This window comes from Protopterus annectens, chromosome 1.part1 (genome assembly GCF_019279795.1).
Source record: "Protopterus annectens isolate FY-2018-M chromosome 1.part1, PAN1.0, whole genome shotgun sequence".
NCBI classification, from domain to species: domain Eukaryota; kingdom Metazoa; phylum Chordata; order Ceratodontiformes; family Protopteridae; genus Protopterus; species Protopterus annectens.
Genome location: NC_056726.1, coordinates 471,681,228 through 471,825,406, shown reverse-complemented (window position 1 = coordinate 471,825,406; position 144,179 = coordinate 471,681,228).

Genomic DNA, 144,179 nt, shown 5'->3' with positions numbered 1-144,179 from the left:
TATATATATATATATATATATATATATATATATATATATATATATATATATATATTCCTCTAACTATTAAATCATTGTCATATAACCTGGATCTATTCTTAAACCAGTGTTGACATATTAAGTCTAATTTGGTATAATTATTTAAACTGTATTTGGTTTTTGCATTATTTCTAAAGACTGCAAAATTATTATTCTTAAAGGGGGAGCCACACAGACCCCAGAAACTACCACCCCATTAGCCTAACGAGCCTGGTCTACGAGGCTATGGAACGTATAATCATGGAACTTATAAACAATGACATTGGTAATCTCCAAACTCAGGACCCCACCCAGTTTGGGTTTGTAAAAGGCAGATCATGTCTCCTAAACCTGACAGACTTCTTTGAAGCAGTCACCAAAGCCGTAGATGAGGGTAAGGTGGTTCACACAGCCTATCTAGATCTTGCCAAGGCTTTTGACACCATCCCCCACTCTGGATTTATAGATAAACTCACTAAACTAGGTATAAATCCCTATGTCACAAGATGGGTTGCCAACTGGCTCACTGACAGAACCCACACTGTGAATGTGGCAGACTCCAAATCCAACTTCAGACCAGTGACAAGTGGAGTACCACAGGGTTCAATCCTGGGTCCTCTCCTGTTTGGGATCTACTTCTCTGAAATACAGGCTAACATAAGAGGTCTTTGGCTAATGAAGTTCACAGATGACTGCAAACTAAGAGCCATAATAAAAACTCCAAAAGATGTGGACATCCTACAAAAGGGCCTTGCTGAGACAGATGCCTGGTGTCAAAGTCATGGCCTCAAGCTCAATGCCAAAAAGTGCACTGTCATCCCTTTTGGTAAAAACTCTGTACCCATGAACTACCAAATAGGCGGTAGTCTACTTAACACCGAAAGTGTGATAAGAGACCTTGGGACACAGGTGTACAGTAGTCTCTCCTTTGATAATCACATCGCCACAGTAGACAGGAAATCCTTCTACATGGCACACCTCATCACAAAAGGTTTCTCATCCAAGAAAAAAGAGGTAATTGTTCCCCTCTACTCGTCACTCATTAGACCCATTATAGAGTACAATGCCCCTTTTGGCATGTACTTCACAAGACATCTACAACAACTGGAAAGGCCGCAGAAATACCTCAAAAAGCGGATTACCGGCCTCAAACAGATGCCCTATGCAGACCGTCTCAAAAAACTGCAGCTTTACTCCATCACATATCACCTACTCAGAGGCGATCTCTGCCTAACACACAAAGCTATGTCAAACCCAGAGCTTTTAGACATGCTCCATTTAAAGAAATCCCAATCCCTATGATCTACACGCTCTAGGGTCTAAACCTTGTCACCACAATAAACAGAACATGCTGGAGGGATAGATTCCTGTCCCAGAGACTTCCCATACTCTGGAACAAACTACCTATCTATATCAAACAAAGCTAGCACTCTTCAAGAAAAATCTTGATGATTGGATGGGAGATAGGAAATTCACCCCGGGGATCACTTCTGTGGCTCTGCTCGACAGTGGCATAGGAAAATAATTTTCTTGGGTGGCGAAAGCCAGGGTACCTTTTGGCTAGGCTTATATAGGCCCTAGGACCAATAGCCCAGTACCTATCTATGAACCTATGAACCTATGATTTGTAACATTTTGTAGCTTTTCTTCTCAGGCCTGCTCTGAAAATTAGCTCCTACCCAGTTGGACTATCCAGTAATCAAATGTCAATAAATAAATAAACAAAGCATCAAGACTAATACATGTTAAACCACTTAACCAGGTGGATTTACTGAAAGCCTAAAATAAAAATGTATTCAATTGGAATAATTTCATTTCACCAATCAAGGTTGACTTCCCAGTAAACATTCACAAGGAAAGATAGATTATCTGTATATTAATGCAAGGGTACATACATAAGGATAGCAGATGCAAAGTTAATTTTTCCCACACCCTGACTCTCACTTGGTGGGGCAGCCCACAGAGCCCAAGACAGCACGCAACAATTCAGCTAGCTGTTAAACTGTTTGGGCGGTGCTGAGGACATTACAGCATTACAATCAGCTCCTGGAGAGATTAAACTGAAAGTATATCCTTCTTATCAGCTGCAGAACTTCAAATGAACCTGAAAGAACCTGCAACATTTTGGAGAGGAGAATGCCAATAAGGTGAGCCAAGTTCCAGACCCAGATTAGAAAATGTTAACAATAACATAAGAAACATGGTAAAAACTATTAAAAAACTGTAACAATAAGCTGATCTCTTATCATAGAATGAACTCAGGTATCTCTCAAAGTAAAAACTGACTCCTGCATTGTCTGCTTTAGTCAGCAGACACCCACATACTTAGCCTCAACATACAGTATCTACTCAGCTGGGTGGCATCAAAATTGGACCAACATACAATGTCTGAATCCTTATGTCTTTGAAATGATTGCTGTTATTGAATTACAAAACTTGCAAGGCTCCTGAACAACGGTGATCTATTGAGTGGATCATTTTTCAGAATTACATAGAATCACATGGTCAGTACAAGAACTTTGCAAACTGTAAGTTTGCAAGGGTAATATATTTAATCAGGGACTGGAAATCATTCATCCACCTGTGCAATTGCTATTTTGTTCAGCAAGCAAAATAGAAAACAGCCTACAACGCTGAGAAGAACCTGGTTATTCTGAGTGACTATATTACTAGCCATAACTTCAGATTGAGACTCAGGAGAGAAGACACACAACATGAATCTATTGTTTAGTGACCCTCATGAAAGACTTTACACTTGCAGTGGAAAAATATTAGTTCTTTCTGCTACATTGGTCTATGAATGTGATGATCATCTTGTTGAAGGTCATTTAAAGTATGTATGGGGGATTAGGAGTAATTAATGCTAATGAGTTCACAAGTTGTTGCTCAGCAACTACATATGTGTAACTGGCTATGGACTCAAGGCTATACTTACAGATCACTGAGCACAGAGAAGCAAGGGCATATAAAAGTGAAAAAAACAAGTTTGTCTTCTTTTTGTTCCAGTTTTATTGCATTCCTTTTAAAAATAAATGGGTAAATGCCTAGCAGTAGAGATTTAATTGTAGTCAAGGAATTCTGGCAGTTGCAAGAAGGGCTTAGGGATAGCAGTGTTACTTTTATGGCTGTTTAATGAACAGGGTCCAATGTCAACAGTTAAGAGGAGTGAAAAGTTAAACTCATAGGGCCTAGTGTTTCCTGTTTAATCAAGTGAGAGAAACAATAGCCAATTTGGTTTCGGAAAATGGCAGTCAGGCAATTAACAGACTTCCTTTTATACTAGCATACACTAAAGAATGATGCCACACAGAAGTAATGGGTGATGTATGGCTACCACCCTTATTTATTTTATTTTATTTAATTTTTATATTTATTAACCAAGTAAGTGCACTCATCCAGGGACACTTTTCAGACGTGACCAGAACCATTATGGCAAGAACAAACAGGAAATGTCATTCCTTGGGATTCATGAACGCCTACACTAAGTGTACACTGCTCTGAGTAAACAGACAAAACAAGCATAACTCACACCTTATTCCTCTTAATTTTAGTTTTCCTACTGGCTTTCTTGCAGACTTAAATATCAAGAGGTACTCATAAAGGTTCCCAAAAAATGTTTACTATATGTACACTTAGTGTAAGCTTTCTGAGTGACTAGAAAGCACAAAAAATGTTATATGGATGTTCTTGAATACAGATACACTTAGTGTAGACAATGAATCTGGTCCATTATCTTGAAATATAAGACATTATAACCAGTAACATAACATAACATAACATAACATAACATAACATAACATAACAACAAAGAAATAAATCATTAATTCATGAAAATAATAACAGATATCATGCACATTAACTTGCAATTATAAAGGAAATATATAAAATAAACCAATTAGAAAATACACACACAAGCTAAATTTGGGTAAGGGTAAGAGATTAATTGCATTTGTGTAAAGAGATAAAAAGTACAGTTTTGTACCTACCATAAATGTAGATGTTCGAGTGTTCACACTGCTGCAGTCATCACACTTGGGTTATCCTGCCGTCAGGCGGTCCCGCAGTCGGCCAGAGTTCCAAAGTCTTGGTCCGGCATTGGTTGCTGTCACTTCTTCCCTGACGTCAGTGTGCCAGGGGTATATAAGAGACATCCGATGCCATTTTCTTCAGTTTTTCTTACCCCAGATGTCAGGTGCCCCCAAGTAGGTAGGCAATATATATTGCTAATAAAACATGTAAAAGGAATAAAAGGAATGCCTTCAGTTACAAGCAAATACGCCACAAAGGTTGTACGGTATAGAAAAGTTCAGCTAGGTCAGAGGGGATGGAGGGAGCAGGGAGGGTAACCTGGACTGCAGCAGTGTGAACACTCGAACATCTACATTTATGGTAGGTACAAAACTGTACTATGTTCATCGTGTTACACTGCTGCAGTCATCACACTTGGGTTGAATCCCAAAGCTAAGGATGGGTGGTGGAACTAAACAGGGTTTGGAGAGGCTAGTAGGCCCTGCAGAACTGCAGTGGCAAAGCCAGCTCTGGTTTTAGAGTATAGAGGTAAGTGATAGTGCTTGGTGAAGGTGTGCACTGAACTCCAAGTTGCAGCCTCCAAAATATCCTTGGTTGGTACCCCTCTGAGGAAGGCTGTTGATGTTGCTGTAGCCCTGGTGAAATGGGATCTAATGTTACCAGGTACAGGTTTCCTATGGTGTATGTAGCAAAAATGGATACAATGTCCTATCTATTTTGAAATGGTCTGTTTTGAGATAGGCTTTCCTTGTGATCCTGCAGCATATGATACAAAGAGCTGGTCAGATTTTCTGAAAGCCTTAGTTTTACCCAAGTAGTAACGTAATTGCCTGTGAATGTCCAAAGAGTGTAGGAGCCTTTCCTCTTTGTTCTGGGGGTTTGGATAAAAGGTGGGCAAATTAATGGTTTGGTTTAGGGCCACACTGGATACCACCTTTGGCATAAAGGAAGGGTTAGTTCATAAAGTGACTCTGTCTTGATGAAAAATTATGAAAGGCTCCACTGCCATTAGGGCCTGTAGCTCTGAGACTCTTCGTGCTGAAGTTATTGCTAGCAGCAGGGCAGTTTTCCATGATAGAAACTGTAGATCAGCTGTAAAAGCTGGTTCAAAGGGCGGTAGTGTAAGTTTTTCCAAAACAAAATTGAGATCCCAAGTTGGTGTTGGTGCTCTCCGGGGTGTTCTTATGTTCTTAGCCCCTCTGAGGAACTGTCTTAGTAATGGATGTGAAAATATAGGAGGATCCATGTTGTATTGAGCTGAAATAGCTGAGGCGTAGATCTTAATAGATGAAAAGGAAAGTCCTTTGTGCAACATCTCAGTTAAATATTGAAGAATCTGAGAAATATTTGGGACAAGGGGATTTTGGCCTTTAGCCTGGTTCCAAGCGCAGAATCTTTTCCATTTGTCTGAGTAGGCTTTCCTGGTGCTGGGCCTCCTGGCCTCCAGAATGACATCCATCACAGCTTTAGAGAGAAGTGTTGACTGGTTGTTTAGGTAATTTGCCATGCAGCTAGATTTAAAGTCTTGAGCTTTCTGTGTAGAATCTGATTGTTTTGCTGAGTGAGCAGGTGAGGAATTGGAGGTAAAATCCATGGTGGGCCTTGAGCCATGTTCCTTAGTATTGGATACCAGTGTTGGCGTGGCCAGTCTGGAGCAATGAGTATCATTTGTGGTCTCTCTAATCTGGCTTTCAGCAGCACCTTTGCCAGAAGAGGCAGTGGAGGAAAGGCATACACTGTCAATGTTTTCCAACTGAATGAGAGGGCGTCCACTTTCCAAGCTAGTGTGTGGTATGTCCTTGTGTGGAATTTCCGTAGTTGGTAGTTTTGGGGGGAAGCAAACAGATCTATGTCTGGTCTCCCCCATTTTTGAGTTATCATTGCGAATACTTGTGGATCTAGTTTCCACTGTTGAGGATCCATGATGTTTCTGCTTAGATCGTCTGCCAATGTGTTTTTCTTTCCTGGCAGGAATTGTGCTTGTAGTTGAACTTGGTAGGTCAGTGCTGTGTTCCACAAGGCCATTGCTTGCCTGCATAGGGGGTAGGAATGTGTGCCCACTTGCTTGTTTATGTACCACATCACTGTGGTGTTGTCCATCTTTATTAGGAGTTGTCCTGGATGTAGGAGGTCATTGAAAGCTGTTAGGGCATTTTGTACAGCTAGCATCTCTTTTTGATTGATATGTAGATGCCTTTGATCTGCAGACCATTTGCCCTGAATACACTGTCCTGCCATGTGTGCTCCCCAGGCATAATCCGATGCATCTGTTGTTATAGTTTGCCTGGCTGTGGGTAAGGTAAAAGGCTGACCCTTGTTGAGGTGACATGCCTGAGCCCACCACAGAAACTCCTGTTGAAGGCAGGGAATGAGTGGAATTATTGTTTCCAAGCTGTGGCTGTGTTGAATCCATACGCTTTTCAGGTACCATTGTAATTTCCTCATATGCAGTTTTGCAAATGGTATTAGTAGTATGCAAGATGCCATGAATCCCAAGGCCTGCAGAATTGTACTTGCAGGGAGTTGGGTCTTTGTTGCCATCATTTTGAAGTATTGAGTCAGTTGTCCTTGCTTATCTGGAGTGAGATAAGCCATCTGGGCCATTGTATTTAAGCTGGCACCCAGAAATATTATGTCTTGTGAGGGCACTAGTTTTGACTTCTTTTTGTTTACTGTGTACCCTAGGCAACTTAATAGGTTTTTGACAAACACCAGATGCTTTAAAAGAATGTCCTTGCTTTCTGCTTGAATAAGGCAGTCGTCCAGGTATGGATATATTTGAATTCCTCTTTGTCTGCAGTATGCAATTACTGGTGCCAGGCATTTTGTGAAGACCCTGGGCGCAATAGATAAGCCAAAGGGCAATGCAGAGAATTGGTAATGGGTTGAACCTGCTATAAATCGGAGGTATCTTCTGCAATTTTGTCTGATAGGGACATGCAGGTATGCCTCCTTGAGGTCCAACGTTACTAGCCAAGCCTTCTTGCCCAGCATGGGAAGAAGTTGCTGTAGTGTTAGCATCTTGAATTTGGGTACTTCCAGATATGTGTTTAGACTTGACAGGTCCAGAATGGGTCTCCAGGCTTTGTCCTTTCAGGGAACTAGAAACAGTCTTGAGTAAAATCCTTGTCCTTGCTCCTGTGTAGGAACCTGTTGAATGTCTCCCATGTCCATGAGAGCTGAAATTTGCTTTTGAGCCTCTGCCCATTGATTTAGTGGCAGGTTTGGCATTCCTTTTATCCCTGGTAAAGTGTGAAAGTGGAATCTGTATCCTTGAGATACAGTATTTATGACCCATTTGTCTTTTGTGATGATGTGCCAGTTGTCTGCAAAAAGTGTTAGTTTTCCTCCCAAGGGAGCTGCCAAGACTGATTTGCTTGGCAGTCTGAGGGGTAAGTCATTGTGTTTGTCTTCTGATAGTTTGAGACCTGTCTTCTCCTCCTTTTTGGGTTGTGGCACTCCATTGTCGAGGCTGGTAAAAGCCTTGTTACTGACCTCTGCCCCTTGGGCGTCTGTATTTGCCCCTCTGTGGTCTGGCAGAAGCTGGAAAGGAGCAGTTTTTGGTTGGCCAATTTCTGCTGAAACGAGGGGGTTGAACCTGTAAAAAATCCTTGACCGTCTGCATAGATTTTGCCTTATCCTCCATTTTCTTTAAAACCTCTTCTGCTTTTACACCAAATAAAACATCCTGCTGTAAAGGTGCATCCAATAACTTTGCTTTAACATGATCAGGTAAAGTTTGTTCTTTTAACCAAGCATGCCTACGTATGACAGACTCTGTCACTGCTGCTCTACAAGAAGCTTCCAATGAATCAAATCCACGTTGCAAAGTATGTTTTCCCACTTGTTCAGCTGCATGCAACAAATCTTGCATTTCCTTGTAATCAGGCTGTTCTGTATGTGTGATAATTTTTTGTTTTAATTGAGATATCAAATATTGTTGATATTTCAGCATGTGAAACTGGCAATTTAAGGCCCTCATAGCTAGAGTAGCTGAGGTATATACTTTCTTTCCCCATCTGTCTAGTGCTCTAGAATCCCTTTCAGAGGGTACAGGATTTTTAGCAATAGAGGCCTTAACCCCTTTGGGACCCTGGGAAATGGTTTCTGGGTCAGCAACAGGGCTTTTATATAGAATTTGTGTGAGTCAGGGACTCTGTAGTATCTGTCTGGTTTGGCTGGTGCAGGAGGTAGTGAATCTGGGTTAAGGCTAGATTCTGAATAAACATCATCCACAATGTCTAACACGGGTGGAATAGCAAGTGGTCTGTGCTGGGGTAGTAAAAGGAACTCTCAGAGCCTTTTCTTAGAATCAGAGTAATCCGGGCCTTCCCAGTGGAAATGTTCCCTCATGGTATGTAAAGTTTCCCCAAAAGAGTAGTCTTCTGGGGGAGATGCTGAAGGGATAGACTCTTCAGCATCAGAGTCTTCATAAGGGGGAAAAGAATATTTCTGTTCCTCAGAAGAATCTGAGGAAATTGAAACCTGGTCAGAGGAAGCGTAGTCCTTCTCTTGTCTTGGCCTTTTATCAGGTGGGGGATGGGAACCCCTGATTAGGGTAATTAAATCTTCTGCCATCTTAAGCATCTGTTTCTTAGGCATGGGGCCTTGTACTGGAGACTTCTTTGTTTTTAAAGGGGTTTTCAGCTTTGCACAGGATTTAATAGTGAGTCTAGTCGGTCTGAAGACACCTTCTGCAACTGAAGGCATTTCAACTGCACCAGAATCTCCTTCAGCCATGGAGTCAGAAGGGCCTAAAGGTAAAGGTTGTGGAGGCCTAGCAATCTCCGCTTGGGAATCAGATGCCACCTGGAGTTCTAAATCAGTGGTCATCAGGGGCTGCGTAGGCGCCTCACTGAAAACCGGAGAACCGGCGACTGGCCTAGCAGAGGCCTCGGAGTCTGGTTTGGGTCTCGGCTGCCTGTCCTTATCTTTGCGTTTTTAATGCATTCCGGTCGTCGGTTGCTCCAACGGCATGGTATAATTAAATTTCCTACCAAAATAATGTCGGGCGAAATCAAACCGACGTTTAATAGTTCGTTTGTTAAACCTAGCACAAAACCGACAACCTGTGACGTCATGGTCTGGGCCTAGGCAAGGAATACAAAAAGAATGAAAGTCCTTATGACGTATTTGCTTCCCACAAGAAATGCAATTGTTAACTTTTTCTGACATTGGACTGAGGCAAGAAAAGGTTCCCCAATGGGGTACTTAGCTTTATTGAAGACTTCGGTCTGAAATTCGATTTGAAAATCTCAGGAGTCGGCCGAACGGCACTTGCGAACTGCTTCTGCTTCGGGCACCACGCGGCAAGAAAGACTGAAGAAAATGGCGTTGGATACCTCTTATATACCCCTGGCGCACTGAAGTCAGTGAAGAAGCGACAGCAACTGACGCCGGACCAAGACTTTGGAACTCTGGCCGACTGCGGGACCGCCTGACGGCAGGATAACCCAAGTATGATGACTGCAGCAGTGTAACACGATGAACATCAAGTATATGGATAGATGGGGTATTGTTAACAGAAGGAAATTATTAAAGTGACATCAGAAGCTGTATGACTATAAGGACTACATTATATATCTGGGAGTAGTAAAGTAAGGAGCACATACATATAAGGGTTTAAATGGCAATAATGCTTACAGAGTTATTGATAGAAATCAGTGGTGTAAGCAGAGTTTGAATTAGTTATGTTACTTATTTATTACATTTGATAACTGGGTAGGTGGACTGTTTGATATACTCTTTTCAGCCATGACAGGGCCAATAAAGCAATAACAATAAAAAGATAAGCCCTTGTTAACAAATTAAATATTTACATTCTAAACAAACATTTCATGCTAGGATAGTAAATGTTTACAATCTACAGTGAAGCACACTTGAAGAGCAAAGCAGTTTGTAAAGTACTTATGTACAATATTTACAAAAAACATTTACAAAAAAGGTTAAAGCATGCGTACAGTTAACTTTTGGAGATTTCACAGTTAGAGGAAATGCACTGTAAGAAATAGAAATGGCTGAACAACTGCATGAGTCATAAGATGCAAGCATTAACCCTTTTCATTGTAGCAGGAAAAGGAAAATCTTTCACTTGTGCATTTTAGTTTCCCTTTGAATAGATTCATAGTGTTTTCTTGCTCTGCTTTTGCAGAAATTTGATTCTCAATAGCTACTGTGAGCTTTAAAATGCCATTTCCCCTATTGCAGTTTTAAATCTATAAGAAAAGGTGTTGGCGATCTAAACTAGGTAAGCATAATAGACTTACATAGTTTTGATGCTTTGTATAAAACTGAAAATTTCAGAGGGAGCTAAGAAGATATATTACATCCAATCAGGTTGGGATTTCCCAGGGACGATCACCTTATCTTACTTTATAAGGAGCTATAGTCAAAATACTAGGTAATGCAGCTATGGAGTAACATGTTTAGTCATTACACACTCATTAGGGTTCAGTGGACTTGTATTTCTTACATCAATTAAAATTTTAAATACATTGGGTAATGTTTCAACACATGAATGGAAAATTATAACTCACAGCACAGTCTGGGCCTGTGTTACACCTCTTTCTGTGGTTTCATCTAAATACTTTGTGGTATCAGCTGTCTCAAAAAATATCCATACTATCATACCTCTCAACTGCACAGATTTTTGCCTCATATTTTTGAGCTATTCCTCATAAAATCTGTGGTTTTATGGCAAATCACTGAGGACTGAAGTCACTAAATAATCAAACTTTGAGTTTCAGACTTTATATCCCTCAGAAATGCATGCTAACATAAAACCTGTTATTCTATCAAACTTCTAAGTTTATAAGAGCAATATTTAAAATCTGTCCCTATTTTTGGACATTTGTCCCTCCATTATTTTAGTCTTTGTCCAGATTTCTTGCACCAAGAGGTTGAAAGGTATGCCTACCATACTTCATATGTTTGTAGAGGAGGGATGTCAAATTAAGAATAACTGGCAGTGAACTAGATGCTATCAAGAGTCAAGAATACTTGTTACCACAAGTGAAGGTCTATACCCAATAGGTTATGTATTGCTGATACTGAAACTGTAACAAAATTATGGAAGCTGCCACCTGTTTTCCCCTCTTTTTCCTTTTTTAGTTTTGGGGATGACCTCAAACTCATCAAGAGAGCACCTATAATCTGATTTTCGGTCACAACTGAAAACAGTGTGGCACAGAGAGGAGGGTAATAATTAACAAGATAATTTACCTTGGCAACCTATTAAAATTGGATTTAGGGTCCCATTAATAAAACAATAAACAATAAATGTTTAAATCTATAAACAACATAATGTAAAGAAAAATACTATGAAGGACACACAAGACCCAAAGAATTCAGTTTCAGAAAGTACTTGATGTAAAGAGTAAATTAAAGGTCCTACAAGCAATTAACTAATAATACAAACACAAATTTAAAATAGTCCACAGCTAACAAAGGTAAAACAGTGGGCAGGATTCACGATGGCTTGCAAGGAGTCTAAGAGCCGTGTAAGACTCCATGCAGCCATCACGATCCAGGAACAGCCCGAAATCCCGTGTAAGAGACAGCTAAAACGACTCTTACACGGGCAGGGTGTGGATATGCTAATCACCCCAATTGCAGCCGAAAGGCATGCAAATGAGGTAGATTAAGCGATCCACGAAGCTGAAACCAGCCCGTGTAAGAGTCGTGTTAGTTGCAGAAATGTACTCAGTTGACAACTGAGTACGTTACTGCAAATAACACAATGGAGCCATGACAGCTCCAAATAAAGTGTGCAAATGTTGCAGACAGCATGCCAATGGCCAAATATGTGGCCATTGGCATGGTAACCCGATGCAAACATGAAAAAAAAATTTTTTTTTTTCGGAGATCGGCGATGTTTAAACACAGCGCAGCGCCGCGCAAACGGGCTGCCCTATATAAAACTGAAAAATGAAGGTTTGAAACCCACAAATGTGGGTTTTATGTAATGCATGGATTTGCAATGCAGGGACTAGCAGACCAAAAACAACATGGCCACCGTCTAGTGGTTGCTAAGGGGGGAAGCTGAGTGTAAGACATGTAACTAAGCATTAGTAGGCAATCCTATGTAAATGAATGGTAGGACAGAGAATCACACTGTCACATAGCAAATGAGCACAGTCCGTGTAGTGTAGGAGTTAGATAAGGGGGAGTAACAGAGTAGGAGATAGGTGACATCACAGGGGGGAATGTCAGGAAGAAATCAAGCTCATTGGAGCAAAGTGGTATGGGAAACATATCAATCAGTCCAAACCAAATACTATGCACGTGGGGGATGCAAGGCCCAACCAAACTATGAAGAATCAAAGATGGCCAGCAAGGTTAACAGTCGAATATGCAGCCAAAGACCAGATAGTGAATAATCAGACTTTTATTGTAAATAAAACAGACCGGTTTCGGCAATTTAATGCCTTCTTCAGTGTTGAACAAACAATCAAAATTAACACAATAAAAATGCAAATTTATACAAAGTAATGGCCAATAGGCACATGAATGTGCTGTTAGACCTCATGAATAATGTATGATATATTGTGTACAGGCAAACACAAAACTGGGCACATCGTTAAAATGTGTGTAATGCCCTAGGACAATAGTTCCAAAAACCTCACAAAAAACAAAACCATAATAGACTATGGAGCCATGAAGGCTATAATTATACATAGTGAAATATGTACCTCCATAGTCATAATTATGTTAAATATATGTGGAAGAATAAAAGAGAACCTATAAGGGACACATTTCAAAACCAGACATAATAATTAATTCTGGCTACTTCCTATAATATATATATATATATATATATATATATATATATATATATATAAACACACACATATATCTATAAAAAAAACAATAAAATAATTCAGAAAATATTATACCTGATATAGTTGATAAGTAAAATGAAATTCAGTACATCCTTCTGCATTGGCTAATTGTTAAAGATGATCATTGGGACCAGGTGGAAAAATTACACCCAAAGTAATTATCCAGTACCTTTCTTTGTGATTAATGATACCTTACAAAAAATGAAATTAAATAATTCAGAAAATATTATACCTGATATAGTTGTTAAATAAGATAGAAATCAATACAACCTTTTCCATGGCAAATGTTAGAGATGATCATTGAGACCAGGTGGAAAAAGTGCGCCCAAAGTGATTATCCAGTACTTTTCTTTATGATTGAGAATACCATGCCACCCTTGAGGGTTGCTACGATCACCCACTATACGGTCAATGATCATGAACATGAACTGTGCTTGTAGATGTTTTGATACATGTTGATATAAAGCATTGGTCTCCCTTTTGTTTTAATGTCACTGCGATGTTCATTTATTCGTGACCTGAGTGGCCTGGAAGTCTGTCCCACATAAAATGCCCCACAATGGCATGATGCCAGGTACACAACCCAATCACTGCTACAGTTTCCAAAGATTTTACAGTCAAAGACCTTACTGGTGTTACGACTCAAAAAGTTCTGAGACTTGGTGATCTGTCTGCAAGACCCACAGTGGCCACATGGGTGTGTACCCAATAATTCATGTCCCATTATTGTAAGTTGTTTATGAATTGCTCCACCACTACCAATATGTTTATAATGGGAGAGATGGGACCCCAATGTTTTGCCTTTTCTGTATGAAAATTGACATTCCTCACCCAGAAAAGATCTGAGTTGTTCATTGGCTAGTAGTATATTCCAATGTCTATTGATGATGTCCCTAATAACGTAATAGTTCCTACCATATGTAGTGATGAATCTGATGGTTGTTGATCTGGAATCACCAGAAGGGATCTTATAATCTAGCAATCTGTTCCTTTTCATCTGAGAGGATCGTGTCCATGCAGTATTAATATCTGAAAAATTGTATCCCCTGCTGGCAAATCTGCGACATAAATCAAGACTAGCAATGTCATAATCTGACTGGGTGGAACTAAGGCATTTCATGTGCATAAATTGTGAAACCGGGATGTTTCTGATAGTATGACATGGGTGCATGCTTGATGCATGTAATAGAGTATTATATTGGGGGTATTTGCGAAACACTCTGGTGGCCAAAGTGTGATCATGATTCCTAGAGATCGTTACATCCAAAAAGTTGATAATCTGCATATCATAAGTAATAGAAAATTCGATTCCCCAGATGTTGCCATTGAGATAATCCACAAATTCATGCAAATAACCCACATCCGCACACCATACCATCCAACAGTCATCCAGGTACCTGCGCCAGATGTCCATTTCAACCAGGTATATATTATGCGATGTATCATAAATCATGCACTCTTCAAAAAATGCCATAAACAGGTCAGCATAAATGGGAGCAAGGGATGCTCCCATAGCTGTACCCTGTAGTTGCCAATAGCATTGTCCTTGAAAATAAAAAACATTCTTGTTGAGTACATGTTCTGACAGGCATATCAATAGCGTATTAAATCCTGGTGAGTATAAACCTGCCCTATCCAACCAATATTTAAGGGCTTGTAATCCAGCCCAATGTGGTATACTAGTGTACAAGGCCTTGACATCCAGTGAGCACATTAGCCACCCTGGCTCCAATTGTGTATCCTCAATGATTTTCAGGAATTGTGTATTGTCTTGTAGCCTTGCCCTGACCAAACCCAAAAGAGGTTTGAGATATTGTGTCAGGAAGGCGGACAAGGGTTCAGTCAATGACCCAATACCCAAAACTATCGGTCTTCCTGGAGGTTTGGTTAATGATTTGTGAATCTTGGGTAGTAGATACATAATCTGCTTGTGGGGCTCTTTAACCAAAAGTTGTGTAACACATTTTTTGCTGATGATGCCCTCCTCACATGCTAGATTCAGAAAAGAGCCAATTTCATGCTTGAAATGCGGGGTTGGGTCTATGGCCATGTTCATGTAACATGCTGTGTCCGATAGTTGGGATAAACCCTCTTGAAGATAATCACTCATATTTTGTACAACCACAGCCCCACCCTTATCTGCTGGTAATACAACTATATCCTTGTTGTTACGTAACTGTTGGAGGGCAATGCTCTCCTGTTGTGATAGATTATGTTTCAACATAGTGTGTCCATAATTCTGAAAGTGTAGATCCCTGAACACTGACTGCATAAAAATTGACACATGCTTGTTCATAGGGGGCCAGAACTCAGATTTGCCAAATCTGAATTCGTTTGATCTTTGAGATGTGTCATCTGCAAAAAATAACTTAAGGTTAAGACTACGACAAAAGTTAATAACATCTGTGACTATGTGATATTCATTAGAAAAAAAGCCAGGTATAAAACTAAGCCCTTTATTCAAAAGAGTATATTGATCACCAGACAAATGTACATTGGATAAGTTTAAAACATTTTGGTTTAATTGTTCATCTTGACTTATGTTAGAAAGTTCTGGATCAAACCCTCCAGGGAATGCTCTAATGGATCTTTTCTTGTGTTTCCTGCCTCCTCTGTGTTTGGAACCATTTCTAAAGGGATATTTTTGTTCGTTTTCTTTTTATATGGTGATCCCCTGTCCCCTGAGCTGTCATAATCTGTGAGAGAGGAATCCTCTCCTGAAGTGCTGTTGTTGAACCCATCCCTATTTTTCAGAATAGATCTTGGTCTCTTCTTAGGGCGACCAGAGGCAGGCCCCTGACCAACATCTGCAAATCTGACAGAGCGATTAAGCTCAAAGGGTCGTCCCCTTTGGTAGTCAGAATAATCTCTATGGAATTTTTTAATCTTTCTTTCTTTGATAATTTTTTCGTGGTTTGTCAATTCTCTAGATAACTTCTTAATGTTATCCTGAAATTTAGGTAGGGACTCAATTTTTTTACAATCACAACACAATGTTTTAACCTCCTGAATGTTCACATCTACCATTCTCTCATATTACTGTAAGAGGACATTCACAAATAACATGGACCCAATTTGTAATGCATATTCGACTGTTAACCTTGCTGGCCATCTTTGTTTCTTCAAACATATCAATCACACAGCAGAAAAAGAGGAGTGTCAACAGATAAGCAAGGGAAAGTCAAGAAATGGAAGGTGTACACTGTGGCCAACACCAAAGTTTCTTGCTGTATGTGCATGCGCGCGTGTGTGCGCTGGGAGCTGCGTGTAAGACAGAGTGCGCGCGTGTAAGACACAGTAAGCATGTAGGAGCCTGTTTAAAGATCTGTAAACCTGTTTGCGCTGGTGTGCGCGCATTTTAACCTGAATAAGCAGATTCTAGCCCGTGTAAGCATGTGTGCGTGCGTGGTAGCCACTGTGAGCGTGTTTTCGCTGGTATGCGCGCTGCTCCCCCTGAGGAAACAGAGAGGAAAAGGAAGCAGAAGAAATAGTAGGAAACTAGCAGGGAATACCTGTAGAGGTAGCAGGTGAAAACAATTAGAAGCAGGCAATTACACAGGCAGATTACAAGCCCAGCCCAGCACTTAAAACACTGCAAACATCATTGCAGTATGTTTCTCTCAAGAGACACTGCAAGACAGGAGTAAGCTAGTAGAAGTGAAAACTGAAAAAGCTGCACTCAGACCAAACATGCTAGCGGCTGCCATAGCTGTCATAAGGAGACATAGGAGACTTGCTGAGGGTGGTGACAATGGAAATGCTGCCAGACAACCCACAGTGAGGAGACGGAGAGGAGTGTACAGGCCCAGGGTCACCTACCAGGGGTTACATGAGCTGGAGATAGTGGAGCGCTATAGAGTGGACAGAGACCTCCTGCAGCAAACTGTTCAGCTGTGCAGGCCACGCCTCACACACAGAACCAACAGAGGGGAACCTATCCCAGTGGAAACCAAGGGTACTGCACCAGTTCCTGGATGCCATGTCAGCATATGTCAGTGATCATGTATATTTCCCCAATGCCCGTGAGGTATTGGCCAGCAATATGTGTCTCTTCCAGCAAATAGCGGAATACCCTGAGGTAGTGGGTGCAATAGACTGCACGCACATACGCATCAAAGCACCAGCCGGTGAGCGGGGTAGGGCCTACATTAACCGCAAGGGCTTCCCCTCCATCAACTGCCAGGTCGTGTGTGATGCCCAGGGCATAATAATGAATGTGTGTGCTGGCTGCCCTGGGAGCTACCATGATTCCCATATCTGGCATTTAACGCAGCTGTACCAGACATTTGCCAATGGGGACATCCCACATGGTCACCTAGTGGGGGATGCAGGTTATGCACTGGAGCCGTGGCTGATGACACCCATCAGAAACGCACACACACCTGAACAGGAACGCCATAATGAGGCACACGCACAAACACGTAATGTAACAGAGCGTGTGTTTGGGCTGCTCAAGTCACGGTTCCGGTGCCTGGACACATCTGGTGGAGCCTTGCAGTACTCACCAACTACATGTACCCAAATTGTCATGGTATGTGCTATGCTACATAATATGATCCTGTGAAAACAGCTGCAGCAAGACCAGCATAGGGCCGGGACAAACAGCCCCCCCACCATTGCCAAGGCCATCACAAGCAGAGCGTGACTCGGAGGAGGAACAACCTGAGCCTGCCCCAGTAGGCAGGAGGAGGCGTGCCCAGTATGCCCTGGCCTTGGCAAAGAGGCAACGCATAGCACATACACTGGCTCAGTAGGAACCCTGGGAATGATACCCCTCTCTGACTCACTCATATAGTAAAAGGGATGCCTAACATGACATAACCTACTCTCAAACATGTACAGGGAGTGTAGTATGTGCATCCAACAGAGGCAGCCCTGCAGCACCACCTGAGGCATGACTGCCATGTGTTAAGCAATGTAACACCATCTAGTATATGCAAACATGAAGACCCAACCTAACATCTCACCCTCACCAAGCATGATGCCACACTATGAAGACAACAAGATCAAGTACAATAATTGCTCTTAGCAAGGGGGAACACATGGCTGACAGCCTGGGCTGACATGCCGAGCAAGACATGATGCCCCACCTGCTAGGGATGGCACGCATCCAGCACACCTGGCTGTGTAGATACTGGCAAAGGCTGCTGTTACCCCCACTGTGCCTGGAATAGGTAAGTCTGGAAACACAAACCTGCCAACATAGGTAGCACAAGGGATAATAACCTGGACGTAATGCTACCCAATGCCAGAAGTCTAACCTGCAAGGTGCATGAAGACCAAACCCACCACAGCATGGAGAATGGTAATATGTGTTCTGTAACAGAAACCTGGGCAAGGCCCAGAAGAGCACCCTAATACTACCAGGTTATGCCTCATACCATGCTCTACAGCTCCAAAACATGGAACACACGACAATAGGAGTGTGGCTACCAGTAATTATCAAGAATAACCACACCCCCAGGTTGGTACCAAAGCAAGAAGCAGCATGGACTATCCACGGGCAAGTAACACTGTCTCAAACTGTGTACCTGTTTGAAGCCTGCTACAGACCCCACACACAAACCCAGGTACCCCAGCCAGCCTTCCTGAAGACACTGCAGAGTATGAATGTCCCAACAAATACCAAACAAAGCACATACAAAGTATGACATAGGTGGCAATCCATTATGTATGGAAAAAGTAATCATGGACCTAGGGACACAAGTGGACGGTAACCTGTCATGTGACACACACATTGCCAAGGTGGCCAGGAAGACCTGCTATATTGCCAACCTTAATATGAAAGGATGCACATGTAGAGCTACAGAGGTCACTGTGCCCCCATACCCTTCCCGTATCAGGCCCATACGTGACAAATATGCCCCAGTTCGGATGTACCTTACCTTACACATGCAGCAGTCAGGAAGACCCCAAATGTACCCCACCAACAGGATAAAAGGTCCAAACATTGGACATCTGCAGCCTGGCTGAAGAAACCACAGCCCAATTCAGAAGCATACTGCATAGTCAGAGGTGATGTATGCCTGATGTACAAGGCCATGTCCAATCCAGAATGAATGGACATGCTCCACTGCAGAAACCCCAAATCCAGCAGACACACCACCGTGAGATATCTGAACCTCTACACATAGATTAATAGGATGTGCTGGAGGGACAGATCCATAACCCAGAGGCTCAGGACACTCTGGAACAGAATCCCAGTCTATGATAGGCTGAGCTCCACACACAAACTCAACAAGAGAAATCCGTTGAAGTGCATGGGAGATAGTAGGTGTACACTGGGGGCTATCCCTGTGTCACATCTAGGAAAGTAAACCCTACGTGGGCATAATATGCACATTGCAAGGGGTGTTGAGACCCACACACAGTCTGTCCATGTTCAAACAAGGCCAGGGCAGATAGCCTAGTATGAACCTATGAACCTATGATGATACAAATTGTGCAGGACACAAAGGATTATTACACAGCTGTCCTACCTGATGGTAGGAACCATGGTGATAATCCACAGATATGCTCTGCAGCACTCTAATATCACAAACAATACACCAAACCCACACACATTGCCAACAGCCTATGAAACAGATTCCTTCCAACCTCCCCACCAGCACCTAACTGCCAAATATCTATCCCAGGAGAGTGCTGGCCCCCGGACATTGCAGATGCTGAGGTAACAGCCAGCATCCACAAAGCACAGCACACAGCATCAATGGTACCAGATGGTGTCCTGGGTTGTGTCCAACAAGTACTGTAAGAAGAATGGAACAGCAAATAGCATTACTGTGCACTATCAGTCCTACCACAGGATATGTACCCAAAGAGTGGTGTACAGCAACAGTGGTCCCACACCACAAAGGGGGTGCCTGAATGGATACTGCAAACTATCACCCCTCAACCCCGACTATCTAGGTTGGCAAAGTAATGGAGAGGATGATCATGGATCCCATGAATAACAAGATTGGGTACCTACAGACATTGGACCCTACCCAGTGTGGCTGTCATAGGGCAGATCCTGCCCCATACACATGTCTGACTCATGTGAAACATGCACCAAGCCAGTGACGTGGGGAATGTTGATCACACAGCCTATCTGGACCTTGCTAAACCTTTCCATACAATACCCTAGTTGGCGGTACAGATAAGCTCACCAGCCTAACTATAAACCCCTATGCAAGTAGATGGGTTGCAAACCAGCTCAAGGACAGAACTGACCTGGCAGACATGCTGTAGCCATGGCAGACTGCAAACCATGTACAACTGGCATCCCACAAGGCATGATCCTGGGACCCCTCTTGTATGCTATATATGTCACATAGGTACAGGCCAACATGGAAGGACTCTGTCTGAACAGGTTTGCAGAGGACTACAAACTGGCCACCATATTGGACCCTCCAGCTGACACAAGCAACCTACAAAAGGCACACATAGAAACACACAAGTGGTGCCACAGCCATGTCAACAAGCTAAATGCAGAATAGTGTATAGTCAACCCCTGTGAAAACACAGTACATGGCCAGAAATTACCACATAGGTGTTAACCCAGTAAGTACATCAGGAGCAATAAGAGACCTGGGGACACAAGGTGATAGATATCCTGCATGTGACAACCATGTGTCTGTAGTGGTTACAGAAACATACCATATACCCACCTAATCATGAAGGTAAGCACAGCTTGGTTAGGGTAGGTCAATGTGCCTCTCCAGTCATCCATCAGCAGCCTCACAATTGTGTACAATGGCATTTTAGGGATGTACTGTAGCAGACACCTGCAGCAACTGGAAAGACCACACAAATACCCCACCAGGAGGATCGCAGAGCTGTAACAGATGCCATGTGTCGCTTGAGTAAAGAAACTGCAGCTCCACACAGTGCCATACTGCCTGGCTGGAGGTGAACTTCGCCTGATGTATAGAGCCATGACCAACCTGGTATCAATGGACATTTGGCACCATGTAAACACTGAATGCTGGTGACCTATGCAGCTGACAGGCCTGAACCCCAGCACAGACAGGACATGCTGTACTGATTGGTCCATAACCCAGAAGTTCACTCCACTCACGACTAAACTCCCACTACAGGATATCCAGGGAGTCCCTCAGTGACTGTCATCCAGAGGAATCATGATGACTGGATGGGAGATGGTAGGTGTACCCTGGATATCACCTGTATGTCACGGGTAGACAGAGGCACAGCACACTAACCGTGACATATGTCATGGCAAACACCAGTAAATGTGTGTTGAAGGACAAACACTCTCTGACTAGCATTACAAATGGACTAGGGCACATGGCCATTGTTTGTCACTGTCCACACAAGTTGTGGAATACATTAACAATGTCGGACAATCATGTACTAAGCTGTCCATATCTGAACAAAATGCAACATGGTCATATCTGCACAACTGGCCCTCAACCAGTCTGGTGTGCTCACTATAAACATTACAAGCAGTGATAGGACTGAAACCGATTATACTGTCCACCACAGTGAAAGTTTTGCACCAGTACACTATACAACAATACAACTGTTTGTTCAGCAGGAAAGGATGATGACAACTGTATGCAAACTATCCCATGGCGACCTTGCAGGCACAGCATAATGCCTGTTAGGTTCAGACACACAGCAGTTGGGCAGTAAGAACACAACCTGATGTCCAACACTCAACTGTACATGTGATATATAGATGGCGTCCACACACAAACAGAAATGTGATGGTCCACAGATCCAAACATAAGGAAAGGTCACACTGGGCATGCTCGCACACTTAGATAAATGAGATGTGGCAGTCAAGAAGCCATACAAACTGCGAACTGGGCATGCTCACACACTTAGGCCATGTCACAGTTCAGCAGTTGTACACACATATCTGGCATTTCTATGTGCTAACACAGGAACCTCCCACAATACAGACATCTGCCCATTGTACACAGTGAAGTTACAACAGAGACATAAGTAAAGTACTGGATCCCACTCATATGCAAACATCTCCCACAGTACACATGTTGTTTATAGAGATAGGGAAGGCTATGGCAATAAAGACCCACAAACAGTATATGAGCAACAGATACTTGCATCTGACAGGTAAGCATATGGCCGTAGAGTACAATACCTGACTGTTGTCCCTAGGGAATACAGAAGGCTATCCACAGTGTATTTGGCGTCTGCCTCCACAGTACAGTAGGCCACTGTGCCTGTGCAAAGTTAATGCATAGGGTTTACTATTGAAATTGCGATCGAACTTAGTCGAACGGCCACTTCTGCAACGTATTTACGCGAACCGAAATTGTTCGCAACCTACAGGCATTTGACGTTCGACATTACCGGCCGCACAACACCTCCACACCCATGCTACCATGGCTCACGCAGGGGTGAGGATCTGCCGTTCGCACAATCGGATTCGACCGCAGTGACATTCGCTCTTCAGCCTTCGCGCAAGTCGAGTCGCACATAGTCGGTTCGGCATTTCAATGGTAAACCAATACATAGATATGCTCTCCCCTGTACTGATGGATAGTCACAGATGTACATACCTCTTCATCCATAATGATGTCAGCACACTATACATATGTCAGGTGCAGAAATTATACCCAGTAATGTGGATAGCGCGCTCTGCTACTGCGTCTCTAACAAGTGTCATAACATAGTTATGTAGGGGTTTGAATCCTGCAAGTGCTCAGTGTGTGTGTGACTGTGTGTGGGGGAGTAGTGTGTGCAATTCCATGTGTATGAGAAATGTCCATTTTGGCAACTATTACTACACAACACATGCTGCATATTCCACTGTCTAAACACTGATGATGTCAGAACCCTATAAGTACAGCAGGAGAAAGCAATCCCCCCAGTAATGCAAATAGCATGCTCTGTTAATGCGTCTCTCACAAGTGTCATAACATAGTTAGGTAGGGGTTTGAATCCTGCAAGTGCACAGTATGTGTGTGACTGTGTGTGGGGGAGTAGTGTGTGCAATTCCATGTGTATGAGAAATGTCCCTTTTGGCAACTATTACTACACAACACATGCTGCATATTCCACTGTCTAAGCACTGATGATGTCAGCACCCTATAAGTACAGCAGGAGAAAGCAATCCCCCCAGTAATGCAAATAGCGCGCTCTGCTAATGTGTCTCTCACAAGTGTCATAACATAGTTAGGTAGGGGGTTGAATCCTGCAAGTGCCCAGTGTGTGTGTGACTGTGTGTGGGAGAGTAGTGTGTGCAATTCCATGTGTATGAGAAATGTCCCTTTTGGCAACTATTACTACACAACACATGCTGCATATTCCACTGTCTAAACACTGATGATGTCAGCACCCTATAAGTACAGCAGGAGAAAGCAACCCCCCCCCCAGTAATGCAAATAGCGCACTCTGCTAATGCGTCTCTCACAAGTGTCATGACATAGGTAGGGGGTTGAATCCTGCAAGTGCCCCATGTGTGTGTGACTGTGTGTGGGGGAGTAGTGTGTGCAATTCCATGTGTATGAGAAATGTCCCTTTTGGCAACTATTACTACACAACAGATGCTGCATATTCCACTGTCCAAACACTGATGATGTCAGCACCCTATAAGTACAGCAGGAGAAAGCAATCCCCCCAGTAATGCAAATAGTGCGCTCTGCTAATGCGTCTCTCACAAGTGTCATAACATAGTTAGGTAGGGGTTTGAATCCTGAAAGTACCCAGTGTGTGTGTGGGAGTAGTGTGTGTAATTCCATGTGTATGAGAAATGTCCCTTTTGGCAACTATTAATACACAACACATGCTGCATATTCCACTATCTAAACACTGATGATGTCAGCACCCTATAAGTACAGCAGGAGAAAGCAATTGTCCCAGTAATGCAAATAGTACACTCTGCTACTGCGACTCTCACAAGTGATCTAACATAGTTAGGTAGGGGTTTGTATCCTACAAATGCCATGTGTATTTTTGTCACACAGTTTGTCCATGTGTGTGGGGTGTTGTTCCCAATATTGCACGACATACATTATATCAGTAATGTCAATGCACACATGATGTATGTGTGTGCCACCTACACATATGTACCTGTGAACCGCAAAAGTTCCCATGTCTGAAGCCTGCCTCATTTGAATACATGGAATATGCATCAGACAACTGTATGACTGTGGTGTTCTGTGCAGGGGCTGCATGTGGTATGTGACTATACAGTGTGGGTTGTAGATGGTGTCATCCCACCAGTGAGGGATACATGATTGGTCTGGAGCATATAGTCCATATGTTGGTGATGAACAGGTGCAGCATGTTGTCACCACTTGTGGGAGTGGTAACAAGTTGTTCCATAGCAATGCAGGGAATGAATGATAAGAACCCCTCAGATAGGGTCTTGCAGCTAGAATAATGCTCACACTGTATGTTTGGGTAGTTGCAGTACAACCATATAATGGTGTGTGTAGAGACCGTCATATTCCCAGTGTTGTCAGGAAGGCCAAGTGGGTTTCCTGGGTATGGGATTGTGGTGTGTGCCAGGCTATGAACCTGAAGACAGTCTAACCAACTGTGTGTTGCACATGGAGAGGCTCTGATGCTTTGTGCAGTGCCACCAACCTGGGGGTGTGTGTATCTGAGGTGCCTTTGGATACATACCCCCTGTTCTGTTTTGGTGCATGTGTAGGGAATGACAAGCATGGTATCAGGAATGACCTGGCACTGATGGTGTGCACCTGGGAGCCTTGTACCAGGAGTCTGTTACTGCACGGATATTGCTGTACCCCATGCTAAGGACAGTTTCCACTGCATGCATCTTGAGGTTTACACTGCTGCTGTTGAGTAGCATTGCTACTAGTGTGCCATCCCATGTGATACCTGTGTAGGTGGCTATGTAATGTCAGTCTTGCATAGAAAGGCACTATGTGTGTAGCAACAGCCTCTGCCAATATACAACGGCCCATGGGTGACAGGTGCAAGCTGTCCCAAGCAAAGAAATGTGGCATGTCCAGCACGTAATCCCACACTGACAGGCATTGGATCCCCTTTGGATGTCACTGAAAGATATGTTAATTGCAGAAACCGATGATCCTGTCTACATATTGTGGCAGCATTCATGGTGAGGGTGAGATGCTACTCAAGGCCAGGGTCATACCAGCTTGTGCCACAAGCTCAGAGAGCCCCTCTATGTCCCCTAACATGTAGTCCAGGGAAGTGCGTCAGAGGTCATACACACTGGCACAGACAATGACTGAGTCATACTTCTACATGCCTTGGAGTGACTGCTTTGCTTGTGTTATGTGGTGGATCATAGTGCCCGATGGGCAGCTCAGCGTGACCGTCACCTTGTTCAGCCTGGGAGCAGGACCACCGTGTATGTGACAATAGAGGTACCTCATACAACTGTAGCAGGTGTGTTGTCTAGCCGTATGGCCTGAGACTGTTTGGTACACAGGCTTTGTGAGCTATGTGTTGCATGTGCTCTGCTCTGGCGTAATGTTTGCTTGTGTGTCTGCTTTGCAGGTGTCAGCTGCTCAGGCAGGATGCTATTCTGAGACCCCAATACTGTACCTGTGTGTTTCTGTGTTTGGATTGTGGTCGTGGCAGGTCTATGGGAGACTGGTACTGTATTCACTGTAGTATCCCACTCCACCTGACAGGGAATGCCAGTGCTGTGTAAACAGGGCTTAGCCCCCAGTTTGGCTATGTGGTTGCATCTCTCACATGTGTTGTACATGTATGGGAAGGGGAGGGGGTTGTCGGTGTACATGAGGCAGCTGTAACATTGCCACATGACTCACAGATTCACCAACTGGATCTGAGAGTAGATCGACAGGTGACCTTTGCACATGCTACCATAGCATTGTGACTCCCATACTAAGTAACGACACATAGGGCCAATGGGGAACAAGGTACTCAAGGTGACTATGTGAGGGTGTAGTGCTCCTGATTTGTTAGTGCTGGCATATATGAATGCTGTCTTGAGCAAATGTGAGGTAAGTCATATGCAATGTGTTACAGGCAAGCTACATGCAAACAGGACAAACAGTGACGTTCTGTCAAGTGACACATGGACATCAGTACAGTAAGCAACACAGATGTCACTAGGGATCCACAGAGGCACTGTATATCTGCACTGCAGGTGGAATCATTGTTTCAGGAACATAACAGGCAAACATGCATACATACAAAGCTACAGTCAGCAGGCCTGTATGTAGACTATGCTACAACAAACAAGGTGTACGACTTCCAGTATGTAACAGTGCATATATGCAGGCACTCTAAGCCAGTACCCAGACATTCCCAGGTCAGACGAGCTGGGTCCAGCTGCACCCCCCACAAGTGTTTAGACCACGTACCTTCGTAATGTTGAATAACTGGCCTGATACCCAAGTGCTCATACCTGTAATAATACACATGTCAAATAACAGACACTGAGTCCTCACTCAGCAGTTCCAGACTTAGTATGATGTATGCTACCTGTCCTGGCACCACAGTATCCTTGACATGTATGGACACTCTCCCTCCTGTCATAGTTAGTTCTGTGTTTTGGTGCTGTTATGCATGGTATGAGGTGTGACCTTGTAGTGCTAGTGTGCTCTTGTGAGCCTTGAACCTGTTGTGTAGTACTGCACAGATATCAACATCCTGAAACATCTGCATTGCAGAATGGTGTGTGGACAGCATGCAACTCACAGTTGACATGGCCATCATTGAGTATCAATATGTACATTGTTGTATCCCCTGTGCTACCTCTGTAGGTGGCCATCCCTTCACAGCCTCACCACCAGTATGCAAAGATGTGCAGACAGAACACTGTGGTAATTACTATGGGTGTACAAAACATTACAATGACATTCATACTGTAACTGCATCAGGCATGCTGGTATATACCCACAATGCTATCATTACACTGTACTGTTGTCAACATCATACTATTACAATACGTCTATGTAGTCACCCTGTGCATCAGCACCATGTTAACCTGTTCCTGCACCGATTTTACAGATTGCAGGAGGTGGCACATTTTCATCATATGCACAGGGTTTGTACCTGGTATGCCTGAGTCTGCCACTGATACAACCAATTGACATGTCTGTGTGTATTGGTGAGGGACAGCAGTACAAGATGGGGCAATGTTGATGCAGTGTGTGCGTGTATGCGGTAGCCCTAGGTGTTATCACTTTGCATGTGTGTATGAATGCACACAGTCCCACCTCATGGCTGCCATATACAGGTGTTTGTGGACAGCCACAGACTGTACCTGCCAGGTCATACAGATCACTGTCTGTGGCCACAGACACGGTACCTGTGCCTGGCAGGGGTGCTGTGGACCATATCAGGTACCAAGCCAGACTGGGTACTGTCATCAGAAGCAGGTGTTTGTTGACTGGAGACTGGTCCCTGTTGGGACTGTCCAGCGCCACGTGCACGTGGTCTCCTGGGGCGGTCCAATGACAGCACAGACCCAGCATTGCTGGGGCTGCTGCTGGCACTATGTGAGCGGCCACGGCCCTGTTGTCATCAGCGACGGCTGCCAGCTGCTGCTGTTGCTGGCATACAGCCACATCGACGCCTCAACCGTCCACCATTGCCCTGGCTCATGGACATATAGTTGTGGAACAGATCTAATGTGTCCCCCCAACATCTGTCAATGACCTCGGTGAAGTTGCGGATGGCAGCTGCAACATTCCGCATACTGTCACTCATGGCTGTGCGACATGCTCTCAGCTCCCTCAGACCCTGTCTGGTGTACCGTTCCATACGTGACTGTGCCTGCATTACAGCCCGAAATATAGCTGGGGTTGAAAGACCTCTGTGGGCACGTCTGACAGGGGCAGTACGCCCACGGATGCTCCCACAAGAACCCATAGACGTCTGCCTGTGTGGTACCATGTCAGGGCCCTGGCCATGGCTGCAGTGTGGGGATGCATGTGCCACCGGTACCACATTACCCTGGTCAATGCCCACTGTATCCTGTCCATCACCTAGGGACATTGGTGACAAAGGATGTATTGGCAGGATGACTGTGCGCATTGATGGGGTCGACAGCTGTGTAGTGTCAATTGGCTGACCAATGACGGACCCTGGCACACCTACCTCTGCCATTACACAGGTATCATCATTATCACTATCCACAGCTGCTGATTCAGGTTCCCTGCTGCACGACACCAGAGCAGCACCAGAATCTGTGGGAGTAAGACAGGAAACACAGTTTACAATGTGTACACAATGCCACCACTGATGCACACATGCACACATGCACACATGCGCACATGCACACATGGGCACATGCACACATGCGCACATGCACACATGCACACTTGCACACATGCACACACCTCAGTATATGAGATATCAACCCACAGACACAAACACACCTGCAATCAAACACATAGCACTACTGCTTCAGCCTATTATTACTATTAGTATACAGAGTATTGAAGGTAATGGTATTACACACTCACCAGCATGGATAGGCTGCCTTGCTGTTACACCAGAGGGACCTGCGGAAAAGAGACATTTATCGTAAGTGGGCACAACTGTGCCATTGATACTGTGGGCATGATGCAGTTCAGTAGTGCAACAGTTAGCTTCCACAGGTGTACTGCAGATAATGAGGTTATCACTAATGCACAATAATTACCAAGATTACAGCTACAAATCGAGGACACACCCCACACATGCATAACCTGACAGTGTACAGAATGGTCAACTATACACATGGCATGTTACCTGCACGCTCTGTGTCCTGCTGCTGTGTGGCTCCAGCCTCCATCATTACACATGTATGCTGTTGTTGTTGCTGCTGTGCTGGAGCCACAACACTCAGGAGTAGTCCCTCCAGTCTGGTGAGGGGGGGATGTCTAGCCACCCCACCACCTGTGGCAAGCTGCTGCCTGTGGATATCCGATGCACGCTGATGGACATTTCTAATTAAATCACTGCAGTGATGGCGTACCTGCTCATATGTCCGGTTATGTGTGCCTATGTCATTTAGCCGACGGACCAGGTCTTGCCACAGTGCAGCCCTCTCCTGCTGGTTCTGGCTGGTGCGGGAAAACAGTACAGCGAAATCCCGCACCAGGCTCTGGTGTATCTCCTCCTCCTCTGCAGCGGAGTAGACTGGGTTCCGCTGGTGAACCATGGCCCTGAAAAGGAGAAGGAAAATATGTCAGCAATATCTGTCAGCAAACTATAGCACACATAATACACATAATACTTGACTGCAGTGATATAACTTAGGCACCATATATAGCATCTGTCTGTCTATTGGGGGATACACATGTACATGACCAGATATCAGTGCTCATCCAACAACTGTGCAACAGTACCTGGCACACTCCATACAACAGACTAGTATACTGCAGCAGTCAACACACTGTTTCAGGTACAATACACAACCTCACACTGGGGGTTTGTATCAAGGTACTGTATGGGGAACATTATCAGCCCATGCACTGCGCACAATGCACGTTACATATTTCACTGGTAATGCACACTACTCTTACTTGCCATAACACTACCTATACCACAGTGACATACAGGGTAACATAGCACAACATATGGCAATGTAGTATGTGTTGATCGCAATACCTCACACACCTGTCTGTAGCCTCATACCAAGGACACACACTACCATGACAGACAGACAGTCATGGTGAGCAATCACACCAGTACACAACATGCACCCAGTCACTAGCACACTCATTCCACCTCACATATTCCGTTTGCAATGTGTTCATGGGTGTGCATTGTGTCCTAGGTAGGTAGTGTGCTTTTGGCCCTGGGCCTACAGCAGCATACTGTTATGCTACCCTGCCCCTTGTGACACATGTGTTATGATTGTACCTGCTCCTTACAAACAGTTAAACAGGGTGACTCATATGGCATATTACCTATCAGCATAACATTCAGCAGGGGTATGTCTGACATCTACTCATGGGGAGCCTTGCTTCTTAATTCTGTGTGGTCTACTACAGGGTATGTCATATCTGTGGGTATGGTCCCGTACCTCCACCATGTGCTCTATACTGCAGTGACAAGGACGACAGACATAGGTAATTTGTGTTGTGGATGTTGGAGGTGTTACCATGGTTGGTAGACAACTGTCATGGGTGTGACCGAACTATGTATATCCAGCAGTGGTAACCTCTATGTAGGCAGTCTGTATGCGCTCTGTGGTGTTTGAGTGCATTGACACAGTTACTTGCATATGTCTGTGTCCTTCACCATATCTGTAGCTGTCATGGGAGGTACATACCGTGTAAGACATTGTGGGGTGTGGAGGGGTACAGTGACCTACATGTCCATAGCTGACACACCATGTCCGCTGACACATTCCATGTACATGTATTACAGGACTAGTGTGCCACTGTGTATATCGATGTGGAGCCTATTGTACACTTGTTGACCCTGTTCCCCCCTGACATATGCAGTGGTGGGCAGGCATGTACATATGTGGTGGTTACTGGTGTCAGTGTTTTTGAATGGGGTATGGTACTCCAGTATCCACACTGATGTTCACTCCATGCCTGTGACACCAGGCACCTGTTGGAAGACATCTGCACACATGTGCCTCACACAGTCTATATATGTATATATATATATATATATATATATATATATATATATATATATATATGTATATATATATTGATATATTTATATCTGTATATGGATATATATCTGTTTGTATATATGTATATATGATATGTATATATAGATGTAGATATATACATATAGATGTGGGGAGAGAGGGGGAGAGAGTGAGAGAGAGACACAGGGAGAGTGTGAGTGTGAGGGGGTGGGACAGAGAGTGACAGATAGCCATATACAGACATATCTGTTGTCAGTCAGATCTATCTGTACATGTATAAGTCTCTACAGATATCTATATATGTATGTGTGTATTACATATATCTGTACGTACATATTCTACCAATCTCGATGTCTGTGCAGTAAGTGAGAACCTGGTTCAAGGCTCCTGAGAGCACATCAGCGGTAACAGGTTATACCCCGTATCTTGCGTTTTGGCCGCAGGACTCAGGACAAAACAAAAAGGGAGGGGGTGTGTCCATATTCATGGAGGACACACACACCTCCAGGTTAGTGGCAACACATGAAGCATCACAGACCATCCAGGTGCAGATAACCGTAGGCAGACCTGCTATACAACTGGTAGCATGTTACAGACCACCCTCCCAATCTCAGGGACCACAGTCAGCCTTCCTGTAGACATTGGAGGATAGGAATGTCCCACCACACACCATCATATTGGGATACTGCGACTACCCTAACATACACTGGGTGCATTATTCTACCCCAAACACCCTAGCCCAAAGGTTCCCGGAATTCACTATGTCAAATGCAATGGAACAGCTAGTCACCTCTCCCACAACAGGAGATAATATACTAGACCTGATCATCACAAACATGGGGACAATGTGCTACACACTGGAAGTATACCCCTCACTAGTCACATCTGACCACAGACTAATCCCCCTGGATATACATATCCCACCTCCCCAACAACACAAAAGACTTCAGTGGGAAACCTCTCACATGCCGACTGTACACGTCTTATAACTGAGTTGGTATCCTTAATGCCCACTGGGCCAGTGTAATCCACTTCCCACAATGCAGACACCTTCACATATGCTTCTACAGACATCTCCAAGAATGCATGGATCATGCAATCACAAATGAAACCATGACCCTCTCCACCAAGGGCAGGCGTCCTGTCTGGTGGACCCCAGCAATGAACAAATTGTATAACAACAGAAGGTAGCTACTGCACGGCAGAGCATACTTCCATAGAGCTACGGCATCTCTGATCAGCAGTAGTAGACAGATACGTTTTGTCATACAAACATGCAAGGCCAACAATGAGAGGGACATCGCTATGGTCACTACAGATAACCACAAGGCCTTCCTCTGCTATGTTACACACCTGGGTGGGAACCCTCAGTTGTGTTCCCAGTTAGTTCACAGTGACATATGCTACACTTAACACACAGATAATGCCAACAGTCTGTCAGACAGTTTCAGTGCAGGTTTCTCCCCTCCCTCACTCACACATGTGGAATTACTTATCCCAGCTGAATGTAACCTCCCTGTCATCTCAGGTGTCCAGCTGGGAACCACCCTCAGTGGAGCTGTAAACACAGCATCAATGGGACCCAACAGTATTGCAGGTTGCATGCTACATGAACTGCAAGAGGAGCTACACATGCACATTACATGCTATTCAGCCATAGCCTTACTACAGCATATGTACCTGGACACTGGCATACAGCAACAGTAGTCCCACTCCACACAGCAGGCACCTCTACAGACCCTGGTAACTACCAGCCCATAATCTTAACCAGCCTGGTCTGCAACACTATGGAAAGGATCATTATGGTACCCATACACAGAGACATTGGGGACTTAGACACTTGATTCCACCCGGTTTGGCTTTGTAGAGGGAAGATCCTGCCTTATGAACCTGGTTGACCTTTTCAAATCAGTCACTAGAGCCATTGCTGAGGGCACAGCGGTCCATACAGCCTACCTGGACTTGCCTACGGCATTTGACACAATACCGCACTCTGCCATCATAGACATGATCAACAGCTGAAATGTAAATCCATATGTCACATGATGGGTTGCAAACCAGCTAACGGATAGAAACCCTATAGTCAACCTCACTGGTGCCATGTCAGACTCAGAGCCAGTCACATGTGGTGTCCCACAGGGCTCTGTCCTGGGACTGCTCATGTTCGGCATATCATTCTCAGATGTGGAAGCAGACATGGGAGGGTAGTGGCTGACAATGTTCAAAGATGACTGCATACTAGGCGCCATAGGCGATACACCTGCTGACACATACATCCTACTGACAAGCCTCACGGACACCAACAACTGGTGCCGGAGTCATGGCCTGACACTGCATGCCACGTAATGTATACTCATACCCTTTTGGACGGACAAGGTACCTACATATTATCACATAGACAATAACCCACTGAGTACAGACAAAGTAATTGGAGACCTGGTGACACTGTGCAATGCTGACCTCTCATTTGACACCCATGTTGCCAAAGTGGTTGGATGGACGTCCTACCTTGCCCACCTTATCATGAAGGGATTCACATCCACATCAAAAGGGGTCATTGTACCCCTATACTCCTCCCTTATCAGGCCCATGACTGTGTACTATGCCCCATTTGGTATGTACCTCACCTGGCACTTGCAACAGCTAGGGGGACCCCATGAGTACATCACCAGGAGGATCAAGGGTCTGCAACAACTGTCATATGCTGCCAGACTAACGTAACTCATGCTCTATTCCATAGCATACTGCCTACGTAGGGGTGATCTGTGCCTGATGTAGTAGGCCATGTCCAATCTGGCAGTGATGGACATGTTCCACCTCATACAATCCAAATCCATCAGAAGCACGACAGCTACAGATTTAAACCTCAGCACACATATGAATAGGACATACTGTAGGGACAGATCCATCACTAAGAGGCTTCCCATACTGTGGAACAGGATCCCAGTTCATGTTAGGCAGAGACCCTCACTAACACTCTTCATGTGCATTCTTGACAAGTGGATGGGAGATCATAGGTTTACAGCAGGGTCCTTCTCTGTGTCACTACTAGACAGAGGCACAGTAAACTAATGCTATTATGTAGGGGGGGTCTTCACTGTGTCACTACTATACAGAGGCGCAAGTTTCTAAATCTATTCTATACACTGTCTGCAGACAGCCTAGTACTAAACTATGCCACTGTGAAACTATATATGTCTATGTATTTCTACATCCCTCTCTATCTATGTATACACATATGCATATTTTTTATATATATATATATATATATATATATATATATATATATATATATATATATATACACATACATATCTCGACATACATACGTATACACATGTTTTATATATATATATATATATATATATATATGTATATATATACTCCTTATTAGTTCCACATATGTATACACACAGTAACATACTGCTGAACACCCATTACTGTACAACCTACTTGTACACTGCACTACAACCTACATTGCTATGTGCACATAGCTACCGTCACATACATATGTATGTGGAGCCTTCAGTGACAGTTTCAGTATGTCCCCATCCCTATGCACATCTTCATATACATAGATACAGATCAATAACACATCTGGAGGGTTCACAGTATGTAGAGTATTATAGTAGTACTTTACATTACCTGTGTTTGTTGCAGCTGTTTGTGTAGGCTTGCAATTGCTTGGCCTGCTGTCAGCCTCTTTGCTTTGTTGTTTCAGGTTTTTTTTCTTTCTCTTTCTTTCTTTCTTTCTTTCTTTCTTTTTTTTCTTTTTTTTTTGTTCTCTCTCTCTCTCTCCCTCTCTCTCTCTACCTCCAGCGGGTGCAATGATAGTATTGCATGTGTGGACTGGGAGTACAGGATGCTTTTGTAGGTATCTGCACATGTCCATGTGATGGCCTCTGCACCAATTGTTAGCCAGCATTTACTAATTGCATGCAGCCTGTTGTGTAGTGATTGCAGTCCTCACTGTGATTACAGGACTGTGCTATAAAAAGGTCTGTTAGGTAGGCCCTTTCAGATTATCAGGGTGGGGACCATGCTGGTTTGCTGTGGACACTGTTCTGTGAGTGTAAGGGCTGGTATGTCTCTCATATTTCAGGCTGTGTTGTACACACTGCAATGCATGTTGCTCTATAAGCTGAGTATTCCTTCCTCCAGTGTCCTGTTCTCCGTGTGTATGTAAACTGACACCTACGACTAGTAATACTGTGTATATGGGTGTGTGTGCTTTCCTGTGAGGATTGTGGTGTAACTGGTATAAAGCAGTGGCTCTTGCAATCTGTTGCTATGGCTTCAATATTTGGCCTTTACATTCACTCCTTGTATGCCTGCTAGGTGTCTTTCCTGTAATGTGTTGCTATGGCTTTCCTATTTTCCATTTACATTCACAGCTTGTAATGCTTGCTAAATCTGTTTGGCCAGCAATTCCCTATGTGTTTGTTGTGGTAGGGTGTTACTGCATGCAGTATGGTGTGGCCATGGTGTAGGCCTTGACACTTACAGGGGTATTTGATCATGCTGCTGAGCAGGCCTCAGATACTCTCCGGTGCATCTTTTATCAGCCTCATGGAATGGTACATAGCAGTGGGTTACTCCAAAGACATATTCTGATACTCTGCAGTTGTGACTGTGGGTTATTTCAAGCATATGTATTAGTACACCATTTGTGCCGTGCAGGTGGTGCATACCTTCAGTCAGTCATAGTTACCATTGCACGTGTAGTTACACCTTTCTGCCTACTGTTAGTACATTTGACAGGGTGTCAGTGGGGCACAGTTGACATTTGTTTTCACATGAGGGACATCCGTGTAACTCAGTCACAGTTGCTATGTCTGAACTCTTAACTATTCAACTATGGCAGTGTTTATCCTGCTCTGAGTATGTGTGTGGCTTGCCAGATGCTACTGTGTTATTATTACCTAGTAGCTACCAACTAGCATGACTGTTTCTCAGCACACAGTACTATTTTACAAATCCACTAGATTTGACAGTAAAGATACATGACATGCTTTGTGTACTAGACTTGCTATAGTCCCTTTACATTAATTCCTACTATTTTGTGATATATTTCTTTCAGCACAATGTTCTTGTATAGCACTCATGGCTTAGTGGTAAGTCATGCAGACTAGTGTTTCCAAGGTCCTGTGTTCGAGACTGAGGGAGGTATTTTATTTTGCTGCTGAGTAAACTACAGGCCTTGTCATTCAGAGTGACTAAGGCACTTTTAAGCAGTTGTAAGCGGGTTAGCGCTGGTTTGCGCGGAGGTCACGCATGCGCACTGACACTTAGCTTCGCGCACACACGCTTAGCTAAGCGCACAGAAGCACACACCCGCTTACTACTGCTTAAAAGTGCTTACTCTCGCGCACACCCGCGCTATTTTCTTTGAAAGAAATGAAAATGGGGAGACATGAAAGTGGTGAAAAATGGGTCACAAAGAGGGTAGGACAGTAGGAAAACAAGCTCGGGTTTTGCAGGAAGGATGTAGGAAAGTCCCATAGCTGCCCATTTCTTCATCAGCAACAGCTGTGCATATGTTTGTAATTTGGTGTGAAATTTGAAACCTTCCACCCCTGAGAGAGGTGTGAGGACAACAATAATATTTGTTGTACAGCCAATTGTAATTGCCAGTTTACATGTCCAGCAGACATGTGTGCAAAATGGGCAGCTATGTATGGGGCGTAATTTTTTTGTGGGTACAGAGTGCCCTTTTTTTTTTTTTCAGGTGAGAGTGGTATGTCAGGTACATGAAGTCGGTATAGCTGGGGAGGTAGGTAGGGGAGGTTAACAGACAAGACAAACAAGACGCATACAGGGGTGGTGTATGACACATGTGGGGGGGGTTACACAATTGACGGGGACGGATGTTTGGATATCTCAATCCCATGAGCCCACAGATGGCAACAGTGGAACTGAGATCCCCACCCATGGGCAGTTGCCACTGTGCCTTCACTGCCCAGGATGGGGCTGTGCTGGGGGCTGTGTAGGCCAGGCAGCAGGCACGCCCGTGAGTTGTGCCACCCATGCCTCAAGCTGGCGTAGAGGCCCAAGCACAGCGTGCCGGATCTCCCTACGCACCACAGTCCGGACACTATGGAGGGTGAGTGGATGTTCTCCTCCGGCCACGCTTGCAGAGGGGGGATGAGCCCCATCCCCTGCAGCGCTTCCACCTGCAGGTGGCACAGGGCCACCGGAGGAGGGTCCGGCCTGGGCACTACTGCCAGGTGCACTCGCCAGCTGAGGTGGGAGAGGTGGGTCCACTGGAACCCGCCTTCCCTGTCGCCCTATGTTTTGCATTATGTTATGACAGTTTGGGTTAGTAACGTGCAATACCATTCACAATTAGTTGTAACAGCATGCATTTGTATTCCCATTAACCAAACACCCATAAATTCAAGCCATTGAACAGCAAGCATAACACATGCATAATTTGAACAGCAATACACAATCCAACAACATGCAGGGTTGATTGATGGCAACAGGCCATCAGGTTTGGATGTATGAACAGGGCACATGCATCAACGTACATGCAAATATGTATGAACCAACAGGACAAATGTCCAGGTGTGTTAATTGTGAATGCACATACCCATTTCACGCGGAATGGATTATTTGTGGTTATAGGGTAGGGTGAATAAATATTTAATTAACAACTTCAAATGCCTATACATATGCTGTACATTTCTACTAGCTGCAGATATATACACACTACAGGTCTGCCTACAGTTTCCTATGTGATAACTACTTCAGGTTGGTGATAGAAATGTTACTGCTACATCAATATACATTTCATATTTATTCATACACATTCATATCTGGCTCTGTTCAGCTAGATCATCCTGCTACATTTGCTTTATATGGCTACAGACAACTGTGGATGTTTGGTATTTCAGACAACCATACTATCTGCATCTTGCAGACTGAGAGCAACATATCCAGATTTTGGGACACACATTCCAGCTTCAGTACGTTTTTCAACACATGTTGCTGTTTGGTTGTGCCTGTCTCATTCATTTCATTCTGTACTGACTGCAGTATACTTTATTCAGGAGTTATTACTACTTTATTGGTGGATTCATACCTCTTTCTCACACTCTCTCACTTGTTTAGTTTTTACAATTCGGGATGGTACTTAATTCTAGGCTTTATTGACATGTTTTACCTTTAGTTATAACAATCCTTTCCAACAGTCTCACTTATGTCATGTTTCAGAATTTCAACAGGGATACATTTCACACATGTGTTTTACTCAGCTTCTGCAGCTGTACTTTTCAGCCTGCTGCATGTTATGTACTATTATATTACAGGTGGGACATCTTTATTTCAGACTTGTTTCATTTTTATGTTTGGATTACAGGCTGCATCACACTTTTGTAATCAAGCAATACTTGCAAACTCTCTTACACTGTTACTTGCACATTTTATTAATTAGTGACTACACTGCACTCTTTTGCTAACTGTCATACTTATATATTTATTTACAGTTACAGGGAGAGAATTACTGACCTGCCTGGTGGCGCAACCACACCAGCCTATCGCCATAGGCTCGACGGTTCGCAGAACGGACAGCTGCAGCTGTAATATAAATGAAGTAATATTGGAATACATATCTCCATAATATCAGCTAGGTTAATTTCTTACATAAATAATTACATGTAACTTACTCAGTAGTGGGGCATTGGGCATTTGCCGGGCCTCCTGGATCCAACGGTTCAGTTGGTCCTGCTTCCGTCTCTTCAGGTCCGCATGGTGGTGATGGACCTGTTCACCAGTCCTTGGTATTTCTGTGGCACTGGTGAGATCATGTGCCAACCGGTCCCACGCCTCAGCCCTATATGCTCCCCACAGGACCTGGCCCTGCATGAGTTGGGCCTCATGATTATGGACGAGGAGCCAAACCATATATTTGGACTCCTCAACGCCCCACCTCTGTGCTCGGAAGCAACTACCCTCTCCTACACCTGGCATCCTGGCTGCAAGTCAGTTCCACAATCGGTTATGCTGTGTATTCCCGCCTATGGGGCTTATATATGCCGTTTTTCCCGCACTTATCTGTGATTGGCCATTTTGGAATTGTATCAGCTTCACAAAACCTGCTTTGTCATGCTCCTCTTTCTATTCATTCCTATATATATGCTATTACTGCATTTCTAAGTGCAACTGCCATGGCTTAGTGGTTCAGTACTTTGACTATGGTGCATGGTATCCTGGGTTCGAACCTGGCCATTGATTTTTATATTTTATGACTGTCTACACAGGCTAGGAGGTGTGTCTGTGTAAAGGCAGTTTTAATACAGCTTGCTCAACGTTGCCCGTCGGTTAGCTTGGCACGGTGTGCAGCTCTGCGCAAACGGATCACGCTGGTTTACGCGTGGTTTGGATGTCAGCACGCATATTACGCTCAACTCAGCTACAGGCACACAGTTTCAGCATGTTAAAACGCTGCTCAACCCCGGGCACTCATTTTACACCTATTAAACCAATGCTCACCTACGGGCACTCATTTTACACCTGTTGTAACACTGCTCACCTACGGGCAATCATTTTACACCTGTTAAAACACTGTTCACCTACAAGCAGATATCCTCAACTTGTTAGACTGTAGCTCAGCTATAGGCACATCTGCCATTTTTTTTTTTTTTATCTCACATTTCTTTAAAATACATGGCCCATTCCATTACATTTTACATAAAATATAATTTTATTTATGTACATATATGTCAGGGACTTGTTTCATGCTTATTTCACTAAAAATAAAAATTGATGTTGTGGGGGCTCGAACCACGACTGCCTCCTCTTCAGCCGACGTCTCTACCGCTACACTATTGCTTCTTGGCTTACTTTGCATATTTAATTCTTATATGCTTTTCCACTGACTGCTAACTGTGGCTAAGCGCCGGGTATGCCCGCGCAAACGAGCGGACTCACAGGCAAACATCTTTACAACTTATAAAAAAATATATAAGATGTTCATTTATACACTTTATGTTCATAGTCTGTGGAGGCATGTGTTGTGTTGTGTTTATTCACATTTACACGGACTCTGTCGTGGGGGTTTACTTTCGGGACTTTTACTCTTCTGGGGGCGTGTCCGTTTGCAGGGCTCGCCCTACGGACATGCCCCCTACTGTCTTACACGGACCGTGTTAGCCTTAGGTTTGATTCAGCATGCCCTCATGCATATGCATGAAATGCTGACGTCACACTGTTTAACTGCAGCCTCCGTGTAAGCCTTGTAACTCTTACATGGAGGCTTCGTGAATCCTGCTCTATGTGTTAGTCTATACAAGTGCTGAAATGGCACTATATATTCCCAGCCTGCAGCAATGTATTTGTGGCACACACAGTGCAAGGTAGCAGCAAATATTCTCTCCATCCTATATTGTTCATACAATTAAGAACACTGCCAATGTACAATGCACAATTTCAGTATTTTAGTGTGAGGAAGTGCTCTAGAATGGGACAACATTATTGTTTGATAGTCTCTGTCAAACTCTGTTATTCTCTGGTTACTATCATTAGGCTTAATATGAAATAGACTTTATATGAAGCTTCATAAACTGCCTAAAAATTTCCTAAAACTCAGTTAATCAAGCCTTACCATAACCAGCATCAATATCTGTGAAATAATTTAGTGTGCTTTGGAACATGCCAGTCATGCTTATTTCCTTCATGTAATACCACCAGTTGATTGGGTGGAGGGACTGATACCATGTGCTAGAACCTCCACAGAATAGCAATCTTTCTTTTTTGCGGGGCTGAAAAAGAGGATCCAAACAGACATATATTTATCACTACTTTACTTCTTCTTCTTCTTTCGGCTGCTCCTGTTAGGGGTCACCACAGCAGATCAACTGTTTCCATTTCTTCCTGTCCTCTGCATCTTGCTCTGTCACACCAACCGCCTGCATGTCCTCTCTCACCACATCCTTAAACCTTATCTTAGGCCTTCCTCTTTTCCTGTTACCTGGCAGCTTCATCCTTAGCATCTTTTTCCCAATATACGCTGCATCCCTCCTCAGCACATGTCCAAACCAACGTAATCTTGCCTCTCTGGCTTTGTCTCCAAACCTTTCAACCTGGGCTGACCCTCTAATATACTTATTCCTAATCCTGTCCATCCTCGTCACACCCAGTGCAAATCTTAACATCTTCAACTCTGCCATGTCAAGCTCTGCCTCCTGCCTTTTTGTCAGTGCCACTGTCTCCAACCTGTATAACATAGCTTGTCTCACTACCCTCTTGTAGACCTTCCCTTTCACTCTTACTGGTACTCGTCTGTCACAAATCACTCCTGACACTCTTCTCCACCCACTCTATTCTGCCTGTACTCTCTTCTTCACCTCTCTTCCACACTCACCATTACTCTGAACTGTTGATCAACATTACTTAAACTCATTCACGTTCGCCAGCTCTACTCCCTGCATCCTCACCATTCCTCTATCCTCCCTCTCATTCACACACATATATTCTGTCTTAGTCCTGCTGACCTTCATTCTTCTTCTCTCTAGAGTATATCTCCACCTCTCCAGGGTCTCCTCCACCTGTTCCCTACTCTCACTACAGATCACAATGTCATCTGCAAACATCATAGTCCACGGGGACTCCTGTCTGATCTTGTCTGTCAACCTGTCCATCACCATTGCAAATAAGAAAGGGCTCAGAGCCGATCCTTGATGTAATCCCACCTACACAGTCCAAAACATATTTTATAGCTAAATCATTGCATTGTAACTTAAAATCAGGCCTTTTAGATGTGCCACAGATTTGTAAGGATTTACAGGCAGGGAATAAAGGTGAAGGTGTCTCCATTTACATAAAAAATAAATATACTTCAAGGCTGGTCAAAAGCACAATGTACTTGAGCTGTTCCATGTTCAAATCACCATAGGTAAAATCCAATACCACTTCCTTGCAAGCTATAGGTCCCCCTCTATGACCCAGGAAACCCATACCATGTATTTAAACTTATTAGAAGCACTAACTGTTCAACCCAAAACCATATTCATTGGTGACTTTAATTACCCCACTATTAACTGGGAATCCTATACGACAACAAATGTGCATGCACAGAGATTCCTGGATTTTGTAAACACAAACTCCCTGAACAGATAGTCGATACACCAACCAGGAGTGCAACCATACTGGATCTGGTCCTCACAAATATGGGAGACTGGTGCACACTCCCTACTGTAATGCCTTCCCTGGTAAGGTCAGACCATAAAATGGTCTCCTTTTAAGTAAAAATAAAACCTGGACCCCCGGCTAAACCTAGAATATTCAGGAACTATTCTAATGCTAACCTCCTGCTATTAAGTGAGAAAGTGGCAACATTTCAATCTCCCATAATCCCTGAGAACACCTCTGCCTATGCAGAACTGTTCACAAAAACCCTGTACAATCATCTTAATAGCTGCATAGTGGCAGCTGTACCGACCAGGAAGAAGTACAGAACTAACTCAAAAAACAAGCCACCCTGGTGGAATCACAGAATCAATCGACTGTATAACAGGAGGAAGAATATCATGGCAAAAATTAGGAGGTGCAGCACCCAGCAGGATAAAAGCACTCTCATCAAAATAAACAAACATCTCAGATGACAAATAAAGTCTACCAAAGCCAAATTTGAAATTAGTTTGGCCTCCCAGGCCACGGACAACCACAAGGCATTTTTTAGCTATGTTTGCAACCTCAAAGGCAATACACAATTATGTGTAGAGCTCATTGTAAATGGAGCCACCTATACTGAGCCAAAAGATATAGCAAACCTCCTGGGTGACAAATACAGGTCCAAATTTACCCCTCTTTCCTCATCAACCTTCCCTCAGGAAATATCATAAAATATAACTCCCCCTTCTATCATTAGGGAACAAGTCCTTAATGCTCTCTCTAAGACCAAGAACACTGCATCAATGGGCCCAGAAAATATCCCAGGATGCCTTCTAAATAGCATGAAACATGACCTATCTGGGCCCTTGCGATTACTATTTAACTCTAGCCTCCAAACAGGCTTCGTGACTCATGAATGGAGAAAGGCAACAGTCATCTCTCTGCACAAAGGTGGGCCTTCTACAGACCCTGGAAAGTACATACCCATAAGTCTCACTAGTCTTACATATAAAGCCATGGAAAGAATTGTCATGGAGATGATCAACAGAGATATAGTAAACCTCCAGACACTGGATCCAACCCAGTTTGGTTTCATCAGATCATGCCTACTCAATTTGGTGGACTTCTTTGAGAAGGTCACCAAAACAATGGATGAGGGCTAAATCTTTCACACTGCTCATCTTGACCTGGCCAAGGCATTTGACACAATACTCCACTCAGGCATTGTTGACAAACTCAAGAGGTTAGGTACAAACCCGTATGCACCCGGTGGATAGCCAATGGGCTCACAGACAGGACCCAGGAAGTTAGAATTGGGGAGTCCACCTCTACAAAGAGGCCAGCCACAAGTGGAGCCCCTCAGGGATCAGTCCTTGGACCAGTCCTTTTTGGCATTTACTTCTCAGAAGTCAAGGCCAATGCCAGTGGTCTCTGGCTAAATAAATTTGCAGATGATTGCAAATTAGGAGCTGTCATTGAATCTCAAACTGACACAAATGTTCTCCAGGAGGGGCTGATGCAGACAAAAAACTGGTGTCAGAGCCAAGGACTAATACTAAATCCCAAGAAATGCATAATAGTATCCTTTGGGAAGTCATCCATCCCTGGTAATTATCATATTGACAACACACCCCTTAGAGCTGACCCAGTAATCAGAGACATAGGGACACACATAGATAGTAATCTAGCCTTTTATCATCACATGTCTACAGTGGTGAGGAAATCATTCTATGTTGCACAACTTATAAACAAAGGTATGGCATCTAAGTCCAAGGAAGTCATTGTTCCACTGTATTCTTCATTCATCAGACCTATCACTGAGTACAATGCCCCCTTTGCTATGTACTTAACCAGGCATATCCAACAATTAGAACACCCACAGAGGTTGCTCACTAAAGGAATACAGGGCATAAGTAATATGTCTTATGCAGACTGCCTCAAGGACCTATCCCTGTATTCTGCCTCCTACAGGCCTTTGATAGGAGATCTATGCCTGGCATACAGGGCATTGTCAGACCCCACTCTAATAGATCTCCTGCATATCCACAAAACAAATAGCACCAGAATTACCCATGCTAAAGACTTAAACCTTGCCAGTGATATAAATAGGACCTGCTGGAGAGATAGCTATGTATCTCAGAGACTACTCCATCTATGGAACAGGCTCCCCATCCATGCAAAGCAGAGTTCCTCCCTAACCCAATTCAAGTGCAATTTGGACAATTAGATGGGAAACCAGAAATTCATCCCTGGTTTGACACCTATGTCTCTAATGGACACAGGCAACCTGTAAATGGTTCATCTCCCAGGCCCATGCTTACACTTATCAAGGGTATCAGAACTTGTCAGAGATTTGAGATGCACGGCTAAGCTTAAAAAGGCCCTTGTGGTCATTAGCCTAGTAAACACCTATGAACCTATGGCACTTCCTGAGCCAATTGAACAATGTTGCTTATTTACCTCATGTTTATTTTGTAACTATTAGTGTGAACAATTTATTCTCTGTCATACCACATGACCTGGGCTTGATTTTGTTTGAAAAAAAAAGAAGTTATGTACTCACCATAACGTTCCATGTGAGTTGCTCATCTCACCTTCATTCTTACTGATGGGTTCGGAGCCAATCCTCGGCTCCGACTCAGCCAACTGCAAAAGCTCGAGGTCTTCAACCAGCTCGAGGCAACTCCCTATCCCATGATGCACCTTGATCTTCCCTCAGATCTTGTTCAAGAAGTCTTGGTCCTCAAATAGACTGGATGGGGGTTGAAGGATAGGACGTAAGAATGAAGGCGAGATGAACAACTCACATGGAACGTTATGGTGAGTACATAACTTCTTTATGTGAAGCTGTTCTATCTTGCTGTTCATTCTTACTGATGGGTAGCATCTCAAGCACCATCTTTCTCGGGTGGCTCATGGGAGAATGTTCTTCAGAACAGTGGAACCAAAGGAAGCCCTGTCCCTGGAGACCTTGTCTACTTTGTAATGAGTGATGAAGGTATGAGGCCTTGACCAGGTAGCTGATGCCCAAATAGTATCCAATGGTAATTTAGCAGAAAAGGCTGAAGACATAGATACAGCTCTAGTAGAGTAGGCCTTTATTTTTTGTTGTAATGGAGCATTCACTGAACTGTAAGTGAAAGAAAAACAATCTGATAACCATCTTGACAAGGTGACTGTCACTGGAGTACCTTTTTTGATTCTGAAAAGGAGACAAAGAGCTGTTCTGTTTTTCTGAATTGTTTAGTCCTGTCCAAATAAAATCAGAGTTGCATATGAACATCAAGTTTGTGCAGCATGTGTTTGATCTTATTTGTGTATTTAGGGAAGAAAATGGGCACTTCAATAGATTGGTTGAGATTTGTCTCTGAACAAACTTTGAGTAAAAATGATGGATTAGTTCTGAGTGAGACTGTCATTATGGAAAATCAGATAAGGAGGTTTGATGGTCAAGGCCTGTAACTCAGAAATCCTCCGAGCAGAAGTGATAGCTATAAAAATATGGTCTTCCATGAGAGATATTTCAAATCACACGATGAGGCTGGTTCAAAGGGGGGTAATATAATTCAGGAAAGAACAAAATTTAGATTTCATGGCATGGCTGGAGTTTTGCCTGGTGGTCTCAAGTGAATAGTACCCTTGAGAAAGGCTTCAGAGAGTCGCTGTGACATGACATTAGAACCCTAGATACCAAGATGAAAGTTCGAGATTGCTGCTAATTGAACTCTAATGGTAGCTGCAGTGGTCCCTTCCATTGAAAAGTTTAGTCAGAAACTCCAGAATGGATGAAATTGAAGCTAGGTACGGATCAATATCATTCTGAGATGCCCATATAGAAAATATCTTCCATTTGCTAAGATATAACTTTCTGGTAGATGATTTATGAGGGGATGTTAAAATATGTTGAGCCTCATCTGAGAGGTTGTGAATCCTGGCTATGTTTGGAATTGGAGCAGCCAAGCTGACAGTTTGAGGGAGTGAAGGGAAGGATGAAGAGCCCCCTATGAATGGGTCAGAAGATCTGGAACTGGGTCCAGGATCCAAGATTCTTCCAAAAGATGAGTCTGAAGGAAGGGAAACCAAATTTGATGAGGCCAGTAAGTGGCTTTTAAGATTATGGTCCTTCCCAGAGTCTTTGCTTTCTGTAATACTTTGGGTATTAAAGGGAAAGGAGGAAAGGCATAAAGGAAACCCAGGGGGCCAATTGTGCATCAGTGCATCCCTTGGGGCATTTCCCGGCGGGGGGATTAGGGCAAAGTAGCTGCTGCATTTCGTGTTCGTTGGGGTTGCAAAGAGATTGCAGCAAGGCTAGCCCATCTGCAGAAGGTCCTTTCTGCTACTTGTTTCTTTAGGGACCATTCATGAGGCAAGAGAATTGCCCTGCTTAGCTTTTCTGCTATCACATTGGATTTCCCCAGGATGTGCATTGCTATCAGAAAGCGCTGGGTGGAAGTTGCCCACTGCCATACTCTCAGGGCCTCTCAACACAGGGGATAAGATTTGGTTCCTCCTTGTTTGTTTATGTACCAGACCACTGACATGTTGTCTGTCTGAACTGCAATTGTTCCCAGAGGGAGAGAGTCTTGAAAAGACTTCAGTGCTAGGAGTACCGCTCTCATCTCCAGGACATTGATATGCAGATGAGTCTCATGCTTCTTCCACATGCCTTGGGCTGTTCTTCCCTGATAATGCCCCCCCACCTTATCAAGGAAGTGTCCGTGGTCACCATGGCTATAGGAGTGGGTAGAACAAATGGACAGTCTAAAGTTACTTGTTGAGATGTCAGCCACCACTGTAGGTCCTTCTTGCATGTATTCATTATCATGATTTGGTGTGACATTGGAAGTTCCTGAAAGGACCATTGAGAGAACAGGAGCCACTGTAGTACTCTCATATGCATCCGACCCAGAGGAATGGCAATGATCACTGCCACCATTGTTCCTAGCAATTTGAGTACCATTGGGACTGGGGCTTTTGTCTTTGGAAGCAGCTCTAGGATTTGTTTTCATAAAAGACAAACTCTTTCTGGAGGAAGACTTAAGGTAATTGAAACTATATCTAGAGTTTTGCTCCTATAAAAACGGTCTGTTGCGATGGTGACAATGCAGATTTTTCTGAGTTTATGGTAATCCCCAATTGATTGCAGAGATTTAAGGTTGTGTCCCTTGCGTGTATAAGTTGATGCCTGGTGGTGGCAGTGAGGAGCCAGTCATCTAGGTATGGAAACACCTGGAATCCCAAACGTCTTAGGTGAGCCGTAACTACTCCCATGCATTTGGTGAACACTCTGTGGGCTGTTGTGAGACCAAAGGGCAGAGCACAAAATTGATAACGACTGGCTCCCAGACAGAAGCATAGATGATCCTTGGATGGCCTGTCCATTTTTATGTGGTAGTACACATCCTGGAGATCTATCAAGCACATCCAATTGTCTTTCCCCAGAAAGGGGTATATTGACCGTAGCGTGACTATCTGGAACTTTGTCTTTTTTACTGACTTATTTAGTCTGCTGAGGTCTAGAATAGGTCTCCAGTCCCCCATTTTCTTTGGAACTAAAAAGAACCTTGTGCAAGTTCTGGATCCTCTGTGGTCTGCCGGGACTGGTTAGATGACTCTTTTTTCCAGCAACCTTTGGGCCTCTATGGCTGCTTGTTCCCCTGTGACTGGGTGGAACTTCTGGGATTTTTTCCACAAGAGGGGGGGGCGGTGTGGCAAAGGGAACTGAGTATCCTCTGGATATGATACTTTGTATCCAGCTGTCTTTTGTTATTTTTAGCCAGGCGTCTAGGTACAAAGAAAGGCATCCCCTGACTGCCTCTAGAGATGGACAGTCGGGCCTCCTCTCAGGAGTGCTGATAGGGCTTCCCACAGAACTGATCTCTGTTGCCCTGATTCTGCAAGATCCCCTCTGCCGCGTGGACGGCGTCTTCCATTATTTCCCCCTCCTCTGCCTCTAGAGGGGGGTTCACCATGACAGTCCTGCAAAGATCCTTGAGATTTATGGAACCACATCTTTCCACCCCCCCCTCCTTTTGGGGTAAGGTCTAATTGGGGTAGAAAAATGTACTCCGATGGTAGACAAAGTCCTTCCGTCTTTCTCACTCCTGGTAAGTGTTTCCTTTACTTTCGGTACAAAAGGGACAAACCGTCAAAAGGGGTGTTAATAAAGGAAGACTTAAAGGGCTCCACAGAAGAACATAGGCACATCCAGGAATGTCTCCTAAGGGCAATTCCTGTACCCACTGCTCTGCTCATTCCATCAGCTGCATACGACACCAGAAGCATGGAAGAGTTCACAATAGAATTAAGAGTAGAGAGCTGGGAAGTTACCTTGTCTGAAACCCCCGCAGCTACTGAACCCTGCAGGGTATCTCCTAGTTCCCTCAGGAGATCCCTTTGTAACCTAGTGAAATGTGTGAGATAGTTCAGCAATCGAAGGACAAAGGCCACTGAACTAAACATATGCTTCCCATACCTGTCCATGATCCTGGACTCTCGATTAGGAGGATGAACAGACAAAGTAGTTTCTGATAGTTCCTTCTTGGTGGCTGCCACTGCCACCACCATGGCATCAACGGGCACTCATTTAGTTAGAAAAGTTAGTCCTCCTGGGAACAGGCTCTGTGGTATCCGGGGACTCCCATGCCCTCTGAGGGAGTAACTCAATCAACTCATCAAAGGGTGGAGACACCCAAGAGGTGTAGGGTTGAGACCCAAAAGCCTTCAGGAGGAATGACTCTTCATCAGTAGAGTTAAGGGATTTCCAGCCACATGTCTGTTTAAGAATTTCTAAGATATCTGCGAATGAGATCTCCTCTGAGGGGGACCATGGGGACCCTTCTGATTCATCTAAGTCAGTATCTGAAGTGACGGATTCCTGTGGGAAGACCAAATGCTTCCTCTTGCAAAGTCTCTTCCTGGGAACCCCTTCAGTGGGAGCCTCGGAAGAGGTCTCGGAAGAGCATGGCTTGCCCAATGCGGCTTCCTGAGGATCAGGGTCTCTATGCTTTAATGGAGCATGTGTTGTAGAGGTAGACACTGGTGCTTTAAGGGAGGGAGCTGCTGGTACTGACAGAGTGGTTGTCGATGTGGACAATACCCTCCTCATGGCCTCGAAGGCCCCTCAGTCCCGATGTGAGGAATTCCCTGGATCCGAGGATACAAGGGACTCTCCTGGCACCAGAACAGAGGGCTTCGAGCCTGAGGTCGGAGTCAAGCTCACTTGAGCCGAGGCCCTGAGAGGCAAAGTTGGAACCAACAAGTCGGTTCTACTATCCTCCCTCGACCCAACCGGCGAGCGTCGGCTCCAAGATCACTCGGTCAGCACCAAAGATATTAGGGCAGTCGGGGCCTATGGTAGGTGTCGGCCCCAAGGGTTCCACGATCATCAGTTCCTAGCTCTCGGGCTCCAAAACTTTAAGGGAGATCAGAGGAGGAACAGAAGACAGTGGGAGAATTTGTGTCAGCTCCGAAGTCCCAGGGGTTGGTGCCGATAAAATTTTTGCAAGCGCCGGTATCTGCAGAAGCCTCTTCACCACACGATCCACATCCAAATCAGAGAGTCTGCTTGAGGCCCAAGAAGAATGTGTGGATGAAGCCACTGATTGCAAGATGGGGGATTTCAATGTAGGAGATATCAGCCCCAATGTTGGAGACCGGCTCCTAACCAAAACAACAGTCAGCTCCGTTGGCTGTGGAGCCGATGTTGAAGCTTTACTGGATCTGGTTTTTGGAGTCAATGGACTTTTTCTTGTCTCCGAAGAACTAGAAGATGTCTTTCAGTGTTTGCCATGCTTATCCAGTGTCTCTTGGAAAGAGGATTTCAAAAGACCTCTATCCATAAGTTTCCTCTTCCTCTCATGCAACACTCTAGCACTAAAAGAGTGGCATATTGAACAGCTTTCTTGTAGGTGTACCTCACCTAAACAATAGACATATCAGTATGTCCATCAGTGATGGACATCTTTTGCCACATCTTGGGCATTTTTTTAAACCCAGACTTGGACTTCTATTTCTCTTGAGACATCTTATCAGTAACAAATAGAGAAAAAACGTCTATATATGTAAAAAAAAACCTCTCAGAAGTATCTACAGTCTCTAAATTTTTATAATACAAGATCTCTAAGCAATATTAGTATCCTAAACCACTAGGCTATATTAGTTCTGTAAAATGTCTAATTATCTAATTAGAGAATATATGTCTATATCAACACAGCACACTAACTCTTAATATCTAATTATCTAAATATCAAAATGCTTGCCCTGTAAATAAAAAGGCTGTAACTCAGAACACACAACTTTGAAGAAATATGAGATAAGTAGAAACTAAAGGCCTAAAAACACGGCCACTTATAACTAACTTATTTAAACTATCTAAATGTCTAAATCTCTAAATATCTAACTATCTATCTAAATATCTAAATATCTAATTTAAGCTTTTTAAACAAGTTTTAAAGATAGAAAAACAATAACTTTCACTGGCCAGAGCTGGTGAACGTCCGATCAAGTTGCAGAGGCAAACGAGATCTGAGGAAAGATCAAGATGCATCATGGGAAAGGAAGTTGGCCTTGAGCTGGTTGAAGACCTCGAGCTTTTCCAATTGGCCAAGTCTGAACTGAGGATCGGCTCCAAACCCATCAGTAAGAATGAATGGCGAGATAGAACAACTTCAAATCAATTGTTTAAACATATGGATCTTAGTGGTGATAAGGTTAATGCAATGGTAGTATTAATGGAGATTGTTTTACAAAATCATTTTTTATTTTTTGAAGGACAGTATTATAAACAGGGCACCGGAGCAGCCATGGGGGCAGCTTGTGCCCCCATGTTTATAAATTATGTTATGGCTGAATGAGAGGACCAGTATATATTTGGTAGTGAATATGGACAATGTTGGTTAATGTATACTCAATTTTTGGATGATATCTTTATATTATGGAAAGATTCTGTGGAAAAAGTAGAGGAATTTCTTATTTATATTAATGACACTGTATCTTTTTAAATTTTACATCTGTATATGATGATCAAAAAAATTTCCTTTTTAGACGTTGAGATAAAAAAGGATTGTAAAAATTTTACAATTAGCTCCACGGTTTTTCGAAGACCTACGTTTTCAAATGCGTATCTCCATTTTTCAAGTTGGCACCTTTTACATCAAAAGAAATCAGTAGTGAATGGACAATTTGTATGCTTAGCTAAGATGATATCTGATCTTGACATTTTCATTAATGAATGTGACATTTTAAAGGATATGTTTTTAAGAAGGGGATACCCTTTGAACTTTATCACGGCTACTAGAGACAAAGTCCTAACTAAATGCACTCAGGGGTGTATGGTCCTCTTTTATCTCATGGCCACCCAGCTACAATTAACTGTGTATCTATTTTACAAATGAGTACTTTGTTTGACAAGAATAGGAAGAGCTTTATTTCTACTTATTCCTTAGACAGTAAGGCTATAGTAGATTCTATACTTAAAAACTGGAATATATTTTTTTTCTGACACCAATTTTCTTAACATTATGGGGGATAAACCTACAATTGTATTTAGAAGAGACAGAGCTTTTAAACAATACTTAGAAAATAAAAGTAAGTCCCATTACAATTCTAATAGGAAAAGTGGAATGGCAAGATGTGGTTCTTGTTCTCAATGCCCAAATATTATATGTAGTGAACATTTTACAGTAAATGGGAAACATTACAAAGTAAAGGGGCATTTTTAATTGTAATTCATGAAATGTTGTATATCTATCTCAGTGCTCAGTTTGCCCTGCCTACTACATTGGTAAGACTTCGAGAATGTTTAAACATTGGTTTTATGAGCACCTGTTGGACATTAGAAAGAAAAAAAACTACTAGTGCTTTGTATAAACATGTGGCTGAATGATTCACATAGCTTTGGTTTTCTTATTATTGCAGCTGGAAATAGACCCACAAGGGTGTATTATTGATAAACATTTTGAAGCCCATGAGTTGAGGTGGCAATTAAAATTAAATGCCACCAGCTATCCAGGCTTAAATGGATCACGTTCTATAAATTCCATCTAAAAATTAAGACATTTTAATGTTTCTTAGTTTTTAGGTAATGTTCTCTGTTCTCATTGGTTATTTTAAGTTATGTGTTGCTGGCAGTTTGATATTTAAATATGTTTTTAATGATGTCTTAATCAGTTCTGAGGAAGTTCTGAACAGGAGTAGGAACGAAAGCACTTAAATGTTTCAATAAAATTCATTTGTAGTGTGAGTTGACATGGATTTATTCTTCTATTTCTTTGTTTCAGTGGAAGTGTGTTACAAGTTTATAAATTTATCAGACATAATAGGAAATGCACATTGCTATACCCATGGACTGTCAATATTTTTAGGGTTGTATAGGATAGTACCAGAATATCACCACACTCAGTTAGAAGCCAAGGAATGCCTTGGACTCTTTACATGCAAGGACATACTGAGGATTTGTAAATGAAACACTTTAGGACTGGAGATTGTACTGTGATGTCCCCACTCTGGACCAGTAATCAAGGAGCCTGAATCCTCACCACTGACATTGTAGAGGGACATTCACTTGGAATACAAATGGATACCCTCAGTATTTCCAGATGCACCTCTCTACATCAAGCAAAATTTCCATTAAGAGCACATAGGGAACACACTAAGCCCATGGTCTGTTTTTCTCTCTCTGTCTCTCCCCAGGTCCCCAATAAGGCTCCCCACTGGCACAGCTGCAGAGTTGATACCTCAGCTAAGTGTCCAAGCCAAGTTTTCCACAAATCTCTCTGTGAAACCAGTGCTTCGTGCCCCTGCTCCAAGTAGCTGACACACACACACTGTGAGATTTAATTTTCACACACACACACACACACACACACACACACACACACACACACACACACACACACACACACACACACACACACACACACACCTAGGAAAGGCTTGCACAGATTTATATATAAGGTAGTTATCCCTGCCAGCAGACACTACAAAGACAGCTACCTAAGGCTCTTGCAAGGGTGCCCAATTATACTGAGTGAAATTAATATTAATAGAAATGGTAATGTTGACCAAGCACCCAGGCTTCATGAGTGGCCACAGTGTCACCAATAGATATACGTACTCTCAAAAGTTAACATGTTCTCTAAAGGGCCAGCCAAAATGAAAAGTTTAAATATATTTAATAATAAGTAATAAAATAACATGAAAATGTTAAATATCTATTTAGAATAAACACCAGAGTTTCATACACAGGAAATATTAAAAATAACACAGGTGGACAGGTTCACACAATTACAGAAAAAACAATACTTAACTAATCTCACTATATTTTCCAGACTGATGTAAAGAATACTTTTCCCTGGTCACTTACTGGAGCAAGGCAAGATGAAGTAGGTGAGAGAGCCTTTTTTGTCAGGTTACAAGAATGGACTTCCCTGAGACTTCTGTCTCACATAAAATTAAAATATTATTTCTGTACAGGATGACATCACATAAATCTGGTCATCTGACTTCTGGTTCCCATGTAACTCCCCATTGCTAGAAATGGCCAGGATTTAGCAGCTACATGTCAATAATACACACACAAGAGCATTGCTCAGATCTGGTGCAGCTTCTGGAAGTCATAAAACAATTACAAACTTATACTCCGTCTACAGAGACTAACAAACCATGCTTCTTACAGACATTACGTCTCTGGCTTCATTCATCCAGTAATTTAATTTTCTTACTATTTCTCAATGTCAGGTGGATTGAGATTAACCTCTTCTCTTCCAGTATCATCAGTTAGAAAAATACATTTAAACAGTTACAACAATGCATGTACATTTCTTTTCTGCCCAGCAGGGTACACTGTTGATACATTTTTATCATAAGCAGCTTTACAAATACATTTTTCAACACAAGCATCTGTACATATCAGTTTAATACACACATGACATATAATTCTTTACACAATTCCAGCTAGGTGTGCTGGCATATGTTACACATGCACTGCCCTACCTCTCTTGGCACAGCCGGCAGTACCTCATATTATCACACATACATCATGCTCATTGTGATTTGTAATAAGGAGTGCAAGTAGGCTTGCAAAGAAACTTCTGTGGTGCATCTGGATTAAGAAAGGATTGATACTGATTATAGTTAGTTATTCTATGTAGTTAGAGGGCCAAAGGGAAACCTATACATAATTAATTTATTTCTCTAACTACTGGTGTACAGTGATTCTTCTTCTTCTTGTTTCTGATACTTGGGGATGGTCCCCCAACAGTACTGGGGGTAAACCAGGTCCAGATAAATCAGTTATTTTGCTGGCTATGCAGTTTTTATTTCATGCAGACAAGGATACATTTTCATCATTAGGTGCTTGCATAACAGTGAAGGCATGAAGTTTTATTTATCCATTTATTTACACTTTGTTAACTGGGTTAGGCCCATTAAGCCAATGACCTCTTTTCGGGGGAGACCCAAGGTGGTATTTATACACTAGTGGAAATTTGGTCAGAGCACCAGTAAACTTCCAGTGTGAGGAGTGTGCAAATCTCCCATTACTAGCACATTGGCTGATGAAAGGAGAAGCATGAGAAAGTAACATGGAGGAGGTGGCAATACAGAGAGAGACAAATAATGTTTTTTAAGAGTTCTGCAGGTGATTTTTCAGCACAAGTTGTTCAAGGGTGATGTAAGTGGAGAGGAAGTGGAGACTGTAGAGATGCAGGAATCTAAAGAAATGACAACCCTCCAGTTAGGAGGTTTGCAAAATGTAATACTACAGCAACTGTTGGCATAAAAATGACCCAAGGATGATAGCAAAGCTTCATGGAGAGATTTAATTGATAAATTACAGGAAAACGTCAAGAAAGAGGAAGAAGAAGAAAGGAAAGAAAGCATTGAAAGGAAGAAGACATATGCAAGCATGACAGACAAGAGGAGATAAATCAGACAGAATAAAATGCAGGCAGAAAATAAGAGATACGGTACTAATTCAAGCAAAAATTGCTAAATAACTAAATGAATATGAAGTGTAGGACAACATGATACTGCCTTTAGGAACAAAGAACAAAGAAGTGAATGCACTGATTTTGTCAATTAAAGAAATGTATGGTGGGGTGGATTTGGCATAATGGTTAAGGTCTTTCATCTCATAGACTGAAGGTGCATGGTTTGAATATGACCCCAGATTATTGGCTAGTCTTAAAATGGCCCTTCAGAGCATTTACTCTAGTATTCACCTATGAACAGGGAGGGTATGACAAAATCTTGGAAAGATTTAAAGCAAAGAAAAATGTGTTTCCATGGAACAATTACATTTTGTTGGTACAAATGGAGATTTTTAAAAGAAAAGTCATTCTCTAGTTTAAAACGGACACTGAGTAGTAGGAACTGGAAACTATTTAAAGACGCGTTTATATCACGTTATCGAAAGATGAAAACAGCAAACGCTATTTCATCAGCCCCAAAACATTGAAACATGAAAATATCGAACATTCAGAACAGCAAATTTTTTCCCATGGAAAAAAATTTGCTGCTCCGAAACACATACACACAACACAAGCACATCAAACAAACAGCAACCACACACATACACTTAAATTCCTACATCTAACGCTACACTAAACTAAACATACACTACTATCTACCCACTTACCTTAACCCAAACCCGAACCCTAAGGTCCGTCACTATCGCACACTCACCTAACCCGCGCCCTAACCCTAACTCCCTTAAACCGCCCCAACCCTAAAGTCTGTCACTATCGTACACATGCCTAACCCGCGCCCTAACCCTAACTCACTTAACCCGCCCCTAACCCTAACGTACAAACAATCGCACACTTACCTGAACCCAACCTGTAACTTTCCACCACAGCACTAAGAATAGCGAAGCCACAGAAATGGCCAACCAAATTCTTTCCTGAGGAAAGAATTCGCTGTTCTGCAGCTTTGCTATTCTTAGCATTCACTGAATAGTGTTCGATATCAGAACATTCGAAGTTTTAATACTTCAATGTTCTGATATAGACCCTTAAAGACCATGTGTGAAACTGTATATGACATTAAAAAAATTAAAGATAAAAGAGATTTATGAATTGGACAGTGGGAATATAATGGTAATTTGAAAATTGAAAATGAAAAAATAAAACATATATCAAGTGTGATAAATGTAGAGAGGATAAGAGAGAGATACTAGGTACTGATAACAGTGTAAAACATGTTATTTGTGTGTGGTGAGGGGCATTTAATTGGGAAATGTGAAAAAAGAAGATGTATGCAATATGGGGAAGGGGGGCATGTTGCAAAAAAATTTGTGGCGTTTTTTTATAAATGTAAAAATGGATGGATGTATCCTGCCATGGATACATCAATCAACCAGCTTCCAAAAGCTTTCATCCCTTTTCACACTCTTACTCTGGCTGTTTATAAGCTAAGTCCTTTTTGGAGAGAGCTATAGAAACAGCCAGAGTGACTGAAAATCTTCAGGACTTTCTTGCCTCAACACAAAAATGGGGAAGTTAGCAAATCAAGACATAAACAACAAAATATAACATTGTAACCCACAAGAACTGTATACAAGTAGGGGGCCGGTGGGTGGGTGTGGCTACTGCAGCAGTGAAGAATTCAAAACATCTACTGTCATGGATAAATAGAACTTAAACAGCTGTACTATGTTCATAAGTCTCACTGCTGCAATAGCTTGTGGGTAGATAACCATAGCTTATCCAAACTGTGGATAAGGATAAGGTTCCAGGGGCTCCTGGAGAATGGTCCTAGCAAAGCCTGCTCTGGACCTGGAAAAGGAATCCAGTTTATAGTGCTTTGTGAATGTATGGATGGAGGACCAAGCTGCTTCATCTAGATTGCTTCTACAGTCACCATACCGCTCAACTTCTTAGGCCAAGAAATCTGGACAAAGGCAAAAATAACAAGGGGGACAAAGGCCCAAAAATACAGACAGATTTTAAATAATTCTCTTATAAACTTGAAAAGTTTCCAGAATGATAGTTTTTTGCATTGTCATGCATTTCCTGAAGGATATGAAGTCTGAAAATCAAATGTCTGTCATTATTTAGTGACTTCAATCCTCACTGAAATTTCCTGAAAACCACACATTTTATGAGGAACAGGCCAAAATATGAGGCAAAAATCTCGACATTCTGTGAAAATCTGGAAAGCTGAGAGGTATGGAGTCCAACCCTTTTCAGTATGCCATCATAGAAGCTAAGACTCTAGCAAAATGTGCTTTAACATTGCCTGGAATAAATTTATTTACTCTACATTTGTTACTGGGAAAGTCCAACTTTGAACAAAGCCATTTTTCAGCAGTGGCCCAGGGAGAAACACTCCAGACACGTCTTTGAAATGTGGGAGGAAACTGGAGCACCCAGAGGAAACCCATACAAACACAGGGAGGACATGCAGACTCCACACACAAGGCACTACAGCCAAGAATAGAACTAGAGAACCTCTTGCTGTGAGGTGACAAAGCTACCACTGCATTACTGCGCCATCCATGGTGAGAGTAACAAAGCACAATAGCAGAAGACAACCACATGGGAATAGTCTATTTAGACATGGGCTGACCTTTCTAAGTTCCAGAATGGGAAATAAACACTTGCTTAGCTTTCCTAAAGGTCTTAGTTCTGTCAAGAAAGTTGCCTGTGCACATCCAAAGTGTGTAGAATACTTTTCCCCTTGTTTTTGGATTGAAAATAGAGAGACTGATGGCCTGTTTCAATGTGAATTCTGAAACAACCTTGGGCATAACATTTTTTTTTCAAACACCTTTATTGAATTTATCACTTATGACATAGGTAATTTTACATTCATATAAAAGTAATCAAACTATATTAACATAAGCATTATACTTCACATATATTACTATATATCATATAACCTAAGCAACATTACATAAATTATTCAGTTCCTGCCTTTTGTTAAACAAGAAACATCTTTAGTAAACTATCACTTACTACATAGGCAATCATACATTTACATAAATGAAAACAAGCCACACCAACACAATCCTAGTTGCAAGTATTTTACCCCACAAACCATATTGACACACTCCCAACTGCACACATTATGCATCACGTATAATCTATCCAGTCTTTCTCACTCAAACATTACATAGTTTATTTAAATGCTGCCATATTTTAAACCTCATTCCTTCCTTGTATGTATTGTTCCCACAATTCCCATTTTTTTCCTTTGCAGTTTGCTCCTACCCTTTTCTAAAGATCTCAGTTCCAGTTGTTTTATCTCTGTTACTGAGGAGTTTGTTTGCAGAGTGACCCTGTCTCTATGAAAAAAACATACAGGGTTCTCCCACCATAAACTCAGATACTCTTCTTGCAGATACCAGAGCAATCAGAAGGTCAATTTTCCATGTAATAAACCTTGTCAGCCTGACTGGCAGTTTCAAAGGCTAACATAGTCAGTTTTTCTAGCACAAAATTGAAATCTCAAGGAGGAGAAACCTGTTTATGTGGAGGTCTTAGGTGCAACACTCCTTACAGGTTCATAGGTTCATACTAGGCTATCTGCCCTAGGGCATTTATAAGCCTAGCCAGAGTGTGTTTGGTTTTCGCCACCCATTTTAAATTAATTTTGCTATGCCCTTTTTCGAGGTTAGTATACTGTGCCTCTGTCTAACAGTGACACAGAAGTGATACCCGGGGTAAACCTACTATCTTCCATCCACTCATCAAGATTCCTCTTGAAGAGAGTCAATGAGGGACTCTGCCTAACCTGGACTGGGATTTTATTCCAGAGTGAAGGGAGCCTCTGGGTTATGAATCTGTCCCTCCAGCATGTCCTATTTATTTCAGTGCTGAGGTTCAAGTCTCTCGAGCGTGTAGCTTGATGGGATTTGGATTTTCTGAGGTGCAGCATGTCCATTAATTCCGGGTTGGACATGGCTTTATACGTCAGGCACAGATCGCCTCTGAGCAGGCGGTATGCCACTGAGTAGAGCTGGAGTTTCTTTAACCGGGCAGCATATGGCATCTGTTTGAGCCCTTTGATCCTCTTGGTGAGGTACTTTTGGGGTCTTTCCAGTTGCTGCAGGTGTCTGGTAAGGTACATCCCAAAAGGGGCATTGTACTCAATTATGGGCCTGATGAGGGAAACTGTTTATTGTCAAACAGTTTATAGAAACTGTATGACAATAAACAGAGAAAAAAGAAGGGGATCCATGGGCAGACATGCAGAAATGGCCAAAAGATATACTTTTATGGAGGAATAAGAGGCCAGAAGATAGAAAATCATACACATATTCAAGTACCAATGATATAAATTCCTGATGGGTCCCTGCTCATTTGCTATGCGCCAACAAGAAAATCTTATCCATTTACCAATATATAATTTCTTAGCAACAGGCTTTCTTGCCTCCTTCAGTACTTGCTGCACAACCTCATGAAATGGTTGACTAAAAGGTATAAAAACTGAATCATTCAGGCAGTAAGCTGAAATAGTTTGATGGTAGGGTATATCAAACTCCCCTTGTCTTATGTGAGTACATCCAATCTATGAGGTAGCTTGTGGTAATTGCCTGTGGCCAATTCTATAAGAGCATAGTACCAGTTTTGCTTGTGCCAGAAGGGAGTCACTACAATGATTTTTGGATAGTCTTTCCAAATCTTCTGCATTACTCTGGAAATCATTGGAAAGGGTGGAAATACATATAGGAACATCCCCAACCAAAAAAATGAAAAAAAAAAACATCGCTTTTCCAGGCCAGCTTGCAGGAAGTCCTGGAACAGATTCTGTTAGTTGTCTGTTTTGAAAGGAGATGAGTAGATCTACATGCGGTGTTCCTTACATTTGGATGAACTCCTGGAAGACCTCTTCATTGAGTTTTCACCCATGAGAGTCTGCTCAAAGTCTGTTTAGTTTGCCTGCCACTATATTTTGATCTGATGGAATGTAAGATGCCGAGGAGTTAAGGAATGATGAAGAGATAACTCCCAAGCTATCATTGTCAGCCGATACACAGGGTACGATCTGGTGCTCACTTGTTTGTTTTTGTACCACGTCACAGCGGTGTTGCCTGAAATTATCTGAAGGAGACTTCGGTTCCAGGGATGATGCAGAGCCTTTATGGCATTAATCACAGCCAGAATTTCTTTGATACTGATGTGCTTTGATCTGTCTGTACTGTCCCACAGTCCTTGCACTTTTACCTCTTTTGAATCTTCTCGCCAAGCAAAATATGAGGTATCATTCAATACAGATTGTGTTGAGGTGGGTGGAGAAAAAGTGAGACATGGATTGTGAGCCATCTGATCCTCCACCAATACAGTTCTGATCTGAGAAAGCCTAAGACTGGCATAAGAAAATCCAGCAGATGAGAATGTTGGGTCCATATGTTTTTCAGATACCACTGAATCTTTCTCATATGTAGTCTGTCAACAGGAATTATAAGAATCATAGAGCTCATGAGGCCTAGAATCCTGAGAAATTAGCTGGCAGTAGCTTATGTCTTGTGAGAAAAGTCCAGGAATACTTCCAGATACAAATCCCCCTTCCCTTGAGGAAGGAAAGACAGTTTGCAACACAGTGTCTATGAGACAACTTCGAAACACAATCATGTGTGAGAAAGTGAGGGATGTTCCAGGAGGGAAGATACCCTTGTTATGGAGTCCTGACAACTGGGAAAAGACTGTACAAATATGCAAGTCATCTAAATAAAAAAAAGCATTCTGCAGAGAGCTACTGTTAAGGCTAGGCACTTTGTAAACTCTCTTGGTGCAGTGGACAGCCCAAAGAGCAATGTAGAGAATTGATAATGTCACTCAAACATACAAAATCTTAATAAATCTTGAAGTCACTTGCTATTGAAATGTGATGGTAAGCATCTTTGAGGTTTAAAGTTACCACGAGACTCTGATCTGGAATCATAATTAACACTGTATAAATAATTACATATTTAGAATCTTTGCAAAAGGTTTGAGAGAAGAAAGATCCAAAACTGGTCTTGAGTGTTCCTTCTTTAGAACCATAAACATTCTGGAATAAAAGCTCTTTCCAATTTGATCTACAGGAACATACTGTCTGACTCCAGCATCTAATGTGCTAAAGCACATCACAAAGCAATTCTGTTTGATTGAGATGGTGATGGAGAATCCCTCTGAAAGGAGGAGACTTCCCTGTCCATTGCCAACACCCTTCTGAATTACCTTCATATCCCATTTGTGTGAAACAATCTGTTGCCAAAAGGGATCATTTAATGGCAGATTCTGCAAAAGAGGAAGAAATGCTATGTAGGAAGGGAGGAAGGCTGACCTAGTTTCTGGCATTGTCACTGTGAGAAGGGAACCTAGTTATTTTTTTGGAAAAACTCCTTTCTATTCAAGATTATTATTAGCCTCTTCCTGATATTTTTCATAGGTATCTGTTTGCAGGAGGTACCACTTGCTTGTTTTGTCTTTTAAAGGGAACAGAGGTTTTGGAAGGAAAGAATTTGGGGACCTGAAAAATCCAGAAACTCTCTGCATTGATTTATGTCTCTCATCCCATTGCTTGAGGATCTGTATAACCAAAGACCCAAGTAAAACGTCTCTTTCCTGAGGGGAATTCAATATTTCTGACTTTAAATCCTCTGAAAACATTTGAATACTTACCCAGACAAATCTTCTCAAGATTTTCACTGAAGCAGAAGCCCTGGCAACACTATCAGCACAATCATATACACTTTTTAAGGCAAGTTTAGAGACTTCATAGAAGTTAGCAACAATCTGATTCACGTAAGATCTACTTTCAAGAGGGTGTGAAGTAGGAAATTCTCTCAAACTATTGGCATGTTTCAACATAAAGTTCCACATATAGCCCTAGCTGTTAAGAACAGGAAGAAAATAATTTCTTGCCCAGTCTATTCAGAAGTTGGCCCTCTTTATTCCCAGGAGCTTGGTTAGGGGTGGTAAAGAGCTAGTTCATATTACGAGCAGTAAGCAAGATGGCTGTAACTCAGAACACATAACTTTGAAGAAATATGAGATAAGTAGAAACTAAAGGCCTAAAAATGCGGCCACTTATAACTAACTTATTTAAACTATCTAAATGTCTAAATCTCTAAATATCTTAACTATCTATTTAAATATCTAAATATCTAATTTAAGCTTTTTAAACAAGATGAGAAAAAAGATATTGATTAAATTGAAAAAACTTTGTACAGTTTGTCTGCCTTTTTGTTACTGATGGCTATGAATCAAGAGCATTACAGGCAGCATTAAAAGCATCTTCCACGGCTGGCAAAATGGAAGGAATGTATGCAGTATGTGGGACTTCTTGCTCCAATAAACCATAATATCTGCCCAGTTCTACAGGAACATCCACCTCTTCTCAAGCAAACACATCCTTTAGTCTAGGGACAGACTGAGAAAAGGAGAAAGTATCCATCTGTACAGATTCAAGCTCACTATCTAAAGGGTCAGAGTCTTCAGAGTCTTAAGCAAAGAAACCCTCATATGACATAACACACTCTCTGACAACATCAAAATCATCTGAAGAAACATCATTATCCTTTGGAGTGGTGGAGTAAGAAAGAGGAGAAAGAGGCACCTGACACCTAATATTGACAGTCTGCAACAAACTCCTGGGTATGGTAAGAACATAATTTTTACAAACAGAAACTATCTGTCTATTAAATGAATGATTAACATTCTGTTTATTTTTCCTAGAAGGGGAAGGTATATAATTCCAAACAGGAGCTATCTTTCCCCAGCCACCGCAAGAAGGCCTCCCTTGCATGTCTCTACCACCTAAAATGGAAGGTTTGCCTAAACCCACATTGAACACTGGAACTGATGAAGAGAATATGTCTGACCTCCAGTCCATAGTGGCCATCAAGACTACATCAGAGGAATTAAAGGAAACTAGTAAATGGTCTAAGGAACCATCAGCCGTGCTGAGTCACCTATCATCAGCTGAGGCATTGTCTGAGCCCACGCTCAACTAGCTTTTTTTTTCTTTTTAGGTATATTGAAGGAAGGAACAGCAGGATTGGGTTAAGTATCCATGTTGTAGCTGGGGAAGAAACCTGATTGCTGGTAAGCCATGTAAATGGAGTCAGTCACAAGGTAAGTTGCCTCTTAGTCCACATAAACAGCACAGAACCCTTTTAAAAAATAAAATTGCCCTATACAAAGTTAGTCAAGCAGCATACATCCAACTCCTGCAAGAAACAAATAGTTTCCCTGCAGTAAACTGCCACTAAAAATAACTGAACAGTTAGGTTGTCATGAAGTATACAAAAGCATCCCTTTAAAACATAACATTTCTAGAATAGTAAGCCCCATACCTTAAATTGCCACCTAATATCTAGAAAGCAGTTTATAGACAGAAATAGAGATCTTCTACTGACATTCCTAAAAAGCTGGTATTCTTAAAATGATATACCACAATTTTGACAGAAAAATAGGCAAAACATTGAAAATGCACAGTGTGGAAGGGTTCCCCAAAGGAGACTTTTCCATCTGATAGGACGCTTTAGGCTGACTGCTGATACTGAAAACCCTCAGAGATGCATCAGCATGAGTCAGGAGAAAGTACTAAAGATTTTTAGTAATTCTGGCTGTTTATACAGCTTCCTCCACAATGGGCTTAGCCTACAAGCAGCCAGTGTGACAGTGTGAGAGGGGATGAATGCTTCTGGCAGTTAGCCAGTTGCCGTATCCTTGGCAGGATGCAACGCATAGGCTACTGTAGCAGTGAGAAAGGCGAACATTTAATTACTGAGAGTAAAAAAGAATTCAAAATCAGCTAAAAAACAAGAATAGTTAGTGCAAGGGACCAAGGAGGAGATTTTAACTTTTTTGGAAAAAAATGTATAGAGACAGAATATGATTATAGAAAGTATAAAGTTGATAGAAGGAAATACAATAACAAAACAGGAGTGTAGAACAGAGTGTGTGTTGTAACTTTAATACGCATTTGCAAGTGTAGGCTCGTGCATATAAATAGTGAGCAGGTGCAGGCAACAGTGCCATTTTGAGAGAACAGCCAGAGTTTTAACATATATGAGTGTAGTAGTCAGTCTGTTTATAAGTTTATTTAAGTTTAAGTTATTAAGCCTCAATCCTGATGCGTTTGTGTATAATAAAGCTGCTTGAACTGAACCCACAACTGTTGGTCTGCTTTATCCTGACCAGACGAGTGACATCGTGTCACAACCGGGATCAAGAGTGCAACTTCTTCAAGCCATACGGTACAAAGTTGATGGTGAAGGTATATTGAGCAGGTTGGGTGATACAGTGTTCAAACGATTAAAAAAGGGCCAGAAATGAATTACAGGGAACCAAAACTTGCATAAATGATTTATTTTGCAAAGAAAATGATCGGAGCACTTGTAAGGCACAAAATGTGTTATTAATCAAATGAGTAGCACAAAACATATTATTAAACAAACGAAAGGCACAAAATGCATTATTAATTAAACAAAGTGTTCAAAACCATGATATTTGATAAAACTATCAGAAATACTTATATGGGGTTCAGAATTACCTCCAGTTTGCATAACAAGCATGTTTACAGTAAAACAAGCACAAGAAAAGTATAATGAGCACGATAAGAGGTTAAATGGGCATAATGAGTACAGTAAAGGGGCAAGATAAGCTTAGAAATGCAAGGCGACTACATGTTTTTTAGTAAATGACCATGTTTTGGCATGAGCTCTTATTTCGCAAGTACTGAAGCCATTCAAAGCATAACTAGAGTTGTTCGAAGTATCTCAGAGTGCGCAAAGTATTTGTAGTGTGTGCTTTATTACGGTGCAATTATTTCAAAGAGTTTACTGTGTGCAAAGTACAGTTATTTTGTAAGGTGCAAAGTACAGCCATTTCAAAAAAGGTTTCTTGTGCTGTGTGCATTTATTTGCAGTGTCGTCATTTCAAGGTGTTTCTTACACTGTACAGAGCTATTTCACAAAGTACAGCCATTTTGAAAAGTTCTTGTGCTGTATGTAGTTCATTGGCAAAGTGCATTCATTTTGAAGTGTTTCTTACTCTGAGCTTCTTTTGCTGCATACAGTTCATTCGCAAAGTACAGCCATTTCAAACTATTTCTTACACTGATAAAGGGTGGTTTCGCAAAGTACAATGACTTTAAAGTGTTCTTCTGCTACGGAGATTTATTTGGCAAAATCCAGTTATTTCAAAGAGTCTGTTGTGCTATTGGGCATCATTACAAGGTCTGGCATAAAGTTCTGGCATTTATATGTGTGTGTATGTTCGTGAATAATTTCAAACAGCTTCACTATTGTGTGTTGATATGGCAGAGGCATTTTGCACACCCAGTCCACTTGTGTTTGATCATAATATTGCAGAGAATTGAAGAGTATTTGAGCAGGAGTACAGCATTTTCATAAAAGCAGCTTTTTCTGCCAAAGATGCAGTTACAAGGGAATTTATTTTGCTTAACTTACCTGGGTCAGAAGCCACTGAACGAGAGCATTCATTTGTGTATGCACCAGCAGTATATGCAAGAGAGGGGGACAACGCCATATTGTTGTACTGGCTGAATCAAAAGAGGACCCTGAGTGCTTGAAATGTAAATTTAAAGAAATGTGCAACCCCCAGACAAATGTTACATTAGAGAGGCACCTATTTTATACAAGAGACCAAAAGCCAGGAGAAACTTTTGCAGCTTATATCACTGACTTGAGAAATAAAGCTAAAATGTGCAGATTTGGTGATCTGAAGAGTTGATAAAGGACATGCTTGTGTGTGGTGTGTTACTAATGTTGCAGTGAGAAGGATTTTGCTTTGTGACAGTGATTTAACATTGAGCAAAGCAATAGAGATTTGTGAAATCCACGAGCTCATAGAAAGGCACACAAGTATGCTTGCAAGTGATAAAAGCATGGTTTCAGCAGCCTCTAGAGCAACCGTAGACAGCATGTACCATGTGGCTAGCAGAAGCAGGTCTAAGCACATGGCAGCTGCAGCCCCTGCAGGTTTTCCAGGGAGGACCTGTAACTTTCCAGAAAGTTCTAAGACTAGCTCAGCAAAGCGGACATGCTCAGTGCAGTATAAGGGTGAATCAGCAAAACCCAAGTCAAGTCTTATTGTTAACTGTCAATTGTGGTACAAATCATGAGTCTAAAAGAGAGAAGTGCTTAACATTTGGTCAGCAATACAAAACTTATAAAAAATGGAACCACTTTCAAACATTTTGTAAATCAAGCAAGCCTCATTCAATTATTAAGAAAGGTCACTCAAAAAAGCAAGTTGATCATATAGAAAGCTCCAACCCTACTTTCTATGTAGATGATGTATTAGTGGTCAGTGAAAAGGTTAATGCAGTAGATTTGTTGGCAAAGAACAAAATGTTTTATACTGTCCTGATCAATAATAAACCCACAGAGCTCAAAGTGGACACTGGTTCAAAGTGTAATGTTATGTCAGCAGAAACATTTGCTAGAGTAAGGGCTGGTGAGCAACTTAATTTGGCCAATTATGCAAAGCTTGTTGCTTATGGAGGTGAAGAGATTCAAACCAAAGGCTCAGTAGTGTTTTCATGCTATTCAGCTGGCAACAGTTACAGCTTGAAATTTTATGTTGTCAGAAGACCTGTAGGGTTATCATTAGATCTCAGAGACAATTTAAGAATGAAACTACTTTCTTTTACCAAAGAAGTCCATCATGTAAGCACATGTCCCAGTTCCAGCTTCACTGATGCTATTTTCTCAGAATGTGCAGATGTTTTCGATGACAAGCTAGGCAAACTTCCAGTTGTGTACTCCATGAAAGTATACTCAGGGGTTATTCCAGTGGTCAGACCAGCATGGAGAATACCAAAAGCTACGCAGGACAAAGTCAAGGTCCAGTTAGACAAGATGGTGCAGCAAGGTGTGATTTGTCCAGTCACAGAACCAACTGAGTGGGTGTCTTTCCATGGTAGTTGCTCATAAGAAAAGCTCAGATGAAATCAGAATATGCATTGACCCAAGAGACTTGAACAAAGCATTAAAGAGACCTCATCATCCTATGCGTACAGTCGAGGAGGTTGCCGTCCTCATGCCAAGTGCCACTGTTTTTTCTGTCTTGTATGCAAAGAGTTCATTTTTGGCAAGTAATGCTTGATCGCAAATCTTCACTACTGACTATATTCAGCGCACCCTTTGGCAGATACAGATTTATCAGAATACCTTTTGGAATAAATTCTGCCTGTGAAGTCTTTCAGCGTGCAATGCAGCAATTTTTTTAGGTTATCTGTGTGCTATAATAATGGATGATGGAGAAGCAGAGCATGACAGAAACCTAAGGAAATTCTGGACAAAGCGCATGAAGTGAACTTGAAACACAAGCCTCTGAAATGTAAATTCAGACCACCAGAAGTTAGTTATGTAGTTCACTTGTTTACCAGTACAGGCTTACAACTAGACCCTTCCAAATAAGCAGCCATTCTTGAGATGTCAGCTCCAGACAATATCCAAGCCCTACAGCATTTCTTGGTATGGTTAACTATTTGGGCAAATTTATGCCTGACTTTAGTGAGTTATCAGCATCTTTAAGACAGCTGAGACACAAAAATGTTGCCTGGTCATGGCTGGACCAGCACCAGAGAGCATTTAAAAACCTCAAACAGCAAATTGCCACCCCACCTACTTTGAGATACTACGATGTCCACAAACCAGCAGTTCTTTCTTGTGATGCTTCAAAGTTTGGTCTTGGTGCAGTTATTCTTCAAGAGGGCAGACCAGTTGTCTATGCCTCTAGAACTTTTACACAAAATGAAATGCAGTATGCTCAAATAGAGAAGGAACTTTTGGCAATTCTGTTTGCATGTTCGAAGTTCCATGATTATATTCATGGCCGAGCTATCCAAATTGAAACTGATCATCAAATTCTAGTCACTATTTTAAAAAAGCCTATGCATACAGCTCCAGCAAGACTACAAAGAGTGATGCTCAGATTACAAAAATGCAACTTCAAAATGGTCTATACAAAAGGCAGACTTCTTTATCTGGCTGATACCTTATCCAGATCACCCAGAAATACCACAGAATAGTTTGGTGCAGAAAATTGTGACTTTGATGTCATGGAAGTGCATAATTTTTCTACCACAAGATTTGATGAGCTGAGAGATCATACAAAGACTGATTCAGTTTTGCAGAAGCTTATCCACTTCATCAGTGTTGGATGGCTGTCAAAGCAATCTTGTGTACTGCCAGAAGTACAACCTAATTTTCCATACAGAGATGAGATGTTTATGGAAGATAGTATAATTTTCAAAGGTCCTAAAGTTATTTTTCCTTCTTCCTTACAACATGAATACATTCAGATTTTGCATCATGGCCACCCAGGTTCCAAAGCTACCAAAAGAAGGGCAAGAGGACTAGTATTTTGGTCTTCTCTGTCAAGGGACATTGATAAAGTGCTTTCATCTTGTTCAGTATGCAATAGTACTGAACCGCATTTGCAGGGGGAGTCATTTCGGCTAGGCCATATTCCTGAACTACCTTGGTCAACAGTAGCCACTGACATATTTGAGTGGTACAATCAGCATTACTTAGTGTTAGTAGGCCTTTATTCAAACTGGTTTGAGATCGATTTGCTACCTAACCTAACGTCCAGTACTGTTATTACTAAGCTGAAGCATCGTTTTTAGTCCATGGTAGTCCACACAAAGTTTTTTCTGACAACGGTACTCAGTTTACCAGTCAATTATTTCAAAAATTTGCAAAACAGTGGGACTTTATCCATATTACTAGTAGTCCAGAATACCCACAGTCAAGCGGCCTAGCTGAACATGCAGTACAGAGTGCAAAGCAATTACTAGGGAGGTCAAAGTGTGACAATACTGATATCTTCTTGAATTTACTTAATCTTAGAACTATACCCAATGACAATCTACTTGGCTCACCTGCTCAGAGACTTCTATCTAGGCAAACCAGAACAACCTTGCCTATCAGTTCTAGTTTGTTGGTCCCTAATGCTAAAAACACCAGAGCAATCAAAGCCCAACTGTTTAAGAAGCATTCCTTTCAGAGGTCCAGCTATGACAAAATGAGCAGATTTATTCATCCGTCTACTTGAAAGAAGGAGAGACAGTGAGGATACAAAAGGCGAAAGGCTTTAATTGAACTGGTCAAGTGAGAGGTATATTTGCTGAGCTGATATCCTACTTAGTGGAATCTGAGGGTATAGAATACAGGAGAAACCACAGGCATCTTCTTCCAGTGTCTGAATCGATATCACAGCATTGTATCTATGATACAGACTCTAGATCTCAAAGCAACCCAGACAATGTTCATATTGAAGGACATGTCTCAGTACCTATTCCCATTCCTGATGATGTCCCAGATGTTCCCAAAAATGAAAATTCCTTGAAGACAGTCCCGATTGCTAGATCCAATTCTAATTTTTATGTTACATGATCAGGTCGTATTTCTAGACCTAGTATAAAATACTCAGCAATCTGGGCATGATTGTTTTAGATGTGTTTAGTTTTGCATGATTGCATGTCAAAGTATTAGTTCATAGGTTCATAGGTAGGTGCTAGGCTATCTGCCCGAGGGCATTTATAAGCCTAGCCAGAGTGTGTTGGCTTTTGCCACCCCATTGATTAATTAACTGATCCTCTGTCAAGAAGAGCCAATGAAGTGATCCCAGGGGTGCATTTTCTGTTATCCATCCACTCGTCAAGGTTTCTCTTGAAGAGTGTTAGTGAGGGGCTCTGCCTGATACAATTTTAAATTTTGTTCCAAAGAATGGGGAGTCTCTGAGACAGGAATCTATCCCTCCAGCATGTTCTGTTTATTGTTGTGGCGAGGTTTGGCTCACTAGAGCGAGCGGCTCACAGTGACTTGGATTTCTTTAGGTGGAGCATGGCCATCAATTCTGAGTTGGACATGGCTTTGTATGTCAGGCAGAGATCACATCTGAGTAAGCAATATGCCACTGAGTACAGCCGGAGTTTTTTTCAGTCGAGCTGCATAGGACATATGTTTGAGACCAGTAATCCTCTTGGTGAGGTACTTTTGTGGTCTTTCCAGCTTTTGGAAGTGTCTTGTGAGGTACATCCCAAATGGGGCATTGTACTTTATGATGGGTCTAATGAGTGATGAGTAGAGGGGCACTATAACCTCTTTATTTCTAGATGCGAACCCTTTAGTAATTAGATGGGCCACATAGAAGGATTTCCTAACTACTTTGGCAATATGATTGTCAAAGGAGAGATTACTATCTACCTGGGTCCCCAGATCTCTTATTACCTCTTCTGTATTAAGGGAGCTGCCACCAATGTGGTAATTCATGGTTGTTTTGTTTTTCCCAAATGGGATGACTATGCATTTTTTGGCATTTAGCTTGAGGCCATGACTTTGAGACCAGGTGTCCATCTCAGTAAGGCAGTTTTGGAGGATGTCTGTGTCAGCCGGAGAGTCAATTATGGCTTCCAGTTCACAGTCATCAGCGAACTTGGTTAGCCATATTCTTCCTGTGTTTGTCTGTACTTCTGAGAAGTATATGCCGAACAGTATGGGTCCCAGGACCGAGCCTTGTGGGACACCACTTGTGACTGGTTTAGAGTCGAACCTAGAGCCCGCTATTCTTACCGTGTGATTTCTGTCTGTAAGCCAGTTGGCAACCCATCTCGTGACGTATAGGTTTATGTTCAGGCTGGTGAGTTTTTCTGTAATAACTGAGTGAGGAATGGTGTTGAAAGCCTTGGCGTGGTCAAGATAGGCTGCGTGAACCACCTTTCCCTCATCTATGGCCTTGGTGACTGTCTCGAAGAAGTCAACCAGGTTTAGTAGGCATGATCTGCCCTTAACAAAGCTGAACTGGGTTGGGTCAAGTGCTTGGAGGTTCCAAATGTCTTTGTTAATGAGATCCATAATGATGCACTCAATAGCCTTGCAGACCAGGCTAGTCAGGCTTATGGGGCGATAGTTACCAGGGTCAGTTGTGGCCCTTCCTTTGTGGAGAGGAATAACCATTGCTGTGCGCCATTCTATGGGCACATAGCCTGTGGAGAGGCTGAGGTTGAACAGCGTGTTTAGGTGGGAGGTTAGTTTGTTCTGTAGTTCATGCAAGACGCAGCCTGGGACACCATCTGGTCCCATTGACGCTGTGTTTTTGGCTTTTGAAAGGGCTGTTTTCACCTGTGCGTCTATGATTTTTGGGACACTACACTTTTCCAGTATTGTTGTGGGTCCTTTTGGAGGTGAGAGTGTGGTGAAGTTTGCACTGAATCTATCTGCCAGGATGTTGGCAATATCAGTAGGTTCAGTACATTTTGTGCTATTTTGCACTAGTTCAGTGCATATCTGCAAGTTGCTACTTAGATTCTTAACATAGCTAAAGAAGGCTTTGTGGTTATCTTTTGAATCCTTGGCTATTTTTCTTTCAAAGTTAGCCTTGAATGGTTTCATGAGGGACCTCAGTTTCTTACTGATACTGATCAGGGATGTCTTTCCTTCTTGGAATTTGCTTTTTTTCTGAACTAGTTTCCTCCTTCTATTGTATAACCTGTTTATTGCAGGGGTCCACCAAACTGGTTTCCTTCTCTTAGAGGAGTGAGTCTTGGTTTTGCTAGGGATGGCACGATCCATGCATCCTTGTAGGTGCTTATAGAGTGCATTTGTAAAGGTTTCTGCATCTTGGGCAGCATTATCATTTAGTGTGGGGGCTGAGAAACTTACCACCTCTGTCTTAAGTAAGGTGACATTTGCTTTAGAAAAGTTTTTTACTGTGGTTTCCTTAGTTGGGGGTGGTGGTGGGGTGTGGACATCCAGAGTGATTAGTTTATGGTCTGATCTTACCAGTGACGGGTTGATCTCTGGTGTGGAACACCTGTCGCCCATGTTGGTGATGACCAGGTCCAATATGTTTTCACCTCTGGTAGAGGAGTTTACCAGCTGATCCAGAGCATTTGAGTTGATGAATTCCAGGAAGCGCTGGGTCTGGGAATTTGCACTCAACTAGTTTTCCCAGTGAATGGTAGGGTAATTGAAATCGCCCAATATCAGGGTGTTTGGTAGGACCTTCATGTTTTCCAGTGTCTCCAGAAAGGTGGAGTGGTGGTCCTGGGTCATGAAGGGTGATCTGTAGCAGGCCACAATTTACATTACAGATTTGCCCAATGTTAGTTGCACATGGATGATCTCAGAGGTATCATGCTACGTCACTAATCTGGAGGTGTAGGTATCCTTGATGAATATGGATACACCCCCTCCTTTTGTGTTTCGGTCCATGTTCTGTGGCCGAAAAGTGTATTAGTTCTGTATAACTGCATGTGAAAGGATCATTTCTGTGTAATTGCATGTCAGTGAATGCTGTCATTTAGTGTATGAGCTATTTCTCAAAGAGGGAAGCTGTAGAATAGAGCATATGTTGCAACTTTAAGAAGCATTTCCAAGTGTAGGCACGTGAATATAAATAATGAGGACATGCAGGCAGCAGTGTCATTTTGAGAAAACAGCCAGAGTGTTAACATGTATGAATGTAGTAGTCAGTCTGTTTATAAGTTTAAGTTTATTTTACTAAGCCTCCATCCTATATGTTTGTATATAATAAAGCTGCTTCAACCGAACCCACAACTGTTCATCTTTTTTATCCTGACCAAACAAGTGACAAGGAGGAAACAGAAAAAAGAAGTGATTGATTATTTGAGTAATAAATATGATGAAAACAGATAATATAAGAAAAGGAAATGTGAGGCAGAGTTACAAACAAAAGAAGAAAATGAACTAAAAAGATATTACTGTTGAAGAAGTGAGGTAAAAAGGCAAATGAAAATTCAGTATCAGGATCGTATGAAATAGACTATAAATGGTATAGAAATATGAATGAAAACAGTATAGGATAATGGTTAAATTATTTAAGGAATAGAAAGAAGATAGATTAGTAAAAGAAGTTATATGTGAAGAGATTATAAATTTAATATGGAAGAAAAGAAATAAGGAAACATTAAATAATTGGAGATATATAAAATTAATGAATACTGATTATAAAATATTAATGAGGGAATTAATAGGAATATTTGAAAAAAGCATTGGAGAGAGTATGGAAAGAGGGAGTATATGGTATAAAAGGAAGAGAAGTTAAACAAATTATTATTATTAAAGAAGCAGTATATACTATTGTAGAAGAGAGGGAAGAAACTAGAATTACAGGACATGATATGGAAAACATATTAATCTTCTTCTTCTCTTTTGGCTGTTCCTTTTAGGGGTCGCCACAGCAGATCACCTGTTTCCATTTCTTCCTGTCCTCTGCACCTTGCTCTGTCACACCAAACACATGCATGTCCGCTCTCAGCACATCCATAAACCTTATCCTAGGCCTTCCTCTTTTCCTCTTACCTGGCAGCTAGCAGCTCCATCCTTAGCAACCTTTTCCCAATATACCCAGCATCCGTCCTCAGCACATGTCCAAACCAATGCAATCTCGCCTCTCTGACTTTGTCTCCAAACCGTCCAACCTAAGATGACCCTCTAATATACTGATTCCTAATCCTGTCCATCCTTGTCACACCCAGTGCAAATCTTAACATCTTTAACTCTGCCACTTCCAGCTCTGACTCTTGCCTTTTTGTCAATGGAAAACATATTAATAAAAAGCAGTTATGAGATATAGTGGACGCATATGAAATAAATTAACAAGTTATAAAATTACAGAAGTTAGTTTTTGAAAATAATTGTGTTGGAGTAATAATAAATGGGTGGATAAGGGGGAAATACGGTATATAAGTTAAATGAAACAGAAATTGTATGACTTGAGGTGATCTCTGCTTAATAAACAAGGCCATGTCAAACCCTGAGCTGTTGGCCATGCTCCACTTAAAGAAATCCCAATCCCTCAAAGCCACACGCTCCAGGGATCTAAACCTTGTCATCACAATGAACAAAACATGCTGGAGGGATAGGTTCCTGACCCAGAGACTCCCCATACTCTGGAATAGACTGCCCATACATGTCAAGCAGAGCGCCTCCTTGGCCCTCTTCAAAAGGAACCTTGACGATTGGATGGGAGATAGGAAATTCACCCCGGGGATCACGGCAGTCACCCTGCTAGACAGGGGTCCAGGGAAGTAAATATTGTGGGAAGAAATATCCAGGGAATTGTTATGGCATGGCTTGTATAGCCTAGTACCAACCTATGAACTTATGTGGAGGATGTAGTAATGATTGGAGGAAATATCTCATGAGCAGTGGAAGCGGTAAATAAAGTAGAAAATTGTTAAACTGTATAGATTTTTATATTAATGAAGTAAAAAGCAAAGGCTTTGGAGAGGTAATGAATAAAAATAGGAATTCAATTTAATAAGACATAGAAGCATTGGCTTTTTGGAAATTACAAAAGAATAAAAAAAGCAATGGAATTTTTTTTGAAGAAGTATAGACTATGAGCAAAGTATGGAAAGGTTTTAAATTAAGTTTCAGGAAGGACATGTATTTAATAAATTCAATAATTTGGGGGAAATTGAGTTATATAGATTCAGTTGTAGCTTTTCTAAGTGAAATGGAAAAATAATTAATATTGATAGTATTCAATAATATATGAGATCCAGACTGAACCTGATAAAAAGGGCTGCTATTTATAATAAGACAAAAAATAGAAGACTGAATTTGAGTCAGTAGTATACTTGGCATCATTGTGTGTGCAATGGATTTTAAGTGCGATAAAAGAAGAAGAAAAAAAGATTTTTTGAAGTTAATACAGAAGAAATATTGGGAATTATGGGGAAGTTAAAAACAGAAAAAATAGTTTATGGAATATGAAAACGAGAGTGGCAGGAGAATGGAAAAACAAATAAATATGCTGTCATAATTTTCTCTCCATCTTACCAACATAGAAACATGGGAATTTTCTGACCAATTTCCCTATCATCACAAAGGATTCTCCAGCTCTTATACAAAATCCATTTTAATTTCTTCCTATCCACATTAAATGTTGTAATAAAATAATTATCATATTTAGCAATACCAACTAAGGCATCCAATGGGTTACTAATTTTGTATATAAGGGTAACAGGGTAACCCCTACTCATAAACATACTCCTCAAAATGAGGCATTCATCCTCAAAGTGGCACTCTAAAGAAGTCATACGTGCTACTCTAACTAACTGACCTTTAATGGCAGCCTTTTTTTGATGGTAAGGATGGGAGCTAGTGTAGTGTAACAGTAAATATGAGTATGTAGGTGACTGAAAAATACATGATATGTAGGTGTTATTAGTCCTGTCCTTATTCAACTGTACATCTAAATATGCAATATTTAAGCAATAACTCACGCCTGGGTGTGGGTAATGCTGGATTTAGCCACGGTTGTTGTGGTTTGGTCATGAGGGTGAAGCCCGAGTGGCCAAACAAAGATAACCGTGGGTAAATCCAGCATTACCCACACCCAGAAGTGGATTATTGCTATTATACAATGACATTATTTAAGAAAAAAAATACTTACTTTTCTTAAATAATGGCATTGTATAATGCCTCCGTGCTGCCCTTCCGCAGCAGTCTGGTATTCTGCAGCAGTTCTGATGTACTGCACATGCGTATGCTTATGCAGTACACCAGAGCTGTGGGTGGAAGCAACGGAGAAAGCAAGATCTCCGTTACTTTTTACAAAGTGTCTTGCTATGTTAAAGGAGTTTAACATAGTGAGACAGCTTTAAAAAAAGCAACAGGGAATCTCCGTTGCTTTTTACAAAGTGTCTCGCTATGATAAAGGAGTTTAACATAGCGAGACAGCTTTAAAAAAAGCAATGGAGAAAGGAAGATCTCCGTTACTTTTTTTAAAGCTGTCTCGCTATGTTAAACTCCTTTAACATAGCAAGACAGTGTCTAAAAAGCAATGGAGATCTTGCGTTCTCCGTTGCTGTAAAAAAAAAAGACTTATACTAATCGAAAAAGTCCTGGCGACCGGACCTTTTCCATTAGTATAAGTCTGATTTACAACGTGCACGCTGACCAATCAGCGTGCACATTTTGGAATATTAATGGGGGGGGGGGGTCATTGTATAATATCAGTACTTTCATTGTGTGTAAATTAAAAAAAATTCTGTACTACTGTTCAGATACCTAATAAATTCCACTATTGTATCCATAGGGCCACTCCATAAGATAAAAATATCATGCAGGTATCATAAATATAACCTGTATGACCTAGCAAATACACTGTTAAGCCCACCACAAGGAAATACCACGGCAGCACTTTCAGTTGTTCTTTTTTGGAAGGAGTGTGCACGAGCTCTCATTTTTTTTTTTTTTCACAGTTTGTCTCTTTGGTTCGAGTGTGTTAACTTGTCAACAATCCCTGAGTAGGGTATTGTATTGAATATTTTGCCTAGGTCAAGATACACAGTATGCACTGTTTTACCCTCAATCATTGCCTTGGTGACCCACTCAAAGAAATCTACCAGGTCCCCATTTCAATTTTTAACCATGATTATATAAAGTTTTTATGGCTTTAATGGCTAAAAGAATGGCAAAGGTGATGCCAAAATTGTTCGACATGGATCAATGTGGTTTTCTGGTAGGTAAGGAATCTATAACAACATTAACAGAACAATGCTGATCCAGAGGGAAGCAGAATGTAAGAAAATACCACTGATATTGGTGTGTCCTGATGCAAAGAAAGCATTTGACAGAGTAAGCTGAAATTTTATGAGTAGGGTAATGAAAGCATTTGCATTTCTTGATACAATAATAAGATTAATTAGAAGAATACATGAGGGATCAGAGGCAAAACAAAGTGGGAGAGCTACTCTCTGATAAGTTGTATCTGAACAGAGGAACAAGATACAGGTGTCCTCTTTCCCCTTTGTTATTTGCGTTATATTTAGAACCATTATATTTAGAAGAGTCTGCATGTCCTCCCCGCGGTTGGGTAGCGTTCGAAAGACATGCGTGCGTAAATGGGTGTGCCTTCGTTGAAGGTTGGGCATCGAGCTGGCACCTCGACATTTCGTAAAACTCTACTACCAATTATTAGTGGACCGGAGTTCCGCTGTGGCGACCCCTTACCAGGAAAAAGCCGAAAGACAACAACAACAACATATTTAGAACCATTAGCAAAACAAACAAGGAACTCAAACATTCAAGGATATAACTGATATGGTGTTCAAAAAAAGTTGGCTTTATTTGCAGATGATATTATTTTGTACTTGATGGAACCACAAAAGGAACATTCTGAGACTCTTTTTTTTTTGGGGGGGGGGGGTATAAAATGAATGAAGATAAAACAAAGGATATAGCTGTGAAGTATGTACCCACACATGAAGTGGTTCAGCAATACCCATATTTATGAGATATGATAAAATGAAGTATTTAGGATTATGGATTAAAAAGCATTCTGTTATGGCAGCTAAAGATATGTAGGAAGAGACTAAACAAAAGATAATACAAAACTGAGAAACTGAAAGTTTTTACCTGTGGATATGGCTAGCAAGATACAAGCCGTAAAAATGTTTTTAGTCCCTTTAGTTTTATACATAGGGTAGGCATATTTTTATCAACCAGAGGATATGTTGTGGTTAGTAATTAATAAAGAGTTGAAGGATTTTAATTTCGGATGGGAAGAGGGCAAGAGTCAAGTGGGATAGGTTGATCATCCCAATAAAATAAGAAGGTTTAGGATTACCTGATTTGACAAGATATTTTAGATCTACACAGTTAATGCTTTTATACATAACACAAGAAGAAAGATACAATTCGAAGTGGAAACGGATAATGATGAAGCAATGAGGTAATTCAAGAAATGAGTAAAGACTAGGATTTTGGACAACACCCTTATGCAGAATAACAACAGTCATACAGAATATTATACTATATTTATAAAATAGCAAAACTTATGCTAAGTCAACACAGGAATGGAGAAAGGAGATTATGCCATTGGTGCTGACTGCAATGTGGGTACAGAGAATAGGTAAGAGGGGGCTGGAATTTACTGGAGGAAGCTGGCAAAGGAACCAAGGTAATGGGAACAAATAATTACAGAGGGAAAGGTAACAGAATGGGAAGAGGCCAAGAAGACATTTGGACTGCAGACTAGTTATTACCTTCCCTATCAGGGATTAATGTCAGAGTACAGGCAAACAAAAAGGGGTAGGGGAATCTTAAAATAAAAGACCTGCACTGGTTGAGTTTTTAATTGAATCTAGAACAGAAGCTGCTGTTAAAAAGGAATAATTAGTAGGGCATATAAAATATTGCAAAATAACTATAGGAATCAATCAGAGGAGGTCATAAAAGATTGGGAAGAGAGATCACAGGACATATGTATGGCTTCCAAATATGCAACAAAATCTAGAAGATTTAGGATTTTTGCCTGGAAGTGCTTGCATAGATACTATTCTACCCCATGCAGACTCCAGAGAATTTTTTGTTGGGTAGATGGCCAATGTTGGAGGTGTAATTGGGAAGAAGGAGGTCCCTGGGAGCATATGTTCTCAGAGTGTGATGAGTTGGCAGAGTTTAAAAATTCCATAAAGAGTACCCTGTCGAGAATACTATGTGAGTAAATGAATGTAACTAAAGGAATGATGTTCTGAGCTGGGATACAAGCTCTGAATGCCCTATACATAGTAAGGCATTATTAAGTTTAATTCTGGTGGCTGCTAAAGAAGCAGTTACTAGAAAATGGAAAGTCAGGAAGTGGGCTCTTTAGAAAGGGGTATGAGTAAATTACATAGAGAAAATGTAAACTGTGGGGAAAATACATGAAGAAGAATGTTTTGGTTGAGGAATAAGGTTTAAGAGAAGACAAAAATTGAACAATTTATGTGATGTACAATGTTTGTATATGTGAACTTGTTATTATGACTTGATTAGTTTTATATAAAGTTAAGTTTGCCTGTGTCACAAGTGATAATTCAATAAAGGTGTTTTTTTTTAGAAAAAGAAGTCTACTAGGTTAAGTAGGTATGACTACTGTATGAATTTGTATTTACCATTGAACAATGTATGTTAATTGTGGAGCTCTTCTCCCCGGGCTTAAACTGAAAATGGGATCTGAATGGTCCAGTGGACTCAGTGGACTTTTCCTGGTAAACAAATTGCAAATAAATAAACAAATAAATAAATGACCTTCCTTTAACAAAGTCATATTGGGATTGCTTGATTGTCTATAGGTTGTCAATGTCCTTGTTTATCATTTTCATGATAATACACTCCATGGTTTTACAGATTAGTTTTGTTCGACAGATGGATTTGTAGTTTCCTTAGTCAGTTGATGGTCCTCCCTTATGAATGGGAATGACTTTTGTGGTCCTCCATTTACTTGGAATGTAGCATGTTTCAAGGCAGTAGATGAAGAGTGTCTCAAGTGGTCCTGACAGGTCAAGTTTTAGGCTGTTCAGGAGGCAACTGGGGATGTTGTCGGGAACCATGAAGGCGATATTCTTGGCTTTAGTGAGTGCTGCCAGCACCTGGTCCCTACTAATAGTTGGGGATGGTATATTAGAGAAGATTTTACCTGGTGGAGCTGTAGAAGAGTGGGAAGTGAACTCTGAGCTGAATGCATCAGCCAGTAGATTTGTTATATCACCCTGATCCCTGCAGGTGGTTCCATTCACCACCAGTTCAGCACACTCCTGTGTGTTACCTTTAAGGTTCCAGAGATAGCTTAAGAAGACCTTGTGATTGTTCTTAGCCTGTGATGCTATCCTGACCTCATACTTTCCCTTGTTGGACTTAAATATCCCTCTTAGTTTCTTGTTTAGTTGTATAAGAGAGCACTTGTCTATAAGAGACTTGCTTCCTGATTTTGACCATGAATTTTATTTTTTTTAATATATACCCTGTTTAGATGCTAATTCCATGACTGGGGTTTGTTTTTAGAGCTTGCTTTGGGTTTATTTATGGCATTTATGGCAGCCACTATGTATCCATTAACAGGTTTATACAGGGTGAGCATTGAATTTTGACAAACTGCCACTTAATAGGATATAGTTTGCCTTAGAATAGTTCCTGTTACTTTTTTAACTGTGTTTTCCAGAATGATTTTTACTTCAGAGATAGCGTTGTGATCCAACCTCAGTAATGATAATGTGACACGGGGGAGGGGGCATTGCTCCCCCATGTTGCTGAGTATCAGATCCAGAATGTTTGAGCCTCTCATTGGAGTGTGCACTATCTGTTTTAGGGTGTCTGTGTTAATAAAGTACAGTTAGCATTGTGCCTGTGAGTTTGAAGCAGTGTAAGTTTCCCAGTTTGTAGAGGGGTAGTTAAGGTCACCCATGAATAGGGTGTTTGGTTGGATGGTGAGTGCCTCAAGTAGGTTTAGGTAAGAGGCGTTAGACTCTAGGGGCACAGATGATGACCTGTAGTTAGCCATGATATGGTGAGAGAACCTATCTATGGTGACTTGCATGTGAATGAGCTCCATGGTCTCATCTTGTTTAACCAACCTAGAGGTATGTTTATTGCTAACATAGATCGAGACACCTCCACCTTTGGCCCTAGTCTGTGCTGTTGTTGGTCTAAATGTGTGGAAGACACTGTAGCCTTGCACTGCTGGAGTACTTTCTATGAGTGTAAACCAAGTGTCAATCATGGCACAGATGACTATATTCTCCAGAGTGAAAAGGGCTTGAAAGGTGTGGAGTTTTTGTTTACGCTCTGAGCATTAAGCAGTAACACCTTAATGTTGCTTGAAGACTTTTTCACTATGTTGGTAGTTTTGTCTTTTTAGCATTGCGTAATAAAGTCTCTAAGGGGTGGATAAAGTTTTAGTCAATATCCCAATCCTAGGGGAGACAAATACAGCCCATCAAAGCAAAGCAATATGGTCTACTGACCATGTCCCCCTATGCTGACAGATACTGGATCCCCCTGGACTGACACCAGAAATTAAGCCAATTATTAAAATCAATCATTTTACGTTCATACTGTGGCATCATACTTGCACCTTGATGAAGGTAGAATGTTGCTCAGTGCAAGTGGCATACCTATCTGAAACACATATTCCAAGAGATCCATTATGTCACTTTTAATATAATCCACTGAAGTTCATCTTGGGTCATTTACACCTACATGGAATATGACAGAATCATTTTGGCACCTGTGGTGCAGTGACTTGAGTGTGTGCATGATATTCTAAAACTTGTCTCCAGATAGGCAACTAGCCACTATCTTTTCCTTGAGTGTGTGCATGATATTCTAAAACTTGTCTCCAGATAGGCAACTAACCACTATCTTTTCCTTGTCTAACCTGATGAGTGGGGCAACTGTGTGTTGCACTATGGAGTCCCCAATGACAAGAGTATTATGTAAAGTATATGCTTGCCTTATAGGCTTTGCTGTTGGGGACCTTTGGGTGTAGGCTTATGCAAGATGTTTGGTGTTGCTTTTGGTGGTTGTTTTAGTGATTCTTGAAGAGCAGCGTTCCTGTTAGGTGGCTTTAGAGGTTGTTGAGATTTGGGAAGGTTTCTTTTAAGCACCTCAGCATAAGGCAATCTGTGTATGTGGTGAGTGATGTGTGTATGAGAGATGTAGTGTGGGTATTCCTGACAATCTCATTTGTATGAGAGATTTTTGTCTCCATGGAAGTTGTGCATTTACATTTCTCATAAACAGTGTTATTTTTGATTAACTGGTTGTTTGAGAACATGAGACAATTGCTACATAAGCTGGCCACAAAAACATTTGGAAATTGCATATCCATGTTGTTTGGTCCTGTAATAGGGAGGGGTGTTTAGGATTGAGGAATGGGTTTTAAACAAGGATCACCTATGGTAATTCCTGGGGTTAAGGGCAAGGTGCTATGTAGGATACAGTAGTGATACTCGATACGCAAACTAGTTCTTGGGGTTAAGAGCAAGATGTTACACAGTGCTACAATATGGTAGTGCTATTCCATGTGCAAGCTAGATGCTCTAAGCTTAATTCCACACAATGCCACACAGTTTACAACTTTCAGACTTAATAGGGAAATGTTAGCGTCTAGGCATTTGCTACTAAGCAGGGTACTGCTAAGTGCTGCAGCTTGGTGGGTAGCTCCACCCAAACTTGCCTGATTTATAGCAAAGAAAAATAGTGTGAAAACTGACTCCTATGCCCTCTAGACAATAAACACCCGCACTCTAAGCTCCCTGGATAGGTTCCCATCTCAGAAAGATAACTTAAACACATTTTGCCACAAGATGGATGATCCTGCAATTTCTTAATGTAAAAGAACAGCAAAAGAAGCTCTCAAGTGCAGATTAAACAACAAACACCTACTACCAAACCACTAAATCCATGTCTAATTCATCCTTCTGCAAGGTGATTTGGAGACAAACAGAACTAGAGCAGCCAGTAGTTAGAGAAATTACTATTTTGCCACAAAAACGAACAAATGCTTTAAAAATGTTCAAAAACAATATTTATCACTGTATAAAGCAAGTGCACTCAATCAAGAACATATTCTTATCTTAGCTTGGATGGCTCTGGATGCAACTGAAATCTTGAAAAGCAAGTAAGTGATAACAGAACCTTGTAAACTTGCCCAATTTATAGCAGAGAAAAACCTTGAAAAGCTTGAAAACTGAATCCTATGCCCTGTATCCAAAAAAGAGGGATGGTGGGAGGTAGGAGCTACAGCAGCAGTGATCTGTTTGAACATCTACTGTTTTGGTAAGTTTACTTACACAACTGTATTATGTTCATCATTAGATCTGTGCTGCAGTAGCCTTAACTATATGGATGGAATACCATAGCTTATAAAGTTTGGAATGAGGAAGAGGAATATGAGTGTCTAAGAGTTCCTGGAGAATGGTCCTAGCAAAGCCTGCTCAAGATCTGGGAAAACAAGTCTAGTTTGATCTGATTTATAAAAGTATGTACAGATGACCAAGTTGCTCCATCTAGAATGCATCTAGAGTCTGCCCATTTCCAAATCATCAATAAAGAAGCCTTGACCCTAGCAGAACGTGTCTTGACCCTGCCTAGAATTAACTTGTTATGGTGGGAATAACAAAAGGAAATTGCATGGGCTAACCATTTGGAAATTGTCTGTTTTGACACTGGTTGTTCTTTTTTCTTACATTCATATGAAATGAATAACTGATCAGAATTTTTTGAAGGCTTTAGTTCTGTCAAGACAGCATCTGAGTTATATGTAGATACCCAAATTATGAAGAATCCTTTCTCCTTAATTTTTAGGTTCTTGAAAGAAGACAGAGAGATGGAAACTTGGTTCAAAGTAAACTCAGAAAATACTTTAGACATAAATGAAGAATTAGTTCTCAAACCCTAGCCTTTTGGAAAAAGAGATAAGGTTAACCCACCATAAGTGCTTACAACTTAATACACTTTTTTTTTTACAGAAGTCAGAGTAAAACACTGTTTTCCATGTTAAGAACCTCAAATCAGCTTGATGAGCTGGTTTAAAAGGAGAAAGTGTTCATTTTTCCAAAACAAAATTAAGTTCCTCAAGAGGAGCTACCTGTTTTGTAGGTGGATAGGTATGTATTACCCCTTTCAGAAACATAATGACATGGAAATGCATTGAAAAACAGGGATCTATGGACAAACATACTGAAATGGCTAACAACTGTACCTTATTAGTAGAGTAAGTAAGGTCATAGCATAATAACACACAAATATCATAGAACCAGAGAAATACTAGCCTTAAAATTGTCTTGGTTCTTAATATGGCCCCAACTGGAAAATATTTTCTGTTTGCTAACATTTGATTTCCTAGTAACAGGTTTCTTTGTCTTCTTTAATGCTTGCTGCATATCCTCAGATAATATGTGTCTAACAGGTATTTAAATACTGTCAACCAGGCAGTTAGTTGAAGTTATTTTAAGATGGAATTTAAACAACCTCTGTCTTGTGTGGGTAGGTCCATTTTGTGAGGAAGCATGTGGTAATTGCCCTTGACTATTCCCAAAAGAAGGGAAACCACTATGTGAATGCACCAGAAGGGAGTCACAACAATGATCTTTGGAGAGTCTTTCATAATCATCAGAATGACCCTGGATATCTGTGGAAAGGGAGGAAAGGCATACAGGAACATTCCAATCTAAGGAAACATGAATATATCTGTTGTCCTGGCTTGTCATGAAGGAGTCCAGGAGCAGAATTTTGTTAGTTGTTTGTTGTGAATGGAGTTAAACAGATCTGTCTCAGGTGTTACCCACAGCTGGATCAAATCCTGGAAAACTCATTGATTCATTCGGTATTCATGGTGGTCTGTCCTCATCCTGTTCAGCTTGTCTGCCACAATATTTTGCTAGAGTGGACTGTAAGACACACGTACAGTAAAATTGTGCTGAATTGCTATATCCCAGGCTACCATGGCTAATCTGCACAGAGGATAAGATTTGGAAACCACTTTTAGTTTCTGTAGTTAATCACAGTAGTGTTGTCTGTTATCACTTGTACAGGTGAGACCACAGATGATTGCATTTATTACTGCCAACATCTCTTTGATATTTATGTGTTTTTGTCTGTCTTTCTTGTTTCACAGATCCTGCATTTTTGCCCATAAAAGGCACCGTCCCCAAGCAAAGTTTGAGGTACCTGTAATGGGGCTAGAAGGGAAAATGGGAGACAGAGTTCAGATAAAACTGGGCTCACCTTCAAAGCAGTTTTATTTTCACAAATCCAAAAACTTTAATTTGAAAAATCAGGGAATGTTGATGTTGGGACCATACAGATTTTAAGTACTACTGAATCTTTCTCATGATCTAGTCTGGCTTGAGGAATCATGAAAATCATAAATGCCACGAATCCTGGACTCAGTGAAAGATCTCATGAAAAGATATAGACATAAAACTACATTGTCTCCAGGAAACACTCCAGAAATACAGTCCTGTAGGATGGAATAAGACAAGATTTTGAATGTTATTCTTGAATCCCAGTCTGTGAAAGAGATCTCTTACCCAACCTCTAGCCTGCTCCATTCGCTCCTCTACCCTACCCCCTTTCCCACCCACCCCTAGGGCACTCAAACTTATAATTCTACAACACACCCATCATCAATTCTCACCTCCCCAATTATCTTATTAAATCCCTTCAATCAACCACAACTTTTAGTTATGTACTTACCATAACTTTAGATGTATGGGATCCATCTCGCCTACATTCTGTACTGATGGGTTCGGAGCCGATCCTCGACTCCGACTCGGCACGCTCTACTATAGAACGAAGTCTCTTATTGGCTGAGCTGTCCCACATCCCAGGATGCACCACCACTGCTTCCCCAGATCTTGTTTGTCCGCACACATGCACACACACATAGACTGTTGATATAATATTGCCAGGTGTTTCAAGATGAAATAGCTGAACTCGAACCGTCCAGTCTCTTCTGATCTCCAAGGCAGGGGGAAGGAGGGTGAGTTATTAGGAATGTAGGCGAGATGGATCCCATACATCTAAAGTTATGGTAAGTACATAACTAAAAGATGTAATGTGATCCTATCTCGCCTACATTCTGTACTGATGGGACAGCGTCCCTAGCACCTGATTCCTGGGTGGCTCACTAGAAAACACTCCTGAGAACTGTGGAACCGAAGGAAGCTCACCCCCGAGATGCCACGTCCAATTTGTAATGAGAAATGAAGGTGTGAGGAGAAGACCACGTAGCCGCAGCACAAATGTCACTAATGGCAAGCTTGGAATGAAAAGCTGCCAAAGTAGCCATAGCCCTGGTAGAATGAGCTTTCACTGAAACTGTAAGCTTTTTATTAGAAATGAAGTAAGTATGACTGATACAGTCTCTGATCCACTTGGCAATAGTGACTTTCGTGACGGCTTTGCCCAATTTATTGTCCGAAAAGGACACAAACAACTGATCTGCTAGACTAGCCCAGTCACCAAATGTAAAATAAAATAAAATAAAAATAAATAAAATAATAAATAAATCTGTTTTCCGTGCTTGGTGCGTCCTATCCAAATAGAAGCGTAATTGTCTGTGAACATCTAAGGTGTGAAAGATGTATTCTGCTTTGTTTGAGTACTTTGGATTTGTGAAGAAAACTGGAAGCTCCAATGATTGTTGCAGACAAAAACTAGAACAAATCTTAGGAAAAACGCCAAGAAATGCATAGTCATACCCTTCGGGAAAAACAAGGTTACCCCTAGCTACCATATAGGTGGCAATCCACTGAGCACAGAAGAAGTCATCAGGGATCTGGGACCCAGGTTGACAGTAGCCTTTCGTTTGACACTCATGTTGCTAAAGTAGTTAGGAAAACCTTCTACATTGCCCACCTGATCATGAAGGGATTCACATCTAGATCAAGGGAGGTCATCGTCCCCCTGTACTCATCACTCATTAGACCTATGATTGAGTACAATGTCCCATTCGGAATGTATCTGACCCGACACCTGCAGCAGCTGGAAAGGCCCCAAAAGTTCCTCACCAAAAGGATAAAGGGTCTCAAAAATATGTCTTATGCTGCCCGACTGAAAGAACTCCAGCTCTATTCAGTCTCATACCGCTTGCTCAGAGGTGACCTGTGCCTGACATATAAGGCCATGTCAAACCCAGATTTGATGAATATGCTTCACCTCAAAAAATCTAGATCCCTCAGAACCACAAGGGCGGGAGACTTAAACCTTGACACGGTTATTAATAGAACGTGCTGGAGGGACAGATTCATCACCCAGAGACTCCCTATGCTGTGGAACAAAATCCCGGTACATGTGAGGCAGAGCACCTCGCTGGCCTTGTTCAAGAGGAATCTTGACCAATGGATGGGAGATCGCAGATATACCCCAGGGATTACTTCAGTGTCACTGCTTGACAGAGGCACAGCAAAATAATAGGCATAGTTTTATTCAAACTAAAGTGGTGGCGAAAGCCACATAACTATGGGCTAGGCTTATAAATGCCCTTGGGCAGATAGCCTAGTATGAACCTATGAACCTATGAACCTATGAACAAAGGATGGGTTCGGTCTGAGGGATACTCTATCCTTGTGAAAAAACAGGTATGGTGGTTTGACGCATAGGGCTTGAAGTTCCGAAACTGTCCTGGCTGATGTAATTGCAACTAATAAAGCAGTCTTCCAAGAAAGAAATTTTAAGTCACAAGTTGCTGCCGGTTCAAAGGGGGAAGAGGTCAAAGCACCTAACACCACATTAAGGTCCCACGGTGGAGCGGGATGAGATATCGGGGCCGTAGCAACCCAGCACCTTTCATGAAGGCTTTACACAACTTGTTGCTCATCAAAGGTGGTTCTATGCTCTCATGAAAATTGGAAATAGCTGCCAATTGGACCTTGATGGTAGAGACCGAACAACCTTGATTGAACAGAGAAGCTAAAAACTTCAGAACCTCTGACACCGGGACTGTTATGGGGTCTAATCCCCAGAGTTGGGCCCAAATAGCAAATCTCTTCCATTTGCTACTATACATTTTCTTAGTAGAAGTCTTGTGGGCCGAGGACAAGATATGTAAGACTTCCGGGTCCAAAGCATGGTTCCTGGCTATGGTCGGAAGAGGAGGAGCCAAGCTGTTAACTTCAACGAGTGGAGGGACTGATGAAGCTGTCCCGACTGATGGGTCAAGAGATCCGGAACTTGGTCCAGGAACCATGGACCGTCCAGTGCATATTTCCGAAGAAAGGGAAACCAGACTTGACGAGGCCAGTATGGGGCAATTAAAATCATTTTGCTCTCCAAGCAAATCACCTTCTGGATCACCTTGGGAAGAAGGGGAACCGGTGGAAAGGCGTATAGCAGACCGGTGGGCCAAGCTTGGACTAGGGCGTCTTTGGGAATCTCCCCCGGAACTGGGGCGATAGAGAAGAACTGTTGGCATTTCGTGTTGAGGGGGTTGCGAAAAGGTCGCAGCAAGGAGTTCCCCATCTTCTGAAAATCTGAGTTGCCACTCTGTCGTTCAGAGACCACTCGTGAGGGGAGAGAATAGTTCTGCTCAGTCTGTCGGCTATCACATTGGATCTCCCTGGAATGTGTGTTGCTACCAGAAAACATTTGGTTGCAATCGCCCAATCCCATACCTTCATGGCCTCTCTGCAAAGGGGGTAGGATCTGGTCCCTCCCTGTTTGTTCAGGTACCAGACTACTGACATGTTTTCGGACTGAATGGCAATCATGCCATGGGGGAGGTAACTGTGTAGTGCTTGCAGCGATAGAAGCACCGCCCTCATTTCTAGTATGTTGATGTGGAGGAGACTCTCATCGGAGTGCCACTTGCCTTGGACTGACCTGCCCAGGTAATGTCCCCCCCACCCCGTCTGGGAGGCGTCCGTAGTCAATGTGGCCACTGGAGGTGGTGGAACGAAGGGTCGCCCCTGATCCAGGTTGGAGGAAAGAAGCCACCAACGAAGGTCCTGTTTGCACGTCTCTGTGATCAGAATGTGGTGACTGAGAGGGAGATCCTGATAAGACCACTGGACTGACAGGAGCTACTGGAGAATCCTCATATGTAACCTTGCCAAGGGGACTAGGAGAACGGTGGCCGACATGGAACCTAACAGTTGTAGGACCATCCTGGCTGGGGCTCGACATTTGAGGAGCAAGGCTCGAACTTGAGACTGTAGTGTTTCTATCCTCTCTGTAGGAAGATAGACCCGCATTTGCTTTGAGTCTATCTCTACTCCGATAAACCGAATGCGCTGAGATGGCAGCAACACGGACTTTGTCCAATTGAAGGTGATTCCTAGGGAGTTGCCTAGAGATATGGTGGCTGCTAGGTTTTGCAAGAGTAGACGCCTGGTGGTGGCAGTTAGGAGCCAGTCGTCTAGGTATGGAAACACCTGGAATCCCAGACTTCTCAGGTGAGCAGTCACCACCGCCAAACATTTGGTGAACACCCTGGGGGCTGTGGTGAGACCAAAGGGCAGTGCACAGAACTGGAAATTACTGTCTCCCAGGCTGAAGCGTAAGTGTCTCCTGGATGCCTGATCTATCAGGATGTGATAATAGGCATCCTTGAGATCTATGGAGCACATCCAAACACCTTTCTCCAGCAGCGGGAGAATGGATTGCAAGGTGACCATCCGGAACTTGGACTTCTTCACTGATCGATTTAGCTTGCTGAGATCCAAAATGGGCCTCAAGTCCCCGGTCTTTTTTGGCACCAAAAAGAATCTTGAGTAAGTCCCTAATCCGGTCTGGCCTGCGGGGACAGGTCGGATGACTCCTTTTTGAAGCAGCTTTGAGATTTCGTTGGCTGCAAGATCCCGTTGACTGGGTGGCGGGTCCGGGATTTTTTGGGATGGAGGGGGGGGGGTTGAGAGAAGGGGATGGTGTAACCTCCGGCGATGGTTCGGAGCACCCATCGGTCCTGAGTGATACTCTCCCAGGCCTTTAGGTGCTTTGAAAAACGACCCCCGACTGGCTCCGGAGCTGCACAGTCGGGCAATCCTTCAGGGATTCTGGAAGGTTGAGGAGCCACGAAAGGACTCGCGGTCTCCAGTGTTGCGGGGGCCTCTGCCACCTCTGGGACGGCATCTTCCTGAAAAATTTCCCCCTCCTCTGCTTCTAGAAGGGGGATCGCTCTGCTGTGAAGAGTAAGACTTTTGAGATTTACGGAACCACATTTTCCCCCCTCTTCTAGCCTTGGGATAAGGCCTGAAGGGAGTGGAAAACCGTGCCCCTACGGCAGTTAAAGTCTTACCCTCTTGTTCACAGCGAGTCAAGGTGTCCTTTACCTTGGGTCCAAACAGAGAGGACCCATCAAAGGGAGCGTCGGCAAAGGAAGACTTGAAGGCTTCCGCAAAATGGCACAGGCGAAGCCAGGCTTGTCTCCGTAGAGCAACACCTGTTCCCGCCGCTCTGCTCGCCCCCTCGGCTGCATATGAAATGAGCCTCATGGACGAGTTCGACAACGATGATAGGGTAGCCAGCTGAGAGCTAACCATCTGGGCCAACTGCTCAGGTAAGTTACCAGAGAGGGTATCTGAAAGTTCCTTGACCAGATCCCTCTGAAGTCTGGTGAAGTGCGTCAGATAATTCAGAGACCTTAAAGTAAAGGTTGCTGAAGTAAGGGTGCGCTTCCCGTACTGATCCATGCTCCTGGACTCTTTATTAGGAGGATGGACGGACGTTGAAGCCTCTGCCACATTTTGTTGGGTAGCAGATGCCACCACCAGGGCATCTACAGCCACACCTTTGGAGAGAAAATCCTTTTCGGGGGGTGCTGAAAGAAATTTATTGGGGCGAGCTGGCACCGGTTCCACAGAATCCGGGTGTTCCCACGCCCTTCGAGAGATCAAATCCAGAAGCTCATCGAAGGGCGGAGACACCCAGGAGGCGGAGGGCTGAGCCCCGAAGGCCTTGAGGAATACTGACTCCTCAGCAGAAGGGGGTTTGGACTGCCAGTCGCCTCGTTGCTTCAGGATTTCCAAAATGTCCGTAAAGGAGACATCATCCGAGGACGACTTGGGGGACCCCTCCGCATCATCGAGGTCGGTGTCCGAGGTGAGAGACTCGTCAGGGGAGTCGACGTGCTTCCTCTTGCACTGTCTCTTCCTTGGAGGTTCCTCCAAAGACGCTTCGGAGGGACCTTCAGGAAGGAGGGAACCCCCGATGGGGGTGGCCTCAGGCCCCAGGGCTCCGCTGTCTTGAGACAGGGGGACTACAAAGGAACCAGTCTCCATGCCAAGGGAAGGTGACGGTGAGGCTGTGGAGGTGGCCAAAGAAGATTTGGCCAAAGCACTCCTCATGGCCCTGAAGGCGGGACCCCCAGAGTCCTGGGAAGGTCCGACCCCCAAGGACACAATAGTAGACGGCACTCCCGCAGCCGACGCACCGAGAGGGAGGCTCGGAACTGAAAACATCGGTCCTGAAGCGTCACCCCCAGGGCCGACAGAGGAGGTCCATGTACCGAACTCCGACCCGAAGGGCGGGGTTGGAGTAAGGGTCGGAACCGACCCGAAAACCTCCACCGGCTCCACCAACACCGACTCCAACGGTGCCGAGGCTGTTGGAGGAGGAACCAAGACAACAGGGTGGGCAACCGGCTCCGGAGCCGACTGGGCTGGAGCTGAAACCAACTTTTGGAAGATCGGAGACTGAAACAGCCTTTGAAGTACCCTGTCTATGTCCGAATCTGACATTCTCGAAGACCGAGAAGAGATCGAACGAGTTCGAGTCGACTTCTCCACCGGTTCCAAAGGACTGGGGGACCGGCTCCAAATAGTCTCGATAAATATCGGTGCCGAGGGAGACTCCACAACCGTTGCAATTTCCCTCGAAGCCGAAGAGGACTTCAGCGCCTAAGGGGAAGAGTCTGAGCAGGCAACTCTCATCGGCTCTGAAGACAGTGGAGCCGATGAAGGTGACCCGCCTCTCGAAGCTCTAGCCGTCGGCTCTGAAGCCAGAGGAGTCGAGGCTGGAGGCATCAAGGCAGACCGTTCCGCCCTCGGCTCCGAAGTCCGTGGAGCCAATGGAGAAGCCTGCCGAAATTTCTTTGTAGCCGGTTCCGACGGGCTGGTCGGAGCCGACGATTTCTTCTTCTTAGAAGGTGAAGAGGAAGAAGATAAAGCCTCCTCAAAAGAAGGGGTGATAAGCCCTTTTAAAATCAATTTGTTTTTCCTCTCTTGGAGGACACGGGAGGAAAAAGCGTGACAAACGCTACATGACTCCTGAAGATGCTTAGGGCCTAAACAATAAACGCACAAAGAGTGATCATCTGTGATGGACATTTTGTAACTGCATTTAGAGCATTTTTTGAATCCTGAAGGTCTGTGCTCTTTCGACATATTGAAACACAAATAATTACCACAGAAAAAATTCTTTAAAGTACACTAACAATAACAAATAGCTTAAAGAAGCTGAGGACAAGGCCCCTCTAACTCCAACGGGAACACTTGAAGAAAGACTCACACACAAAAAGTTTTCCACAAAGCTTGAGGGCAAGGCCCCTCTAACTTAAACGGGATCCTTTCCCTCAAACTAGACAATTTTACCACAAAAAAACACAATGTCACAGTCACACAACAACGAATAGCTATTAAAACAGCTTTTGGGTAGATTAGCAAAAAATTTCTGACAGAAACTAAAAATAACAAGCACTTAGCTCAGCCAAGTCCGAGACCACGTCTTTGCTGTAGAAGCGGCAAACGAGATCTGGGGAAGCAGTGGTGGTGCATCCTGGGATGTGGGACAGCTCAGCCAATAAGAGACTTCGTTCTATAGTAGAGCGTGCAGAGTTGGAGCCGAGGATCGGCGCAGAACCCATCAGTACAGAATATAGGCGAGATAGGATCACATTACATCATACATTACAGCCACCATTCCAATTATCAACCAAACACAACATTAGTTACAACCACCACTCCCACAATATCCACACCCTAACATATTCACCTAGTTTACTTTCCAAATTAACTTTATCCTCACCATAACTAAAAACATGCACAGCTTGCAAAACCCCCTTCTCCAAAAACTTATATTTTATCAAGCAACTATCTCCAGTCTACTTCTACTCTCAATACTCTCTTCCTACCACACCCATCTAAATATCACTTTTCCATCCCCATAGCAAACCAAACCCATAATTAACCATGCACTACTTCAAAACTTTCCTATTACAACCCCCAACACTACCTCCTTTCTAAACCCATCACTCCATTATAACAAATTAGCAGTAAAAACTAACCCCCACACCTCACACAAGCTATCTAAAATTCTTAATAAACTCACCAAACTATACTTAAACCTACTGCAAAAACTCTCCTGCAGTGGAGACATACACCCAAATCCAGGCCCTCCCCAATAGAAAAATCTGAAATAAAGGTACCAAATCCCCACTTCTACAAACCCAAATCATCTTTCCTCCTTTTAAATATAAACGTAAGAAGCATACTAAACAAAATACATGACCTGCATTGCCTTATTAACCATGTACAAACCTGACATAGTGGTACTAACAGAAACATGGCTTAAACCTGATCACCACAATAATGAGATCATAGTCCCAGGTTATGATATCCTGCGTAAAGACAGAACAGGGAAAAAGGGTGGGGGTATAGCAATTCTATTTCAAAGTCACCTCACACTAGAGCTAGTTGACTATAATAATGAAGAAATCAACAAGGTAGAACTTATCCTTGCCAAATTTAAATTAAACACAAACAAACAAATAATCATCACAGGTGCCTATCTACCCCCAGGTAACAACATTCCCATTATGGAAAACATGATAAATTGGTTCTCACTCTCCCTCCCTTACAAAACCATACTACTAGGTGACTTTAACATAGACTGGGGTAACTGCTCCAATGACTATCCCTCAGATCATATCAACCTTTATGGATTCTCACAAATAATCACTAAGCCCACTATGACTGACAAAACAACCAAACGTCAATCCCTTTTGGATTGGATTCTGGTATCCCACCCCACTTTTGTATATCAATCTGGCTCTTTTCCTGACAGTCTAAGTGACCATCAACCCACCTACCTAATTAGGAGCAAGACCCACCACCTACCCAACCTACCTTTACTCAGAATAATACGTAATAAAAGACACTTCAGAGCCAATGACTTTAACAAAGCACAACTACCTGCCAATGAAGCTGTACAGTACTTTAACTCAATATTCCTACATATCCTAGACCATCATGCCCCCTCTAGATCAATTAGGACAAAAACCCACCATACCCCATGGCTCACCAAAGAGACAAAAAAAGACAATGAAAGAAAGGGACAAATTCTGGATAGCATCCCACAAAGATAAAAATACTACTCTAAGGTTAAAGTACATTGAACTACGTAATAAAGCCAAGAGGTTAACTAAATTAGACAAGTCCAACTACTATATAAATCTACAGGATAAATATAGCCACAACCCCCCAAAAATTCTGGACTTCCATTAATAGACTACATCACCCTGGGAAAGCATCCACTCCCACCCCTGCACTGCCAAACAACCAGGATTATATTCCTACACAATTTAATAAATTCTTTACAGAAACAGTTCAAAATCTAGCCAATACCCAGAAAAATAATGGCACTACTATACAATCATCCACTACAACCAACAGTAATACAAAAAATAACATCTCTAGCTTTTCCCTACAGCCAGTGTCGACTAAAATGATTGCAAACCTCCTTAGAAAGCTAAAACCAACCACACTAGCTGACGATAAACTTCCTGCAGATTTCTTTCAGATAGCAGCAGAAGCCATATCATACCCAGTGTCTATTCTCATAAATAGATCAATTTCAGAATACATAGTTCCTACCCTCTGGAAAACGTCCCACATTGTCCCTCTGCACAAAGGAGGCAACTCCTTAGAGCTGACCAACTATCATCCTATAGCCATACTATCACCCTTATCAAAAATTCTTGAAAGAGTTGTCCACTTGCAACTAATGCAATATCTCCAACAAAACAAACTACTATCCAACTCCCAACACGGCTTCAGACCCTCCCACAGCACAACCACTGCCCTTCTATCCTATACCAATACAGTCAACCACTATAGAAACCAAGGTCTTTTCGTATCTTCCATCTTCCTTGACTTATCAAAAGCCTTTGATATGGTTAATCACAACATGCTCCTCAATACTCTATCTAGTCTCAATATATGCTCCTCCTCTATACTGTGGTTCAATAGCTATCTATCAGAATGCCAACAAGTAGTTCTCTAGCAAGAAAAGATGTCCTCCCTCTTACCAGTTTCCATAGGAGTCCCTCAGGGATCAATCCTTGGCCCACTGCTGTTCTACCTCTTCACTAACAACATCTCCTCTTCACTGCCCACTGCCACAGTAGTTCAATATGCTGATGACACCACCATAATATGTGCTACCCCCAGCATAAAGGAACTGCACACCCTTACCCAACTCAACTTTACTCTAGCAGAAACCTGGCTTACTAAAATACAACTTCTTCTCAATCCAAAGAAAACTAAACTAATCCTATTCACCCCTGGCAGATAATCCAATTCAAACTATAGCCTCATCATAAACTCCAAAAACAATATTCAAATCACACCCACCAATCACACAAAACTACTAGAAGTACAGATTGATAATCACCTAAAATTTGATATCCATATAGCACAAACCATCAAAAAGGTAAACAGAAAACTAGGTCTCCTCTATAGAAACAAAAAGTTCATGACTAAACAGACCAAAGCCACTATTGCAAGAAGCACCTCCTCTCTATCCTTCTTTATGCTTCCCCTATCTTAACTAACATTCACCAGGCTGAACTTCACAAAATGGAATCCTGCTACAACAAAATTGCCACATTCGCAACAGACTCCACAAATAGGTCCCATCACTGTCTTTCCCTAATGCAGTACTAAGGAAGGCAGATAAACTCTACTACTACCCTGAGAAAACACCTGCTCTCCAACAGCTAATTCAGCCCTACGCCACCACTAGAGCCCTAAGATCTAGTAACTAAAATCTCATTCAAGTAATAAGACATAACAATGAAGCAGGTAAATCTCTCTTTGCCTGCATAACAGCCCAAACATGGAACTCACTCCCAAACATTATAACTAGCACTACTTCTAGTACCAAATTCAAACACCTCCTGAAATCCCATTATTCTAATAATTGGATCTGCTCTTGCTTCACCCCAGGGTAACAATAACTATGCTCAGTTGCAAGGATTCTGCTACACTATAACTTTTCCCTTACTTAGCCCTGTTGATATCCTTGCATATTCATTCAAACATATCATCAGTCCGTTAGCAGAAAACATACTAACACTTGTACTGTTCTTTACTACAACCCATACCTGATAATGGCTATAATCAGTATCTGAAAATAGTATAAAACCTAACATAACTCCTCTTACTCTCATCTTACCTATACCTATACTTTAATTTTTCCAGTATGGGCATTTATTTACTTCTCAGTTATACAAATGCATAAATGTATTGTGAATGTAAAATCATTAATGTTTTTTGTGAATGCGAAGGAAAAAAAAAACAAAACTGTTTTGTAATAATTGTTCATTCTACTAGATGTATCACTTGTCATGTAAATGTTCCCTGTACTACTTTAAATTTCATTAATTGCTTAGAATTTTATTAACCTAATATTGTAACATGGAGCTTTTCTCCCTGGGCCTCCGCTGAAAATGAACCTGTGTCCAGTCAGACCCTCCCGGTTAACAAAAACAAAATAAAATAAAATAAAATAAATAAAATAAAGACTCTGCAAGGATAAGCAAGTCATCTAAATAAATAAAAAATATGACTGCCTACCAGTCTGCAAAAGGCTATCACTTGAGCTAGAAACTTTGTGAATACCCTTAAAGCAGTGGTAACCCACTGAGTAATGCAGAAAATTAAAAGTATAATCCAGACACAGAAAACTATAAAAACATCTGAAATATGTGTCTATAAGAAAGTGATGATAATCATTCTTTAAATCTTTCAAATCTAGAGTTATCAAAAAGTGAAAGAGAAATAAGAGGTAACATGTTGTGAAGGGATAGCACTGGGGACTTTCACAAACTGGTTGAGAGAGGAGTGCTTTAGGACAGCTCTCCATGAAGCTTCTTTCACTGGTGTCAGAAATATTCTTGAATAACAACCTTTTCCTGTCAGGGAAAGAGGAACAGGTTCTATTACCCCTTGAGACAGCAGATGCTGAATGACTTGGGGGGGAATAAAGAATTTTGATCTGCAGGATGAGAAGAAATCCCCTGAAAAGGAGGTATGCCATCTGTACCCTTGAAAGATCACTCTCAGAACCCACTTATCTGAGATTATATGTTGCCAAAGAGAGAAATGAGGAGTCAGATTTAGGGGAAGACTTATAGATTTGTTGGGGGGGGTTACAATTTGCAGATAGTAATTCAGACTTGTTAGACTGTCCTTTTGGACCCTGCTTGCCATTGTTTTTGAAAGTCTGCTAGAAGTTTGCTGAGCTTGCTCATTTTGCTTTTTATAAAAGGATTCCAAGTTAGGGATGAAACACTTAACAAACTTGGAGAAACTTGGAGAAGGAAGGCTGAGATATTTTGAGTAACCCTTTAAATCAGTTTCCCACTCACATTAATTTTGTTTTGTTTCAGAACTTCAGCAACAGGTGATCCAAAAACAACCTCCCTTTCAAGGGCAGAATTCAAAAATGTTAATTTTAACATCTTTAGGCAGTTTGAGAACGTAACCATGTAAACCTTATCATAGAACCAGTAGCTGCTGCTCTGAAAGAGGCATCATCTGAGTCATAAGGACACTTCAAAGAATGTTTGTTTACTTGTGAAACAGGAGCTATAAGAGTATTTAGAGAATATTTCCCTCCAAACTAGCAGTAATGTTCCTCATATTTTCAAAAGAAGCAACAACTTTAACGTGAGACTGACAATTAAAACTCTTAAAATAACAGTAGCAGAGGAATACACTTTTCCTAAATCAATCAAACGCTTTCCCATTCTTGTCAAATGGAGAAGATTAGCATTTACTAAATATTTAGCTGCAGAAGGATTTGACAAGGAAATAACTGCAGGGTCAGATGTGGGATTAGAAGTAAATGCTTGTAAGAATAAAGAAGCATACACAATCTATCTGCCTTCCTTAGTACTGCAGGCTGGCTGTCAGGTATATTGCAGGCTGTAATAAAAAACTTCTTCCAAAGCTGGAAAAACAGGAGGAACAGCAGTAGGCTAAGGAAATTCCATTTGTAATAAATCCTAATATTTTTTTCAAAGAAACTGGAATATCAGCTTGTTCCCAATGAAAAAAAAAAGAAGTTATGTACTTACCATAACATTCCATTTGTGTTGTCCATTTTCATTCTTTCTCAACATATGAGCTTGCATCCGATCTTTGGATCTGACTCAGACATCACTGTAGCTCAAGATCTCCAAAAAGTTCTCGAGTCCCTTCCTTACCCATAATGTACCAACCCCTAACATACTTAAGATCTTGTTTACAATTTTACAAAGGTAAAATAAATATTCTAAACATTATAATAGAGCATGCCAATCTGGGGCTCAATAAGAAAGACAATGATGTCCTTATACATGCTCGTTCTTTTAGAAATTCACTATGAAACACCAAGGTTGGGGGTTTGAGGGTGGGGAGCTGACGAAGAATGAAAATGGACAACAAAGCTGGAACATTATGGTAAGTACATAGCTTCCTTATCTGATGTTGTCAATTTTCATTCTAGCTGCCTCAACAGCCTCCCCAGCTACCTAAATTCTCTTGTGGACTCTAAGGAAGGATATTCCTAAGCACAGTTGAGCCAAAGGTTGCCCTACCCCTCAAGACCAGATCCAATTTGTAATGAGTAATAAAGGTATGAGGATTAGCCCAAGTTGCAGCTGCACATATGTTATCCATGGAAGTCCTAGCAAGAAACACTGAAAAAATTGCCGTGGACCAAGTGGAATGGGCTTTTAAAGGTTTTCATAAGGACAGACCCAATTTATTGTAGATAAATAATATACACTCAGTCAGCCATCTGGCAAAAGTCACTTTTGCGACTGATTTTTCCCAATTTACAATCTGCAAATGACACGAATAATAACTGTTTTTCTAATATCTTTTTTCTATGTAGATAAAAACATAATTGTCTGTGGACATCCAATAAGTTAAGCATATATTCCCCTTTATTTGCAAATTTAGGAAAGAAGACTGGAAAGTTAATGGACTGATTAATATTGGATTCTGACATCATCTTAGGAAGGAAAGACATGTTTTTATGTAATGTTACTCTATCCTTATGAAACATCAAATAGGGAGGTTTAGAAGACAATGCCTGAAGTTCTGAAATTCTTCTAGCAGAAGTGATGGCCACTAGAAAGATAGTTTTCCAGGTCAGGAATGTAAGATCACATTTTGCTGCTGAAAGGAGAATGAATTAGTGCCTGCAGCACTAAATTTAAATCCCATGGTGGAGTAGGGTTTTTATACTGAGGTCTCAGAAGGACAGTGCCTCTTAGAAAGGCTTTACAAAGCTTAGATGAAGCTAAAGAAAACTTCTCAAATTCCGTATGGAAATTAGAAATTGCTGCTAACTGAACTCTCATTGTTGAGGAGCTAGCTCCTTCATTAAAAATTGTTGCTAGGAATTTGGGAACACTTTGTATAGGGGCTGAGAAAGGATCAATGTGTTTCTGCTGTGCCCAAAAAATGAACCTTTTCCATTTACTTCTGTAAAGTTTTGCCACACTATTAGCTTGAGATTTGAGATATCAGGATGAATCATGCCTGTAAGGTGATACAGGAAGTCTGCAATCAGATCCAGAACCCAAGATGGGCAAAGCAGATTAGGTCAAAGGAAGGGGAATCAAATCTATCAAGTCCATTAAGGTCCAATGAGGATTACTTTGCTCTTCAACCAGGCAGCTTTTTGTAGGAATTTGGGAATTAGAGCGATTGAAGGGTAGGCATAAAGAAAACCGGGAGGCCAGTCATGGATTAGAGTGTCCCTCTGTGATTCCCTGGCTGGAAGGATCATGGCAAAGAAGCTGATGCACTTATTAATTAGGGGAGATGCAAAAAGATTGCAGCAAGTCTGCCCCATTGGTGAAAAATCATACTGTCACTTTCCTGCTGAGAGACCACACGTGAGATAGTAGAATGGACCTGCTCAGTTTGTCTGCTATCACATTGGACTTCCCTAGAATGTGTATTGCTATCAAAAAGTGGCTGGAAAAGATCAACCATTGCCACACCCTGAAGGCTTCTCAACACAGAGGGTAAGATCTGGTTTTATCTTGTTTGCTGATGTACCAAACTACTGACATGTTGTCTGTCTCGATTGCAATTGTCCTGAAAGGGAGAGAGTCTTGGAATGTCTGCAACTCTAAGAGCACCACTCTCATCTCTAGAACACTGACATGCATACTGATCTCTTCGGGGGACCAAGTGCCTTGGGCTGTTTTCCCCAGGAAGTGCCTCCCCAATCTGGGAAGCGTCAGTGGTCACTATAACCTTGGGCTGAGGAAGGATGAAAGGACTGTCTTGCAGAACCTGATCTGATTGAATCCACCACCAAAGGTATATCTTGCATGCCTGAGTGATTTTTATTTTTGCTGACATATGATGATAGAATAAACCACTGTGTTGCTAACATCCATTGAACAATTCTCATGGCAGATCATGCAAAAGGAACTAGAATTATGGCCGCTGACATTGGCCCTAAGGCTTGTAGGACCAAACAAGCTAAAATTTTGGTGTTGCAAATTATTTCCCTGATCTATAACCTGATGATGTGCACTTCTTATAGAGGAAGAGAAGCTGTCACTGAAGTCGTGTTGAATATCGCTCCTATGAACTCCAGTGTTTGAGCTGGTTGTAGCTGAGACTTTTGTAGTTTATGGTTATTTCCAGATGGCAACAAGTCCAGAGTACCTGATTCCTTGCTTTTATTAGTAGATGCTTGGTCGGAGTGGTAATGAGCCAGTCATCTAGTTATGGAAACACTCAGAATCACTGCAGTCTCAAGTGAGCTGCTACCACTGCCATGCATTTGGTGAACACCCTGGGAGCTGTGGTGAGGCCAAAGGGCAGTGCTCTGAACTGATAGTGACTGGCTCCCAGCTGGAAGCTTAAATACCTTCTGGATTGTCTGTTCATTTTTATGTGATAGTACACATTCTGAAGGTCTATCAAGCACATACAATCGTCTTTGCCCAGGAAGGGTAGAGTGGACTGAACCATGACCATCCAAAATTTTGTATCTTGAACTAGCTTGTTTAAGTCTCTGAGATCCAAAATTGGTCTCCAGTCCCCTATTTTCTTTGGCACTAAAAAGAATCTTGAGTAAATTCCAGATTCTATGTGGTCTGATGGGACCTCTTGGATGACTCTTTTTCTAGCAGCTTTTGTATTTCTAGTGCTGCTGCTTTCCTCTGACTGTGTGGAACATCAGGAAATGTGCATACAGATGGAAGGGAATGTTATATCCTCTGGAAATAATCCTCTGAACCCAGTATCTCTTGTGATTTCTAGTCAGGCTCTCTGGTGCAGGGATAAATGACCCCGACTGCCCCTAAACAGGGACAATCAGACCTCCTTTCAGGAGCGCTGAAAGGGTCTATCAGAGAAAGAATCTCTGGACCCTTGGTTTTGCAGGCCTCCTCTGCCATGTGAGCATTGTCATCCATTGGATTTCCCCCCTCTGCCCCTGGGAAAACGATCTCCACGTGGATCTTGGAAAGGACTCCGGGACTTCCTGAACCACATCTTCCATCCACTCAGCTGACTTCTAGAAAAGAATCTTTGAAGGACTGAAAAATGTACACCTACTGCAGATAGGGTTTTCCATCTTTCTCACACTGGAGAGTGTGTCCTTTACTTTTGGGCCAAACAACAAACTGCTGTCAAAGGGTGAACTGAAGAAGGAGGACTTGAAGGGCTCCGCAAAATCACACAAGTGCATCCAGGCATGCTTCCTGATGGAAATGCCTGAACCCGTCACCCTTAAAGCATCTTCAGTAGCATGCGAGATAAGTCTCATGGATGAATTTGCTATAGATTGAAGGGTAGTCAACTGTGAAGCCACAGAAGATTGACCCCCGGACGTAGTGGCCCCAGAAAGGGATTTTGAAAGTTCCTTGATCAAGTCCCTTTGCAATCTCGTGAAGTGTTCCAAGTAGTTCAGCAACCTAAGGGCAAATGTTGCTGAAGCATATACACGCTTCTCAAATATGTCTAATGCCCTAGACTTTATGTGAGGAGGATGGAGAGAGGAACTCTGTTCAGCTAGTTCCTTCTTGGTGGCAGCCACCATGAGCCTATGCACCCCCTTCTCCAGAACTCCTTGTCTATCGGTGGAGCCAGAATCCGATCTGGCCTCTTAGGGATTGGCTCAACTGAGTCAGACTCCTTCCAAACTCGCCTAGAGATAAGTCAATGAGTTCAGTGGAGGGTGGAGTTACCTATGAGGTAGATGGGCCAGCTCCAATGGCCTCCAGAAATACTGATTCTTCCAGTGAAGGGTTACTGGAGGATTGACCACCTCTCTTCTTAAGGATCTCAAGGATGTCTCCAAATGAGACTTCAGGATGTGATCTTGAGGACACTTCTTCTTCATCAAAATCAGTATCCTCACTGATTGACTCCTGAGGGGTGTCTAAGTGACTCCTCTTGCACTTCCTCTTCCTAGGGACTTCTTCAGTGGGATGCTCGGGTGAAGTATCGGAAGAGATGGTAATACCCTGCTGGGTGGACTGGAGACTTTGACCTGGCAGTCCTTGTGGCACAGAATGATGTGGCTCAAGATGCAGAGACATCTGGTATCCAGATAAAAGATACAGGGGGGGATGGTCTGTCCATCCTGCCAGAGCAGAACTCTTCACTACCTCAAAGGCAGAGCACTCTGGGGGAAGGACAACAACAGATCTGAGAAGCCAGATTTCTGGCCTATTGCCTCCCTCTGCTCCAAAAGCAATCTCTCCGTGGCAGAAGTCAGAGCCAAGCTGTCCAATACCAATCCTCTGAGGGGCAGGGGCAGCTCCAAAAACTTTGGAGTCAATTCCAGTGCCTCAGATCCAACAGGGATGCTTCAGCTCCGAGAGTCATCTGAGTCCGAAGATGTCAAAGACTGCTTTGGATCAGAAGATAGAAATACCTTCAGATCCAAGCCAGACAGACCTGGACAGTTTGGATCCAAGAGCTCCAAAATGATCAGACGGATCAGAAAAGGAGCTGCCATAGGTGGTGTGTTGGAAGGATGGGCTTCCTGACTCGAGGGGGTAGGAGCCAGGAGAACACTCATCTGTATCTATGCCAAGAGGAATCCCCTCATCATTCTGTTCACATATTCTTTGGTCAAACCTTTGGAAGAATAAGATGAGATGAGGGAAGGTGATCTGGAGTGGCACCTCTCCATAAAGGGAGATGGTAGTCTTGATGGAACTGGATCCAAAGAAGGAAAGGACCTCATTCTAGGCAAAAAAGTCAGATCCAAACGAGTAGGATCCGAACATTTCTTGATCAGATCCGTCAAAGTTTGATGTGGTACAGACTTCAGATCCTTCTTAATCTTTTTTCTTGGTGACTCCAAAGATGGAGTTGATGAAGTAGAAGGCCCTCGAGACTGGATAGAAGGCTCCTTAAATTTAGACTTGGGAGATTTAGCCCCAGAAATAGCTTCTCCAAAAGAGGAATGAAGCCTTTCAAAATCAATTTGTTGTTCCTGTCTGCTATAGCCCTAGGGTTGAAATTCTTATAAATTGAACAATCAATTTGGAGCTGATCATGGCCCAAGCAGCAAACGCATAAATAATAGATATCAGCTACAGGCAATTTGTGCCCAAATTTTTGACATCTCTTAAAACCAGAAGGAAAAAAATCAGATTAGCAATAAGGAAATATATATATATATATATATATATATATATATATATATATATATATATATATATATACAGAGAGAGAGAGAGAGAAAAGGAGACATAAAAGGGAAAAGGGATACCAGCTATGATATTAAGAATACACAACAGTGTAATAGGAAAACATTTTAATGATAAGGAAATGTTAACAAGTACCAACAATGGTAATTAGAAATACAATAACTGTATGGGAAGGGATGAAAGACTAATTGCAAAAAACTAACGCTAAACCACTTATCTTTATCAGAAAAACTCGAGAGCTCAGGATGGCTGTGTCTATTCACAAGGGAGGCAAACAAGATCTGAGGTATGTTAGGCGTTGGTGCATTATGGGTAGGGCAGGGTCTCAAGAGCTTTTTGGTGATCACGAGCTATAGTAATGGGTGAGTCAGATCTAAGGATTGGATCCAAACCCATATGTTGGGGATAGAATGAAAATTTACAACATCAGATCAATGGTTCAACCCAGATATTCATCCATCCAGCCACAATCCCTTTTCCCATTTTTGCACATGGGGTTGGTGTGTCACTTCAACTGTGGCGAGCATCTAGAGCTAACGTTTATACCACTAGATGGCTAGCCCTGCAGCAGTAGTTCATCCACATGGCACACTCATACCTATGGCCAAATTAGAGTGTCCAATCCACCTACTGCATGTCTTTTGGAATATGGAAGGAAACTGGAGCACCTGGAGGAAATCCACACAAACATAGGGAGGATGTATAGACTCCACACAAAAGGCACCTTAGCCGAGAATCAAACACTGGAGCCTCTTGCTGTAAGGTGACAACACTATGCTCTGCACACTTGTACCACTCCAACCTGTTTTCAGAAAAGGAAATTTTTTCAAGGGAAAATCAGAAGAAAAACTCTATTCAGTCATAATCTGTTGCCTGAGGAGAAATAACAGAATTTGTTCCCTCAAAATCTATTCCATGTTCATCACACTGGGAATCTTCAACAGCTAAAGAATTCCTTTTATTCTCTTATCAGTAGATCTAGAATGAGAATGACCAAGAGACTAAACTAAGCCCTGAGCGAAGCCCAATAAATCTTCCCTGTCAAAGTAACATAGAGAGGAGAAGATAAATGTTTAATTTTCTCCTTCGTTTTTGGCAGAAACATCCATAGAATAGAATGACTCATATCAGGGACAACACCCCAGGGAACAGGTATCTTAGTCTGGCTAGACAGAGATACTCACCAAAGAAACTCCAGCAGCAGAATGGGGCATGTCTACCCTCGGTTCAAGGTAGCTGAAGGGAGTACCAGATGAACCCAAGGAAGAAGATGAGCCCTTTGAGGAACCTGAAATGCCCACTACTGGGTCACCCATCTGAGGCTGATGCAAAGAAGCAGTCTACAGAAGAGGCAAATGCAGTCAGGAAATATTCTTCTTTTTGTGATTAGAGGAAGGAAGAACCAAGGAACTGCTAAGTTGTCCCCTGGTAAGCCAAGAAAGAAGCCTGAAACTCGAGCAGTGAGGTCAAGTTCTGTTTTCTCCAAAAATACACAGTGACAAACACATAGCACACTTGCCCCAACCCAGGGCAAGAAGAACAGGGGGAACAGCAGTGGGCTAAAGAAATTCCAGTTGTAATAAGTCATACACCAAAAATAAGAAAAAAAAAAAACGGCGCTTTTCAAATGGCAATGTCACATAACAGTCCAAAAAAGTTTAAATCCTAAGAAAACATACACAGTTCTTTAAATAAAATACTGTGTTAGTCTAAGTTTTTAACATCTTAAGGTATAGCTTGGTTGAATGCTTCACTCTATATATTCATATCACTGCCTTGTAATTTTTACATGATGTCTTTCTCCAAACCTTATACACAGTAGTGTGTTGCATTATGTTTGTCAATGTTTGCATGTAGTGTGGATATTATCACGATTCATAAAACTGAATCACAATAATGTTACACTATGTTCACATAAAACTAATACCCTCCAGATACTTCTGATGGTGATTATACACCTCAGCTGCCATCACTGTCAATGTCAGATTGGTTATATAAGGTAATACAAAAACAGACTGTTGTCATCTACACGTGAATTCCACGTACTACTGATCTGCTCACCTCACAATGCAAAATGGTGCTTCTTGAAAACCCCAGTTATTCTCATTAGGGATAATATATAATTATTGACGATGGGATGGGTAAGGCCAATGTTTAAACTAAATGGGATAGGTTAATTTGAGCACAAGAAGGTATATTGGCTAGGCTTAAACTGACCCACATAGGCAACTAGCCTAGTACTTATCTATGAACCTATATAGGCTGGGTTTTCTGTATGGGACTACCTTTCTGACATTTGTATATAGGAATCCTGTTCTCATACCTCAGCATGACAACAGAAACAGATGTATTAAACATACTAAATGGGAATGGCACTTCTACTGAACCCTATTACACATTGCTGGAGGTGCAATGCTGTGTGAAACTCCTGCACATTATATAGATGGAGGTAAGCTTGATGATATATCTACCAGACATGGTAGGAAACGTAAAAGTGGAATCAGATAGCTAGAATTGGAACATTTTCCATTGTACACTGCAGCTTATGGACTGCCTCTAAATCCATAATGACTGTAGTATCTGACAGTCTGATATTACAAAATGTGTGCCACTGATTACAGTGTCCCTTTCTACAGCATAGGGTGATTCTTAAAACTATCTACTTCATTTGTTGTGCATATGGTGAAGGGTCATAGCATATTATGGTAATTAAAGGATCCTTCAATGGATTGGCTTGCATTGGTGGGATGTCTGCTATGCCATTAAGCAGACAAAATGCAAAATGTAGCAAACTCTTAACTGAAAGCTCTTGAAAGCACATTCCATTAGCCAATATAAGTGCAATTGTTTTAGGGAGCCAGGTTAGATCTAAGGAATTGATGCATAGGATATCCTACTGAAACTCACTTTACACTCGGCAATGTGCAACCATAATGATACATATTAACAGCTATGCACCCAATGCACATATGTATATGAATAGTGCTAGTACCCTTTTATATAATTAGTGATTTATGTAAAAAATATTTTTGCAAAAGCACAACTATAAATATAATTAGTGATTTATGTAAAAAATAGTTTTGCAAAAGCACAATATATAAATTGAACTGTATTTGTGCTAGCATCCTTGTATAGTGCAATGATTTCTGTAAATAACATTTAAGTAAAAACACAACTTTAGTGGCTATTGAAATGCAAAGCACAGTTGTGTACACTGCACTTACCATTAACAGCCAAGTAAAGGGTGAAAAGGTTACAAAGACAAACCATTCACTAAAAAGTGCAAGAAAGACTCAGACAAGTTAGAGTCTTCAATAAGTAATATTTTAATCCTCCTGTAGTGGAGGTCCATTGGATATATGCAAATAAGACCTTAAGGACATACTACTCTTTCAGCTACACTATGTCTGAATGCCCATTGTTTTTTTTTTACTTTTTAAGTCTTCATAGTTACATTCAGGACAATAAAGTCAAACCTCACTAACTATAAACATGCCATCTTGCGGGCATTTGTAACCTCATCAGTGTAACATAAGTTGACTTGTTTGGTTAAAGTTTAGAAACACAGAGCTTAAAACCCAGACTGATGCCCATAAACATTAAAGTGCCTGGAAAATATATCAAGCAGCATCCAAGCAAAGGGTAAAAAGGTTATGTGGACAAACCATTCAGAAAAAAAAGTGCAAAAAAGACTCAGCAAAGCTACAGTTTTAACTATATAATACTCTAAACATCCTGTATTGGAGGCCCATAGGATATATGCAAATGACCCCTTAAAGACTTACCAATGTTTCAACTGCATGGCTTGTGAATGCTTATGGCTTTTTATATTTTAAGTCTTCATGGTTTCATTCAGACCAAACAACCTTTAGGCTGTATGGGTTGTGTCTAGCTCAAGACAACAACTGGCCAGCTTCCAAAAGCTTGGGCTTCCTCCCACACTTCTACTTTGACTGCTGACTGGCAACTGTGAGGAGAGAAAATCAGCAGTCAGAGTGAAAAACCTTCAGGACTTCTTGCCTTATAGTTAAGAAGTATCATTCTCATTCTGAACTAAACAAACAAGAAATAACCCGATACACCACTAGGAGGATGGTGGGTGGGTGTGGCTACTACAACAGTGAGAAATTCAAACATCTACTGCTATGGGTAAGTACAACTTACACAACTGTACTATGTTCATTATTCACACTGCTTCAGTAGCCTTTAGGTTATATGCGATGATTTCCAATGTGTATCCAACCTGGGAGGAGGAAGGATATGGTTCTAGGAACTCCTGGAGAATGATAATAGCAAAATTAGTCCTGCATCTAGACAAAAGAATCCAATCTGACATACAGAGGACCATGTATCTGTCTCAAGAAAGGGTCTAGAAACTGTTATTTTCCAACTAGCCGTCAAAGAAGATAAGGCTAGTTAAGAGAATTTGTAAAGCCGGTCTGCTTCTATGTGGATTAACGACTGCATATCAGATTTGTTACAGACAAGATAATAATATGCCTCCTCCAAAGCTGCACTGCAAGAGGAAAAGGTGCAGAATGAGGTAAAACCACTTGCAATATATTATAAAACAATATTGTGGGAACAACTTAAAAAAATAAACATATATAGTGGGAATAACCATAGGTCCCCCACCCAAAAAAAACCCACCTAATTTAGCCTGGCAATAATTAACAAGAAATTACTTCCCAAGAAGGTTGAAAGACCAGTCTTCTTCAGTGATATTTCAATTGATCTATTAAATGGAAAGTGGAGGCTGTTTACCCAGATTGACTGTAGCAATTTCAAAAATAATCTTTACCTGTTGATTCCATGACTACATGTGTACAATAATTAACCTTTTGTTTTATCTTAACAAGCATGTTCTGAGACCAACTAGAAGAGGAATTAGTGTCCCTAAAAGATGTCTCTTCCCTTAAACACATCCAGTATCAACTTCCAAAAAAACTCCATTCCCTAGTAAAGATGTTTCTCCCATGCCTAATTTGGACACTGTAAAAGCCATAGGGGACACATTTGACCCCTGGTTTGTGATAGCTGAAAGGACTACACCAAAGAACCTTGGAAAAGTAAGTGAGTGGTCTGAGGAACAACAGGTGGTCACTGCAGGTTCATCCACCATTGGCTGAGGGCTTTCAGGTAAGCTTTTTTTTCTAGGAATTGTGGAAGTCAGAGCAGCAAGAGTGGATAGGTATCCATGCTATGACCATGGAGGATGCATTGAATGCAGCTAGGATAGCTGGAACAAGTCGGTTGGTAGGTAAATTGTCAAAAATGAGGATTAAACAACTGCATGCTTGACCCACCATTTTGTGTATTTTTTCTTGACCTCCTGGATTTGGTGCCTTTGGTTTGTGTTTGTTTTTAGTACTTTTGGACACCTTTCGCCTCCTTGTGTTGGTAAATTGTCAAAAGTCTACACAAGCAGCACACTTATATTTATCCCCAAAGAGAAAGACCTCTCAAACACAGTAATGCACAAACAGTACACTCAACTCCTGTCAGAAACTCATCAGAAGTAAAATTAGTCTGACAAAAATAATTAGTGGGTAAATTGCCACAGTCTGAACATAAGTAGTACATGAATTGCAACAGCACAAGCAGTATACTAAAATCCTGTCAGAATCTTATTAAAGTAAAATTAGTCTGACAAAACAGGTAAATCATCACAGGGTAAATATAAGCACTATATGGCTCATAAATGCACAAACAGTACACTAAAATATTGTCAGTGCCTTTTAGAAGTAGAATTAGTCAGACAGACAAAATGGCAGGTAACTTGTCACAGCATGAACAAAAGCTCTAAATGCCCTGTAAATGCAAAAGCAATACATTAAAATCCTCTCAGTGCCCTTTAGAATTAGAATTAGTCTGACAGTATTAAAGCAAACACTACATGCCCTGTTAAAACACAAACATTACACTAAATTCCTGTCAGAAACTCCTTAGAAGTAAGATTTACTATGAGGCAGGAATGTTTTCACAGTATAAGTACAAGCAGTACAGTCTGTGTTGTCGTCCCTTCTCAGATAAAACATTGCCCCATATTTAAAGTTTTACAAAACATTAAAAGGTTTGCACGAACAGTAAATAAGTCCCCTCACTAGCCAAAGCTAAAAATAGTGTTCCAAGACAGGAAACAAATAGTAGTTAAGAAATAATGGATTTCTTAAAGGGACCATAAAATATACACAAAAAAGTAAAAAAAAAAAATGAATAAAAAGAATATATTTTATATATATAAATATAAATATATATATATATATATATATATATATATATATATATAAATATGGTCTATATTAGAACACCGAACTTTCAAAATTTCGAGTGTTCTAATATCGACCCGTTTTCAACGAACGCTGAAAATATCGAAGAAACAGAAAACCAAATTTTTTCCTAGGGAAAGAATTTGGTTGTCCTTTTCTGTTGCTTTGGTATTTTCAGCGCTGTGGTGGAAAGTTACGGGTCGGGTTCAGGTAAGTGTGCGATTATGTGGATGTGAGGGTTAGGGCAGGTTAGGTGAGTTAGGGTTAGGGCGTGGGTCAGGTAAGTGTGCGATTGTGTGGATGTGAGGGTTAGGGCGGGGTAGGTGAGTTAGGGTTAGGGTGCAGGCGAGGTGACTGTGCGATAGTGACGGACCTTAGGGTTAGGGTTTGGGTTAAGGTAAGTGGATAGTTGGTGGTGTATGTATAGTTTAGTGTAGGGTTAGGTGTAAGAGTTTAGGTGTATGTGTGTGGATTGCTGTTTGTTTGGTGTGCTTGTGTTGTGTGTATGTGTTTTGGAACAGCAAATTTTTTCCCTAGGAAAAAATTCACTGCTCTGTATGTTTGATGTTTTAAATTTTCGATTAATAGTGTTCGATATTAGAACATTCGAAATTTTTAAAGTTTGGAGTTCTAATATAGACCCTACATATATATATATATATATATATATATATATATATATATATATATTATTTATTTATTTTACATTTGTTGACCAGGAAAATCTGACTAGATGCTTGTCCATTTTCAGCGGAAGCCCGGTGAGAAAAGCTCCACAGTAAAATTCAGCTAGTCATTACAAGCAATACAGAGTATTACATATACATATGTTCACAGCTAAGTACTAGGCCATGTTAAGCTTAGCCAGTTTCTCAGTTTCTCTTTTGGTGTTTCAATCAACCTATCCCATTTGGTGTTAGATTGACCTTACCTTTCCCATGGTCAATAATTATATAGCATCCCTACTGATAATAACTAGGATTATACCACTGATAATTTGAGTGGGCCCATGATATATATATATATATATATATATATATATATATATATATATATATATATATATATATATATATATATATATATATATATATGTGTGTGTATATATATATATATATATATATATATATATATATATACACATATATATATATATATATATATATGTGTGTGTGTGTGTGTGTGTATGTGTGTGTAAACTATACTAAACACATTAAAAATTTAAAATAAATATTTTCTTCATGGAGGGGTGCGGGTCTATATTACCTTATTGAACGACAAAAAGAGTGAATGCTCTTTCATCAAACCAAAAAGGTCAAAACATCTAAACAGCGAAGACACGGACCATCGATTTTTTTCCCAGGGAAAACAATTGGCGGGCTGTGTTTGGGACTTTGCCATTTCCTCCACTATGGTACGATCGCGGAGTTGGTATATTTAAGTAGGAGGGTGTGGGGGAACATTTTGTGCTTTCATTTTTTTTTTGCGGAGCAGCAATTTTTTTCACTGGGAAATAATCGCTGTTCCGTGTCTTTGCTCTTTAGTGGTTTCGACCTTTTCAGTTTGATGAAACAGCATTCGCTCTTTTCATCATTCGATAAGGTAATACAGACATGAGGTGTGCCTCCAGTGAGGACTTAACTGCCAGAAAGGAGCTGAAAGACTAATTACTGTTCTTGTAAAGCCTGTGAGCTGCTTCTTCATAAGCTGGCAAGAAAGTACTGGGGATTTTCCACTCTGACTGCTGATGTTTCCCTCATCACGGCTCATCAAGCAGCATTAAGAATGGATATGTTGGAAGGAGCCCAAGCTTGTGGAAGCTGGCTAGTTGCTGTATCTTGTGCAACATATGACCCGTATAGCCTAAAGGCTGCAGAAGTGGAAATGATGAATATATGTTGTTCTGTAATGTAACCTGAATGTAAAGGTTTATTGGAAAAGTAACTCAGAAGATAATCTGTTTGTAAATGTTTGTTTGAAAAGCTGTTACTACCTCTTGGCCCAAGTCATGGCTGAAAACAATCATTGGACCAGTTCACTGACCTCGTTAACAAAGTTATGCAATAAATAAATAAACAGATACACAAACAAAGAAATAGGTGGAACACCATAAAGTGCAGTTGCAAACGAGTGATTATGTGAGAGACAAACTGCCCAGCATTGTCTCTGACATGCCAGTATATATGTTAAGTATTATGCAATACTCAAAGTTGTTTTGTGGATGTTGTTGTTGTTCAGACATCTTCTTTTGAGCACAATGTTATTTTTTTAGGATAAATATGGATGTTTCTTAGCTTGTTGGTGCCATTGGTCTGCATTACTAATGACATAATGTGTACCTTCCCTTACATGGTATACTCTGCAATTCATTCACTTCAAGACCTTACAGACCTTGATTGATCTGCCCAACTACTGGGTACTTGGATTCTTTCATGTATGCACTTGAGTATGCCCATACATTATTGCGTAACTTTACTTTTTTGAATTGTGTAGGGTGTATGTGATTTTATCTCATAACAACCCTACACAGTTGCATACAACATTTATGATTATCGTCACTAATCTATTTAAATAACTGAATTTATTTGTCAGTATCTTGCTTGTTCCCACATATTTCACATTCAAAATGATGAATCTCCTCATCTTTATGCATTAAATGTTAGGCATATTGATGATTTTTGGGACACTTTTGGCAGGTAAAATACTATCGCTATCTATTGTTTGAGTATATAAAGTCAAGATAACTGTGTTACAAAACTTGTGTAATCTCATATCTTAAAAAAAGAAGTTATGTCCTTACCATAACGTTCCATGTGGAGTGTTCATCTCGCCTTGGTTATTACACATGGGTTCGGAGCCGATCCTCGGCTCCGTGCCGGCCGACTGCAAGCTCTGCATCGAGAAGAAGCTCGAGGACATCCAATACCCACAATCCCCCTCTGCCTTTACCTCAGATCTAGTTTGCAAGCAAACCAGACATACAGCACGCACACCTGCCAACTATATACATAAAAGTACATATATACAAACATACCAAGAGTATGATAGTAACAGCAATACTGCAACAGCAGAAGGAGAATACTCCAGACCAGGCACCAAATCGAACGTTCTTCCTAAGGGTGGGAAGGGTGGGAGTGTAATAACCAAGCGAGATGAACACTCCACATGGAACGTTATGGTAAGGACATAACTTCTTTATGTGAGAGTGTTCAATCTCGCCTTTGTTCTTACACATGGGTAGCGTCCCTAGCTCCATGATCCTGAGGAACTCAAGGGAGAACGTTCTTGAGCACAGTGGAACCAAAGGTTGCCCTATCCCTAGAAACCCTGTCCACTTTGTAATGAGAAATAAATGTATGTGGTTTAGCCCAAGTAGCAGCCGCACAAATGATGTCTAAAGGTAAACGAGCTGCATGAGCCAAAGATGTAGAAATTGATCTGGTAGAATGTCCTCTGGGTTTTGCTGATAATGTTTGATCAGAATTCTCATAAACATAAATGATACAATCAGTTAGCCACTTCGAAAGAGTTCGTTTCGTAACTGCAAGACCCTTTCTGCTGTCAGCAAAAGCTATAAATAGCTGATCAGATTTCCTGTGATCTTTTGTTCTATCCAAATAAAATCTGAGTTGTCTATGGACGTCCAGTTTGTGCAACATATACTCTAATTTATTAGAGTGGTCTTTAAAGAAGGTGGGTAATTCAATGGACTGGTTAATATTACTAGTAGAACAAACTTTGGGAAGAAAGGATGGATTAGTGCGTAGGGATACTCTGTCAGAATGAAAAATTAAATAGGGATGTTTGACTGAAAGGGCCGCTAGCTCAGACACCCATCTAGCCGATGTAATAGCCACCAGAAATAATGTTTTCCATGACAAAAATTTCAAAGTGCAACTTGAAGCTGGTTCAAAGGGTGGTAACATCAATTTAGAGAGCAATAAATTTAAATTCCATGGTGATGTCGGACTTCTGACTGGTGGTCTGATATGAAAAGAACCTTTTAAAAAGGCTTTACAGAGTCTGTGAGCCATAATAGGTGCACCACTTTCTTCTATATGATAGCTAGAAATGGCAGCCAACTGTACTCTTAAGGTAGCCGGAGAAGCTCCTTCCAGAAATAATTTGGTTAGGAATTCTAAGACCTTATTCAACGGAGCTGTAACAGGGTCCAACTGATGTGACTCCGCCCAGATGACAAAACGTTTCCATTTACTAGTATAAGTCTTTACAGTGGAAACTTTATGAGAAGCTACCAAAATATCTTGAACCGCCGATGTAAGGGGGATTGACCTGGCTAAAAAGGGAAGCGGAGCAGCCAAGCTGCTAGATGGAGAGATTCCAGGGATGGGTGAGGAACTCCTGACGAGTGAGTCAGTAGATCTGGCTCTGGGTCCAGCATCCAAGGTCCCCGAATGCGGTGACGCAAGAGAAAGGGGAACCAAATTTGACGAGGCCAGAACGGAGCAATGAGAATTATAGTCCTCTGAAGGTTGTTTGCTTTCTGCAGAAACTTTGCAATCAGGGGAAATGGAGGAAAAGCATATAGGAGACCCGGGGGCCAATCGTGCACCAGCGCGTCCCTTGGGACTTCCCCTGGAGGGGGTAATAGGGCAAAGTAGCTCCTGCATTTGGCGTTCATTGGAGACGCAAACAGATCGCAGGTAGGCTGGCCCCATTTGCGAAAAACCTTTTCCGCAACTGACTGTTTGAGGGACCACTCGTGAGGCAATAGTATTGCCCTGCTCAGCCTGTCGGCTATGACGTTGGATGACCCCGGGATGTGCGTTGCGATCAGAAAGCGACCGGTGGACTCTGCCCATTGCCAAATTCTCATGGCCTCTCTGCATAGTTGGTAGGACCTGGTTCCCCCTTGCTTGTTTATGTACCAGACTACGGACATGTTGTCTGTCTGAACTGCAATGGTCCCTGGAGGAAGAAGGGGAGCAAAGTGTTGCAACGCCAAAAACACTGCCCTCAACTCCAGAACATTGATGTGCAGATTGTACTCCAGATTGGTCCATTCGCCTTGGACTGTCTGTCCCTGAAAGATGCCCCCCCACCCTATCAGGGAAGCGTCCGTGGTTATCATTGCTGACGGTGTGGGTAGCACAAATGGTCTCCCGCTGGATAGGTTGCAAGTCTGTAACCACCACATTAGGTGTGATTTGCACGTTTTCGTTATCAATATTTCGTGAGTCAGTGGAAGTTGTTGGAATGACCATTGTGCAAATAGAAGCCATTGTAGCACTCTCATGTGCAGTCTTCCCAATGGTATTGCTATGAGAGAAGCTGCCATGAGACCCAGAACTTTCAGAACAATTTTTGCTGGGGATTTCCTGGACGACAGCAGAAGGGAAATGTTGGATTGAAGTGCTACTATTCTTTCTGTCGGAAGTTTTAGAACTAACTGACGAGTATCTAATTCCGCTCCTATGAATAAGATATGCTGTGATGGCTGTAGCAAAGATTTCTCGAAATTTACTGAAATGCCAAGATGTGTGCAAAGTTGTAGGGAGTAATCCCTGGCATGTATCAGTTGACGCCTGGTGGTGGCAGACAGGAGCCAGTCGTCCAGATACGGAAACACCTGGAATCCTAGGCGCCTCAGATGAGATGCTACCACTGCCATGCATTTGGTGAAGACCCTGGGGGCTGTGGTCAGACCAAAGGGCAGGGCTCGAAACTGATAGTGACTGGCTCCCAGCCGGAAGCGCAAGTGATCTCTGGATGCCCTGGCCATTTTGATGTGGTAGTATGCGTCCTTCAGATCTATTGAGCACATCCAGTCGTCCTTCCGCAAGAATGGAAGGATCGATTGAAGCGTGACCATTCGGAACTTTTCCTTCTTGACAAAGGTGTTGAGATGACTTAGGTCCAGAATTGGCCTCCAGTCCCCTGTTTTCTTTGGAACTAAAAAGAACCTTGAGTAAGTTCCGAATCCTATTTGGTCTGCTGGGACTGGTTGGATGACTCTTTTTCTTAGCAGCTTTGAAATTTCCGTAGCTGCTGGGTCTCGCAGATGGGGTGGTACATCTGGGAGTTTTCTCTTTGGAATGGGGGTGGATAGAAACGGGATTTTGTAACCTCTGGTAACAATGCTTTTTACCCAATTGTCTGAAGAAAGGTTTTGCCAGGCCTGAGGGTATAAAGCTAAGTGACCCCCGACTGCCTCCAGAGCAGGACAGTCGGGCCTCCTCTCAGGAGTGCTGAAAAGGTTTGCCAGGGAGGTTATCCCTGTCACCTTGATTTTGCGGACCCCCTCTGCCGCCAGGGCGGCGTCTTCCACCTCTGCCCCCCCCTCTGCCTCTAGAGGGGGCATCACCCTGTGTGTTTGGAAAAGACCCTTGGGGTTTACGAAACCACATTTTCCCACCACGTTGCCCTTTGGGGTACGGTCTGGAAGGGGTGGAAAAACGGACTCCGACAGCAGACAGAGTCTTTCCCTCCTGTTCACACCGGGTAAGGGTTTCCTTTACTTTAGGGCCAAAAAGTGTGGCTCCATCAAATGGGGCGTTAGTAAAGGAAGACTTAAAGGCTTCCGCAAACGAACATAAGCGCATCCAGGATTGCCTACGAAGAGCAATCGCTGAAGCCGCTGCCCTACTCGATCCTTCGGCTGCATAGGATATCAGCCTCATGGACGAGTTCACAATGGACGTAAGGGTGTTGAGATGCACTGTAACTTTCTCTGAGACAGCGGCATCTGTAGCACCCTGGAGGGTATCTCCCAACTCTTTGACTAGATCCCTCTGTAAACGTGTAAAATGGGTCAAATAGTTCAGGGAACGCATAGAGAAAGCCGCTGAACTAAAAATGCGCTTGCCGTATCTGTCCATGGTCCTAGAATCTTTGTTAGGCGGATGGACAGATGAGGAAGACTCCGACATTTCCTTTTTCGTGGCCGCTGCCACCACCATGGCGTCTACCGGAACTCCTTTGGTAAGGTAAGCTTTGTCCTGTGGTGCCGTGATGTACTTATTTGGCTTCCTAGGGACAGGTTCCACCATGTCAGGAGTCTCCCACGCCCTTCGAGCAATTAAGTCCATTAACTCATCAAAGGGCGGAGTGACCCAGGAGGAGGAAGGACGGGCACCAAATGCCTTCAGCAAAACTGACTCATCCTCAGAAGGGGGGAGGGCTTGCCAGTCACCTCTCTGTTTAAGGATCTCCAAGATGTCAGCAAAAGAGACATCCTCTGAAGGTGACTTAGGGGACCCTTCTGACTCATCTAAGTCAGTATCAGATGTCAAAGATTCTTGTGGAGAATCCAAGTGTCTCCTCTTACACAGTCTTTTCCTAGGAACTTCTTCGTGGGGAGCATCCGAAGAAGCCTCCGAGGAAGAGGAGGCACCCTCCAGGGGTGGCTGAGACACTGGTGCCCGACGCTTGGACGTGGCCGTGGGTGCAGAGGAGGATAACGGTCCTTTGCGGGGAGGAGAAGCTGTACCTGCTGATGTGGTTGTCTGAGTAGACAACACCTTCCTCATGAGGTCGAAGGCCCCCGGGTCCCGAGTCGAGGTATCTCCCGGTTTCCGAAGAAATGGGAAGGAACCCCCAAACAGGAGGCGAAGGCACCGACCCGAGGACGGAACCGAATCGATCCGTGCGAGGCCCGAGAGGAGAGTCGGAACCGAAACATCGGTCCGACTCTCGGTCCCAGAACCAAGGACAGATCTTCGGGCCCGAGACTCCGGTACCGGATCGGATGGAGTCGAGGTAAACGATGCCGACCGAGAAAAGGACGGTTCTGGCACCGAGGGCTCCACAATCATCAGGTCAGCCTCTTCCGGCTCCGAAGACTGGACAGGTCTCGGAGGAGGAACAGATGGAGATAGTGGCAGGCCTTCAAGTCTCGACATCAACTGAGAGGAGACTGAAATAAGCTTGGACAGGGCCGTATGCTCCATAAGTTTCTGCACCACACGGTCCACGTCGGTGTCGGAAAGGGCTCTCGAAGAACGAGTCGAAGGGATCGAAGACGGAGCCGACCTCAATAGAGTCGGTGGAGGGAGCTCCGTCACCGGTTCCAAGACCCGAGGCTCGGAAACTGCCAACAGTTGAACACTCGGCCCCGAAGTCTGTGGAACCGGTGATCCAACTAAACTCGAAGAGCTCGGAGCCGATGTCTTTGGCTCCGACGCCTTCGACCCCTTCGAAGACTTGGATGCCTGATCTGAAGCATCCAAGGCCTCCTGGAAAGAGGGTTTCAGCAATCCTCTATCCATCAGTTTCCTGCGCCTATCTGTCATGACCCTCCCACTAAAAGAGTGACAAATAGAGCAGTCCTCTTGTAAGTGGAGAGGGCCAAGACAGTAGACACAGGAACTGTGGTTGTCTGTGACCGACATTTTTTGGCCACACTGACAACGCTTGAAGCCAGATTTTAATTTTTCTGACATGACAACAAGAAATAATGACAGTCCAGTAATTAAAAGTCACTTCCAATGAAAAGAACAGTCAAATCCGGTAATATGTGTCAAATCCTGTAATAAGCAGACTACACAATACTTAGTCCAAGTTATTCAAGTAGGGGAGGTAGGCCCCGAAACAAACTCTGTACCCTTTAGTTAAACTAAGTAACTAATCTAAGGAACCGAGATATCAAAGTCCACTCACACACCTACTCTAACTATTCATAGACTATATTGAAGAAAATTTTGAAAAATTTAAACAGAAAGATAAATTCTTATCTGTAAAAGCCTCGAGCTAGTCCCCAGCGATGCGTATGCAGCAGCGGCAAACTAGATCTGAGGTAAAGGCAGAGGGGGATTGTGGGTATTGGATGTCCTCGAGCTTCTTCTCGATGCAGAGCTTGCAGTCGGCCGGCACGGAGCCGAGGATCGGCTCCGAACCCATGTGTAAGAACAAAGGCGAGATTGAACACTCTCACATTGGAATTGCCACTTTATTATATACAAATTCAGTCTTAATATAGGAGCACATTACTGACGCAGTCTGCAAAATCAAGCAAATAAGTGCCCTACAGATCACTGAAGCATTATCCATAAATCCTTATATAACACAACATTAGCACTAAATGGAATTTTATTAAGACATACTAGTCTTCTAAATATATTGATACAGTTTACATAATTTGAGATAACTGTAGCTGTCACTGATGTCCACTTAATTTGAGTGTATGAAATTACCATAAAAGAAAATACTGTGATTAAAATGAACTGTCCAAACTTAGTATACTTACTAGTAACTTGGAGTATAATATATAAGCATAAACAAACCATTTTTAGGAAATGAAAGACTTAAAGAATTTATAGTTGAATCCAGGCTGTGGTCCTGCTCTACACTCAGCTAAACACTTTCAATACTCTCCTCCAGTTTCACCAGCTAACTCAATAAATAAACTCTAAACACTCCACGTAACTTGATGTAGAGACATTTTGTATTTTTTTGTACATATTGTAAATATTTACCCAATTTTATATTACTCTTATCCACTGGAGCACCATTTCCTCATAATTTACACACACACACACACACACACATATATAATATATATATATATATATATATATATATATATATATATATATGTGTGTGTGTGTGTGTGTGTGTGTGTATGTGTGTGCACATTATTAGTCTCTACTCATCCCCACCACTCCTGAGTGTATTTAATTTAGTCTATTATTCCTTAACACATCCTTGTCTACATTCTTCTATTGTCTACATTCTTCTATCAGTTTTTTGTTACACCTTCAATAATTAGCTGTCCATATACCATATTCTTCTATGTTCTCCAAATTTACTTCATCTGTATTTTCCTTTCCCCTCCTTTCCCGCAGCTTAATCCATCTTATTCAATATACCCTACATAATATTTTTGCCAGCAAATCACTCTCTTCATTTTTTTCCTAAAGCAAGAATGTTATTCTGTTTATATGTCTAAGCCAGCAAATCAGTGTTTTTAATTTCCTATAATAACTATAGTAACTTGATTGTATTACTTATTCATCTTACTTATTACGTATTCCTGTGATTGTCTCAATATTGCCTTTACTGAAACTTTAATGTATGGGTTTCTGATGAAAATGGGTACCATTGCCTAGTCAACAGATGTCAGTGAATAAATAAATAATAACTACCTAAAATACAGTTCATCTGATTTTGAAGTATAAAAGTATCATAGTTACATGGTTAAAACTATATCCGTCTCATTTATACATTTGAAACACACTATCAAGTCACATGAGTTATTTATAAAAGCCAAAGTATTTACATTAATGGCTCCAGAAAATTATCAATAAAAGAACAGCTGCATAAGTCACACTTATCTGTAACATTTGGTTCATACTTATCTGTAACATTTGGGTTATCTCCCAATGTAAACCAGTACTGGCCAGGTTTACAAAGCTCAGACTCCCCTCCCTCTCTCTACCTGTAATGCTGAGATGGAAGCCTTCAGCTGTCACTGCAAGTGAGTGTTCAGGCTTTTTTTGTTCCATAAAGAAGGAAAGGAAAGTACCTGAAGCCAGAATCATCTGCAACCAATCGCAATTCCATATAAAAACAAAATCCAACAACAACCAAATCAAAGAGGTTGAAACCAACCTCAACTATGCATAATCCGGGGGGATTCTAGGTGAGTGGCTGCCACTGAGGAATGAGAACATCAACTGTTACAGGTAAGTAGGACTTAGGAATGTTGTGGAGCCAGCTGCCAGGCCATCATTGCAAACCAGCCAAGAAGACATGACTTTGTACCCCCTTACTTGTTCAGGTACCACATCACAATAGTGTTGTCTGTGACCACTAGAAGAGGAAACATAGTCCATAAGTGGAATAGAACTTTTAAGGCATGAAACATTGCCATCGCCTTTATGTTTATGTGCTTTGGCATGTCTTGATGACCCCTCAAGCTTTACACTTGAACTCCCATTAACACTCTTCCCAATGCAAAATCTGAAGAGTCCATCTGGACAATTTGGACTGTGGTCTGAAGACAGAAATGGAGTCCTGGATTTAGAGACAGTTGAATTGCAGTACAAGTATCTGGAAATCCAAGGGAGGAAGGTGTTGGATCTAAGCACTACTGGATTTTTCTCATGTGTAGTCTGGCTAGTGGTATCATGAGGATCATTTATGCCATGAGGCCTAGAATTTTGAGGAACTCTCTTGCTGAGCGGCCATGTCCAGAGGAGAGAAATCCAAGAAAATATCCTGATAAGCCTGAACTGTGTCTTCTGGCAGGAAGGTCATCCTTTTTACTGTGAGTATCATACACTCCAGAAAAGCAATTTATTAAGAGGGTGTGAGGAATGACTGTTGAAGGTTCAATTTGAAGCCTATATGGGAAACAGGGATGTGATATTGTCTAAGGACTCCAAGAATCTGATTACAGAATCTACAAAAATCAGCAATTTGTCTAAAAAAGGAAAAATGTGGAAGCCTAGGGTTCTACAATAGGCAACCACTGTGGCCAGACACTTTGTAAGCACCCGAAGTGCAGTAGATAGCCCAAAAGGTGATGCAGAAAACTGATAATGTAGGCTAAACACAGCAAATCTCAAAAATGTCCTGAAATTAGAAGCAATAGGCATATCATAATAAGCATCCTTGAAATCTAGAGTCACCATGAAACAGTGGTTTGGAAGCAATGCTAGGACCTATTATAAGGTGAGCATTTTGAATTTTGGAACTTTTACAAAGGTGTTTAGAAAGAACAATTTTAGGATGTCTCTAGGAGTGCACTTTTTTCAGAATCAAAAAAATTCTGGAGTAAAATCCTTTGCCTTTATATATCGCAGGCACATGTTCTATGAACACTACTTCTACCATGTGATGGAGCACTGGAGGAAACAGCTCTATCTGGTCTGTTGGGTGTGGGGGAATTCCACTGGAAGGGGAAGGGGATTTTCTATCCACTTCCAAGTGTATCTTTCTGAATTATTTAAGGATAAGTTGAGTTATTCTGGCATTTGGTTAATTGTTTAATTGTGGCTTTCTAATGATTTAAATACCCTGTTAATTGACCTGTATGGTATCTGAAGAAGGTAAGACACTGATCCTACTAAAAGCGCTCAGTTTATTGTGTTAGTGTATTGTATTTCATTATTAAATTGCATATATTGGAAAGTTATCGGTCCTACGACTCTGCTTACAGTGCTGCTTGCCGTTTTTGGTTTTACTAGTTTGTGGTCTTTCTGAATTATTCTTTGAACCCATTTGTCTGAGACTATTTGCGGCCAGGCTACAGGGTTGACAGAGAGCCTGGGGGAAGGGAGCAGAGAAGTAAGGGCAGGAAGGGGGAGTAGCAGGCAGCTGGGGAGACCGCAGCTGGGTCAGCAGTGAAATGAGAAAACAGAACTGTCATATCTGAGGAGACCTTATATTATCTCCGAGCCTTTTTAGTGGCTGCTGGAATAGACACTGGTTTCCTGAAAGCAGCTTTATAAACATCTTCTAGGGACAGACATAGAATTGGGCATCTCATCCTCTCCATGGTCATAGACCCTGCCTATCCTTACTGCGCAAAAGCAAAACCATCACTAACTATAGCAATCATATGAGGAAAAGTTAACACTTATTTGGACTTAAGCTCAAGTTCATCTTCCAAAGCATCAGAGTGAGTGTTAACTAGGGAATCACCATTGTCCTCATCAGATTCTTTATCATTCTCTGAAACAACAAAAAGGTCTGTATCCAATCTAACACTAGAGTTATGTATGGGAACACAACCACCAGAAGTATCTGTCTGCAGAATGCTCTGAGCCAAGGAAACCACATCAGCCTTATAAACAGCTATGATATGATTATCAGCTGTATGATAAAGATTCTGTTTCTTTTTCTTGTGAACTTCAATACTGAATAATATATCTGGGCACAGAGTATTATGTTTGGCAAGGGGTCTCTTACGCAGGACTACTACTACACCTAAAGGGTTTAGTTCTCCCATACCTGCATCAGATTCTGGAACAGCCCTGGAGGATGTGTCTAACCCCATTCCATAGTGGCCAGAGAAGTTACACTACAGGAAGACAGAGCAAAAAACTAAGTAGTCGGTGGGCCGTGCAGTGGCCCGGACAGAGTCATGAACAACGGCATCAGGCATATTTTTAATTTTTTTTTTTTCTTTTTTAGATGCAACTGGGTTTGATGTGGGGGTACCAGAGTCAGGACCCATCAAATCAGGGGAGAGAACACCAGCTAGAATAATAAACTGACAGTATTAGATAATGTATCACAATAAACACTTAAAGTTTCTAGCAATGGGTATGTTCCCACACAACTTAACTTGGCCAAACTGTGCTATTATTACAAAAAAAAGGTTTAAAATGTGTTCAGAATTCTTTTACAACTAACAGAAGTTAAATAATTTCCAGAACACAAAGTCCAAGCACCAAAGCATCCAGTTGCCAAGTCATTGTGTTAATAATTACCTCTACACACTTTAACCAGGTTAAACTGCCATAAAATAACGTTAATAGCAATTTAAATTATATTTTCTTGACAGAGAGAGTAAGATCGTCATAGTACATTCAAATAACTTAATTTGCAGTAAAATTGTGATCTAATGTTTAAAACACACAGAGCAGAGTCATACATATAATAAATAATGTATAAATGCTGATAAAATCAAAGTTCTGCAATATTTTCATGCCAAAAGCTAAAAATATAGCAGCGTAATAACAGTAGAGAAAGGCATAATTAATTTGTGGTTCTGACTGCATGAGGTAGCACTTAGTGCCTTGCAGTACACAAAACACTGCATGTCTGAGAGAAATACCAAATTCCAAAGACATGCATCTGGAGTGTTTCTCCCCAGGCCTCTGCTGAAAATCAGCTCTGTCCCAGTTGGACATTCTTGGTAAATATTAAATAAATAAATAAAATACTGAAACTTTCCTCAGAAACATTAAAAACAAGCATTTGTCAAAGAAGCCAAATAAACACTGCTACAGGTAGAATTCCCATAGGAATTACTGTAAACACTGTCTGAAATAAAATATTAAAATAAATGTTTTTAAATAAAGATAAAAATAGAAAGTGAATAATTAATTTAATAATAAAATGAGAGGAAGGGGTCCCCAAATGAGGCTTATCTCCAGAGTAAGCCAGAAAAAAATCAGCACTGGATCCTGTGAAGAGTAAGACGACTTTCTTCTTTGGATGGCAGAAAAAGACTGAACAGTCATTTCCTGTAACAGGTGAAGGCTTCCCTCTCAGGATATGTTTAGCCAATCAGCTGCCACAGGAAGAGAGAGGATGGGAAGTTTGAGTTTTTGAAAACTGGCCAGTACTGGGTTACCATGACAATCCAAAATGCCACTGGGGCATTGGGAATGATATACACCAAAGTTTTACTCATTCTACTGTCATCAACTTCTGCCCTTTCTTTTTAAGAAACTCACTCTATCTGCAACCTTACTTCTCCTCTGTAGTCACATCCCTCCACATGCTTCATCCCTGTCACTCCACACCTCTCATTTCATCTAATTCATTATTTCTCCCATACCTGCCTCTATCCATTGACACATTCATTCAGATGGTTGGAAGCTTGCAATGATACTTTTTTCTTCTCAAAACTCCTAATGTTGCTACTCCCATCTCATTGCCACCTAGTTTCCTCTTGTTCAGTGTTTTTCAAAAATACTTGAAAGAGTTGTATGTAATTGAATGTAATTAAATATTTGACTTCTTCATTTCATTTTGTTGACCAGGTTAGTTCCACTAAATCTATGGCTTATTTACATAGAAGTCTTTGAGTGATATTTAAACAAACAGGGAACATTTTCATTAGAACACCAGGAAGTCCCGTACTATTTTCAATAACTGCCATGAGATATTTAACATCCACCTAAGCTCCACCAGCTTAGGCAGATAGAACTTCAGTATAATGTCTCATCTTGAGGATGCAAACATAATCAAATACAAATTAGTGCCATCAGAGTAGCATGACTCCAGGAAAAGCAGCACTACATTCAAAACCCAAGTTAAAGCTGCAAATGACACCTTTTCCAACAATGGTAATGGCCTACTTACATACACCCTGTTCATAGACCTATAGAGCACAGTAAACTTGTTGTATGTTCCCTACATGCACATCTCCATTCATTTTTTAAACTGTCCATTCTGGTGATTGCAGTGGTAGTAAGCTGCAACATCCTGAGCAACAGGCTCCTGCTGGACCCCTGTTCATTAACAGGATAACTAAGTGCAGTAATGTTTTTAGCACATGCTGTGAATGCCTTCTAAATGGCCATGTCTTGCAAATCTCTTGCAGGAGGTAATCAGACCACTTTAGCTGACTAATCTCAACAGAGACGAGCAGTAATTCTACTCCAGGCTCATCATGGATGGTCTAGATCCTCTGTCATGGACTGTGAGCCCTGCAGTCTTGCAAAACATAATTTGTATTTGCAATCCTATCTTTTCAGTCTCTACCTAAATCGCATTACAATAGTTAAGGATAAGGATACATAAAATTGAGTGAGCTATTTGTGTTGCCCTATAAGAGATCTATGACTACTTCATCACAATCCAGAGTCTGTGGCAATTCCACCTCCGTACCAACTACTGATTAATGTCCTAATCCACTCTTCCTTCACTTGTACACAGGACACCATGTTACATAAACTCTCCTAATTGAGTACATTCTCCTATCTTCCAAACAGAAAATATTACACTGTTTTCTGGAAGGGAAGCATGACCAGTACTTTAGATGTGCCATTTTTCTCCTTACTCGCTTCACATTCGGCAATGAACCATTTCGCAACATTATTGAAATCATAGTGACTTGAAGCCAAGATGATAACTTCATCTGAAAACAATCTTTAGTGTTTAATCTTTATTTATTTTATTGCTTAATTACAAAGCACTATACAAGGATGCCATAAAACAACAAAGATGCAATCTTCATAGGGTCCCTATTACAGTATCGAAAATTCAGTTCAGTGAACAGTATTTTCTGTGCACTTACATCGAAAATGCCGTTCATCGAACAGTTCATTGTGAGATTGTGGTACAGTGAAGTTCAGAAAATTTGTCCTTTCCTCACTGTAGTGCGATCTCAGAGTTGGTATATATAATTAGTCAGGGGGCGGAATTTGATGAATGGCATTTTTGATGAACTGCCATTCGCTCAAGAGAGTTTTTGATGATGTAATATAGACCCATCTTCATAGCATCAAAACAGACACTCTCCAAACATTTGTTTGCTCTTGATATGATATCCTTGAAAATTCAGAACAGAATAGAATCAAGACACATGTCTGGTGAAGTTCTATACCCATCGTCAATGGATTTAGTTTAACACTGAGAATGTATACAATTCTTGTTCTTCAAAAACAAGGGCCAAGTGGCAGTAGTCCTGGGATCGCGTACACAAATTATTGTATCATATCACACAATGTATTCCAGGTACATAGTCATAAGTCTTCTCTTGGACAAGACAATACATGAAGACCATACAGGTAAACTTCCATAACCTCTCCAGTATCTGCTCAAGTGCAAACAGTTCATAAACTGTTCCCTAGCCTTGATGAAAAGTTTGATCTCTCTATAAATGGAACACATCATCATCTTCAGTTAACAATCAACTCTTAATATCAACATTAAAAGCAATGGGTTTTAATGAATGACATACCAAAACTATTCACTAACTCATTCAGAAATTTTCACTCCCTCCCTCACTAATAGTTCTGCTAAAGTACACATCCATAAAATGTTTTCCTTTGCTAGATTGTACTGGGAGTACCACAAGGGTCTGTCCTTGTTTTTTTTTTTTTTCTTCATATTTTCCGTTCAATAACTCAGAACTTAAGCAAACATCCTTATACTACATGCCACAATCAAATAAAAAAAACTTGTGCTATGACAAACAGGTGCTACTTTTGTTTATAGTCAAATTACTTTACAAAAGGACTTTGAAGGGAGATTTCCCTGAGGTACTAAAATTTGTTCCTTCTTATTTCTTCTCTGGAGCTTGATGCTTGCTGTGCATTGCTCTGCTTTGGTCTGTGTTTTGAGTTTATGAGCTTTGCTACTAGAGACATCTTGTGGTATTGATTGCTGGGCTGCCCTCCCACCCCCCACCACCACCACCATGAAAATAAAACCTTCAAGAAATCATATTTTATCTTTTTTCTTTCATTTAAAAATACTTGACTTTCATTTTTCTGGGGCTCGGAACTCATTGCATGATGGTGCACATGTGCGGAATTCCAACTTCTTAAAAATAAATAGAAATTGGGTTATTCCGCTGTTCGACTATTTTCTAAAACAACCCATCATCAGTCCTACTCCAAAGACACTGACACCTAATTACAGTTCTCCCTGCTGTTTTAAAAGCAGAAAAAGTTGACTGAGCTGCTGAATGAAGCAATGGAGAGTGTCTTCTTATTTGACTGGGAAAACATCAGGTGTCTGAGACAGCCTGAGAATGAATGAAAATGAAAGAAGAAATGAACAGTCACTAAAGAACGAGTGCAGAAGCAAATGTTATTGTTTAATTAAATATTTTTAATAGCTCAACACATGCCTCACACTGTATGATTCTGACATCAGCAAGATGAAACACCATCCTATATGGCAGTTATTTATGTACTGATGAATTCATTTTATGACAAATTCAATTAAATATCCGAGATGTACAGAGTCAAACAAGTGACTGTAATCAAGGATCGTGTGTGTGTGTGTGTGTGTGTGTGTGTGTGTGTGTGTGTGTGTGTGTGTGTGTGTGTGTGTGTGTGTGTGTGTGTGTGTGTGTGTGTGTGTGTGTGTCTGCAAATATATGTATGTACATGTATGTGCATGTTTGTGTATGTCTCTGTTTATGTGTCTCTCTCTGTGAGTGCCTGTGTGCATGGAGGCTGCAGTAGGTGACATTGTATGGTTCTGGCAACAGCAACCTGAAAGAGATGGGGCCATTATTTATGCATTTATTAATTCATTCATTTGATCCCTGTCATACATCTGACATGTCTACTGCCAAAAAATGTATTGCACTTGTGGGCACACGTGTGTGTGTGTGTGTGTGTGTGTGTGTGTGTGTGTGTGTGTGTGTGTGTGTGTGTGTGTGCGCGCACATGTTTAGGTGTGTTGGCATGCACGTGGTAAATGTGTGTGTGTGTGTGTGTGTGTGTGTGTGTGTGTGTGTGTGTGTGTGTGTGTGTGTGTGTGTGTGTGTGTGTGTGTGTGTATGTGTGTGTGAGGGAGAGATAAAATAAATTACTGTAGCCAACTTTTGCTGAATGCAGTGGCTATTTTGGATAAAAATGAACCTGACTGACTGACTGACCCTGTTGTTTATTAAACAGTCATTATTTTGGCTTTGCAGGACAAAGTATATTGGTGTGAAGCAAATGGAAAACTTTACTATGCTAGTATTTGTGTAGCACAAAGTTGAAATGCATTACTGTGGCTATTATTTATATCGCCACCAGATATCTGAGGTATGTACTTTCAACAAATTGACATTAATAGCTGGGTACAATGACTGTAAAGTGAGTGACCATGTTATCATTTGCAGATGTTAGTCATCATTCTGCCCTTGCAATGCTAGTATGTATTTGTGTGAAGCTAGCTGTAATACTTTACTTTGGCTATTTTTGTTTAACTCAAGCCGACATTTGAGGTGTTCACAGTCAATAAAGTGATTATAATTGATTACTTTATGGCTATCTGTGAATGAAAATGATGGTGTGGCTCTCTGTGGCAGTCTGGCCAGGATGTGTCTGATACCCGCTCATTGGCACAGTGGCACAATGAATTATGCTGCCAAATCACAGTGCTTGGTTCTCTGGTTGTGTTTTTGGATGTGATTCCTTCTGTGTAAAGTGTGCATGTACTCCTCTCCATTTGTATTTTATCCAGCTGAACTGGATTTTTTCCCATACCCTCCGCTGTATAATGTATGCCTGTGGCCATTTGTGTTATCATTTTAATCCCAATCTAACACCAGAGATGTACGCTGAAAGTAACTATTTTTGGAGGGTTAGGCACTAGTAACAGATATGATTTATATATCCTTGCAAGCATTTTTCTTCCGATGTTTATTAGGAACTACTATTTTGTCAGCACTGTGCATTAAGCGTTTGGATGTAACTTATATCCTCCTTGAAAAAATAAGGCCCAACTTAAAGCTGCAAATAATGACTTGTGATTTTTGCTCAGGCCATAACTGGATTAAAGGTTTGGAAAAAAGCTCTATGATATACCTCAGAACATCTAAAACTCTGTGACTTTTAGGGGAGTAGTAGTAGTCCTAAACCCCCTGCTTAATTGAGATACTTTCATCACAGTTAATACAATGCAGTCGTGGTCAGTTAGAGTATGTTAAAAGAATAAATGAAAAAGCTGAAGAGGAATACTGTAGTATGGTTTTACATTAAGAAGGCCTAGGACTGTTTCTCTAGTGAGAGTAGAAGGTGGCCTAGTCTGTCTGAGATGGAGATCACACAGGAAGACTTTAAGTGAGACTGCTTGACTGGTCAGAGAACTACCTAGGCACCCTATTGAAATGTTAACATTTACCAAAAAGAAAAAGACTGAAAACCCAGGAAAAGAGTGAATCCCAAAGATCACTCTTCTCCTTTAACCTTCTTTTTTGCAGGGAGCAAGCCACCCCTGCAACTCCCACACTCCTGAACTTATATATATGCTTGTCCAAAATTATCATACCTCAGAGAAAGGAAATAAGCTAAGAAATGGCCATCTTGGACTTAGTATATATAAGTCCATTTTTCAGCTCTTCAGTCTCCATATTTTAGGGCTCGCTGTAGTGTGTCCTATCATTTCAAATGATTAACACTATTTCCTTTGTATGGTCACTTTTTTCTGTCTGTATAAGTTCAGCATGTTTGCACAGTTTTGCCTCATTTCTACAGAGCTCACAAACATTTTGTTTGTATCCAGTGCAATCCTAATAAAAGATAAGTACTTAAAATGGTACTTTAATAAGATATTTAGGAGTACAGGTACTGTATTTCCAAATTATTTATTGCCATTTTGTGCCCTTTATCAATGTAAAGGGACCTGCTTTTCACTAAGTTTTCTGCTGGTTTCTCTGCATTGTAGTCATTTTAAAAGTGTGCGTTTTATCTAGTTTGTTTGATTGCCCTGTTTGAATTCACTTTGGACTAGCTGTAGTGTGGCTTTACATTAAGAAAGTCTGAAACTCCTTCTCTAGTGGGAGTAAAAGGTGACCTTGTCTGTTTGAGCTGGGGATCACACTGGAAGGCTTTAAGTGAGACTGCTTGATTGGTCAGAAATTGTTTAGTCAGTTTTCTCTACCTCTATTAATCTGGGTTATTTGTGCAATGCTGCTCATCATGCAGTGATGATTAGCAGTGCCCTGTATATACATGGGTATACAGAGATTACATTTTTCATATAAAACTACCCTTGAAATTTCAACAGTACTTAGTTGTGTAAAGAGCAACGAGTTGTGCACTGATGAGCTCCCCTCATGAATTTGGTCTTAAATAGCACTCATTACCATCTATACTCTTACAGCTATCAAGCTGCATAGCTCTAAACCCACTTGTACCATCCCCTTGTAAAACAAAGGATGCATAGTAATGGACACTGCACTTCCCTGGTATCTCTGCAGCCAGTCTAGTGGATATGGGCATCTTGGGCAAAGTAGCAATTGTCTCGTATTTACTGACAACCACAAACTGATACTGTGTGTGAGAGATGTTCTTGCAAGGTTCTCACATAAAAGCACTTACAATAACAAACAGGTTGTCAGTAACACACACACACACACACACACACACACACACACACACACACACACACACACACACACACACACACAAATTAGGAAGAAATAAAAATCTAACTGTAAAATCTAACTATAAAATATGTGCTCCAAAATAATCCAATAGAAAATAGTAGGTAGTCCACAGTTGAGTTAAAAATGGAATATCCTTTATTGAAACACACAAACAAGCAATCCTAATTGAGTATAATGAACTAAGTGCATAACATAATTTAGGAGGTGAACATCGCACCCTCTACACTGCAAAGTTTCTTCTTGGTTTATTTTGGACCCAGTATAGGTAGCATACCGTTTTGTTTTGTTTTGAGACTTCAAGGGATACCATGGATTTCTCTTTTTTTTTTTAACACAAACACCCCCACACACACACACACACACACACACACACTACAGCTATCTCCCATATATGCTATGCTGAGGCTCTTAAAGGTAATCTCCCTAAGCCACAAAGACTTCCCAGAGATTGCACAAACAAAAAGTATCCTCAGCAACCTCAACAGCATTCTACAAAATCAACATCCAGCACAACAAACATGGCTACATCTTATGATGTCTCAGATTTTCAGCCCATAGGGAACACCTCCACACAACTCAATACTTTGGTAATAGGAGATTCCATTGTGAGACACACACTCACCAGGCTAAGTAAGGAGAGAGTCACAATCAACTGTCTGTCAGGGGCCAGGATCCATCAGATCACACATGCACTTAGGTTGCTAAACCACAACTACCAGTATGACTCAGTCATTGTCCATGTGGGCATAAACGACCTGAGGCATACATCCCAGAACTACATGAACAAAGACATGATAACAGTCATGGACTAATTGCCCCAGGCTGCTATAAACTTATCATTGAGCAGAAAATAATTGGCTTAGATTATGGTGTCATTTGAAGATGGTACAATGTTTGACCACCTAAAAGGATATGGTTGACAGACAATGCTGCTTTGCCAGGGATGGCCTGCTCCTGTCACCTCTGGGATTTTGAATATTGGCTAAAACCTCATCCTCCCCCATACTGCCTTTTTAAGCATTGCCAGCCTGATAAACCTACCAACATAGCTAAACCAGCCCAGGAAAATCTGAAGGTGTTACTGCTCAATGCCAAGGGTCTAAACAAGAAACTCCACTCCCTGCAACTTCTCCTCACCCTAAAGAATGTAAATGTCTGTGCAGTTACTGAGACATGATTTAAAGTCTCAGAGAGCACCCCAACAGTGCAGGGTTACAATACCTTCCACATATTTAGGCCAACTACTGCACAGGAATGGACAAAAGGAGGAAGTGTCTCTATTTACATTAAAAACAAACACACCTCAAGGCTGATTTGTCAGTATAATATTCCTGAGCTTCTCCTTGTCCAAATTACCTTAAATTCTCATGCTATATCCTTTTAAGCAATAGGTCCTCCTCTGTGACTCCATAAAACCATAATACATATGTAAATGTACTAGAGAATCTCCCCATTCAACCTGATACCATACTCATGGGTGACTTTAACTACCTCAGTATAAATTGGGAATCATACATGACCCCTACGAGGCAGGCCTTAAGATTTCTGGACTTTATAAATGCAAACACCTTAGACCATTTAGTCTGTACTCTCACTGGAGTGCAACTATCCTTGACCTGGTCCTCACAAACATGGTGGAACATTGCACCCTCCCAAGTGTAATGTCCTTGCTAGTTAGGTTAGACCAAAAAGCTGTCTCCTTTTAAGTAAAGGTAAAAAAAAAACAGGGACCTCGGCTAACCATGGAACATTCAGGAATTATTCTAGGGCAAACATCCTACTACTACTAAGCAATATTCTGGCAAAATTTCAAGCATCCCTAACCCTGAAAACTATATGGCCTATGCTGCAAAGAAACTATGCATAATCATATTAACAGCTATATAGAGACAGCTGGACCTATATGGATTAAGCACAGGATCAATTAAAGAATAAGACCTCTAGTGCAGTCTAACATTAATAGGTTTTATAACAAAATGAAGAAAATCAAGGCAAAAATTCAGAGGTGTGATGCCCAGTAAGGTAAAAAAAGAAAAATCCCTCATTAACCTAAAAAAAGCAACTCAGTGGGATAATAAAGTCCTTCAAACCAAATTTGAGGTAAAATTAACCTCACAGGCTAAGGACAATGACAAAGCTTTCTTCCGCTATGTTCATTACCTCAAAGGCAATACACAGCAATTAATTGTAAATGTTGCCACCTATATAGAGCTAGAAGATATAGCAAACCTCCTGGCTGAAAAATTTAGTTCCAACTTTACCCCTTCCCCTTCAGATGCCCCTCAGGAAATATCCGCATCCATAACTCCTCCACTATAACTAGAAAGGAGGTGCTCAAGATACTGTACAAGGCCAAGAACACTGCATCAATGGGTCCCAATAATATCCCAGGATGCCTACTTAATAGCATGAAATATGAAGTATTGGGACCATTAGAAACATTATTTAACCACAGCCTCAAAAGTAGTTTCATGCCAAACGAACACAAGATTGTAACAGTTATCCTGCTGTAGAAGGTTGGCCATCTATGCACATGGGGAATTACTGACCCATAAGCCTGACTAGACTGATATCCAAATCTATGGAGAGGATTATCATGAATATCTTAAATGACAAGATAGGTAACCTCCAAACATTGTACCGAGTAATGTAGCTGGGGTGGGGCAAGAGGGGCAACTACCTTGGGTGCAAACTGATGAGGGGGGACACCATCAGCTGATTGCAAGCTCTATTTAATGCAATACCGGCTTTTAAAAGCCGGTATTGCATTTGTGGTCAAACTGAGTTCTGTAGCGCCCCATGTGTGGTCTTAAACTGTAGCAACATAGCAAGCAATTTCTTTTAGTTTAAAGGTAAAAAAAAAAAAAAAAAAACTCTTTTTTAACTAAAACCTGGTTGCTGTAGTGCTCTGTGCAGGCAGTGTATAAACTGCTACATTTGTAGCAAGCAGTTTGCTACAGTTTAAAATAAGACATTTTCTAAATAAAACATGAGTACAATAGCACTCCATGCAGGCAGGGTATGAACTGCAGCAACTGTTTGCTACACTTGAAGAGCTGAAGTGATCAGGCACTGGTTCATGGTACTAGCACAGGATGGTATTTGAGCCAACTATGCTTCTGACTGGACCCAAATCAGTCTGGGTTTGTTAAGGGCAGATCTTGCATACTAATCTGGTGGATTTCTTCAAGACGTTCACCAAAGCAATGGACAAGGGCAAAATGGTGCATACTGCTTACCTCAACCTGGCCGAGGTATTTGACACAATACCCAACTCAGGCATTGTAAAGAAAGTTCACTAAACAAGGTTAACCCCCTATATCACCTACTGGATAGCCAAATGGCTTACAGAGAGGACCCAAAAAATTAGAATGGGGAGTCTTTCCCCGGGTGCCTCAGTGTTCAGTACTGGGGCTCTCCTGTTTGACATCTACTTCTCTGAGGTCAGGGCTAATGTTAGGAGCCTTTGGCTGACCAAGTTTGCAGAGGACTGCAAAGTGGGTGCAATTACTGAATGCCCCCAAAACACAAACATCTAAGAAGGTCACAGTCATGATCTAAAATTCCATGCCAAAAAGTGCAGCATAGTGTCTCTTGGCTGCGAATGCAGCATTTTACTACATTGACAACACCCCCCCAAGAGCAAATGCTGTAGTCAGGGATTTGGAAACACATGTAGACTGATTTGGCATTTGACAATCATGTGTCTTCTGTAGTAAGGAAATCATTCTATGTGGTACAACTTATAAGTGGGGGTATGGCTGTAAGGTGATAAGGAGTACACTGCTGAGACAATGGGGCAAGACCACATGGGTCATTTTGCCTGTGTTCACATATTTGTGAAATGCTGAAGACTTTGGTATGCAGATATACTGCATGCCAGCCCTGCTCAATTGCTTCCAAGTGATTATAAATAGGGCCTTATAAATATAAAGAATATTGTAAATAAATACACTCCAGATTGCCACTTATAACCTATACCTTGCATCTACAATTTTGTGCCACTTTTATTATGCATTTGCCACCTTGGACCAGATTGTGGCTAAAAATGAGATTTGACCTTGCTTGGTTAACAACAATAACAAAAAATATATAAAACAAAATTCCCATATAGCACTGGATGATTAGAAGAAATGACCATATAGAGGAAAATTAACAACAGTGAAATACCAATATAACACTGGATGACTAGAAGAAACTTCCAGACAAACCAAAAAAAAGGAAAATAATCTAACTATGTTTAAGAAGCACTTAAATATGTATGCAGGAAGTCTAAAGTGCGAAGAGGTATGACAGTCAATATTGTCCAGTACGGAGCTGCAGAACTGAAACTGGAAGGATTCAATAACAAACCACTGGTTGCATGGGGTGGGTCTACAAAGTTAAACTACAATTGCTCAAGTGGGCCTTGCACTGCACATGATGGACAGATACTCCAGTGTTTTGTAACAAAGCAATCTTAACAAGCTCATTTAATATGGATCCTCTTGGCAGTACAGGTCAAAGGTTTTTCCAGCTACACAACTTTTGAAAATGATCACTACTCTTTTTTGAAGTAACCTCCACAGCTGCACTGCTAATGGTGCCATGCAGAAAACATTATGACATGCATGTTGTATGTTGACCCACTAACTCAACCCTTTCTCAGAATATATGTATTCTGGCAGCATGAAAACTGCCACTTTTGCATATGAGAACTGCAGGCTTAAATGCTATGTTATAGGTTCATAGGTATATACTAGGCTAATGATCACCAGCTCCTTTAAAAGCCTAACCATGCAACCTAACCCAACTGTGTCCCTATACTGTATATCATGGGTATTTATTAGGAGAGGGTATGTTAGTTAGGAAGTTTCTACAGTTTATTTGGGAAGGTATGTTAGTTTGGGCATTACTATCTGCCTCTGTCTACAGAGATATAGGACCAGACTTGGGGTGAATTTCTGATTTCCCATCCATTGGTCAAGGTTACACTTAAATAGGGTTAGGGATGGACTCTGCTTCAAATGAATGGACAGTCTGTTTCAGAGCATGGAGATCCTCTGATACACATATCTGTCTCACAAGCATGTCTTATTTATGTCCCAACCAAAATTTAAATCCTTAAATCTAGTCGTTTTGATTCTGTTCATTTTGTGGATGTGCAAAGGGTCCATCAGAGCTGGCTCTAAGGATACTTTGTATGCCAAGCATAGATCACCTGTAACCTGTACAACACCGAGTATAGAGATAGGGCTTTAAGGCGAACCATATACAGCAATATGTTTATACCCTGGATTCTCCTGGTAAGGAACCTTTGTGGGAATTCCAATTGTTGCATATGTCTGGTCAGGTACATGCTGAAGGGGACATTATATTCTGTGCTGGCTCAGGAGCATTATACTCAATGATGGGTCTGATAAGGGCAGAATAAAATGACACTATGACTTCCTTGGACCTGGATGCTATGCCCTGACTTATAAGTTGGGTGACACAGAATGGTTTTCTTACTATCTTGGTCACATCTTCGTCAAAGTCCAGATTACTCTATACATGTGCTGTACATATGTTCCCAGATCCCTGACTACTGGGTCAACTCTTAGAAGAGTTTTACAGATTAAGTAATTAGCCTGGGTGGCATTTTTACCAAAAGGGACTCTAATGCATTTCTTGGCATGGAGATTTAATCTGTGACATTGACATCAGTTATTTGTCTGTGTTAGACCCTCTTGTAAGATGTTTGTGCAATTAAGGAATTTAGGATAGCTCTCAATTTGCTGTCATTTGTGAACTTAGTCAGCCAAAGGCCCTTGACATTAGCCTTTACCTCCAAGAAGTAGATACCAAATAGGAGCAGTTCTAGGACGGAGCATTGAGGTACCCCACTGGTGACTAGTCTCTTAGTGGAGGTGGTCTCACCGATCCTGACTTCCTACATCCTGTCTATGAACCAGCTGGCAATCAAGTGAGTTATGTAGCTGTTTAAGCCCAGTTCATACATTCATAGATTGTTACTAGCCACATTTTCCCAAAAGAATAATGATGACCTGTATTCAAATAGGACATTGAGTGCCAGGCATTTATAAGCTACCTCTATCCATAAGGGACATAGGTGCTAGGCTTGGTGTAAATGTTCTATTCCCCATACACTAGTCTAGGTTGCACTTAAACTGGGTAACAGACAAACTCAGCTTCACATGGATGGGAAGCCTATTCCATAGGAGGGGCAGTCTCTGGGATATACATATATATATATCTGTCTCTCCAGCATGTTCGGTGAGTTTGTCAACCATACCCAAGGGGTGTATTGTACTGAATGTCTTAGCCAGATCCAGGTAGGAGGTGTGTACTGTTTTGCCCACATCTATTGCCTTGGTAACCTTCTCAAAGAAGTCCACCAGGTTTAGCAGACATGACCTTCCCTTGACAAAGCCATCTGGGTTGGGTCAAGTGTCTGAAGGTTGTCTATGTTTTTTTGACTATTTCCTTGATAATTTATTCCATGGCTTTGCATATTAGACTGGTCAGATTAATAGGTCTGTGGTTTCTGGAGTCAGTTGATGGTCCATCCATGTAAAGTGAGATAACCATTGCAATCCTCCCTTCTCATGGTACAAAGCCTGTTTCGATGCTATAGTTAAAAAAGTGAATCAAATCATTCTGATAGGTTATGTTTCAAGCTATTTAGGAGACATTCCAGGATTATGTTCTAGCCCATTGAGGCTCTGTTTTTGTCCTTAGTAAGTGCTGCCAGAACCTACTCCCTTTTACTAATGGGGGGTTATCCTAGTAGGTATTTTATGGGAGAAGGCAGGGGGAGAAGGGATGAAGTTTGAGCTGAATTTGTAAGACAGCAAATTCACTATGTCACTCTGCTCATTGAAGGTAGCACCACTGACCACCAGTTCAGCACACAAATGTATGCTGCCTTTGAGGTTGCTGACAAAGCTGAAGAAGATCTTGTGGTTGTCTTTAGCCTGTGAGGTTGTCTTAACCTCATAACTGACCTTGTTGGACTTAATTAGTCCTCTTAGTTTCCTGTTTAGTTTAATTAGAGATTATCATCCCTATCATTATGGGAGATGCTCTTCCTGATTTTAGTCATTGCTTCTAGATTTTTCCTTTTGTTATATATAGATTCATAGGTTCATAGATTCATACTAGGCTATCTGCCCGAGGGCATTTATAAGCCTAGCCCATAGTTTTGTGGCTTACGCCACCCCTTTAGTTTGGAGAAACTATGCCCATTATTTTGCTGTGCCTCTGTCGAGCAGTGACACTGAGGTAACCCCTGGGGTGTATCTGCGATCTCCCATCCATTGGTCAAGATTCCTCTTGAACAAGGCCAGCGAGGTGCTCTGCCTCACATAAACCGGGATTTTGTTCCACAGCAGAGGGAGTCTTTGGGTGATGAATCTATCCCTCCAGCACGTCCTATTAATAACCGTGTCGAGGTTTAAGTCTCCCGCCCTTGTGGCTCTGAGGGATCTAGATTTTTTGAGATGAAGAATGTTCATCAATTCTGGGTTTGACATGGCCTTGTATGTCAGGCATAGGTCACCTCTGAGCAAGCGGTAAGCAACTGAATATAACTGGAGTTCTTTCAGTCGGGCAGCATAAGACAGATTTTTGAGACCCTTTATCCTTTTGGTGAGGAACTTTTGTGGCCTCTCCAGCTGCTGCAAGTGTCGGGTCAGATACATTCCGAATGGGGCATTGTACTCGATCATTGGTCTGATGAGTGATGAGTATAGGGAGACTATGACTTCCCTTGATCTAGATGTGAATCCCTTCATGATAAGGTGGGCAATGTAGAAGGTCTTCCTAACTACTTTAGCAATATGAGTGTCGAATGAAAGGCTACTGTCAACCTGGGTTCCCAGGTCCCTAATAACTTCTTCTGTGTTCAGGGATTGCCACCTATATGGTAGCTAGGGGTAACCTTATTTTTCCCGAAGGGTATGACTATGCATTTCTTGGCATTTAACTTTAGGCCATGGCTCTGGCACCAGTTATCCATTTCTGTGAGACCCTTCTGAAGGATATCTGTGTTGGATGTGTTTTCAACCACGGCCCAGTTTGCAGTCATCTGCAAACTTTGTCAGCCATAACCCTCCTGTGTTTGCTTGTACTTCAGAAAAGTAGATGCCAAACAAGAGTGGGCCCAGGACTGAGCCCTGTGGGACACCACTTGTGACAGGCTTTGAGTCTGACATGGCACCAGCAACTCTGACCCTGTGGGTTCTGTCACTCAGCCAGTTTGCAACCCATCTTGTAATGTATGGGTTTACATTTAAGTTGATGAGTTTTTCAATGATACCCGAGTGAGGTATTGTATCAAAAGCCTTCGCCAGGTCTAGGTAGGCTGTATGGACTGCCTTTTCCTCGTCAATGGCCTTGGTGACTGTTTCGAAAAAGTCAACCAAGTTTAAAAGGCATGATCTGCCTTTGACAAAGCCAAACTGGGTTGGATCCAAAGTCTGCAAGTTCCCTATGTCTTTATTTATGAGATCCATTATGATCCTCTCCATGGCTTTGCAGATAAGGCTTGTCAAGCTAATGGGACGGTAATTTCCAGGGTCGGTGGAGGCACCGCTTTGTGGAGTGGGACCACAGTCGCTGTGCCACTCCTGGTACGTATCCAGAGGTGAGACTAAGATTAAACAGCTGTCCTAACTGTGGGTTTAATTCCTCGTTGAGTTCATGGAGCACACAGCTGGGGACACCATCAGGTCCCATGGATGCTGTGTTCTTTGCCTTGGAGAGAGCAGTTCTCACCTGGGCATTAGAGATGTTTGGGGGGCTACAATCATTTGGTATAGGTATCTCTCCTTTAGGGGGGGAGGGGGGGATATATCCTATTAAGGTTATAATTCCACCACCGTGGTTTGGTTTTAGAGTTTGCTTTGGGCTTATTTCAAGTAGGTACAGCAGCCTCTATACAGTCATTTACTCTCAGTAAACAATTCTGCATAGGTTATTGTGAACTCAGGACTGGGAGGTGTATTGAATTTTAACAAACTGTCACTGTATAGGATGCAGTTTGCTTTGGAATAGTGCCTAACATTACAGGATTTTCTGGGGTTACTGAGTTGATTTTTATTTTGAAGGAGACAGTTTTGTGGTCTGACATCACCAGTGAGGATGAGACATGAGGGGAGTGCAGTACTCTCCAATACTGGTGTGTACCAGGTCTAGTATGCTTGAACCTTTGGTGGGTGTGCGCTCTATTTGGTCAAGAGTATTTGTGTTAACAAAGTCCAGGAATCACTGAACCTGCAAGTATGAGGCAGTGTATGTTTCCAAGTCTGAAGAGGGGTAGCTACAGTCTCCCAAGAATAAGGTATTTGGTTTAATGGTGAGTGTCTCCAATAGGTCTAGGTACAAGCTTTGGGATTCTAGGGACATAGAGTGTGACCTATAGCTTGCTAGTATATAGTATGGGACTATGTTTCTGGTGATTTGCATGTGGATGAATTCCAGGTCATCATCCTGTTTAACCAACTTATAGTTATGATTGTTGCTAATACAGATTGAGACTCCTCTGCCTTTTGTCCCTATCTGTGTAGCTGATGGTCTAAATGTGTGGAGGGCACTGAAGTCTTGCACTTCCGGAGTACATTCTGTAGATTTAAACCATGTCTCAGTTACAGTGCAAATGTCTATATTCTCCAGAGTGATGAAAGCTTGTTGGGTGAGGAGTTTCTTGTTTAGGCTCCTAGCATTGAACAGTAAGACTTTTAGGTTATAATGTTACAATGATCAGCTATATGACATGTCACTGTATTTTAGACACTGACCTAGGAACTCTTTAATGTTTACTGGTCTTTTTTATGTATTTTATTATTATTGATGTCTAATGCATTGTTTATTAATTGAGCTTTTCTCTACCTATCTCTTTTACTAAATGAATATGCCCAGACTGACTTATTACATAGCTGTGATAAACAAAATAAATAAAATTATATTATACGCGGGGAGGATAAGCCTAGAGATATTCTAGAGTCTAGTGTCTAGGCATATAAAAGGAGAAGAGGTATTTGACCAAAGCTGTCAACTTTTCCAGGGTGACCTTCTTAAAGCATAAGTAAATTAAGGCCAAATTTACATCATGTAGGTATTGCCCTAGAAGAAGAAGAAGAAAGAAAGAAAGAAACACAAAAAAAGAAAGAGAGAAAAAGAGAGAGAGACAGAAGGTATATATAGGAAGATTAGTGGTTAAGCAAGCACTCCATCCCAAGGTTTAGATAGTGGGTATAATTCATTACATCTAAAGACACCACAGGAGGGATTTACTGTAGGAAATTCTACTCTATGGGAAATAAAACATTCTTAACTCACTCTTTCACATAGCATAGATCTTGGTCTGCTTTGCTCTGTGCCAACAGTGCTAACTGAACAGGCAGGCTTTACGATATAGTGCCTTCTTAGCTGCGGAGCTCCACCCGCATTTGCGGCCACTGTTAAATTGCTTAAATATACATTTTGCAAGAGGGAAATAAGATGGTTGTAACTGTATTCTGCAGCTGCCATTTATGAAACCATTATAGTGCTACTTTTTTTTTATAAAACAGCTTTAAGGCATCTTACTGAAAAGCTAAATATTTTTAGTATTAATTACAGTTTAGACTTATCTTTTATTCTGTTCTGCAAATTGACATTAAACCCATTTCTGTTTGATAACTTTAGCTGGTTAAAGTTGTAATTATTTATTTACAGATCAATAATAAATAAATAAATATATTTTAACTTTTATCCCAGAGAATGAAATTAAATCTAAAAGGACAACAATACAAACAACAGAAAATATTTTATCCAAGCAACATAAAAGACGGGCAAGAGAAAATGAAACCAAATAACCCATTAACATCAGAAAACTTAAAGGCTTTGGCATATTTGTAAAATACAATTGCTAAACTATTAAAAAATAAAATCCAGATGTGACTAATTAAACAGAAAACTGGATCAAAACAGCCATCTAAACTTTCAATGTTATAATATCAAGTAGTTGTAAATGACTCCCTGATAAAGGATTTTCTAACTGCTATTAAATTCCTGCAAGTAAAATAGCATATCTCAAATCAAGAAGTCACAGGAATAATCTACAATCTTTTTCTAATCCATATAATCAAAGCAACTTGATATACACTCGATAACAGATTTTTTGACATCAAGAAGTCACAGGAATAATCTACAATCTCTTTCTAATTCATATAATCAAAGCAACTTGATTTACACTCTACGACAGATTTTTTGACATTTTAAATAATTTAAAACATAAAAAATCTATTGTTGCAAAAATGCACAGAGTACTTCAAAAACAGCATGATTTTTTTTAGCTGCTGGATGTTAAATGATTAAATATTCTCACATTAATACAGTTTTACAGGCAATGAAAATTAAGCTGCAATCTGTGCAGAAATATCTTAACAGCCATTTGTCTCAAGATATTCCAAACCAAATTACACATTAAAGTAAAATGTCTAAAGCTCATAAAATGCATTCAATTTATTAATTTGAAAAACACTCACAGTGTACTTTCCAAACATGATATCCTACAAAATTACTTGTTATTACCCTATATATACAGGCACTTAACTGAATCTGAATATTTTGTCATTACAATTTCATGAGTGTATTTTCCCAACTAATAATGTGAATGCCATTTAAAGAGTTGAGGTTGGCATAATGGTTAAGATGTTTACCTCACAGGCAAAGGTACAGAGTTTGATTATCACCTTTGAAAGAAACTGGCTAGGCTTAAAATGGCCCACAAGGTCAATTAGCCAAGAACTAACCTATATAGAATAATGTGATAATCTATACTTATTTATTTAGTGATGGTACACTAAGGTGTGAAGTAACTTGCATTTAAATTAAGGAGGTTCTATAATTCTTCTATAACACTGACATTTTTCTGCTATCCAGACCAACTTTTTTTTTTTTTTTTTTTTTGCTAAAATTATGTCCCTTGGTTCCTTTTAAGCAATGCCCTAATAGCAGTTATGGTATGAAAACTAGTATTAAACAGATACTACTTGGTGAAGTTTTGCACTGGGAATGTTTGGATTGTGTATTGTAATAGTTATGAATGTTTTGCAGTTTTAATGTGTACTATTACATTAGAGAAAGTGAAATAAAAGTAGAAGTATTTTTAATCAGAATGTTAAGATTAAGCTATAAAATCTCTGCAATTAGTGCAGAAATGGAGATCAGAAATCTTTAAGCTAAAAGATTCTGATGTCCTTTCCAGGCTGTCTCTGTCCTTAATTTTAGTCTTTATTCTATGTGTCTTGGTGACATTTACTATGTATTTCTACTTCTTCATTTGTATTATTTTATTTTATGAGGAATACAGTGCTGCAAATTAGTAATTTAATTGTTAAAACTAACACATTTTTTCTAAAAAAATAAGTTTATATAATGACACAGTTACTATTCTTAGCATTTTAAGAACAGCAATACTAAAGTCAGACTAGTTTAAACATATTTTCTTATACTATTTTTTTATTTTCAATGCATTAAAATGCATATGAAAGATATTACTGTTAAAATAGGTTTTGTTTAATGAACATGTTTTGCTGTGATGGTTTGCTCTAGATAGCGTATATTTTGTTGTTTTAATAGTAACAATACAATACTTTAGATGTGAACTAGGAGAAATAAAAGGAATACTTTGTTTGAAGTCTTCTGAATATTTATCATTAATCACAGAAACAATGACTGAAGCTCTTAATCAGAAATAGCACATACTGCTTTAGTGTTTTTTTTTATTCTTTAGCTTAGACAAATAAGTGACATATTTTGCCAGACTCAGGATAAGTCTACCCTGATTCCAAAAGACTTGCTCTCAGTGTAAGTGACCTACTCTGGTGCAAGGCCCATCTACAAACAGCCTTACACTGATGGCCAGATTCCAAAAGACCTGCAGTCAGTGTATATGACCACTTACACTGACAGCAGGTCTTTTGGAATTGGGCCCATTAAAATACTTTTGTAATAGAACAGAAACAGTTAATTGATTATGAGGAATCTAAGCAAAAATAAATATAATATCAGAATAAACTATATTTATCATTAAATAACCAATTATCATGGATTGAAGATGAATTATTACAAACATGACATGCTCTAAATGGACACTAATTCCCTCACTATAGTTATCAATAATTAGTAAACAATGTATACGTACAAATTGCATTTCCATAAAACATTTCTTCATTAGAATTTACCTTTACAAAAAGTACAAAATGGCTATTCATTATAGATAAAAATAATTAACACACTCATCATGCTTCCATAAATCACCTATTATTGAACAAATGTACTGCCTGTAAACTCTGTGTTATGGAAAGATAATGGGCTCTTATGTGCATTACTCAGAATGCTAGACTGTGTATCTGACAAAACATTTATTTATTTTATTTTATTTATTTAAATACTGAGAATAATTAAATAAAATAATTAAATAAAAACACACTGACTGTGCTTCTCAAACATTTTGGAAATATAGAGTATATTTTAGAGCATTTATTATAACTGTAATTGCCTTAATATTGCTACAACTCAAGTGCTCTAGGTTGCACTGCATCTGAAGTGTTTGTGTGTTTTAGCTGCTTTTCTGTATATATAGACTTCTCAGTATATGTAGACTAGCTACTTATTCTGCTGTGTTACTGCCTCTTAAATCATTTTTCACTTGTGCACTTTCCTTGCTTCATTTAAAAAGTCTTAAGTTGCTAATTTTGTAGAGTTTTAATTGCATTTACTGTTTAGGACTACACACTCAAGTGTGTTAACCTTTTCTGTGTTTATTTACTGCATTAATGTATTGTTTAGCCTGTTTCAACAAAAAAAAAACCTATCTTGTTTGCTCGTTTCCCACCTTTTCTAGCCAGTCCATATCCCAGGCTTTGCTTCTCTCAGGACTTTATTTTCTGTGCTCAGAGCTATCCAGACCTTGCTGCGGTAGAGGGAAGTCCTACTGCTTACCACTGGGACTGGTGAGCATTGTACTGCCTATCTAACGCTAGAGGAGTGGTTTCCAGCTCTGAAATTGTAAATTTATTAGCCTTTTTGGGCTGATTTCTATCCCTTTCAACTCTCTGGCTTAAAAACGAGTGTGTTTGCACATTTTTCACATCATGCAGCACTGCGAGGCTACAGTTAAACTATTCCAGGTGCCAGAAAGTCTGCTCTTCAGATTTTCCCTTAGAACTAGCTGGTTTCTCAGTAGTAGCACTAAAATCTGAACCCCTGTGACTAGCACTTGCTCTAGAACCTGTTGGAAAGCACTAGGAAGCCTGAAACTGATTGAAGCACTCAGCTCTCCTTGTCAATAAGCATGGCCGGCCTTAGGCATAGGCCAACTAGGCTGCCGCCTAGGGCGCCGCTCTAGTAGGGGCACTTTTCCAGTATTTATTTGGTGTAGGTAGACTAGGATGGGGGCACCAGATGGTGTGG